Below are 114,989 nucleotides of genomic sequence, written 5' to 3' on the forward strand. Positions count from 1 at the left end.
AAATGATTATTCGTTTTAATGATAGTATAAATAATTAGTCCCTAAAATCATGAAAATAGAATTTATAATGATTGGATATATATCTACCCGTTATTTTTCACTCACTAATATAATTTTTTTTTTTTTGTAGTGACATTTTCAGCAAATTTTTAGAGGTGTTCTTGTTTAGGCAAACTTCAAAATGAATATAAAATTTTAAAATAAATATAATATTTAAAATTTTTGTTAAATTTTAAAAAATTAGACCCAACCCATCTCAAAAGGCTTAGCCTCTAAGGCTGGAGAGAGTCTAGTTTGTGTTGTGGGCTTGAACCTCCAAGTGGGCCGACTCAACCCGCCTAGGCATAGCCCAGTCCCTAGTCACAATGGGCCATGAGAGCCAGCACGACCCACTGTCATGGCCTATTGTGATTAGCCCCATTGCCAATTTGAAAGTCTTGCAGTATATTGTATGCATTTTGTGACATGTGCTATAATTCATCAATAATGTTATCTGTACATTCTTTTGATATATAAATAATTTATCCTCGTATGATCGAGTGTTACTTTATCTTTAATTTAAAATTATTTAATCATATAACGATATACCATCTATGTACAAAATATAGATACGTATAATTTTATTAATAATTTATTTATATTTGAAAGTTGTTTGTTTGTCTTCTTTTTAAAATATAGTTATCAATCATAAATTTGTATCCATTAAAAGAGAATCTAGATTAGGAGAAGTTATTTTGGTAATTAAATATTAGCAAATTATGGCAATTTTTTTAAACATATTTTCCTTTATTATTATTTTATATTGACATCATAAAGTAAGTTATCAAAACCTTCTAAATACAACCCAAGTATCTATTTATTTCTATATATTCTTGGATTCTGCATTAAAGAGTCAAGACATCTAATTTTTATTTTTACATAACGACATTATGTAGCCCTACATCCATTAGCCCTTTAACTCAAGCAACAACTAGCAATTAACCATGAATGCACCCGGAACTTCAATGACTTTTCATCAGAATTATCCTCTATTGATGATCATATCACAAATATTTTCCATTTCTTTCATCAGAATTATCCTCTATTGATGAACTCAAGCTACATCGATGCGATGGCAAAGAAGGAAAGATCTTCACCAAGACTGAAATTGGCACTTGAGTACTGCGTTTCAGAGTATGAATATACTGTGAATGCATTCAAAGCTTCTTTGGGCGACTTGGAAGTAGATCCTTTGTACGCAAATTATGATGCTCTAGTTGCTTATGATGGTGCACTAAGTAGCACGGAAACGGAAACGTGGAAACGGCGAAACGCCGAAACGGAAACGTTGAAACGTTTTTATTAAAAAATATAGGAAACGAAAATATGGGGAAACGTGTAAATACGAAAAATATAAGGATTTTATTATAAATACAAAAAATTTATTAAAAAGGTATAACCTTTAAAAATATACAAATATTTTTATATAATATAAGAACAATTTATTTTTATTATTTTTTTCCTTTTATCTAGTGTGCAAACTTTTTATCTTTTAAATCATTTAAAAGTGTGCATAAAAAAATGTTCAATGAAACTAACTTTTACTGCTGTAAGCCTCTAAATATGAACTAGTTGGACCTATATGAACTAAAGTCTCCATGTAAGGGAACTGATAATTTGAAGGATGAAACAAATAGTTGGAAGGAGGCAACAACTAGTGGAAAGAAGGACAAAATGAAGGAGGAGAGAAGAGTTTCGCCAGAGAGGAGAGGAGGTTCAGATGTTGGAACATTGAGAAGACAAAACCAGTGTGAGAGGTGTGGTTTGAAATGTTTACAGAAGTGGAAATGCAACGAATTTCTACAAAGAAAGGCGTTTCAGGTACTGAAAATGCATTTTGCATCTTTCTAAAATTTACAAAACAGCCCCGAAACGTTTCGTACCAGTTTCGGAGAGTTTCGGAAACGGAAACGTTTCGGAATCGACGAAACGCACGCCTTGGAGCGTTTCCGTGCTTCCTTGATGGTGCATATAACTGTGCAGACAAGCTGAAATCTGAAGGGTTTCAATCTCAAGATGTGGATTCAATTAGGACTAGAAATAATTATTTGAAGATTTATAGCGACATTGGAGGTACTATTACCAATAAGATGATCTGAATTCATTGATTTGTTTAATCCGTATTTGATGAATAATGAACTTATTTTCTTGGAAAGTTTGGTTTGATTCTAAAAAGTACTGTTTTTGTACTGGAGGTTGCTACAACGATTATTCAATCATGGACTAAACACTTCATGGTTGAATGGTTGTATTATCAACGTCCCTTTTACAGGGAACAAATTTTCAAATTGTTTATTTGAATACAGAATGTGGATAATTTAATTTTATTAATTTGGTATATAAATGAATAATGCCATAATATATATATATATATATATTCACAATATGAATATTGGTATACATATATGTGATTACATCAATTTTTTATATTAAGAATAGAAGAAATAATAAGACGACATGATAATTGATATGATAGTACTATATAACTAAAAATAATGCTATATGTATTACTCCTTCTTATTTGAATGTAAATCGAAGTTCGGATAACAAAAACAATACATATTTATTGGTTTATTAAGCTAAGGCCAAAAGACTATTTTAAATATGAGGTTTGTTGAAAATGACAAGGCTAAAGGACTTATTCCCACCAAAGTATCTTATTTCCCAAATACTCATCCCTTAACTATGAAAATCCCAAACAACCACTCATAGGGAGTAAAGTCGGTTAGTTTCAAAGGCAAAATCGTTATTTAATTTATAATATTAAAAATAAATTAAAATTTAAAATCCTTTCTCCATCAAAGCCTAAAATCTAAAAATTTTCCTCTAGGGTTTAGCTTTCAATTTTTAGCGTCATCATCAGTGATGAAGAGTTCTCAATGCATTACCATACTTTGACAGTCTCTCTCCCCTCCTTTGGAACTTGACTGACGAAGGTCTCATCCAACAAGATGAAGAGCTTTATTAGGAAGATAAAGTTCTTCGTTTTCCCAAACAATGACAAGTTTTCATTTGGAAAGACGATCATCTTCTCAGAAGAAGACGTCAAGGAAGACGAAGGTCAGAGTTCCAAAGGAAGGGAGAGAGACTACCAGAATATGACGATACGTTAAGGACTCTTCGTCGTCGACAATGACACTAGTTTGATATCGGAGATTGAAAACTAAACCCTAGAGGGGAATCTCATTTTGTAAAACTTGCCCTAGGGGGAAAACTTTTAGTTTTCAGAGATTAGGGAGGAAAGAAGATTAAATTTTAAGAAGTTAAGGTTTCGTTAGCTTTAATTATCCATGAGTGAGTGTTTAAGATTTTCAAAATTAAGAGGTAAAAACTTTAGAAACATGATACTTTGGGTATACAAATATCTACTTACAAAGTTTTTTTTAATAGTATATATTTTTTGTACATATTTTGGGTATACAAATAATGTATTATCATGTGATTGAATAATTTTGAATTAAAGATAAAGAAACGCTCAATCATATAATGACACATTATCTGTGTATCAATTGTGTACCAAAAATATATATGTATAATATTACTCAATAAAATTTGTTAACAATAGGGATACAATAGTTATTGTACTTATATGAGGCTTTATTTATGGGAATATGAGTTCAAGTGTTCTTTGATTACATTTTAAAATCAAATTCTTAACTTATTTGATTAATTGTTAATGGGCTACCCATTGGACCTATGGGTTTACCAAATACTTAGGTGACATTCCTCATTATAAAAAAAAAAAAAATCCAATTTTTAAAAATATTTATAGATAAAAAGAGAGTTATTTGTCCTTTTTTTTTAATTTATAGTTATCACTTTATATTTGAAACTGAAAGTATCAATCATAAATCTGTATCCGTTAAAAAAGAATCCAGATTACAAGAAGTTATTTTGGTAATTAACCATTAGCAAATTATTGTCCTTTGTTATTATTTCAGCAAGTTCTCAAAACCTTCCAAGTACAACCGAAAACTATAGTGACTTCTATATTTATAGGATTCTGCATTAAAGAGTCATTAAACCAAATTTGTTATTTTTTTATATTGACTTTTTATAGCAAGTTCTCAATAACTTTTAAATACAACCCAAATTTTCTTTTACTTCTATAACCATGTCTGCACCGAAAACTTCAATGACTTTTCATCATAATTCTCCTCCATTGATGATCATAACACAAGTATTTTCTATTTCTTTCTTCTTACTTATTCACTCTCTTTTGCCGGCGCTCGCCCTCGTGGCATCCAGCAATGATGATCCATCCAGTTTAGTCGATAGTGTTTGAGAAGAAACGACCCAATGTAGTTACAAGGATTGTGTAGCCGCTGTCCCGTTAGATCCTAAAGCCTTGTCTACAACAAAGGCGAAATTGCCGGCTAAGAAAGCGCTAAACTTGGCTGTATCTAATTCCACAACCAGCCTAAAATACATTGATGCGATGGCGAAGAAGGAAAAATCTTCACCGAGACTGAAATCGGCACTCGAATTCTGCATTTCAAAATATCAGTACACTGTGAATTCATTCAAAAGTGCTTTAAGCGACTTGGATGTGGATCCTATGACTGCAAATTATGATGCAAAAGTTGCTTCTGATGATGCATATTACTGTGCAGACAAACTGAAATCTAAGGGATTTCAATCTAAAGATGTGGATTCAGTTAGGGCTAGAAATAATCATGTGCTGATTTATAGTGACATCGATTTTACGGTTACCAATAAGATGAGCTGAATTAATTGGTATAAATAATATTCTATGGCATAGTTGCATTACATATGGAAAAAGGTTTTTTTTTTTTTGGAATAATTACTGATGTTATTTACTTGAATCGAGTTGTTTAATTTTTTATTAATTTGGTTGCATAAGAGGGTATTTATGTCTATTTACAATAGTTATATAGATTAATCAAGGAGCTTTATCCAAATCAATTCCCTCGACAAAACATTGTTAATCGAATTATTTATCAATAATGTTTTTTATTTTTAATTAATTGTTTGAATTAAGACACATTCAAGGGAAATTTGTTCATTTTACATTATGCTTATTGATATTATATGCATTTGGACTAATATTCAACCATGTAACACAAGGGTGTATGCCCATGCATGAGCATATAGGAGTACATACTTAATCCCCTGTAAAGCAGAGGGATACTCATGCATGCTAAAATGCATGACCGTTCATTAAATTTGAATTTTGGATAAGACAATTTCCGAAGATTGTGAATCATCGCTTCTGCCACAAAACTACACAAATGATTGTGCTTATTGGATGTTGTAACACCCTTTCTAGAAGTCATGTCCTCTTAAGGAAAGTCGTGATTATTAGCATTCATCAATCAAGTCTTCATTTAAATAAAACTAGAAATAAAAATCATGAAATAATTTTTATTAATAAAATTACTAAAATACCCTTTATTAATATTAAATGTGAAAAAGGTTCAAAAGATGTCCCTAATACATGAAAATAGAGCCTTCATTGTTAATTATTGAAAGTCAAATACATGATACATTAAAAATTAAAGCTGACAATCTTCAACATGACCTGTTAACTTGACACAACATGATACAAAAAAAGTCAGATAAGGGTTAAGTCTTTATGACACAAAATTTATTTCAGGTCAACTAGATATGATTCAAAATTAAATCGAATAGTGTTAAAGTTTACACAAAAGTAGCCCAACACGATACAAATTAACTTGAATATTTTGGAGAAATGTTACTTTAATAGAATTTGTTAAGGATAAATTATGAGCAATGTTATATGTACACACTTTTGATACACAATTTGAGTATACAAATGATGTATTATTATGTGATTGGGTGTTACATTCTCTTTAATTTAGAATCAATTATATAATAACACATCATTTGTATATCCAAATTGTATACTAAAAATATGTATGCATAATTTTTATTAATAAATTATAGAAATGTTAAAAGATAATATTAACAGCAGTTGAAATATTTATAAATTGCATATAATTATATCTTTATATCATTGTAATTACTCATATTATTTTTTTTTATTTAAATATTTTATTTTATTATTAAGTAGTAAGAATGCGATCCAGTTAATCAGATTATTGACACGTTTTAATGGTCTTAATATATAACTTTTTTAGGGCATTTGTAAATAAGAGAAAATATTATATTGTGTATTTTACTAATAATACGTTGAGGTAATTTGGTAAAAAAATAAAACAGTAAAAACACTTTGGAGAGTGAAAATAATAGGTAATGTCAAGTCAATTTGGGTTTGATCGGGTTATCTTGAATATTAAAGAATTAGATTAGGGTTAAAATTTTTTGATACGATTCTAATTCAGATCAAGTTGGAGTTGAAGGTCTCTAATACGATACGAACATAACCCAATAGCATGAACTATCATATCTATTGAAAACACAAAACCTAAACTAATATGACATGAATACGACCTGATGATATGAACTATCAAGTCTAATAAAAACATGAAAATACATAATAATAAAGAGAAATGATGTAAAAGCCCTTCGCTACTCATGTTCGCCAACACATCATTTCACAGCCATCACTCGATCTTATCTCCTAAAAGATAGACAAAATAGGAAAATTTGAGTGATAAACACTCAATAAATAGTAACGTAATATCTTATTTTGTCCTTAGACTCGATTTACACTAAACTGATCATTGAGAGTAAATTGTTTGCTATTTTTCACTCGTTGATACAAGTTTTTTTTTAACACGGAAAAAAAAAAAAGTATTTGTAGTACAACACATTATTTTAAACCTTAGAAGAACAAATTCTAAATGTTTATGAAAATTTGAAAGCATTCTAGAATTGTAATATTGAAGAAATTCTGGAATTCTTTGAATAGGTTCCTCAGCTCTTTGCCATTTTGCCCAAGAAACGTTTGTGAATTGTGATTAGACCCACTGCCAATTTGAAAGTGTTATGACATCTAGTGAGCATTTTGTGGCATGTATCTTAATTCATATATATTTTAGGGTTGTTTGTTTGTTTTTTTTGCAATATATAAAGGATTTTTGGATTTAAGCTGAGTTTATTGATAGTGGGTGGAATTAGTTGTTAGAGTGTTTTTTTCTAATGTGAAAATTTTGCAAATCTCCTTGTTACAACGTATCTTAAACAAAGAAAGAATTGAAACAATGTTAATTTCGAAAATAGCATTCCATAATAATATTTCAATACAAAAGGAGATATGTAAGTACATGACTTTGACTAAAAAAATGCATAGTCTTGTTTATCCAAAAAATGTCCAAAAGATCACATAAAAAATATGTGTTATTATACATATATCATTATGTAACAAAATATAACAATATTCATAGATGATACTAATGTTTTAAAACTCAGATTAAACTGATCAATTTGACTAAATCAATGACAAATCAAACTTGGGACATGGCTAAAACTTTTTGTAGCCATCAAATTAAATTAACCTGAGGTTAATCATGTGAATCGTATCAGATTGTGATTTAGTCATTAAATCAAATTATATAAGCATCATGTTGACATTAGTATAGCTAAAACATATTTTAAAATATTAATTATATTATATTGGCATCATTGATATACCTGATTGGTCGATTCAATCAACTTAGAGACCAACCCTTTATTTGGGTCAAAACTCAATTTGAGTCTAAAAACATTGTATGATACATCATTGGAGACATAAAATTTGAGATAAATAGTAATTTACTTTACATCTCAAGGTCATATCATTTATAGTTAGAAAAGACAACAAAGAATACAAAAAATTTAGGTTTTGGATTCAATAATGGTCTTGACTAAAGGGGAAGCCCAATGCCTAATTAAGCCTACAATTATTTTCCATTAAATAAAAGTTCAGTACTTGGTCAAATAAACATCAATAAATTACTATAAATGGACATAACATTGTTATAAGGTTCTGTTTTGTAGACTTTAAATTCACTATTTCATTTTCTCTTAACCTCAGTAAGATCAAAATTCATCTCTAAATTCTTGCAGATTTTGCCCTTTGTAATAATCAGTAACAAGCATGAATTCATTCAACAAGCTTATCTTGTTCATGATTCTGCTACTTCCATACATGATTATGTGTGGTGCTGCTTTTTTCCATCGACCTAGTAGAACTTTAAGTGTCCTTAATGGTTTGGAAACTATTGGTGAGAGCATTACCGTAGATTGCAAGCTCGTTTCTCGGTTGCGCCAGCCAGTGCTCGTTAAAGGTGAGACTATGAATTATCATTTTCTTGTATGATTCCAATGGTTGGTGATCATACTTGTCTTCCATGGACCCAGTAATGTCATGTACTTTCTTTTTGTTTAATAAATCTCCTAGTTCTGGCAAGGTCGTATTGAATAAAATGCATACTTATCATATTGAGCTATGTATTTGCATATTGTTTATCTTTTACCTTTCTTTTTTTTTTTTTTTAAAGAAAGTTTGATAAACTAAATAAAATGGTAATATTGACCTTGTTTGACATAGTTTGGGTTTTAAGTTAATTGAGATAAATCGTGCATGTTCTTTTTCCTTAATTTATCGTATTACTATTTGCTTTATTAATCTCGTATATAATCATTGATCCATTTTCAATAATCGTTATGTTGATGCAACAAATAATGTAAGATATATGTGTCTTAAGGTTTTTTAATACAAGTCAATAATGTAATTTTCCCTAGAATGAGCATTTGAGTCTTTCCTGATCAAGATATTGTTAACTCTTAAGTATATAAACTCAAGGTTATTCAATTGACTAAATTCAAGTAAAATTCTATTTGATTGTTCATCTGTTTCAACCCTAAGATAGAGAAATCTTGTTGTATATTTGATTATTTCTCTATCTTAATGCTTCTTTGCTAATTTGTTGTATATATCCAAGTGTCCTTTGAACATACATTCATTCTCTAACATCTATGATGCACAAAATAAGTCTTATATACATCATAACAAAACAACACATTTACCACACTAACTATATGCATAACCAGTCGAATTTGATCAAACTTCCCGTATCCATCTTATAATTCACTTTAACCTCTTAACTTATATAATTGCTCATGATCAATTTAAATAGATAAAATCACCAAAAAATACCACAACATTCAACATAATGGATTAACAACATAATACTTAATTCTTTATACCCATATGTACATAAACATTCACATAAATCCATATACTCCTTTTTGTTTTGGTAATTTCTTTTTTTGGCAATTAACCATCTACTCTTTCTCGATTTACCAAACCATGAAATATTATCCAAGGATCATATCAGCACTACATTTTACAAAAATATAAATCAAGTCATCCTACTTACTTGGACTCCAACAACTAAACGATTCATTACCGATAAAGCCTTCTCTTCCTTAATTAGGTAATAGCCAAAAATCCTTTTTGTTTGAGAAAGAAGCACGTTAGATCTCTCTCTTCTCACTTAGTGAGAAAACTAGATAGGAGAAACTTGAAGATTTATGGGATAATGATCTCAAAATCCCCGATATGCCTTTTATAAACTCTCCTGAGATAATTGACTGGATAGGTGTGCATATTAGACATGCATAGTTATGCGATGGATCAAATGAATAGACATATATCATTTATGCACAATCATTCACCTGTTTAAAATTTCAAAATAAACATGTATTCATACTCTTAACTTATGTCTCAAATACATATATCCATAAATACATGTAAAAAGATCATTTTGCCCTTGAGATATACCTAAGAGTGTTAATTATAGCCTTCCCATGATCAATTTCATGATTACTTTGATATATGCCCAACATTCGTACTTCAAAAGTTATATTCGATCTTGTACAAGTCTATAGATACATTAAACCTCTGAAGGAATTAGGAATTGATTCCATTTTTTTATTTAGTTCTAGTTCATTTTTGGACATTGCATAAGATTGAATTTATCAAATTTCTTTATGGAAACAAAAGCGAACATTTACTCATTGAAAATTTCATGAATTGTACTTATGTATACTTTCTAAGGTAGACTTATAATTCCTTATGATATTTTTCAAAATATTTTTATTTTGTAAATTAAGAAACTTGTCTTATGTCTTTCATCTCAAAATTCTTTAGTAGGTATAATATCTCATTAAATTATAATGGAGATTATTAGGTGACATTAAATGTTTCTTTTTCTCTCAATAAAATAATACGTACTAAGTATGAATATTAATTTATATGGCAACTATGATTTAATTAGAAATAAATGGGAAAAGGACTATTTCTCACCCATTTTTTGGGCCTATCTCAAACTCATACCCACGAGAGATGAAAAACCAGTTTTTTCACTCATGACCAAACTGTCATCCAATTTCTCAGTTAGGGATAGGGTCAAAATTGATATTTTACTATTTATATTAAAAAGTTATAAAGTTTATTACTTTTCACCCCCTTTAGGTTTTAGAAACTAACATTTCATCTTTAACCAAAATTTTTAAACTTTAAAAACTAACATTTTCACCCCCAAACCTAGGGTTTCCATATTTTTCAAAATGCAACCGTCTCCCATAACTTTCAAAAATAGCAGTTTCACCCCCATTCTTCAACTTCATCTTCCAATGTAGTCTCCGACATTGTCACCAGCCTCCTCCTTCTCCTAGTGCAACGGTTGTGGTGCGATTAAGAGATTTTCATCTCCTTGCATGGTGTGATGAAGAGACGAAGATCTCTTTGTCACACGATGCGACGAAGAGACAAAGATCTCTTAGTAACACTACCATGCGATGAAGAGGTCTCTCTTCGTTGCTCCACCCAGACGACGAAGGACGATGCTTTGTTGTCCTTCGTCGCTTGTTGCATCATCCAGATGCAACAATGAAGGACGACGAAGCATCGTCCTTCGTCTATTCTTCCAGATTTGGATGACACTTCGTCGTCCAGATCTGGGTGATAAAGGGTCGTCCTTCGTCATCCGTTGTAGTTGAAGATGCAAGATCGATGGAATGCATCAGCTGTCGGTGGTGGTTGGAGAAGGAAGCAAACCCTAGGGGTGAAATCTAAACTTTTTAAACTTTGAGGATAGGTTGAGTTGTTAGTTTTTAAAACTTGGAGGGGAGAATGGTTAAATTTTAAAGTTTTAAGGTTTTAAACAGTAAATTATTGATTTTACCCCTGTTCCTAACTAAGAAATTAAACGGCAATTTGGTCATAGGTAGGAAAACTGGTTTTTCATCTCCCGTAGGTATGAGTTTAAGATAGGGCTAAAAAATGGGTAGGAAATAGTCCTTTTCCCGAAATAAATTTACGTTTAATCACTTAACATACCATTGGTAAACATAAATTAATATTTATTTTGAATGCACATCCTTCTCTTTGCTACTAAGAAAATTAGTAGAGACGGTTGACAACAGTGAGAAGACGCGAAACATCTGAGTTCTGAGAGGACTGGGGTCAAGACAAACAAAATTATCCACGCGTTAAGTCTTTTCTCCTGTTTCTTTTTTAATAAATCAAAACTTTTTCTCTTTATAAAAAGTCCTGTTTTTTATTTGACTTTAAAAGAATGTGATCACATTTTAAACTCTTTTTCAAACTACACAAGAAACTTAGATGTTGTCCGTACAGTGATGACAACTTGCTTGAGAAGGGGAGCGACGTCATGAAGAGGAGACTGAAGACTTTTCATTTCTTCCTTGAGACACCAAACGGCTGAATGGGAATGGAATAAATGAGCGAATGACTTTTGGGCTGTTTAATATGCTTTTAAAAAGTATTTCAAGGTGTGGTATGATATGCCAAGCAAAGCACAATGTTAAATGTGTTACCATCTTTTCAAGTGGAAGTACTATAGATTTCTTGTTTCTTCATTGCATTTGCATGGTGTTTTCTTCCTACTGAAGTAAGCTAGTTGCCTCTCCTTAGTAAAGCTACTTCATTTGACTGTGTAATTCTCAGAAAAACGATCGGTGGATATGATGATGGAAGGTGAAGGTAGTAGTAGCAGCAAGAAGAGAGGAGTTCAAAATCATGAAGATGGCTTCATTAATACCCTCTTTTCTTGGTCTCTTGATGACATTTGTAATGAAAATCTTTTCAGTCATAAGGTTTGCTTTCTTTACTCTTCTTCATTTTCGGTAACTAATAAATTTTAATAAAGAAATATTTGTAGTTTGTTTCCTTTTTTTTTTTTTTTTGGCAACGGTTGATCTCATTCAGCAACAAGCTTTAGATGAGACTTCTCTTTACTTTCTAGTGCTTTCATTTTACGTTCAAGTTCATGCTGGCTGAAACTAGTTTAATTGATACTTTATTTCTGAATTGAGTTATTGTTTTATTCCTTTCAGGTGGAAAAAATTCCTGAATCATTTGTGTCTGTCACACAGTATTTCGGATCATTTGTTTATCCTTTGTTGGAAGAAACACGAGCACAACTGTTTTCACCCATGGAGACCATTTCAAGAGCACCTTATGCTAAGGTGGATGTTTTTAGGCCCCACGGATCTGACTTACATGATGTTAAGATTGATTACTGGAGGAACAGGTTCAGTAACAATGGTAAAGAGCCTTATAAAACTTTGCCGGGGGATATTTTAATTTTAGCAGATGCGAAACCTGAAACTATTTCCGACTTGGAGAGGGCTGGTAGAATGTGGTCTTTTCTATCAGTCATGACAATCGCAGGGGATGATGATGAAAATGATAATGATACCACTTCTACTTACTTTAAAGTGAAGGCTTCAAAAAGCATCCAACAGTTTGATGGGGAGAAATCATTGTTTGTGATTTTCTTGACAAATATTACTCCTGACAGAAGAATATGGAAATCCTTGAATATGTCTGGAAATTTGAAGATTATCAACGAAGTTTTATGCAGGAATTCTGTGGTAAGTTTTCTGATGATGATTTACTTATACCATACTTATTCTTGCTGACATACATTGTGTAGTTTTTGATTGAGACTTGCATGTTGAATGACAGTTGAAGGAAAGCTGCCAAGAGTGTTCTGAACCGAATGGAGGCATCTTATATGAGAAATTTGTTAGCGGTTTATCATCAACATTAAATGACTCACAATTGAATGCAGTTCTTGCCTGTCTTGATGGAGTGCGTTGTGATCACAAGTCCTCTGTGCAACTTATATGGGGTCCCCCTGGAACAGGGAAAACTAAAGCTGTTAGTGTGCTTATCTTTACGCTGTTGAAAACAAAATGCAGAACCCTTACTTGTGCCCCGACGAATGTTGCAATAACAGAAGTTGCTTCTCGCGTTCTGAAGCTGCTGAAAGAATCGATTAAAACTGATGACTGTGGAAGTGAGACTCTGTTGCTTCCTCTTGGAGATATTCTCTTGTTTGGGAGTAAGGAAAGACTCAAAGTTGGTCAAGAAATAGAAGAAATATATTTGGATTATCGTGTTAAAAGGCTTTCAGAGTGTTTTGGTATGCTGACTGGCTGGAGGCATTGCTTCTCATCCATGATGGATTTGCTTGAAGATTGTGTTTCTCAGTATCACATTTTCTTGGAGAATAAATTGATAAAGAAGAGAGAAAGCATTGACAAAAATGAAGTCAAAGAGAGCTACAGGAATATGGAAATGGAAGGTGACAATGAGGAGTTTAAATCATTTCTTGAATTTGTGAGACATAGATTTAAACATACTGCCAGTCCTCTTAGAAATTGTATATTTATCTTCTGCACTCATATACCCAAAAGTTTCATTTTGGAAAGTAATTTTCAAAATATGGTAGATCTTATCAGTTTACTTGATTCTTTCGGAACTTTGTTGTTTCAAGAAAATGTAGTTTCTGACGAGCTGCAAGAGCTCTTTTCACATTCAGTAGTTGAAGAGTTTTTTTCATCACCTGGGCATAGAAATTACTTGTTGCAGAAAAGTAGAGGTGAATGCCACACAGTTTTAAGAAATCTTCATGATTCCTTTAGTAAACTTGAGTTTCCAAGTGGTATGAACAAAGATTCATTAAAAGATTTCTGCTTTAAAACAGCTTCTGTAATATTTTGCACTGCTTCTAGTTCATTTAAGCTGCATTATGTGGACATGGAACCACTGAACTTTCTGGTCATTGATGAAGCGGCACAACTAAAAGAAAGTGAGTCGGCAATACCGCTGCAACTGTTCGGCTTAAATCATACTATTCTCATTGGGGATGAGTGCCAATTGCCAGCAATGGTTAAAAGCAAGGTATGGTTTATGTTATTTCAACAGTTCTGGTGACTTTTTTGTATTTGGCCTTTGCTTTACTTTTTAAGTTCCTTTGTTTGGCTTTTTTTTTCAGGTTTCTGATGAAGCTTCTTTCGGGAGAAGCTTATTTGAGAGGCTGAGCTCATTGGGTCACTCTAAACACCTGCTCAATACACAGTATCGGATGCACCCCTCAATTAGCTACTTCCCAAATTCATATTTTTATAACAACCAGATTTGCGATTCTCCTAATGTTAAAAGAAAAAGCTACGAAAAAGTCTTTTTGCCAAGATCTCCAATATTCCGTCCATATTCTTTCATCAATATTCTCGAAGGGAGAGAAGAGTTCATTGGCCATAGCTCGAGAAATATGGTTGAGGTAGCTGTTGTGATGAAAATATTGCAGAACCTGTACAAAGGTATGTGTTGTTGGAGTCTTATGTTTATATTACCATTTAAGAAATAAATTAGTTTTTATTTTGTCATCTCTTAGCTTACTTTATAGCATATCGTTCATTTAAATTCTGATATTCCATCTTGAGAAACAAAACATTAGCTCCATATTGTCGGCATTTTGACTGATGACTGCAAGTGCCAGAGGCTTAACCTACCTTTCTATAGCAGGCACTTAATGTAACAAATTAGTAACTGGTAGAGCCATCTAATTTATAAATATCATCCTCTATAATTTTGCACTTAAGAAACTAGCTTTTTTGAGAATAATTTATACATTTACATGGCCTTTTATTTCAATTCTGCAAAAGGAAATCTAAAAGTGCGGATTTCTTGTTAATATCTAATGCTATATACTGTCAAATTTTTATTGCCTAATATCTCATGCATGTACTAATTTGTATTATGCATCGCTTGTTAAACATGATTGAAGAGAAAGAGTTAAATTAAATAATGAAATCATTATATAAATGACATGGATTGTTTCAACTTGAACAAATTCCAAACATACTTCTATTGAATCTCCTTATTATATCCATGGTAATTCATAATATGCAGATTGGAATGACTCAAAACAGAAGCTGAGCATTGGCATAGTCTCACCTTACAGTGCTCAAGTACAAGCAATTAAAAAAAAACTTGGAGGCAAGTATGATGACTCTGATGACTTCACTGTAAAAGTGAAGTCAATTGATGGGTTTCAAGGTGGTGAGGAGGACATTATTATAATTTCCACTGTGAGAAGCAACAAAAGTGGATCCATTGGATTCTTGTCCAAGCCACAGAGAATCAATGTTGCGCTTACGAGGGCCAGGTATACATGTAAATATTGTGCATTGTGCATTGTGTTTTGTTCATTTTACTAACTATAGTGAATAACTACTGTCCCTTTGATACCCTTTAGGCACTGTTTATGGATTTTAGGGAATGAAAGAACCTTAACTCATGGTAAATCTATTTGGAAAATCTTAATCAATGATGCTAAGGACCGCTGTTGTTTCTTTAATGCTGATGAAGATAAGGATTTGGCCAAAGCTATATTAGAGGCCAAAAAAGAGCTTAATGAATTGGATAAGGACAGTAAGGAGGCATTGCAAGTTCATCTAGCCTCTGGTTCCCAGTGGCCAGAAAAATCTCAGAAGATTGAAAACAAGGGGAAGGGAAAGAAAAAGCCTAAGAGAAAGAACAAGCAAAATGGTAAGCAGAAAAACTAGCAACCAAAGCTAAGATTTCGCATTTCTGAACTTGATTACCTTATGGTACAAATGGCCAAGTTTGTCAGTCTTTGTGGTTATATAAGAACAAATTGTTATTTTATATTTTAAATATTTATTGATATTAAATGGTCAGTTTTGTTTCACAGAATTCTGGCAACAGAAAGATGCAGATGATGAAAAGAGCATTTTGTTGAATGCCCCAGCAGTTGAGGTAATTTCGTTTCTTTTTTCACATCTGTTGAATGCAGTATGAAGTAATAAGATTAGATTTAGATTTTTTTTTTTTTGTGATTTTACAGTTGGATGTTCACTTGAATAAACTATTCTTGCAGCAGAATAGGAGTACTAAAGGCAATGCAACAGAGGCAGGATCAGAAGAGAAATTGGATAAGGACAGTAAGGAGGCATTGCAAGTTCATCTAGCCTCTGGTTCCCAGTGGCCAGAAAATTCTGAGAAGATTGAAAACAAGGGGAAGGGAAAGAAAAAGCCTAAGAGAAAGAACAAGCGAAATGGTAAGCAGAAAACCTAGCAACCAAAGCTAAGATTTCGCATTTCTGAACTTGATTACCTTATGGTACAAATGGCCAAGTTTGTCAGTCTTTGTGGTTATATAAGAACAAATTGTGATTTTATATTTTAAATATTTATTGATATTGAATGGTCAGTTTTGTTTCACAGAATTCTGGCAACAGAAAGATGCAGATGATGAAAAGAGCATTTTGTTGAATGCCCCAGCGGTTGAGGTAATTTCATTTCTTTTTTCACATCTGTTGAATGCAGTATGAAGTAATAAAATTAGATTTAGATTTTTTTTTTTTTTTTGTGATTTTACAGTTGGATGTTCACTTGAATAAACTATTCTTGCAGCAGAATAGGAGTACTAAAGGCAACGCAACAGAGGCAGGATCAGAAGAGAAATTGGATAAGGACAGTAAGGTGGCATTGCAAGTTCATCTAGCCTCTTGTTCCCAGTGGCCAGAAAATTCTCAGAAGATTGAAAACAAGGGGAAGGGAAAGAAAAAGCCTAAGAGAAAGAACAAGCGAAATGGTAAGCAGAAAAACTAGCAACCAAAGCTAAGATTTCGCATTTCTGAACTTGATTACCTTATGGTACAAATGGCCAAGTTTGTTAATCTTTGTGGTTATATAAGAACAAATTGTTATTTTATATTTTAAATATTTATTGATATTGAATGGTTTTGTTTCACAGAATTCTGGCAACAGAAAGATGCAGATGATGAAAAGATCATTTTGTTGAATGCCCCAGCAGTTGAGGTAATTTCATTTCTTTTTTCACATCTGTTGAATGCAGTATGAAGTAATAAAATTAGATTTAGATTTTTTTTTTTTTTTGTGATTTTACAGTTGGATGTTCACTTGAATAAACTATTCTTGCAGCAGAATAGGAGTACTAAAGGCGACGCAACAGAGGCAGGATCAGAAGAGAAATTGGATAAGGACAGTAAGGAGGCATTGCAAGTTCATCTAGCCTCTGGTTCCCAGTGGCCAGAAAAATCTCAGAAGATTGAAAACAAGGGGAAGGGAAAGAAAAAGCCTAAGAGAAAGAACAAGCGAAATGGTAAGCAGAAAAACTAGCAACCAAAGCTAAGATTTCGCATTTCTGAACTTGATTACCTTATGGTACAAATGGCCAAGTTTGTTAGTCTTTGTGGTTATATAAGAACAAATTGTTATTTTATATTTTAAATATTTATTGATATTGAATGGTCAGTTTTGTTTCACAGAATTCTGGCAACAGAAAGATACGCAAATGATGATGAAATTCAATCATGACAGCACTCTTTATAATAAAAAATTCAATACACACTCAATGAATTGAGCCCTAGAGGGAGATGAAAGAGTCTCCCGCATCTGTCATACTAATGGCGGATTGTTTCATTTCCCTGTGATTTGTTGGTGGACTCACAGGCTTCCATTTGTCTCTCATCGGCACAAATCAGGTTGGTTGTTTTTCCTTGTTTTTATATCATTTGGTCATAACATGAGATTATTTTTGGTTACTGTTTAGTTGCTAAGTGAAATGAACTTTAATTTTCCCTGTATCTGTGGCAAAAATGTTTATGATAGGATTCAAGTCTTGATCCACTAAGTTTGTGCAGACAAGATGCTATTGCTAATAATTCATTTAATATGAAACAGATATCCTGTGCTTCCATTTTGCAGAATGATCTTTTAGATAGGATGTTTTACTGAATGATCTGGGTGGGTTTCATTGACTTAACTCTCTGTTATAAAGAGCTCTTAGTGCTTTTTTGATACTGTTTTGCATAATTTCATTATATCTTCTTCAAATAAAAATGACAAATTGAATTTTACAATTTGAGTATGTGTTTATGCTTGGGCACCACCTTATTTTCGATATAAAAACAATGAAATTGTGTTTGATATTAGCGTCTTAGAGAAGTAGAAGGTGAATTTTTGTGAATCAATTTTATCGGTATCACTAAAAGCACTTGAATTTGTATCAAATTTAAAACTGGTTTTCAGAAAATATATAAAATTCTTATTTTCAAACTTTACTCTCCAAATGCGGTGTTATTTTGTTATAATTAATATTAATTGTTTGTTGGCCCCTTCAGTTAAATAATAAAAAAGGATCATTTCTCTGGGAACAACCAATCAAAGAATTTCATTATATTTTTTCTAAGATTGTTCTATTTCATCTGGTATTTCGTAGGGATAACCGATACACGTATACGGTAGAGAATGTATTTTGATTTTATTAAAACTAATAAAAGAAACCCCAAATGACTTAAATATAGATCAAACTTGTTTTGTGTATTCCCAAAATAGGAAATTGTTTTCCCCAGAGATTGTTGAACACTTCCTGAACTACTGATGTTTCAATTGTGGCTGTGAAAGGTGGAAAATACTTAACACCGCCTTCTCTCCTTGGGCACTTTACCCCAGCGCCTTGGGAATATAGGAAATAAATAAAAGGTATAAATTCATAGATAATATGACTGGAAGTGTGCTTTCATGGACCTTAATCTCGCTAGTGGCAAGGGGAAAGAAACAAAACAATGAAGTTTGTTTCTCGGGTATCTGTACTTTTGAAGTGCTACATATTTGAGTTCTTTGCTGCATTTTTGGTTCAGCTAGACTGACAGTACTGATATTAATACCGTACTTGCAAATATTTTTCTATAAACTTAAAATTATATATATAAAAAAATGTATATATAACATTGCTAATAAGAAGGGAAGCTCCTCACCGGGTTTGAAATTGGCCCGCTTCCCATTATGGAGGATGTAGAAACTTCGTCATTTAAAATGGCTTTGAACGAAGTGGACGAGGATCCCTTGACTACAAATTATGATGCAAAAGTTGCTTAAGATGGTGCTCATTATTGTAAGGAGAAGTTGAGTTGTGAAGGGTGTTGCTTCAATATAATTAGAAATTATAATATGAAGATTTTTAGTGAATTGGATTTCGCTAAAACTAATTAATTTAAGCCCAAAATGGTCATTCATCATTTTAAACTGTTGAATATGCATAAGTAAAATACTTAATTAATTTAAGGCCAAAAGTTTTATTCTCATCCAAAGTTTGGTGTATTTTAAAAATTGTTAAAATTCTTAATTAGGTTTAAAAGTAAAACTGTCATTTAACAAAAAACTTAAAATAAAATAAAAATTTTATCACGTTTCTTCTTTTTAATTAAAAGAATTAACAATGTCCTTCTCATAAAAAAGTTTGAAAAGTTAACTTTTTTCCACAAAGTTTTTTTCTTCTTTCTCTAACAACCCATGCGTTCGTCAGCTCTCTCTCTCTCCGTCTTTAGTTTGATTCTAACGAAATTGGCCAAGGTGAATGGCGTTCGGTTGCTCTTTCCCCAAATAAAGACAAATGATACTTTTCGTTCATCAACGTTAAACGAATTGTCTCCGTGGCCAAAGATCTACTTTCTCCATGGTTGGACGAAGATGAATCATCTTCTTCCAATCATATAGTGACATGACATTATTTGTACTCCCATTTATACTTATTATTTGTATACATGATTATATCTGTAGTAATATGATTAGTTGTTCATTTACTCTAGTAGAATTCCAAGAAAGCAAATTAGAATAGTAATTTCGGCCCGACTTTAGGGGCTCATCCTTTTTCACCCTAATGAGGAAGGGATTCCCCGATAGAAGCGGAGAAGGGGATGAGGACAGGGATGAAAAAAATCCCTGCAAATCAGGGACAGATCGGGGACGGGAATACATGTATCCCCTCCCCGCTCCCATCCTTGTCTCTTTATATTAATTTATTTGCTTTAAATACTAATATATCTTTATAATTTTAAATTATATATATTTTTAAATTTAGTTAGTTTATTAATGTATATATTATAGTGGTTAATATGTTATATTTGTGACATTTGAAATAGTGGGTTAATTTTAATTTTACTTAATTTTGTTATTTAATATATTTATATTGTGTTTAGATGGTAGAAGGAAGAAATTTTTTCATGTGGGTACGGGGAGGGGACTTTTCCCCGCAGAGACAGGAAGGGGATGAGGAAAAAAATTTTCTTTGTGGGAAGAGGATGAGAAATCATTTTCATCTCCATAACGGAGACGGGAACGGGGATTGAGATCCCCTCCCTGTTGCCATCCCTAAAGCAAATCATCTCTTGATTTTCTTCCGAAATTAGACTCTCCTAAAATTAATTTGTTGTTATTTCCATGTTTGTTTGTAGTATTTTAGGTAAGTATTTGTTTAGTTACTATTAGTACGTTACATTTTGCTAAACGAATTTATTCATAATTAAAATTTTAGTTATCAAAATAACATTTTAGTTATCACATATTTTCCTCTAAGGGGAACATGGGGCACTAGAAGGCGGATGAATCTTACCTCTATATTAGTATGTTACATTTTGCCAAACAAATTTATTCAGAATTAAAACTTTAGTTGCCGAAATAACATTTTGGTTACCACATATTTTCCTTCAGCGAGAACATGGGGCGCCTAAAGGGATGAATATTTACTCTATTTTGCAACTAAATACTTAATTGTTAAAACAAAATTATTTGAAAAAAAAAAAAAACTAATTATAAAAAATTAATTTTTAGCACTCTATAGTTTCTTTTTTACCGGAAAAGTGAGGCATCAAAAAATTAATTCGGGCAACTAAATTAAATTTAGTTGTTATAGATGAGTTTTTGCAAATTTTAATTTGTAGTAAAGTATAACAAACATAATTTAAAAATAAAATACAAAAAAAAAAAATAATATGTAGAATATCAATTTACCTCTAGTGAAAAATATCATTTTCTCCTTGTGTGAGAAATATCACAAAACCTTCTAATAGACCCTTGCATTATTCTAATCAAAATCACAATTTCAAACCATAAATCACACTATAGATTGACCAAAAAATATTTATCTATCAACTAACGACCAATTTCAACTATAAAAATGTGATATTTATAAGCAAAATTTGATAATTTAAATTGAAATACAAAACATTATATCTCTTGAAAATCTTCTATTTTCTAGTCAAAGTTAGAGTTTCGAGCCACAAATCACACCTTAAACTAATAAAAAACAATTTTCATCAACTAACAACCAATTCTAACTTCAAAATGTGACATTCATAGCAAAAGTTAAAAAATTAAATTAATGTGCAATACATCACCATCAATTTCAGAATAAACAATTAAATCACTTAGTAATAACCTTAGAACCCATTTTAAGCTCAATTTTGAAAAGATATTGAGTGAATTTTAGTAATTAAAAAAAAAAAAACAACAACAACAACAATGGATTGTAGTTCGAATGTAGGTAGGAGAGATTTTTGTTAGTACAAAATTTTTTATCTAGGTTAATAATGGTCAAACCTCCTTTATATATTGAGGCAATTTCGAGAAACTACATTTTCTTAACTATATTCATATAATCTTTTTAAAGTGTTGGTTAAAATCCTATCAATCCCCAAGGTTTACCCAAAAATAATTGTCTTTGAAATTCTAGTAATAATAATTGTAATAAAAATAATGGATCATATATACCTATAAAGCAATATCATGTGTACCTATTTTGAGTACATAATTGTATACACACAAATAAATATCGTCACATAATTAGATATTATTTTATCTTTAATTTAAAATCATTTAATCATGTGATGACACATATAAATATATATATTTATATACTCAAAATAGGTGCATATAATTTTACAATAAAACTATATGTACCATTTTTTGTACACAATTTGTGTACACAGATGAGGTGTTATCATGTGATTGAATATTTCTTTATCATATGATGACATATGTTTTAAAATCACCTAATTACATAATGACACATCACTGTGTATATGAATTGTATACCAAAAATGGGTACACATAGCATTGCTCATAATTTTATTGAAAGAAAAAATTCAAAATATTTGTTAAAATTTGAAAGCATTATGGTATCTTGTAAGCATTTTGTGGCATGCATTTTAATTCATTACTTGTTTGTTTGTCTCTTTTTGATATATAGTTATCAATAACAAATTTTTATCCATTAAAAATTAGCAAATTAAGGCAAATATTCTAAAAAATTTTCGTATGTTATTATTTTATAATGACTTTACATGGTAAGTCCAAAAAACCTTCTAAATACAACCCAAAACTTTATTTGCAGTTTGCTTTTCTAGGATTCTGCATTAAAGAGTCAATACATACTCCTTTGTTATTATTTCATAATGACACTATATGGCAGGTTCTCGAAACCTTTTAAACACAAGCCAAAATTTTGTCTACTTTTGTACTTCTTTGATCCATTTGCACTTTACGTGAAGCAACAACTAGCAATAAACCATGCATGCACCCAAAGCTTCAATGACCTTTCATCAGAATTCTCCTCCATTGATGATCATAACACAAGTATTTTCCATTTCTTTCCTCTTACTTCTTCGCTCTCCTTCGCCAGCTCTCGCCCTCCTGACATCAAGCACCCACAAACCATCTAGTTTAATCGATAGCGTTTGCAAAGAAGCGAACGAACTGGGCCATTGAAATTACAACGATTGTGTTGCCGCTCTTGTGTTAGATCCTAAAGCCTTGTCTGCAAAGAACAAGAAATTGTTGGCGAAGATCGAGCTAAACTTGGCTATATCTAATTCCACAAGCAGCCTAACATACATTGATGCAATGGCAAAGAAGGAAAAATCTTCACCCGCACTGAAATCGGCACTCGAGTACTGCGTTTCACAGTATCAATATACTGTGCAGTGTTTTAAAATGGCTTTGATGGATTTGGATGTTGATCCTGAGACTGCAAATTATGATGCGTTTGTTGCTAATGATGGTCAATATTACTGTGGAGAACAGCTGAATTCTAAAGGGTTTCATTCCCAAGTTGTGGATTCAATTAATACTGGAAATTATTATGTGATGCTGTATAGTCGCATTGGACAAATTATTACCAATAAGATGACCTGAATTCATTGATTTGTTTAATCTGTATTTGATGAGTAATGAAATAATTTTCCTGGAAATTTTGGTCTAGTTATATAATGCCAAGAATCCTTTCCTTTTAAATTCCAATAACAATTATTTGCATATATGAGGTTGTTACAACCACTATTCATTAAAAGAATTAACAAGGCTAATATTTTTAAGGAGGAAACTTATATCAATAAGTGATAAGAAAGATTTTTTTTGTCTTCAAAATCTTCTAATGACGAGAAACTGACATTTAATGACCAATTTTTTTCTTATAAAAGTTATAAATTTATTTATTTTTTACAAAAGTATAAATAATTGATCATTAAAATCATAAAGATAACTCTTATAATGATTGAATATTTATTCACTCTTTATTTTCCTCTTGTTAATGTTAGTTTTTTTGATAGTGCCTGTAGTTTAGTTTAAAAAATTAATAATTTTTTCTAACTTTGTTTTGAAAGCGTAACTTTTTTTCCTACTAGGGTTTTTTCTTTTGCTCATTCAACCATCCCTTATCTTTTAGAAAATTATAGTTACATCCCTATAGCTATATTCTCTCTTTCTAGTGATTGTCTTTCCTGCACTATAAAAACAACTAGCAATAGCAAGAGGAAAATAACGAGTGACTAAATATCTGGCTGTTATATGTACTATTTTTTTAATTTTAACAATAAATTATTTATACTCTTGTTAAAACTAAATAAATTTATAACTTTAATTAGTGCATATTCATCCAAACATGCAACAAGAAACCAAAGAATCAAAAACTATTTTTACTGTTTATTTTGCATATGCAGTTTTTTTGTTCATTCAATTTAACCAACCAAATCAACTCCAAATCCAATTGAATTCACATCATCATAATCACAACACAATGAACTTTCTTTCAAGCTATGGTAGCCCTCAAGATTCAATAGATAAAGTAGTCAAAATGTTAATCAAAGTCAGTGGCAGAAAACGTAATTATAGTATAACTTTCTGTCATAAGCAAAATTAACACACATACACACTCTAATTTGGATTTCTAAGGAAACATAAAATGTAACCAAGGCATAAAGGAAAGTTCCACCAAGAATGATTAGATAAAGAAAATGACATAAAAGCAAACAAAACTTTCTTCAAATTTTCATTTAAAATGCCAACCAACCAATTATAAATGAAGATCCACCCCTTTATATAAGAGACATGGATGACAATGATACAATATTTTCCACAAAAGTCAATTAAAAATGACATGAATTAAGCTAAACCATTCATTATAAATCCAGCCCATATATAGTAATTAACTAAAAACAAAAGTTAGTTTTTTTTCCTTAGCTTTAGGAATGATATTTCCTAACTAAACTAACCAAATTCCAATGTAACTAAAAACCAATTTTGGGCTCTTTGGGCTTCTCAAAATGGTGCTTGGATGTTTGGGCCATTGATGGACTTCCAAAGTCACACTTTTGGATCAATTAGAGCAAACTATTCACTTGGACCTTGGGTGCATATAATGAGATTATACCCAAAAGTGGTTTTGGGCCAAAATTGAAGATGCAATGATTCCTTTGGCTTGGGATTTGCTAGAACTTCATTTTTCTTGGCTTCAAAGGTTGTATGGAGACTTGAGGATGGCTTGGAACCCAAAAATGATAATGGAACCATGTATACATCATCCTTCTCGGGTTGAGAAGGAATTGCCCTCAAATCCTCAAGATGGTTATCCTCCACTTGCTGACCATTCATAAACAACCTCTATTTCTTAACTCTTTTTCCCTTAATAGCTTTATGAACTTGTTGTGGACTAAGAGACGTTAAAGGGATAGTCTTGCCATTGAATTTAAAGGAGTAAGTGTTCTTCTTGCCATCATGGTTCACTTCCTTATCAAATTGCCAAGGTCTTTCCAATAACAAGTGACAAGCATCCATAGAAATCATATCACACAAAATCTCATTATTATAACACTTCCCAATAGAGAAGAAAATAAGCACTTGCCTTACAACTTGTAGGCAGGTTCCATTCAACCATTATAGTTTGTATGGTTGAGAGTGTGGCATGGTGGATAACCCACATTTGTCTACTAAGGTGGATGAGGCCATATTTACATAGCTCCCACTATCAATAATTAAATAACACACTTTACCTTTAACAGTACACCTTAATTGAAAAATGTGGAGTTTTTGCTCTTCATGAGGAAGAGGCGTGGCATGCAAAGCTCTCCTAATAACTAGCAACTCTCTTTTATCAGCTCCTTGTAGAATTTCTTCTTCTTCCTTATTGGCTTCATCACTTTCATGGCTAGTGTAATACCCTCAGGTATGTTCCAGGGGCAATTATGTATTTTGACCCTGTTTTGAGATATTTCCTATTTTAAATATATATGTATGGGTGTGTTTATATATAAATACAAAAAGAAAAAGAAAAAGGGATAAAAAGAAAGAGATAAAGATGTATATAAAGAGAGAAAAGACAAAAAATAAAAAAATAAAGGAAGCTTAAAGGCTTTTCCATCATCTTCTAGTCCATTCTAGCAGCCACCATTTCTCATGCAATTTTCCTTTGTTTTGTGAAGATAAAGGAAGGAATTGAAGGGGTTTTGGAAGACAAAATAAGAAAAGGAAACAAGGAAGTACTTTGGAAGCCTTGGTAATAAAAAGATCTCCTTCCTTTCCCTTTAACTATGATTAGATATATATTTGATACATGTTACATGAATATGTTAGTGTGTTTTAGTGTTAATTTAAAGTGATTTCGGTGATAAAGGAAGCAAGACAAGGAAAAGAAAGCCAACTTGCCAAGATTGGCTTAAAACAAGGTAAGAGGTGTCATTCTTGATATATTGCATGTTTTTGGCTTTTGGTTCTTTGGATCTATATTATAAATGATGATTTTGAAGTTGAGGGATGTTGTTTTACCATTTGGGATATCTATGTGTGTGATTTTGTTGTTGGTAGAGAGTTGATTAATATTTACATTTTTGCCATTGATTTCATCCTATGTTTTGGTTGTCTTATTTGATGAATTATAGGTGCTATTATAGCTTGTTCGAAAGCTCTTTGAATCCAATTTTCAATGATATATAGCTTGTATGAATTAGAGACTGTTTGGACTGTTAAATTGCTTAAACAAAAAAGTTGTCTTACCAAATAAATAGTGAAGGCAGTTTTTTTGCTATTGATTTCATCCCACATTTTGGCTGTTTTATCTGATGAATCATAAACGCTATTATAGCTTGTTGGAAAGATCTTTGAATCCTCTTTCCAATTAGATATAACTTGTATGAATTAGAGATTATTTGGATTGTTAAATATTATATGAACCAAAAGGACTACTTTACTAAATAAACAGTGAAGATAGTTTTTGCCACTGATTTCATCTCATGTTTTGGCTACCTTATCTAATAAATTATGAGTGCTATTATAGATTGTGGGAAAGCTCTTTGAATTCTGTTTTCAATGATATATAGTTTGTATAAATTAGAGACAGTTTGGGTTGTTAAATTGTATGAAAAAAAAGGTTGTCCTACCAAATGAATAGTTCTGTGAAAAGTATTTCATAGTTTTTGGGAAAGAAAGAAAGAAAAGGAGAAAAAGGAAAGGAAGAAAGAAAGAAAGGAGAGATAAAGAAAAACAAGAAAAGGAATTTGGGGCTCAAGATTTAGGGGTCGTCCTAAGAGTATGGTCTAGTGAGTTATGAATAGATTTATATGGAAGCAATATTAGTAAGATATAAGACACGCATGCATGCTATGAACTATAAGGGGGCACTTTACATTACACTGCCCATAGTAAGGCACATCCGCAGTAGGACACCTCCGTAGTAGGACATAGACCCTTAGTAGAGTCTGTTCGCAATAGAGCATGCTTGTAGTAGAGCTTAATTCAGATTCAAAATGGTGTAGTAAGAGAAAGGAAGAGAGCTCGAGCTTAAAAAGGTGTCAAATCCCTATAGTCAGCTTTTAGAAAGTATCAAATAAACACCAAATAGAACAAAGTATGATCCAAATAGTAAAGAATAAACTAGATTATCCCCTTGATTTCTTATAGAGGTTATGATATGGGGTTGAGTCTCGAGAGGGAGTTAGAACAAGAAATAAGATAGTTTACTTAATTCTTTCCCCTTACTGAGTATTCTTATCTCTCACTTCCTTTTCTTTCATGATTGCAAGTACAAGTGATTATGGTAGCTACAAGGCAAGGTCAGGTCAGCGAAGATAGATCCGACTAGAGTAGGTTATCTCTGGTTTATATTACATGTATACAGTCATATGTTCTAGTTGACTTTTGGCCTTTTTGAGATGATTGTACAGTTGTATAGGATTACTCCATGTTTTCATATGCTTCTAGATGAGTTTTTATATGAGTTTATACATATTTTGTTTGCTTCCAGATTTTTAATTTTTTTTAGAATAATTTCTAAACACTTTTAGTGATGCTCTCATTTTAAAGTATTTCAAAAAAAAAAATAGATGCTCTAAATATTAATTCGTAACATTTCTCCTTCGGTAGGTAGTACTTTTTGGGGAAGGATGTTACAGTTAGAAACTTCACTTTCTTCTTCTTTTTGAAGGGACTGCTCAATAGCTTGTATCTCCATCAAGGATAAAAATCTTCTATTAGGGCATTCAACTTGGAAGTATCTATAGCCTTGGCATTTAAAACACTTTTTGTCGGAGAGGTTGGTCTTCACCATATTAGGCTTGTCCTTAGTTGGTTATACCTTTTTTTCTTTGCCTTTCTCTTTAGAAGAAGAATCAACAACATTTGTGTAGGATGGGAAACCTTTATAAAAGATAGTTCCCTTGGTAAAAGATGTGTTTTTGTTAAATAATGTCCCTTCGGAGAATGACTTGGAAACCATGGGCTTCATGGCCTTCTTTTGCTTCTTCACTTTAATAGCCAACTTACACACATCTTCAAAAATGCAATATGGTTGCAACTCCACCATATGAGCAATGTCTTGATTCAATCTTTCAATAAATCTTGCAATGGTTTGCTCCTTTATTGCTGACAGCTCACTCTTTATCAATAGCTTCTCAAATTCCCTTATATAATGCTCAACGCTATCACTTCCTTACTTGAGAGTGTGTAATTTGAGGTAAAGGTTTTGCTTATGATTGTTGGGAAGAAATCTCTTCTTCATAAGCTTTTTAAGTTTCTCCCAAGATCTAACTTTCTCTTTACCATCCCTTTCTATTTTTTTTAATTTTCCCACCACAAAGAAGCATAATCTTTAAATTTTAGGGTAGTTAGTTTGCACTTTTTCTCATCCAAATAGCCTTTATACTCAAAAACTCTTTCTATGGCATGCAACCAATCAATAAAGTCATTCGGATTCATACTACCTTCACATTTCAGAATTTCTATTTTTAATCCCTTATCATCATCCTTATTTCTCCTAGGTGCCCTCCCTTGTTCTTCTTCACTTGAGTCATCATGAAGCATCAATTCCTCTCTAGTATGTCTAGGAGGAAGAGGGGAAGGTCTAAAATATCTTCTTGGATGATGAGTTAGGTTGGGTGAGGTGGAGGAAGAGGTATTTGGCTTTATGTTGAAGTTTAGGGTTGTGATAAGGGTGTTCGGCTTTGTGTGAGGGTTAAGTCTCTCATCATTTCCATCATTTGCATCATTTGATTCATTTGGTCCCTAATGGCCTTAAGTTCTCCTTTCACCTCTTTTTTTAGTGTCATGTGGGCAAATTCCTGAGAATGAGAAGGTGAAGAGGATAAGGATGAGAATGAAGTTTTTTTATGGGACATTTTTTTGATAATGGCTAGTGGGTAAAGGCTAATAGTTATAAGTGTTTAAAGGTGGGGTGAGTATTGGTGAGTGTTTTAGGCTAAGGAATGAATGTTTTTAGGCAAATTAAGGTTCTATGAACAGTAACTTTTGACCGTGAACAGTAGCTCCGAGAAGAATATTATAATCAACAAATTACAAAACCAGCCTAGGCTTTGATACCAAATGATGCATATTCATCCAAACATGCAAGAAGAAACAAAGAATCAAAAACTGTTTTACTATTCATTTGGCATGTGCAGTTTTTTTGTTCATTCAATTTAGTCAACCAAATCAACTCCAAATCCTACCGAATTCATATCATCATAATCACAACACAATGAACTTTCTTTCAAGCTATGGTAGCCCTCAAGATTTAATAGATAAAATAGTCAAAATGTTGATCAAAGTCAGCAAAAAGCGTAATTATTGTACAACTCTCTGTTATAAGCAAAATTAACACACATATACACTCTAATTTGGATTTCTAAGGAAACGTGAAATGTAACCAAGGCATAAAAGAAAGTTCCACAACCTTGGGGTCTTCCACCAAGAATGATTGGATAAAGTAAATGAGATAAAAGCCAACAAAACTTTCTTCAAATTTTCTTTCAAAATGCCAACTAACGAATTACTAATGAAAATCTAACCCTTTATATAAGAGGCATGGATGGCAATGATACAATATTTCCCGCAAAAGTCAACTCAAAATGATATGAATTAAGCTAAGTCATTCATTCTAAACCAAACCCATATATAGTAATTAACTAAAGATAAAAGTTAGTTATTTTTTCCTTAACTTTAGGAATTATGTTTCCTAACTAAAACAACCAAATTCTAATTTATTTTCAATGTAACTAAAAACCAATTTTGGGCTCTTTGGGCTTCTCAAAATGGTGTTTGGACGTTTGGGCCATTGATGGACTTCCAAAGTCACACTTTTGGATCAATTAGAGCAAGCTATTCACTTGGGCGTTGGGTGCATGTAATGAAACTATACCCAAAGTGGTTTTGGGCCAAAATTGAAGGTGCAATGCTTCTTTTAGATTGGAATTTGCTAGAACTTCATTTTTCTTGTTTTCAAAGGCTGCATGGAGACTTGAGGATGTCTTGGAACCTAAAAATGACAATGAAGTTATGTATACATCATTAATAAGAGAAAAATGATTGTTAAAAGTCTATTTGTTGTCATTAACAATTGTTGTTAAATGATTATTCGTTTTAACGAGAGTATAAATAATTGATTGCTAAAATCATGAAAATAGAACTTATAATGATCGGATATGTATCTACTTGTTATTTTTCACTCACTAATGTAATTTTTTTTTGTAGTGACTGGTTCAACATGGAATTAAAAAGTATAAATAGGTGGGACATTTTCAACAAAACTTTAGAGATGTTGTTCTCGTTTAGGCAAATTTCAAAATGAACATAAAATTTTAAATAAATATAATATATAAAATTTTTATTAAATTTTAAAAAATTAGACCCAACCCATCTCAAAAAGCTTGGCCTCTAAGGCTGGAGAGAGTCTAGTTTGTGTTGTGGGCTTGATCTCCAAGTGGGCCGACTCAACCCACCTAGGCATAGCCCAGTCCCTAGTCACAATGGGCCATGAGAGCCAGCACGACCCACTGTCATGGCCAATTGTGATTAGCCCCATTGCCAATTTGAAAGTCTTACAATATATTATAACCATTTTGTGACATGTGTTATAATTCATCTATAATGCTATGTGTACATTTTTTTGATACATAAATAATTTATCATCATATGATTAAGTGTTATTTTATCTTTAATTTAAAATTATTTAATCACATAATAACATACCATCTACGTACAAAAAATACATACGTATAGTTTTATTAATAATAATTCATTTATATTTGAAATTTGTTTGTTTGTCTTCTTTTTAAAATATAGTTATCAATCATAAATTTGTATCCATTAAAAGAGAATCCAGATTAGGAGAAGTTATTTTGGTAATTAAATATTAGCAAATTATGGCAATTTTTTAAAATATATTTTCCTTTATTATTATTTTATATTGACATCATAAAGTAAGTTATCAAAACCTTCTAAATACAACCCAAATATCTATTTAATTCTATATATTCTTGGATTCTGCATTAAAGAGTCAAGACATCTAATTTTTATTTTTACGTAACGACATTATGTAGCCCTACATCCATTAGCCCTTTAACTCAAGCAACAACTAGCAATTAACCATGAATGCACCCAGAACTTCAATGACTTTTCATCAGAATTATCCTCTATTGATGATCATAACACAAATATTTTCCATTTCTTTCATCAGAATTATCCTCTATTGATGAACTCAAGCTACATTGATGCGATGGCAAAGAAGGAAAGATCTTCACCAAGACTGAAATTGGCGCTTGTGGTGAAGATCTTCACCATCACTGTAGTTACAACAATTGTGTAGCCGCTCTCGCATTAGATCCTAAAGCCTTGTCTGCAACAAACGTGGAATTGTAGGCACAGATCGCGCTAAACTTAGCTGTATCTAATACCACAAGCAGCTTAACATACATCGATGCGATGGCAAAGAAGGAAAGATCTTCACCAAGACTGAAATTGGCGCTTGAGTACTGCGTTTCAGAGTATGAATATACTGTGAATGCATTCAAAGCTTCTTTGGGCGACTTGGAGGCAGATCCTTTGTACGCAAATTATGATGCTCTAGTTGCTTATGATGGTGCATATAACTGTGCAGACAAGCTGAAATCTGAAGGGTTTCAATCTCAAGATGTGGATTCAATTAGGACTAGAAATAATTATGTGAAGATTTATAGCGACATTGGAGGTACTATTACCAATAAGATGATCTGAATTCATTGATTTGTTTAATCCGTATTTGATGAATAATGAACTTATTTTCTTGGAAAGGTTGGTTTGATTATGTAATGCCAAAAATCCTTTGCTGTTTGATTCTAAAAAGTATTGTTTCTGTACTGGAGGTTGCTATAACGATTATTCAATCATGGACTAAACACTTCATGGTTGAATGGTTGTATTATCAACGTCCCTTACAGGAAACAAATTTTCAAATTGTTTATTAGAATGCAGAATGTGGATAATTTAATTTTATTAATTTGGTATATAAATGAATAATTCCATATATATATATATATATATATATATAGTGAAAAAGCCCTTCGCTACTCATGTTCGTCAACACATCATTTCATAGCCATCACTCAATCTTATCTCTTAAAAAAAGGACAAAATAGGAAAATTTGAATGACAAACACGCAATACGTAAAAATATAATATATACTACTGTAAATTTTTATTTTGTCCTTAGAGTCGATTCACACTAAACTAATCATTAAGAGTAAATTGTTTGCTATTTTTCACTTACTAATACAAGTTTTTTTTTAACACGGAAAAAAAAGTATTTGTAGTACAAACACATTATTTTAAACCTCAGAAGATCAAATTCCGAATGTTTATGAAAATTTGAAAGCATTCTAGGATTGTAATGTTGAAGAAATTATGGAATTCTTTGAATAAGTTCCTTAGCTCTTTGCCATTTTGCCCAAGAAACGTTTGTGAATTGTGATTAGACCCACTGCTGGCATCTAGTGAGCATTTTGTGGCATGCATTTTAATTCATATATATTTCAGAGTTGTTTGTTTGTCTTTTTTGCAATATATAAGGGATTTTTGGATTTAAGCTGAGTTTATTGATAGTGGGTGGAATTAGTTGTTAAAGTGTTTTTTTCTAATGTGAAAATTTTACAAATCTCCTGGTTGCAACGTATCTTAAACAAAGAAAGAATTGAAACAATTTTAATTTCGAAAATAACATTCTGTAATAATATTTCAATACAAAAGGAGATATGTAAGTACATGACTTTGACCAAAAAAGTGTTTAGTTCTGTTTATCCAAAAAATATTCAAAAGATTATATAAAAAATAGGCCAAAAGACTATTTCCCACCCAAACTATGCTGAATTTTCAAAGTTTCCCCCATTAACTATGAAAATACCGTTTAACCACCCATGGCCGGTTAAATTTAACAAAACCTTAACGCCTGAAAATTTTATCTCTTTTTACCCCCCTAAATTTTAAAAGCTAAAAGTTTCCCCTAATCTAAGTTTTAAAAAATGGTAGTTTCACTCTAGGGTTTTGTTTTGAAATCTCCAACGACATCTCTAGCTCCATTGTCAATAGCCTCTCCCTCCCGAAGCATCATTTCGTTCCAATGATCTTTTTCCTCTCATTTGAACGCTCGATCGACATTAGAGAAGCCTAGGGAAACAAAGAACTTTGTCAGGGAAGACGAAGAACTTTGTCTTCGTCTGGGAAGACAAAGTCGAAGTTCTTCGTCTCCCAAGGTTTTTCTAACGCCGATTGAGCGTCCAAATGGGAGGAAAGAGATCGTTGAAAGGAGAAGATGCTTTGGGAGAGAGAGGCCGTTGGAGATGTCATCGGAGATTTCAAAACGAAACCCTAGGTTGAAACTGCCATTTTTTAAAACTTAGGCTGAGGGAAAATTTTAGTTTTTAAAGTTTACCGGGGCAAAAATAGTTTATATTTTAGTTTATTTTTAACATTATAGAAAAAATGATGATTTTACCCTTATCACCGTTAATTTTAACTGTTCATAGGTGGATAAATGGTATTTCTATAGTTAATGGGGGGAACTTTGAGAATTTAGCATAGTTTAGGTGGGAAATAGTCATTTGGCCTAAAAAATATGTGTTATTATACATATATATTATTATGTAACAAAATATAACAATGTTTATATATGATACTAATGTTTTAAAACTCAGATTAAACAGATCAATTTGACTAAATCAATAACAAATCAAACTTGGGACATGGCTAAAACTTTTTGTAGCCGTCAAATTAAATTAACTTGAGGTTAATCATATGAATTGTGATTTAGTCATTAAATCAAATTATCTAAGCGTCATGTTGACATTAGTATAGCTAAAACTTATTTTCAAATATTAATTATATTATATTGACATTATTGATATATCTGGTTGGCCGATTCAATCAACTTAGAGACCAACCCTTTACTTGGGTCAAAACCCAATTTGAGTCTAAAAACATTGTATGATATATTAGTGGAGACAAAATTTGAGATAAATAGTAATTTACTTTACATCTGAAGGTCATATTATATATGGTTAGAAAAAACAACAAAGAATACAAAAAATTTAGGTTTTGGATTCAACAATGGCCTTGACCAAAGGGGAAGCCCAATGCCTAATTAAGCATACAATTATTTTCCATTAAAATTTACCATAAAAGTTCAGTACGTGATCAAATAAATATTAATAAATTACTATAGATGGACATAACATTGTTATAAGGTTCTGTTTTGTCGACTTTAAATTCACTATTTCATTTTCTCTTAACCTCAGTAAGATCAAAATTCATCTCTAAATTCTTGCAGATTTTGCCCTTTGTAATAATCAATAACAAGCATGAATTCATTCAACAAGCTTAGCTTGTTCATGATTCTGCTACTTCCATACATGATTATGTGTGATGTTGTTTTTTTCCATTGACCTAGCAGAACTTTAAGTGTCCTTAATGGTTTGGAAACTACTAGTGAGAACATTACCGCAGATTGCAAACTCGTTTCTGGGGTGCGCCATCCATCGCTCATTCATAACATTATTGCTAAAGGTGAGACAATGAATTATCATTTTCGAGATGGGTTTTATCCACCAACTAAGTTGTATTGTAGTTTTCTATTTTCTAGTCAGAACCATAACGTCAAGATATTCAACTCGAACATAGGTGACTGCAGACAATGCAAATGGAATTTTACTTCACAATATAATCTTGCTTGTATGATTCCAGTGGTTGGTAATCATACTTGTCTTCCATGGTCCCAATAATGTCATGTAGTTTTTTTTGTTTACTAAATCCTCTTGTTCTGGCAAGGTCGTATTAAATAAAATGCATACGTATCGAATTGAGCTTTGTATTTGTGCATTGTTTATCTTTTACCTTTTTACTTTTAAAGAAAGTTTGATAAACTGAATAAAATGGTAATATTGCCCTTGTTTGACATAGTCTTGGTTTTAAGTTGATGGAGATAAATCATGCACATTCATTCTCTTAATTTGCCATATTATTATTTGCTTTATTAATCTCATACATAATCTCTTATCCATTTTCTATAATCATTATGTTGATGCAACACATAATGTAAGATATATGTGTCTTAAAGTTTTTTACTACACATCAATCTGTAATTTTCCCTAAAATTGGCATTTGAGTCTTTTCTTGATCAAGATATGTTTAACTCTTAAGCACATAAACTCAAGGTTATTCAATCGATTGAATTCTATTTGACTGTTCATCTGTTTTAACCCTAAGATAGAGAAAGGTTGTTGTACACTTGAGTATTTCTCTATCTTAATCCTTTTTTTGTTGATTTTGTTGTATAGATCCAAGTGTCCTTTGAACATACATTCATTAGGTCTCCAACATCTATGATGCATAAAATAAGTTTTAAATACAACGTACCAAAACAACACATTTATCACACAAACTATGTACATAACCAATCAAATTTGATCAAACTTCCCACATCCATCTTATAACTCATTACAGACTTTAACCTCTTAACTTATATAATTGTTCATGATCAATTTAAATAGATAAAATCACCAAAAATACTATAACATTCAACATAATGGATTAATTAATTCTTTATATCCATATATGCATAAACATTCACATAAATCCATATACTCTTTTTTGTTTTGGTAATTTTCTTTTTTTGGAAATTAACCATCTACTCTTTCCTAGTTTACCAAACCATGAAATATCATCCAGGGATCATATCAACACTACATTTTACAAAAATAGAAATCAAGTAATCCTACTTACTTGGACTTCAATAACTAGATAATTCATTACTGATAAAGTCTTCTCTTCTTTAATTAGCTAATAGCCAAAAATCCTTTTCTACTTGTTGAAAGAAGCACATCAGATTTCTCTCTTCTCACTTAGCAAGAAAACTAGATAAGAGGAACTTGAAGATTTATGGGATAACGATCTCAAAATCCCCAATATACCTTTTATAAACTCTCATGAGATAACTGATTGCATAAGTGTGCATATTAAGCATGCATGGTCATGCGATGAATCAAATGAATAGACATGCATCATTCATGTGCAAACGTTCACTTACTTAAAATTTCAAAATAAACATATATTCATACTCTTAACGTATGTTTCAAGTACAAATATCCAGACATACATGTAAAAAGATCATCTTGCCCTTGAGATATACCTGAGAGTGTTAATTGTAGCCTTCCCATGATCAATTCCATGATTACTTTGATATATGCCCAACATTCCTACTTCAAAAGTTATATTCGATCTTGTACAAGTTTATAGATACATTAAACCTCCAAAGGCATTAGGAATTGATTCCATTTATTTTTTATTTTGATTCTAGTTCATTTTTTGGGCATTGCATGAGATTGAATTTATCACCTTTCTTTATGGATGCCACCACGGTTGAACATTTACTCATTGAAAATTTCGTGAATTGTAGTTATACATACTTTCAAAAGTAGACTTATAATTTCTTATGATATTTTTCTAAATATTTCTATTTCGATAACATAAAAAGCTTGTCTCATATCTTTCATCTCAAAATTTTTTGAGAGAAAATCTGTTGTCTTATGTAATATGCAAATCCATTTGTTTCAACGAGTCTTCAACCAAGAAAGACTTGAAACAAATTTTAATTTGAAAATAACATTTTATAATATATTTCATTGCATAAGAAAATATATAAATATAAGATTTTGAGCATAATCTTATTTTATTATATTATAAATAACGTGTCACCGTATGTATGTCATCTTTTAAACAAAATATAATAGCTTTCATAAGTGATATATCATTTCGGCAGGTATATTTGAGATGGATGGTATTACTCTTGTTTTTAATTATATATATATAAGGGTCACAGATAGTTACATATCATTTGAGATATGAATTTTTCATATGTTTTTTAGGATGAGTAGTATTATTCAAAATATATTATAGATATTTAGAAAGATAACAAAGAATACTAAACATTTGAAAATTTTGCCAGAAATGTTAAAATTTATTAATGGTAAATTATTAATGGCAAATGACTATGTTCCTCTCAAGGTTTAATGAAATGACAATTCCCACCATTTAAGTTTGAAAAAGCTATTTTCCACCCATTTGTCAAAATCATCCATTAGTTTTAATTGTCAAAAAGGTATTGTGTCATATTGTCCAAATATTATAATAGTATTAATATTAAAGTTGACAATTTTAATACAACTTGTTAACCTAACTTGACATAATATGAAAAACATCATATTAAGATTGAGTTTTTTTTACACGAGTGTGAATTCGGGTCAACCTGACAAGACTCAAAACAAAATAAAGTTATCTTAGGGTTGGCACAAAAATAATTTGAATTAAGTTGAACTAACCTGAATGCTTAGGAAATGCTGACTGTAGTCCAAATCATCTCTAGTATACATATATAAAAACTTTTGCATAATCCTTTAAAACACATGATTAACAAACTGAATCCCATCACCATCATATTTGAAATACATAACATTCATTAAGCAACAAAAACAAGGATTAATTTAATAATCCTTGATTCCCATCAAATCCTCTATCAACTAATGGCAACAGGTAAATCCTTTAGTCCACAACAGTCACATATCCATATAAGGGGTTGAGAGAATCCTACTTATCTGATAATTCTACTACAAAAAAATAAATTTTCATGATTGATAATTTTGGCAAACTAACCCACAAAAAAGTCCATAAAGGCATGACCCACCATGTTGGCCATGCCTTGAGCTTTCAAATGTCATGGGTTGAAACAACTCTCTAAGGTTTGCATTTCTTTGAACCATGGCCTAACACGGCCCATGGCACAATAGGTCGTGCCAATTTTGACACAACCTCTTGATAGGTCTAATAATGCTCCCTGACATTCCATCCACCATACACTAGTACTTGTTACCATCATAACTTATGATGTATCACTAGCTTATTCAACTTTGATAGTACATCCATTACCCACATACTTGGTAGCCGTATATGGAAACTTGTGTGTAACACATTATACCACATTTAAATCAACAATTGACTGTCATTGATATAAATATGGAAACAACTCTCTAAGGCATGTTGATAGAATCAAAATGTTTATAAACTTATGCATAACACATCATACCACTTTTAACCACCCCCAAACCTTCAATAATATATATATTAATAATAAACCAACACAACAACACAAAATCATCATAACTTTAGAGATAACACAACGGAATTTCATATTCATATTCATATTTGTATCAATGACAGTCATAAGATTAGATTTGTTAATTATTTTCATATAATTCCCTTCAAATATAAATATTTAATTAATAACCCCTATAAAATACTAGCAATCATGCTTCCTTTCACCCACCTTAGTAGGTATAATATCTCATTAAATTATAATGGAGATCATTAGGGTGACATTAAATGTTTTTTTTTTCTCTCAATAAAATAATATGCACTAAGAATGGATATTAATTTATATGATAACTATGATTTTATTAGAAATAAATTTATGTTTAATCACTTAAACATATCATTGGTAAACATATATTAATATTTATTTTGAATGTACATTCATAGGCTGCGAATAAATTTTCTTTGCTACTAAGAAAATTAGTACAGGCAATTGACAACAGTGAAAAGACGCGAAACATCTGAGTTCTGTGAGGACTGGGATCAACGCAAACAAAATTACCCACGCGTCAAGTCTTTTCTCCTTTTTCTTTGTTTTATAAATCAAAACTTTTTCTCTATATAAAAAGTCCCACAAGAAACTTAGATGTTGTCCGTACACTGATGACAACTTGTTTGAGAAGGGGAGCGACGTCATGGGCTCTTTAATATGCTTTTAAAAAGCATTTCACGGTGTGATATGATATGCCAAACAAAAGACGATGTTAAATGTGTTAGCAGCTTTTCAAGTGGAAGTACTATAGATTCCTTGTTTCTTCATTGCATTTGCACGGTGTTTTCTTCCTACTGAAGTAAGCTAGTTGCCTCTCATTAGTAAAGCTACTTCATTTGACTCTGTAATTTTCAGAAGAAGGATCAGTGGATATGATGATGGAAGGTGAAGGTAGTAGTAGCAGCAAGAAGAGAGGAGTTCAAAATCATGACAATGGCTTCATTAATACTCTCTTTTCTTGGTCTCTTGATGACATTTGCAATGAAAATCTTTTCAGTCATAAGGTTTGCTTTCTTTACCCTTCTTCATTTTCAGTAACTAATAAATTTTAATGAAGAAATATTTGTAGTTTGTTTCCTTTTTTTTTTTTTGGCAACGGTTGATCTCATTCAGCAACAAGCTTTAGATGAGACTTCTCTTTACTTTCTAGTGCTTTCATCTTATGTTCAAGTTCATGCTGGCTGAAAATAGTTTAATTGATATTTTAGTTCTGAATTGAGTAATTGTTTTATTCCTTTCAGGTGGAAAAAATACCTGAATCATTTGAGTCTGTCACTCAGTATTTCGAATCATTTGTTTATCCTTTGTTGGAAGAAACAAGGGCACAACTGTTTTCACCCATGGAGACCATTTCAAGAGCACCTTATGCTAAGGTGGATGTTTTTAGGCCCCATGGACCTGAGTTACATGATGTTAAGATTGATTACTGGAGGAACAGGTTCAGTAACAATGGTAAAGAGCCTTATAAAACTTTACCGGGGGATATTTTACTTTTAGCAGATGCCAAGCCTGAAACTATTTCCGACTTGGAGAGGGTTGGTAGAATGTGGTCTTTTCTATCAGTCATGAAAATCGCAGGGGATGATGATGAAAATGATAACGATACCACTTCTACTTACTTCAAAGTGAAGGCTTCAAAAAGCATCCAGCAGTTTGATGGGGAGAAATCACTGTTTGTGATTTTCTTGGCAAATATTACTACTAACAGAAGAATATGGAAATCCTTGAACATGTCTCGAAATTTCAAGATTTTCAATGAAGTTTTACGCAGGAATTCTGTGGTAAGTTTTCTGAAGATGATTTACTTATACTATACTTATTCTTGCTGACATACATAGTCTGGTTTTTGATTGAGACTTGCATGTTGAATGACAGTTGGAGGAAAGTTGCCAAGTCTGTTCTGAACTGAATGGAGCCATCTTATATGAGAAATTTGGTAGTGGTTTATCATCAACATTGAATGTTTCACAATTGAATGCAGTTCTTGCCTGTCTTGATGGAGTGCGTTGTGATCACAAGTCCTCTGTGCAACTTATATGGGGTCCACCTGGAACAGGGAAGACTAAAGCTGTTAGTATGCTTCTCTTTACGCTGTTGAAAACAAAATGCAGAACCCTTACTTGTGCCCCGACAAATGTTGCAATTACTGAAGTTGCTTCTCGTGTTCTGAAGCTGCTGAAAGAATCGATTAAAACTGACGACTATGGAAGTGAGACTCTGTTGCTTCCTCTTGGAGATATTCTCTTGTTTGGGGGTAAGGAGAGACTCAAAGTTGGTCAAGAAATAGAAGAAATATATCTGGATTATCGTGTTAAAAGGCTTTCAGAGTGTTTTGGTGTGCTGACTGGCTGGAGGCATTGCTTCTCATCCATGATGGATTTACTTGAAGATTGTGTTTCTCAGTATCATATTTTCTTGGAGAATAAATTGATAAAGAAGAGAGAAAGCATTGACAAAAATGAAGTCAAAGAGAATTACAGGAATATGGAAATGGAAGGTGACAATGAGGAGTTTAATTCATTTCTTGAATTTGTGAGAGATAGATTCAAACATACTGCCACTCCTCTTAGAAATTGTGTATATATCTTCTGCACTCATATACCCAAAAGTTTCATTTTGGAAAGTAATTTTCAAAATATGGCAGATCTTATCAGTTTACTTGATTCTTTCGAAACTTTGTTGTTTCAAAAAAATGTAGTTTCTGACGAGCTGCAAGAGTTCTTTTCACATTCAGTAGCTGAAGAGTTTTTTTCATCACCTGGGCATAGAAATTACTTGTTGCAGAAAAGAAGAAGTGAATGCCATACAGTTTTAAGAAATCTTCATGATTCCTTTAGTAAACTTGAGTTTCCAAGTGGTATGAACGAAGATTCATTAAAAGATTTCTGTTTTAAAACAGCTTCTGTAATATTTTGCACTGCCTCTAGTTCATTTAAGCTGCATTATGTGGACATGGAACCACTGAACATTCTGGTAATTGATGAAGCGGCACAACTAAGAGAAAGTGAGTCGACAATACCGCTGAAACTGTTCGGCATAAATCACACTATTCTCATTGGGGATGAGTGCCAATTGCCAGCAACGGTTAAAAGCAAGGTATGGTTTATGTTATTTCAACAGTTCTGGGGACGTTTTGTATTTGGCCTTTGCTTTACTTTTTAAGTTCCTTTGTTCGGCATTTTTTTCAGGTTTCTGATGAAGCTTCTTTCGGTAGAAGCTTATTTGAGAGGCTGAGCTCATTGGGTCACTCTAAACACCTGCTCAATACACAGTATCGGATGCACCCCTCAATTAGCTACTTCCCAAATTTATATTTTTATAACAACCAGATTTGCGATTCTCCTAATGTTAAAAGAAAAAGCTACAAAAAGGTCTTTTTGCCAAGATCTCCAATATTCCGTCCATATTCTTTCATCAATATACTCGAAGGGAGAGAAGAGTTCATTGGCCATAGCTGCAGAAATATGGTTGAGGTAGCTGTTGTGATGAAAATATTGCAGAACCTGTACAAAGGTATGTGTTGTTGGAGTCTTATGTTTATATTACCATTTAAGAAATAAATTAGTTTTTATTTTGTCATCTCTTAGTTTACTCTATAGCATATCGTTCATTTAAATTCTGATATTCCATCTTGAGAAACAAAACATTAGCTCCATATTGTCGGCATTTTGACTGATGACTGCAAGTGCCAGAGGCTTAACCTACCTTTCTATAGCAGGCACTTAATGTAACAAATTAGTAACTGGTAGAGCCATCTAATTTATAAATATCATCCTCTATAATTTTGCACTTAAGAAACTAGCTTTTTTGAGAATAATTTATACATTTACATGGCCTTTTATTTCAATTATGCAAAAGGAAATCTAAAAGTGCGGATTTCTTGTTAATATCTAATGCTATATACTGTCAAATTTTTATTGCCTAATATCTCATGCATGTACTAATAATTTGTATTATGCATCGCTTGTTAAACATGATTGAAGAGAAAGAGTTAAATTAAATAATGAAATCATTATATAAATGACATGAATTGTTTCAACTTGAACAAATTCCAAACATACTTCTATTAAATCTCCTTATTATATCCATGGTAATTCATAATATGCAGATTGGAATGACTCAAAACAGAAGCTGAGCATTGGCATAGTCTCACCTTACAGTGCTCAAGTACAAGCAATTAAAAAAAAACTTGGAGGCAAGTATGATGACTCTGATGACTTTACTGTAAAAGTGAAGTCAATTGATGGGTTTCAAGGTGGTGAGGAGGACATTATTATAATTTCCACTGTGAGAAGCAACAAAAGTGGATCCATTGGATTCTTGTCCAAGCCACAGAGAATCAATGTTGCGCTTACGAGGGCCAGGTATACACGTAAATATTGTGCATTGTGTTTTGTTCATTTTACTAACTATAGTGAATAACTACTGTCCCTTTGATACCCTCTAGGCACTGTTTATGGATTTTAGGGAATGTAAGAACCTTAACTCATGGTGAATCTGTTTGGGAAATCTTAATCCATGATGCTAAGGACCGTTGTTGTTTCTTTAATGCTGATGAAGATAAGGATATGGCCAAAGCTATATTAGAGGCCAAAAAAGAGCTTAATGAATTGGATGAATTGTTGAGTGCTGACAGTATACTTTTCAGAAATCAAAAGTGGAAGGTATATTGTTTCCTTAGCTATACTTGCTTTGCCAATCAATTTTTCCTACCATGGTTAGTGCTTATATTTGTCAGTGACGCTTATTTCTCAGGTTGTTTTTAGTGATAACTTCTTGAAATCTTTTAAAAGAATGAAATCAGACCGCGACAAGAAGTCGATTATCACCCTTTTAGTGAAACTTTCAACTGGCTGGCGACCTAAGAGAAGGAACATAGATACTATTTGCCAAAGCTCTTTGCACATTATTAAGCAATTTAAAGTTGAGGGTCTATATACAATTTGCACTGTTGACATAGTGAAGGAATCAATGTACATCCAAGTTTTGAAGGTCTGGGATATATTGCCTTTGGAGGATGTTCCAGAATTGGTAAAACGTTTGGATGATATATTTGTTAGGTACACTAATGACTACATCAACCGTTGCAAAGAGAAATATATTGAAGGGTATGTCTACTCTTTCCAATTCTGTTTCTATTACTGAAGGAAAAAATTTCATTCAGCTTCATTTATTTATTTATTATTATTTTGTTTCTGACTAGGAATTTGGAAGTTCCCAAGACTTGGGCAGTCTCTTCAGAAATCATTCGATTCAAGAATCTTGCTGACATTAAGAGTGGAAGTGACTTAAGTGGAGCTCCTTTAGACAGTATGAGTTATGTTGAGAATTCAAATGTGGCTGAAAGTTTGCTTTTAATGAAATTCTACGCTTTATCATCAGGTATTGTGAGCCATTTGCTTTCTGACCGTGATGGTAGAGAATTGGATCTTCCATTTGAAGTAACGGATGAACAGTTGGAGATGATTCTTTATCCTAGAAGCACCTTTATACTTGGTAGGTCAGGTACAGGGAAAACTACTGTGTTGACAATGAAATTATTTCAGAAAGAAAAACTACATCACATGGCAACAGAAGGATTCTATGGAGATCATTATCATAAGCATATGCATACTACTCAGGAAAATGATGTTGAGACGGTTATTGGAGAGAAGAAACTAAATATCTTGCGCCAACTTTTCGTGACAGTGAGTCCTAAATTGTGTTTTGCTGTAAAGCAACACATTTCTCACTTGAAAAGGTTTGTGGGTTTTTATAAAGATAGCTTTTGCATTCTGTTTTTCTTATTTCATTTAATGTTAATTATTTTTTAGAACATTTGTTCTCTTCAATTTGATTGAAAACAACACCTAGCATTGTGTTTTTATATTCATATTTTTCCGAGTCCATTTAAGAATGCGGTATAGACATTGAATCGTAATAGATATTTTGCATTTGCTGCATGGATGACTGTTAATGGCTAAATGATGTTACTTGTTATGCATGCAGCTCTACCCTGGGTGAGAAGTTTATAGGAGAAGGTAGTTTACTAGACATGGATGATATTGTTGATGGGGCACAATTCAAAGATATTCCAAACTCTTTTGTAGACATTCCATCTAAGTCATACCCTCTTGTTTTAACGTATCATAAGTTCTTGATGATGCTGGATGGAACAATCGGTAATTCATATTTTGATAGATTCCATGACGTAAGGAAACACTCTGATACTCTAAGTCAAAGGTTAAGATCAGTTTCCTTATATTCAATTATGAGGACAAAGGAAGTTACTTATGACAGGTTTAGTTTATTTTATTGGCCACATTTTAATGAAAAACTAACGAAGAAACTTGATTCTTCAAGGGTTTTCACTGAGATTATATCTTACATAAAAGGAGGCTTGCAATCCATGGAGATTCGTGATGGTAAACTGAGTCGAGAAGATTACGTGCTATTATCAGAGGGTAGAGTTTCCACTTTAAGCAGATTGAAGAGGGAGATTATATATGAGATATTTCAAAACTATGAGAAAATGAAGATGGCAAATGGTGAATTTGATTTGGCTGATCTAGTAATTGATCTTCATCACCGACTTAAAAAGGGAAAATATCATGGAGATGAAATTCATTTTGTTTATGTTGATGAGGTGCAGGATCTTACAGTGAGTCAAATTGCTCTGTTCAAATATATATGCAAAAATGTGGAAGAGGGATTTGTTTTTTCTGGTGATACAGCACAAACAATTGCCAGGGGAGTTGACTTCAAATTTGAAGACATACGATCTCTGTTCTACAAGAAGTTTGTCATGGAATCAAGAAGCAATGGACATGATGGCAAAGAACAGAAAGGACAACTGTCAAAAATTCTTAATTTGAGCCAAAACTTTCGTACCCATGTAGGTATCCTGAAGTTAGCTCAGAGCATCATTGACCTCCTTTACCGTTTCTTCAATCGCTTTGTTGATGTTTTAAACCCTGAGACTAGTATGATATATGGGGAATCTCCAATTTTGCTTGAATCTGAGAACAATGAAAATGCAATCATAAAAATTTTTGGAAAGACTGGAAATGCTGCTGGTGCCATTGTTGGTTTTGGAGCGGATCAGGTAATATTGGTACGGGATGACAATGCTCGGAAGAATATTTCTGTCTACGTCGGGAATCAAGCTCTTGTTTTGACAATAGTAGAGAGCAAAGGCCTTGAATTTAAGGTAATCATTCTTCTTTAAAAGTCTTTATTATTGCTGGAGTAATGGACGAAGAGTTTGCTTTTAATATACTGTTCTTCATGTTATTTGCTTAAATGCTCTTCTAACCTATTTTGATCTTATCACTGAATTGGTCATTTATATCTAATTAAAACTTTAAAACTTGTAGTTTCAGACTCTTTCTCTTAACTGTCATTTTATTTCATCTTCAGCGTAGGCAATGTAAGATAGACATGCAGGTAGTATTATGAAATTTTGACTTCTGGGAGCTATTCCTAGTGAAATGTACTATTGATCTTCTATCTATAGTAAAATACTTCTTCAAAATACATGAGGAGTGGATTTGATTACTAAACACTGCTGAATTGATTAGTCTTAAAAAACGTTTCTTCATTTATCCGGGTCTTTATTCTATTCATCAGTAATTTTTATAAATCCTAATTTTCTCTTTAATGATTTGAATATTTTCCTTCATAGGATGTACTTTTATACAACTTTTTTGGTTCGTCAAATCTTAAGAATCAATGGCGAGTGATTTATGAATATATGAAGGAACAAAGTTTGCTTGACTCTACATCACCTAGTGCTTTCCCAATCTTCAATGAAGCTAAACACAACATCTTGTGTGCTGAACTGAAGCAACTGTATGTCGCCATCACTCGCACAAGGCAAAGGTTATGGATCTGGGAGGATAACGAGGATGGCTCAAAACCTATGTTTGACTATTGGAAGAAGAAATTTCTTGTTCAAGTCAAACAGTTGGATGATTCATTTGTACATGCAATGCAAGTTGTGAGCACCCCAGAGGAGTGGAAATTGAAGGGACTCAAGGTTTATTTTACTTTTCCAAGTTATTTTTATCATCACTGCTATCTATTTCTGTTGGCGTAATTTTAATAGGGAAACGTTTGTATCTTGTTCTGTCATATTTTGGGGCACATAACAATATTCCTTTTTATTTTCATCCATCCAATTCTGGTACCCTTTGCCTAGCTGAGCCCTTTGACCTTCATATCTAGAGTGTCTCATTACACTGTATAGGAAAAATTGCTGTCATTATTATTTTTATCATTGTAGCCATTTGACATTCATATTTTGTTGCAGTAGGTGTGTACATGTTAGGAAGGTTGTACCTTCTCGGTGATGCTGATTGTTTTTTTTCTTCTTTGGGCAATTATTTCTTATTTCCAGCTATTTCATGAATGTAATTATGAAATGGCAACTTTTTGCTTCGAAAGAGCTAAAGATTTATACTGGTTGGAAAGGTGTAAAGCTACTGCCCTTAAAGCTGATGCTGACCGCATCCGCAGTTTAAACCCTGTGGAGGCTAATATCAAACTAAGGCAAGCTGCTATAAAATTTGAAGCTATAAACAATGCTGATTCAGCCGCCAAATGTTTTTATGAGTTGGGGGAGTATGAAAGAGCTGGTATGTATTTGATATTGATTATTTGATATGGAATATGTCTTGCTGCCTTTATGTGCTGCAATTTTATTGATATACTTCTTTACTTAATTATCATTACTGTGAAAACTTAAAAATTATCTTTTGTTTCTCCTATCTGATGATTTATTGTTGATATATTTTGTGACATCTGGATTTGATATGTTAAGCATTCTTATTGTTGAGAATAGGTCATAGATTTCTTTTTGATGTTCCCCAGATGCAGTATGTGTTTATAAGAAGGTTTTGGTTTGATTCTACTGTAAAATTGTTGCAGTCTTATCACAAGGTTTATTGTGAAATGAGTATAGAAGCTTTCTTTATTGCTAGTTCCATCTGCTCTAAGATGAGGCTCCAAAAAGTGACTGGAGACCTATTTTCAGTTGAAGCTGAGTGTGACCTACTGCAATTATTTTCTTCCTTGCTAATTATTCTTTTCTCCAGGAACTTTTTGCCCTTGTTATTGTACTCAATGGTGAAAAATGTTAGATATAATAGTATTATTTCTATTTTAGGTTAGTAAATGTAACATTACGACTTAAATTTCTTGTTCCTGCAGGTAGGATTTATTTGGAAAAATGTGAGGAACCAGAGCTGGAAAGAGCTGGGGAATGTTTTTGTCTGGCTGGGCGCCATGAGCTTGCTGCAAAGGTGTATGCCAAGGGCAATTTTTTAGCAGAATGCTTGACTGTTTGCTCCAAAGGAAAGCTTTTTGATGTTGGATTGCAATACATATATTATTGGAAACAACATGCCGGTAACGATATTGATCTTGTCCAAAGAATCAAACAAATAAGCAACATTGAACAAGAATTTCTGGAGAGTTGTGCTTTTCATTATCATGAGCATAAAGATAGCAAGTCCATGATGAAATTTGTGAAAGCCTTCCAGTCATTGGATTTGAAACGTAACTTTTTGAAGTCATTGGATTGCTTTGATGAACTTATACTTCTGGAAGAAGAATCAGGAAACTTTCTAGACGCTGCAAATATTGCGAAAACAAGAGGAGATATTCTTGTTAGTGACTTGAGGTTATTTGGGTCTTCTAATATAATCAAAGTCAGCATAATTATTTTGTTAGGTTATGTTTTGTTTAAAAATAGATGATGATCCATATTTTATGGAACTTTTTCTGATACAAGTATGGTTTGCCTTACTTCTTGGCATGTGAACTTGTACCTTGATGTATAAAATGACTTTATTTTGGGAATGAAAATAGCTCTCTGTTTTTTCCTGGAAAATAACTTGGAAGTCTGCTTTACATCCTTTTTTTTTCTTCCGAAAATGTTTAATCTTTTGGTCCAGCTATTTGTTTCCAGGTTCTGCGGGTTCTGCAACATGGTATCAAAGCTTCTATGATCTTAGTGGAGCTGTGTCATTTCCATTTAAAACTCATCAGCAAAAATAAAAAAAAAAAAAGACTTTTTTCAGTCAAGTAAATGGCTTCTTCCTCATCTTCCTTATCACCTCCTGTTTATAATGGTGAAAATTATCACATTTGGGCAGTTAAAATGAAAGCTTTCTTAAGGGGTGCAGGTCTCTGGCAGTATGTTGAGGAGGAGAAAACACCACCTCCATTAGGGCCCAATCCTACTTTGAATCAAATAAGGATACATGAAGAAGAAGTTACTAAAGGTCCAAGAGCCCTATCCATCATCCATCAAGGAGTAACTGATGTTGTTTTCACCAAGATTGTAGCTTGTGAGACTGCTAAAAAAGCTTGGGACAGACTTAAACAAGATTCCCAAGGCAATGAAAGATCAAGGCAAATGCTTACTCTAAACTTAAGGAGAGAATTTGAAGTCTTAAAGATAAAGGAAACAGAAAGCATTACTGAATACACTGACCGAATCATGAAGGTTGTGAATCAGATTAGGCTGATGGGTGAGAAATTATCAGACATGAGGATAGTAGAGAAAATCCTTGTGAGCATTCCTGAAAGGTATGACGCAAAGATATCCTCATTAGAGGATTCAAAAGACTTTTCAGAATTGACTCTTTCAGAAGTAGTAAATGCTTTAAAAGCTCAAGATCAAAGGAGAGCATTGAGGCATGAGATTGCAACTGAAGGAGCTTTTAATGTGAAACTTAATGAGAAGCAACCTGGCAGTAGCTTTGGCAAGAAAAATCATGTGGAAAAGAGAGAAAAATGGAAACAAATGAGTGAAGGACAGAGAAATTGTGAGAAGAAGTGGAGATATCCTCTATGTCCATACTGCAAAAAGAAAGGCCATTCACAAAATCATTGTTGGTTTAGACCCAATGTAAGGTGTAGAATCTGTAACCAGTTTGGCCATGTAGATAAAGTATGCAAGAACAAAGGAGGAAATCCAACTCACCAAGTTCAGCAAGCTCAGCATGTTCAACAAGCTGAGAAACAAGAAAAACCAAGTGAAAATTTATTTGTTGCAACTTGTCTTACAACTGACAGAATGCATACCACTTGGTTGATAGATAGTGGTTGCTCCAATCACATGACATATGAAGCTGAACTTCTGAGAAACATGAATGAAACTTACCTCTCCAAGGTGAAGATTGGCAATGGTGAACTCTTAGATGTCAAGGGAAAAGGAGTTGTATGCATAGAAACCCCATCAAGTACTAAAGTCATTAAAGATGTTCTTTTAGTTCCTGAAATTAATCATAATTTGTTAAGTGTGGGACAAATGTTGGAAAATGGTTATACTTTACATTTTGAAAACAAGTCTTGTATTATTTTTGATCCATTAGGCTGTGAATTAATTACTGTTGACATGAAAGACAAGAATTTTGCTATAGATTGGAAGCAAACTTGTGTTAATGCATATCAACATGTTGAACTAAGCTCCAATTTGTGGCATAAAAGGCTTGGTCACTTTAATTATTCAACAATGAAGCAACTGCATACTAAGAGTTTAGTGATGAATTTGTCTGCTATAAGTGATCATGATACAGTGTGCAAAGTGTGCCAACTAGGAAAACAGACCAAACTTTCATTTCCTATCAGTAAATCAAGAGCAAGTGATAAACTTCAGCTGGTTCATACTGATTTGTGTGGCCCTATGAGTGTCTCATCCTTGAATAGAAGCAAATTCTTCTTGCTTTTTATAGATGACTACTCTAGACTTTGCTGGATTTACTTCCTCAAGCAAAAGTCAGAAGTGTTAGACAGATTCAAAAAATTTAAAGCTGAAACAAAGAAGCAATCAGGCTGTAAGCTTAAAGTGATCAGATAAGATAATGAATCTGAATACACTTCAAAAGAGTTTGTTGCATTCTGTAATGCTGAAGGGATTATACACCAACTGACCACACCATATACTCCACAGCAAAATGGAGTTAGTGAAAGGAAAAACAGGTCTATAATAGAGATGTCTAAATGTTTAATGTTTGAAAAAAATTTGCCCAAAGTTTTCTAGGCTGAGGCAGCCAATACAGCAGTGTATTTGCTTAATTTGCTGCCTACCAAAGCCTTGAGTTATGGGACTCCTTATGAAGCTTGGCATGGTTTTAAGCCTTCGGTAGATCATTTGAAAGTGTTTGGGAGTTTATGTTATGTCTATGTGCCTAATGAGAGAAGAACTAAGTTGGATGAGAGGTCAGAATGTGGAATATTTGTAGGCTACAACAGTGTATCAAAGGGGTACAGAATTTATAACCTCAAGACCAAGAAGATAATTATTCGTAGAAATATCAAGGTTGATGAACAAAGAAGCTGGAATTGGGAGGAGAAAAAAAAAGGCAACCTTGGTTCAAATCTTGATCACAGAATCAATGTTTTGCCAGAAAATTATTCTCATTCCAGTGATGAAGAGGCTGTCCCTGCAACTAAAATTAGATCACTTGAAGACATCTATAATAGGTGTAATGTTACTCATGTTGAACCAAAGTCCTATGAGGAAGCTACAAATTATGAAGGGTGGAACAAAGCCATGGAGAATGAAGTTGATATGATTAATAAAAATTCCACATGGAGCTTGGTTGAAAGACCTGAAGATCAAAAGATTATAGGTGTCAAGTGGATTTACAGAACCAAATTCAATCCTGATGGTTCTGTAAATAAACTCAAAGCTAGGTTAGTAGTTAAAGGTTACTTGCAGCAACATGGGATAGACTTTACAGATACATTTGCTCCAGTAGCTAGATATGACACAATCAGATTTTTATTTGCTTTGGCTACAAAATCAAGCTGGAAAGTGTACCATCTTGACATCAAGTCTGTTTTTTTAAATGGCATACTAGAAGAAGACATTTATGTAGAACAACCTGAAGGCTTCAAGGTTCCAGGAGAAGAAGAGAAAGTGTATAAACTTCATAAGGCTCTCTATGGCTTAAAACAGGCACCAAAGGCATGGTACAGCAGGATGCACTCTTACTTGCTGAATCAAAACTTCTCTTGCAGCCAAAATGAGTGCACCCTTTTATGTAAAAAAAAGTAAAAATGATTCAACTCTTGTTGTTTCCTTGTATGTGGATGACCTTCTGGTGACAGGAGGAGATGCAAAGTCAATTGCTGAATTTAAACAAAATATGCAAAAAGAGTTTGATATGTCAAATTTGGGGGAAATGAAATATTTTCTTGGTTTGGAAATAGATCAAACTTCCAGTGGCATATTCATCTCTCAAAAGAAATATGCTATGGATTTATTAAAAAAGTTTCAAATGGAAAATTGCAAATCAGTATCTACTCCCTTGGTTATGAACTGCAAGCTTAAGAGGAATGATGTTGAAGAAAAAGTAGAAGCTTCTCAATACAGAAGCCTTTTGGTAGTCTTCTATATTTATCTTCAAGCAGACCTGACATCATGTTTCCAACTTCTCTGTTGTCCAGGTTCATGCAATCACCAAGCAAAAATCATTTGTGTGTTGCTAAAAGAATACTCAGGTACATAAAAGGAACTATGGAGTATGGGTTATGGTTTTCAAAACAAAATAGTGGCAAATTAATTGGTTACTCAGATAGTGATTGGGCAGGCAGCTTAGATGATTTTAAAAGCACATCAGGGTATTGTTTCTCCCTTGGTAGTGCAGTCTTCAGTTGGAACTCAAGGAAACAAGAGGTGGTTGCACAATCTTCTGCTGAAGCAGAATATATTGTTGTTGCAAGTGCAGCAAACCAAGTTATATGGCTGCGAAAACTCCTATCTAATTTAAATCAAGTTGAACCTGAAAGTGTGACTATTTTTGTAGATAACAAGGCTGTAATTGCCATCACTAAAAATCCTATTCATCTTGGAAGAACTAAACACATCAATGTGAAGTTTCATGCCATTCGTGAAGCAGAGAAGATGGGAGAAATCAGTTTAGTGCACTGCAACTCTAAAGATCAATTGGCTGACATCATGACAAAGGCAATTGCTAAACCTCAATTTGAATCCTTAAGATTGAGACTTGGAGTTGTCAAAAAAAACCTCAAAGGAGGAGTGTTAGTGACTTGAGGTTATTTGGGTCTTTTAATATAATCAAAGTCAGCATAATTATTTTGTTAGTTTATGTTTTGTTTAAAAATGGATGATGATCCATATTTTATGGAAATTTTTCTGATACAAGTATGGTTTGCCTTACTTCTTGGCATGTGAACTTGTACCTTGATGAATAAAATGACTTTATTTTGGGAATGAAAATAGCTCTCTATTTTTTCCTGGAAAATAACTTGGAAGTCTGCTTTACATCCTTTTTTCTTCTTTCGAAAATGTTTAATCTTTTGGTCCAGCTATTTGTTTCCAGGTTCTGCAGGTTCTACAACAATTCTGCTTACAGGTGATTTGCTTCAGAAAGCTAGGAATTTCAAAGAAACATCTATACTCATTCTTAATTATGTGTTTTCCAACTCTCTATGGTCATCTGGAAGCAAAGGTTGGCCTTTGAAGCAGTTTCGAGAGAAGGAGGAGCTTTTGGGAAAAGCAAAGTCATTGGCAAAGAAAGACTCGAACTAGTTTTCTGAATTTGTTCAAACTGAAGCTGACATTATATCAGATGAGCAGTGCAACCTATTGTTGCTTAGTCAACAATTAAATGCTTCAAAGCGATGTTAGAGTTTAAGAGGCGAAATATTAACTGTTCGAAAGATTCTGGATTTCCATCTTCATTCAAGTACCTCCAAATATGGTTGGGAAGACGAATTAGTTTCTAATCTCATAGCATATTCAGAAGAAATAATTCATAGGAACCAAGTTTCTATTGAGACCCTTGTCTACTTCTGGAATTACTAGAAGAATATGATAGTGAAAATACTTGAGTACCTCAAAGATCTGGATACACAAGATGTTAATGACTACAGAAGTTATGGAGACTTTTGTTTAAACTATCTTGGTATATGGAAGCAATATAGCAGTCGTGGTACCAAGTATCTTTTGCTGAACCCAAATGCACACTGGATTAGAGAGGTGGACAAAAGATGTGCTCAGAGCGAGAAGTTGGTTTTGATTGATGTCAGCAAGCTTGTCTCAGCTGCCCTGCATTATTGGAGTTCAGAGTTACTGTTTGTTGGTAAAAGGGTGTCAGAATATTTGGATACCTTCCATAAACAGTCATTTAAGAATTCATCATCCATGCTCTGCAAAGTAAGAATTTTTTCTTACATTTTTGAGGTTTCAAAATCTCTTTTGAACTCCGAATTTCTGCAACACAGGTATCATGATACTAATTCACTACAAAGTATTGCTGAACAATCAATGTGGCGTTTCTTTGACTTCATATTTCCTCTAGACTGGCGAGAATCATTGAAAGGGGACTTGATTTATGTGAGAGGAACTGAGATTTGTAGGAGTATGATAAAAGAAGTTATTTTTCAAAATATTGGCTTGAAAGGGTGTCTATCTTATGGGCAAATTGGACGCATGGTAGTAATGATTCTGGGGTCTGGTAAGCCAAGCAAAGAGGTATTTTAGAATGTTGCAAAATGTTGTAACGAAAATAAACCATGGAAGGAATTTTTGGAGAGCCTCAGTCTTTTTAGAACTATTGGCCCAGGCAATAACATTGATCTTGTTCAGAAGTTCTATGCAACACTGAAAGATATTTATGAAGCCGAATGGAAGAAAGACTATATATCACTGTCTAATTTTCTGTATCTTCTCGAGCGCTTTCTGATTATTTTATCCAGCATCCAAGGGTTCGTCTTAACCACACAGTCATGTTTTATGGAATTGCTCATCTACCAGGAGGGGAACACCCCCTCTGGTTTTAAGATTGATGTGCAATTTTCCTTTGGAGATATACTTAAATTTGTAGTCGACATTGTTTCACAGTTCCTTCACAGCCGGAATGACACAATGGAATGGATCAAAAAGTCACATACAAATCATATGCATCATTACCATTCACTTGTAGTTTTGAGATTGGTTGTGATAGTGTGTTTGCTTCATATGAATTTTGGGAACTATGCAAATTTGCTTTTTGACTTGCTCAAATGGAACTATGACAAACTGCCTCCGAAATTTTGTAATTTACTTCACAGAAGATGGAGGCAAAATTCTCATAATGTAGATGTGATTGCCGAAGCATTCAAGAAGATCCATAATCCTCTTGTAATTGTGAGTTGGGGGGAAAATTGTTCAAGATTTAGGTGTCGAGATACAGTTTTTGTTGACATGATAGCTAACAAATATAAGGAGATATTACGTGTCATGTTTCCACAATCTGAAGGCCATTCTGGAACTAAACTGGAAGCAACTGATTTGCACAAGAATATATCTCTGTTAGACTGTCGTGGGAAAGAAAAGGCTTCAATTCTTTCGACTTCAAAATCTTTCATCCTTCTAGATAAGGATTCAATTTCCCAGACCATAAACAAAGATAAATCAGAAACAATAGAAGCATTGATAGAAAATGCAGATGATGAAAAGAGCATTTTGTTGAATGCCCAAGCAGTTGAGGTAATACCATATCTTTTTTCACATCAGTTGAAGGCAATATGAAGTAAAAAGATTAGATTTAGATTTTTTTTTTTCAAAAAACGATTTTACAGTTGGATTTTCACTTGAATAATAAGCTATTCTTGCAGCAGAATAGCAGTACTGAAGGCAAGGCAACAGAGGCGGGATCAAAAGGAAAATGTGATGAGGGAAACTGTTGAAATAAGTGGCTCTTTATGTCCCACATCTATTAATTTAATCTCTTTGTATTTTACCAAAGGCTATAAATAGAGGCCTTAGTTTTAGTTCAAAATCATCTCTAAGACAGTTGTAGTCAAACACAATTGTATTGAGAGAATCCTATTATTTAAGAATCTCTAATAGTTTATGTTTCCTTTGTAACTATTCTTTAAAGATAGTGAAAGTAGTCAGTGGCGCCGAGGACGTAAGTACATTTACCGAACCTCGTAAATTCTTGTGTTCTCTTTCTTTTATTTTTCTGTATTTTATTTTCTGCTTTAATTATTTATTATATTCAATAACATAGAAGTTGTGTTTTGTATTTTCGCTACATAACAAGTGGTATCAAAGCCTAGGTTTAGGACAGTGAGTAGCTATTTATATGGTTATGTGCATGTCTAGGAAAATGTTGTCTAAGGAGGCTGGTTTTTAAGGAGGCTTTGTCCCCGCCAATCTTTCCTGGGTACTTTTCTGGTGCATATATTATCATTTTTGGGCACTTACTACTATCCTAGGTTATAGTAATTTTGTTCTAGCTATTAAATATAAATTTGTGGAACTTGGTTATTTGAAAAACTATCTACCAAGTAAATCGTAGTCAGTAGAAAATGACATCGACATCAACAAAGACAATTGTGACAACCGCAAAAATTGATGTAGAAAAATTTGATGGCTGCAACAATTTTGGCTTGTGGCAATGTGAGGTGATGGATGCCCTGTGTCAAGAAAATCTTGATATAGCTCTAGAGGAGGAAAAACTAGAGAAGATGTTTGACAAAGAATGGGTAAGGATCAACCGTCAAGCTTGTGGTACAATTCATACGTGTCTTTGTAGAGAGCAGAAATATCCATTCATGAAAGAGACGTCTGCAAGTAAAATGTGGAAGACGTTAGAAAACAAGTATATGAAGAAGAGCAATGAGAATAGACTTTATTTGAAAAAGAGACTGTTTCGTCTTCAACTAAAACCTGGTACAAGTATAAGTGATCATATTGATACTTTTAACCAGTTGATAGTTGATTTACTGAACTTGGATGAAACTTTCAAAGATAAAGATAAAGCAATACTTCTACTAGGATCTCTACCTGAAGAATTGGATCATCTAAGTATTACATTACTTCATGGAAAGGAGAAAGTGACTTAAGATAAGGTATGTGTTGCTTTGAGTAATAATGAAATTCGAAAGAAAGATCAATAAGAGAATAGAGAGACAACTATTGAAGCCTTTATTGCAAGAGGACGAAGTCAAAGTCGAAAGCAAGAAAGAAGGGGTAGATCTCATAATAGACCTAGTAAAGATGAATGTGCTTTCTGTCGAGAGAAGGGACATTGGAAGAAAGATTGTTCGAAGTTACAAAGGAAAGATAAAGGGAAGACCAAAGTTGCTTCATGTGTAGCTGAAATTGAAGAAGATGAGTCAGATTTTGCTCTAGTAAGTCTACCAACAATATCTCAGTATGATGAATGGCTTCTAGATTCAGGTTGCACTTATCATATGTGTCCACATAAGGAATGGTTCTTCAATTATGAAAAACTAAATGGTGGAGTTGTTTTCATGGGCAATGATAGTCCTTACAAAACTGAAGAGATAGGTTCAATCCATTTAAAGAATCATGATGGATCAACTAGAGTTCTGACAAACATTCGACATGTACCACAATTGAAGAAAAATCTCATTTCTTTGGGAGTTTTGGAATCCAAAGGCTTCAAGGTGTCAATGTAAGATGAAGTCTTGAAAGTTATTTCTGGTACTCTTGTTGTGATAAAAGGTACAAGAAGAAATAACTTGTATTATTATAATGGTGGTACAACTTTTGAATTAGCAGTTGTAGTATCTGAAAAGAATGTAAATGATGAAGCAACCAGACTTTGGCATATGCGTTTAGGACATGCAGGGGAAAAAGTCTTATTTAGTTTGGTGAAACAAGGCTTATTGAAAGGAGCAAAAACCTGCAAGTTAGATTTTTGTGAGCATTGTGTCTTGGGAAAACAGACAAAAGTAAGATTTGGTACTGCAATTCATAATACTTAAGGTATTTTGGATTATGTTCACTCTGATATGTGAGGACCTACTAAAACAGCTTCTTTGGGAGGTAGACACTACTTTGTTACTTTTGTTGATGACTTTTCTAGAAAGACATGGGTGTACACTTTAAAGAAGAAAAATGACGTATTAGGTGTTTTCCTGAAATGAAAAAAGATGGTTGAAACTCAAACTGGCAGAAAGATCAAACGACTAAGAACTGATAATGGTGGTGAGTATACTAGTGATCCGTTTTTTGAAGTTTGTCAGGCTGAAGGTATTGTACATCATTTCTCAGTTAAAGGAACACCATAACAGAATGGGGCGGTTGAACGCATGAATCGAACCTTATTGGAGAAGGTTAGATGTATGCTGTCCAATGCTGGGTTGGGCAAACCATGTTGGGCTGAGGCTGTTACATATGCATGTCATCTCATTAATCATTTACCATCCACTGCAATTGAAGGGAAAACACCCCTTGAGGTATGGTCTGGAAAACCTGCTAATGACTATGATTCCTTACGTGTGTTTGGTTCGACTGCCTATTATCATACAAGAGAGTCTAAATTAGATCCAAGAGCTAAGAAAGCAATCTTTATGGGGATTAGTTCTGGAGTGAAAGGATATCGTCTGTGGTGTCCAAAGTTGAAGAAAATCATTCACAGTAGGGATGTTACCTTTGATGAATCTGCTATGTTAAAGAAGGTAACAAAGAAGATTGATGATACTCAACAGCAGGTGGAGTGTATTCCGCAACAGGTAGAGTTTGAGACAATCACAACAATAAACCCAATTAGAGTTGTTGAAAATGATAGTGATACTCTAGTGGCAGAGGAGGAAAGTGAAGATGAAGAGGTTTTAACCCAAGAACCTCAACAGCAACAAGAATCAATTGCATCACATAGGCCAAAACGAGAAATACGTAAGTCTACTCGATTTGCTGATATGGTGGCCTATGCACTTCCAATTGTAGATGATGATATTTCTTCCACTTATAAAGAAGCAGTCAAACGTCTAGAAGCTGAAAAGTGGAAGAAAGCCATGGATGAGGAATTACAATCCCTTCAAAAGAATGAAACTTGGCAATTAGTTCAATTGCCAAAACACAAGAAGACAATTGGGTGCAAGTGGGTGTATGCAAGAAAAGATGGATTTCCTAACAAAGAAGATATTCGCTACAAGGCAAGGTTGATAGCAAGAGGCTATGCTCAAAAGGAAGGGATTGATGAGGTATTTTCTCCAATTGTTAAGCATTCCTCTATTAGAATTTCGTTGGCCTTGGTAGTATAATTGAATCTTCAACTAGTTCAATTTGATGTGAAAACTGTATTTCTACATGGTAATTTGGAAGAGGAAATCTACATGACTCAGCCTGAAGGATTTAAGGTTGCTGATAAAGAGAATTGGTTTTGCAAATTGAAGAGATCGCTTTGTGGACTGAAACAGTCACCAAGACAGTGGTACAAGTGATTTGATCAATTTATGATGGAGCATAGGTACACAAGAAGCAAGAATGATAATTGTATATATTTTCGCAGGCTACAAGATGGGTTTTTCGTTTATCTATTATTGTATGTTGAGACTGCTGAGAATCCTATAGATATGATGACCAAGGTGGTAACAACGATCAAGTTCAATCATTGTTTGAACTTGATCAACATCCTACAAGCTTAAATTGCGCCGAAAGGCGCATATGAAGTCGTCGTTGAAGAAGAACGTATAAAGGAAATTTGGTGGGACTTGCTAAATCGCCAAGGTAGAGATTGTTGAAATAAGTGGCTCTTTATGTCCCACATCTATTAATTTAATCTCTTTGTATTTTACCAAAGGCTATAAATAGAGGCCTTGGTTTTAGTTCAAAATCATCTCTAAGAAAGTTGTAGTCAAACACAATTGTATTGAGAGAATCCTATTATTTAGGGATCTCTAATAGTTTATGTTTCTTTTGTAACTATTCTTTGAAGATAGTGAAAGTAGTCAGCGGTGTCGAGGACGTAAGTACATTTACCGAACCTTGTAAATTCTTGTGTTCTCTTTCTTTTATTTTTCTGCATTTTATTTTCTGCTTTAATTATTTATTATATTCAATAGCATAGAAGTTATGTTTTGTATTTCCGCTGCACAACAGAAACAACACTGACAGTGAGGAAGCATTGCAAGTTCATCGAGCCTCCGGTTCCCACTCACCAGAAAACTCTCAGAAGACTGAAAACAAGGGGAAGGGAAAGAAAAAGCCTAAGAAAAAGAACAAGGGAAATGGTAAGCGGAAAAACTAGCAACCAAAGCTAAGATTTCCCTTTTCTGAACTTGATTACCTTATACTACAAATGGCCAAGTTTGTCTGTCTTTCTGGTTATATAAGAACAAATTATTATTTTGTATTTTAAATATTTAATGATTTTGAATGGTCAGTTTTGATGATAAAATTCAATCATGACAGAACTCTTTATAATAAAAAATTGGCCAATGGACTTATTCCCACATAAAGTATCTTGTTTTCTTAAGTTTTCATCTCTTATCTTTGAAAATCCTAATCACTCACCTGTGGGTGAGTAAAATTAACAATTTTAAGGGCAAAATTATTATTTTATCTGTAATATTAAAAATAAACTAAAATTTAATCTCTTTTTCCCCCCTAAACCTTAAAAAATAAAAGTTTCCCCCTAACCTATGTTTAAAAAATGACATTTCTCCCTTAGGGTTTAGTTTCTAGATATTCGATGTCATTGCTGGTGATGAATATTTCTGGATGCCTTCTCTCCATCCGACGGCCAAGCTTCTCTTGTTTGGAAGCTTAGACGGCATCGATTGATGTCGAAAAAAACTTTCAGCTTCATTAGGAAGACGAAGTTGTTCGTCTTCCCTGATGACGACGAAATCTCTTGTCTCTCCTATTGGGTTTAGGATTATCAGCCAAAAGGAGAGATGGCCAGGGAGGAACCACTAGAGAAAGAAAAAGGAGATACCATCAGAAAAGTGTCGAAGTTTAAAAACTAAATCCTAAAAGGGAAATGTCATTTTGTAAAAATTAGCCTATAGGAGAAATTATTAGTTTTTAGGATTTAGGAGAAAAATAAATAAAATTTTAAGAGGTTAGAGTTTCGTTAACTTTAACTGTTTATGAGTGAGTAAATAAGTTTTTTAAAATTAAGGGGTGGAAACTTGAGAAAAGATGATACTCTAGGTGGGAAATAGTTCTTTGGCCTAAAAAATTCAATGCACACTCAATGAATCGAGCCCACCACCTATTCAAACTATTGAATTCTAGCAGCCAAATCCACTTCATGGCTCAAATATTGTTATTGAAGTCATTCTAATAAAACTTAGATTTATTGTTACTTATTTATTCTATTTCATCTCTTAGGTGTTCAAATAAAGAGTAATACTGTATATACTCATTTTAGGTATACAAATATATATATACTTATATATGTCATCATATGATTGAGTATTATTTTATTTATAATTCAAAATTATTTAATTATACGATAACATATATAAATGTATACATATTTGTGTACTTAAAGTAGGTACTTATAGTTTTATTGCCAAATAAAACTGCAAAACTCAAAACAACAAATCAATTACCATCTTCTTCTTGGTTAGTCCCAAAAAGCTTCATCTTGAGAATGGAGTCCACAAATAACCCTCCACCTCTAATTTCTTTGGCGAAAGTTCTCTTTAATTAGCAAATTGCTCTTTACCCCCACCATTTCTATCAAGCAAACTATATATCATTCCTTTGCAAAAAATAAGGCCTATAATCACTAGGATCCTCTTTTTCCAATTCTTGGTAACACTTTAAAGCCTCCTCCACATTCCTTTGCAAGAGCTGAATTTGTGTCATTATCAACCTCAGATCCCTAGCTTAATTGTATTTTTATATGGTTGTAATTATTTCGATTACTCTTGATTTTTATTTGAAAATTTTATTTTGTTTTTTGGTAGAGAGAATATGACTGGTTACTAAGATCATTGATATGTTTTTAAAAGTTGGTATGTAAAAAAAATTGGTTTGTCTTTTTTTAATATGTAGTTATTAATCTACATTTGAAAGTTGTTTGTTTGTCTTTTTTTTTTTTTTTTGAAATAGTCAATAAACCTAATTTGTTATTTTTGAATATTGACATTTTATAGCAAGTTCTCAATACCTTTTAAATACGACCCAGAACGTCATTTACTTCTATAACCATGAATGCGCCCAAAACTTCAATGACTTTTCATCATAATTCTCCTCCATTGATGATCATAACACAAGCATTTTCCATTTCTTTCTTCTTACTTCTTCACTCTCATTCGCTCGCGCTCGCCCTTGTGGCACCAAGCAAAGATGGTCCATCCAGTTTAGTCAATAGCGTTTGCAAAGGAACGACCCAATGCAGTTACAATGATTGTTTAGCCGCTCTCGCGCTAGATCCTAAGGCCTTGTCTACAACGAACGTGAAGTTGCTAGCGAAGACAGTGCTCAACTTGGCTATATCTAATACCACGAACAGCCAAACATACATTGACAAGATGGCGAAGAAGGAAAAATCTTCACCGAGACTGAAATCGGCACTCGAGTTCTGCGTTTCACAATATCAATATAGTGTGAATTCATTCAAAAGTGCTTTGCGCCAATTGGATGTAGATCCAATGACTGCAAATTTTGATGCAAAAATTGCTTCTGACGGTGCAAATTACTGTGCAGGCAGGCTGAATTCTGAAGGTTTTCGATCTCAAGATGTGGATTCAGTTAGGGTTAAAATTAATCATGTGCTGATTTATAGTGACATTGGTTATACGGTTACCAGTAAGATGGACTGAATTCATTGGCATGGTCCCAATGTGGCATCATATATGGAAAAATACAACTATATATTTTAACTGTTAATATTATCTTTAAACATTCTTATAATTTATCTCTAACAAATTTTATTAATGTAATATTTTTTTAAAATATTCGTGTCAATTTGAGTCATATTGAGTTATTTTCATATGAATTTTAATACTATCCAATTCAATTTCGAATTGTATCATAAAAACTTAACTTTAATATGATTTTTTTAATATATCATATTAAGTTAATAAATTATATTGAAAATTATCAGTTCTAACAAATGGTTTGTGTTTATTTGGGATGAAATTATCTAATGCAAAAGGTATTTCTGATTACATGATGAATTAGATTATTTTCTATTATTAATTAATTTTTTAAATTAAGGATTGAAGAAATAATAAGACGACAATAAATAATATGATAATACTATATATTTATTAAAATAACTACGACGAGTATATATGTGATACCATTTTTTTAATTTGAATGTCAAATATAATATATTTATTGGCCTTGTCCCATTAGCTGACATTGAAATTTAAACTAAATATCAGGGAAAGTAATTAATTTAACATTTTTAATCATGTTATATAATCGTGACCTAGTTTTTATGCATTATATCAATATAGTTGATCTAACAGTTTGATTCATAGGATTATATTTATATCATGTTAGTTTAAATTTTGTGTTAAAAACCTTCAATTTTAATTTGATCCTAATTAGAATAGTAACTTTAATATTTTTACTCTAACTTAACCTTTTAATATTCGAAATAAACCAACCTAAATTGATCTAAAATTATCTTTTTTTTACTCTCCAAAATATTTTATCATTTTAATATCTTCACCAAATTATCCCAACATACTATTAATAAAGGAAAATTGAAAATTTTTATCATTTTTTTTTACCGTGTATACATATATACCACTTATTCTAAAGTTTAAACAAAAATATCATAACAGTATTCCTAAAATATCCTCATTAATGTAACTCATGCAGAGAGAGAGAATAGCATCTCACTTTTTTTTCTCAACCTTCCAATAAAGAAAGAATCTCTGCAGTATAGAAAAAAATTCTTCAATAGAAAAGATACGTGATTGAATAATAAAACCTATATGTTATGTGTTTTCTTTATAAACAATTGAAAATCAAATAATATATGATAGATTCATATTCATGACTTCATATAAAATTTAATTTTTTTATAATTTTATATTATTAAATTATTTAATATTATTTTTATTATTTAAACTGTTATAGTATTATTTAATGTTATATTAATAATTATAAAATTTAAAAATTTAAATTTAAAAGATTTTCAAAAGAAAAACGGGTTAGTGTCGCCTACCCTTCTATTGATTTTATTTTTTTAGTTTTTTCTATGCAACGGACCCCACAGCATTTAAAGGTTTCCGTTTTTTTATTTCTCTATTTTTGGACACCTTTGGGCTCCACGCATGTCCACTTGGGTTTATTTTATTTTTTTTAAGTTTTCTTCCATGCACTACAGTCCCCCTGCATCTAAAGATTTTTCTTTTTTTTAATTGTTAATTTTGGACTTTTCCTTACACCTTAGACTGTATGGAAGAAAACTAAAAAAAATATAAATATAGTGAAGGGTTGGTAATGCCAACCCCTTAGTGTTGTCGTCAAGGATTGACATTAACACGAAAGGATTTTTGTCGTCAACCCATTTTTCGTTTGAGTTGTAAAGAAAAATCCAAAACTAATAATTAAAAAAAAATCCAAATGGAGATGCGTGGAGCCCAAAGGTGCAAGGAAGAATTCAAAAATAGAGAAATAAAAAAACGGAAACCTTTAAATGCTATAGGGTCCATTGCATAGAAAAAAAACTAAAAAAAATAAAATCAATATGGGGTTGGCATCAGTTGGCGTCACCAACCCGTTTTTCTTCTGAAAATTTTTTAAATTTAAATTTTTGTATTTTATAATTATTAATATAACATTAAACAATATTATAATAACTTTAAATAATAAAAACAATATGAAATAACAACATTAAAAAATCTAGCAACATGAAATTATAATATTGTGCTAACATACATTAATAAGGGTATTTTAGAAAAATAAAATACTGTTGTAATATTTTTGTTTAAGTTTTTGAAATAAGTGATATATATACATATACACGGTAAAAAAAAAAGGTAAAAATTTCAATTTTCCATTAATAAAATATACAATATAACACTTTGTTTTATTAACAAATGCTTTAAAAATTTACATAATAAAACTTTTGAAACATGTCAACAATTAGATTAACTAAATCAAATTCTTATTGCTTATAATAAAATAAAATATTTAAATAAAAATAAAAAATAATCTGAGTAATAATAATTATACAAAAATACAATTATATGCAATCTGTAAATATTTCAAATTTTTACTGTAAAAATACAACATATAATTGTAATATGAGTAAGAACTTTAAAAAATGTTTATAATTTAACTAACCAAATTAAATTCGTATTACATAATAATAAAATAAAATATTTAAATAAAAATAAATTATAATATGAGTAATTATAATTATGTAAAAGTATAATTACATGAAATTTATAAGATTTCAATTGTTGTTAATATTGTGTTTTAACATTTCTCTAGTTTATTTCTAACAAATTCTATTAAAGTAATATTTTCCTAAAATATTCGAATTGAATTGGGTTATATCGAGTTACTTTCATATAAACCCTAACACCACCCACTTTAATTTTGAGTCTTGTCAAGTTGACTTGAAATAAATTTCATGCCAAAAAACCCAACTCTAACCTAATATTTTTTATGTTGTGTCATGTCACGTTAACAGGTCATGTTGAAAATTTTTAGCTTAATACCTATTTTACCAATGTCCCTAACCTTAGATCCTTAGCGTCTCAGACTTATTTTCATTTATATTCTTATCTAAAAATCAATTCGAAATCAAATAAATCAAGCATGAAAATCATATTAATTCAAATAAATAACTTTTCATTATATTATTTGAAGTTTTAAAATAAAAAATTTTGAAATTTCTTTGTATAGTTATGAATCCTATTATAGTTAATTTAATAAAATTGATTTATTTACATTAAAATTACATTAGAATGAAAGAATATATAGGTTTTTAGATAAAACTGGTGGGAAATAGAATACTTCAATATTTTGGTAGGATATTTTAAAATTCAAAAATTTACATAACACAATTTTTAAAACACATCAATAATCTTAGTAACCAATCACATTCTCTCTACCAAAAAACAAAGGCCAAAGGACTTACTCCCACCCCAGTTTTAGTTCATTTCCAAACATCCACTTCATCGAATTTCCGTTAAACTTTTCAATTATTTTTAAAGATAAAAGCATCATTTTATCATTAATGTTAAAATAAATAAAATTACATCTCATTTTCCCCTCTTTAATTTAAAAAACTAACAATTTCTCTCTACCCAACAATTGAAAACCTGTTTTTCCCCCTAGGGTTTTATTTTTGCAAATCCAATGACCACTTCAAGAAGGTCTTCTATTGGCCTTCCTACCACCTTCCTTCCCGATGGTTTCCCAACATGGAAACTATTGAAAAGTTAATCGAAATGGCCAACGATTTGTGCGATGTAGCATAGATCTGTGAGATATCACAAGAATCTATGCGACGTCTAACCGTTTGTGCTTTAGTTGAACAACACCTAAACATAAGTGCCATGTTTGTACATTGTTCAACTAACACCCGAACATGAGCGTCATGTCTATGTGTCGTTCGAACAATGCACAGACATGAGTGTCATGTCTGTGCGTTGTCTGATCAACGCACAAATGGTCAAATATTACACAAATTGTCAATTGTTTCAATCTACTTTTTGGTGGTTTCCACATTAGAAAATGCAAGTTTTCAATCTTTTGAGTGGGGAGAATATTTATGGATATATGTATTTGAGACATAAGTTAAGAATATGAATACATGTTTATTTAGAAATTTTAAGCAGATGCACAATATTACATGAATGACGCATGTCCATTTAGTTGATGCATCACACGACCATGCATGCCTAGTATGCATACCCATGCAGTTAGTTATCTCATGAGAGTTTATAAAAGGTGTATCAGGGATTTTGAGATCATTATTGAAAAACCCCAAATGACTAATAATCCTAAAGGGGATGAATAAGATTATCAAAAACTAAATCCTTAAGCAAATTTATAAACAGTCACTCTCAAACGAATAAATTCAACAAGATATTCAAGCAAATCCAATAACCAACAAACTCAAGTAATTAAGCGTCAATAACAATTAACAAATTGTCAAAACATATAACACAAACATAAAACATAAAGCAAAAAGAGTAGTGAAAAGAAATGTTCAAGATTTATAGTGGCTCAAAGTTTTCTCTTTCAAGACTCCTATATCCACTTTTTCAAGTAACCCGTTTGAAGTTTCACTTGTAAAGATTATGTCTCTTTGCAATAGTTCTCTGAAATTTTATCCAGTATACTAGTTTTTTGGGATTGTACCCAAATATATTAGTTCTTCAAGATTGCACCTACCATAATAGTTTATTCGAGATTTCACCCAAAATTGTTTGAATATAGAAAAATGAATGTCAATGTCTCTACAAGGTTGATGCATGAAATGACCACAAGAGTTTCTCTCAAATAATTGAGTTGTAAGCTTATGAGAGAAATTAGAGAAGAAAATGAGTATATGATTTTATATGTGTAATTTCTAATGTAGTTCTAATCAAAGAGTATTTGTTTTATAGTCTTGGATGACTGGAATAGCTTATATGATTGTTGGTTGGGGGAATAGATCCGTTGGGCATCAAAACCAATAATTTCTACAAAAAATCTGTGAGACACACGGGTGTTTGTCCTTCAATTTTTCCTTTTTTGCGCTTAGTCAATCTTCAGTCAAAGCTCCCAATGGTCAAATTTTCAAATGCACCATTTGAGGGACAGGTATCCCTATTTTTAAGACAAGTATCTTACCTTATACTTTCAAAATTCTAGAATGTTTAAGACATGAAAGAATGACCAAGGAATAGGTAGAATGTCGGGCGTCTTTGATACATAGGCGTGTGTTTTAAAGCACACGGGCTTATATTTTATTTGACTATATTGACTTTGCCCAAAACTACATAAGAATAATACACAACCATTTTTCCTCGTGTTTTGGCTTGACACACGAGCGTATAGTCATGATACATGGGCATGTATGTCTTGTTTTTGCATTTTTCAAGCTAGTAGCTAAGTAAAGAATAAAGCATTATGTTGTTAATCCACAATGTTGAATGTTGTGGTATTTTTTAGTGATTTTATCTATTCAAATTGATAATGAGCAATTATATAAGTTAAGAGGTTAAAGTCTGTAATGAGTTATAGGATGGATATGGGAAGTTTTATCAAATCTGGACTGGTTATGTAAATAGTTTGCATTATAAATGTGTTGTTTTTATATGTTGTATTTAAGACTTATTTTATGCATCAAAGGATGTTAGAGACCTAATGAATGTATGTTCAAAGGACTCTTAGATCTATACAACAAATCAACAAAGATATATTAACATAGAGAAATACTCAAATATACAATAAGATTTCTCTATTTTAGGGTTAAAATAGATGAACAGTCAAGTAGAAATTCACTTGAAGTCAATCGATTAAATAACCTTGAGTTTATGTACTTAAATATATCTTGATCAAAAAAAGACTCAAACACCCATACTAAGGAAAATTACAAAACTGACCTATAATAAAAAACTTTTAGATACATATATTAAGGAAAAGTTCCCATTTTTGTGCATGATGGGGTATTTAAGTTGCTCTTAGTGTGATTACAGTAATAATGTATGATTTCTGGGATCTGTTTTCCTTGTTTTGTCGAGTCATCAGTTATTAGAAATCAACAGCTAGCTCTAGGGGAGTCCAATTGATTCCCCCTTCTAGGCGTAGAAAGCTTGTATTAGTATCTTTTGCAGAAATTTCTTGCTCCTCTTTCTTTGGAAGTAATCAACAGAAATGTTTGTGTGTAATTTTTTAAGATCAATAAAGCATAGTGTTTTTCACCATTTTATTCTTTTTCTCCCTTTACTTTGTCAATAACACTCTGCTACCTTGGATTTAGTATCTGGTGCTGGCTTTATTCTTTGTGTAAATGTATTTCATGACTTAAAATTTGTGCATCCCTTTCTTCGCTGCTTGGTTGAAAACTGCATTTCAAGCTATATGTTGATGCAGATATGATCATCCTCCAGATTTTCATGTAATTGTTGGGACTTGAAATTTCTCATCATGCATATTGTTTTACAAGTACAATTATTTTTCAAGAAATAAAACTATATAAACATACTTTTGAATACATGATTGTGTGTACATATGATGTGTCATTATATGATTAAATGATTTTGAATTAAAGATAAAGTAATATTCAATATGTTATTTTGTGTCTCAAACTAACAAAGGCATTTTGGTAATTAGATGTATAAGGGTTGTGATGTCTTTAGTTTAGAATTCAGGGGCATTTAAGTAAAACCATGGGTTAGATATAATAACCCAACCTTATTAGAGAGATTTAGAGGGGAATTAAAAAATAGATTACATATCCCTTTTAGTTCAATGCATTACATTCTCTCTAGAGGCTTTCTAGGGTTTTTCGATTTGCTTTGATTGCATCAGTTTTGAGTTTCTCAATCTGGTAAGAAGGTCATGTCTTCTTTTGCTTTTCTCTATTTTAGTTATTATTGTAATTTTGAATTGTTAATCTTGAGAACTCTTGTTGTATTGTTGAAATTGAATTGTTATTAGCGGATTGGATGTAGGATTTTGTTTACGAAACTTGAACCAAGTATTTGCTTGTTTTACTTATTTGTTCTTTTTGCTTCTGTTAATCTTGGACAAATATTATAACAAGTGCTATCAGAGCCACGTTGATTTGTTGATTTCTTGTGCCTTGCTTTCGATTTGATTGAGTCTTTTTTTTGCTGTTATCATCTTACCAAGAATCTGTGAAAAAGAAACCTAAATTTTTTAAAAAGACTCAATTGACTGTATTCTAGTTTGTGTCTGGATACTGTTGTGTTTCCTTTTGATTCTTGTAATGGAAAAAGACCAAAAGATGACTGGATAGCAATATGGCACCAACAAAGATTGATATTGATTAGTTCGATGGAAAGATTGACTTCAATATATAAAGGAAAAAGATTAGATCAATTATAGTCCGTCCAAAATGTGCCAAAGCCCTCGATGGAGAAAGAGCTTAGTGTGCTAATATGACAAATTCTAAAAAAGCTGAGGTATTTGAAACTGTTTATAGTTTGTTAATTCTGCACTTATTTGATAATGTATTAAGGCAAGTAGATGATGTTGATACTACAACAAAGCTATGGTTGAAATTAGAATCCTTTTACAAGACAAAGTCACTAACAAATAAGATATACCTGAAAGAGCAATTACTTGGGTTTAAAATGGATCCCAGTAAGAGCTTAGAAGAGAATTTAGATAAGTTTAATAAAATCACAATTAGTCTTGCTAATATTGATCATGCTATTATCATATTAAACTCATTACCTGAAAGCTTTAAGGATGTAAAGGCTGCCATTAAATATGGTAGAGAATCTCTTTCATTGGATGATGTATTAAGGGCTTTAAGATCTAAAGAATTATAAATACAATTTGAAAAAAAAACCATAGGAGAAGAGCTGCAAGGTAAGGGCAGAACTGAAAAGAAATCTTAGCATAAGGATAGAAAAGTCAATAGGTCAAAATCTAAACCTAAAAGAATCTGTTGGCAATGTCACAAAGAGGGGCACATGAAAAGAAATTGTCCTGATAGGAAGAAAACATGTACCTTTTCTAATACTAATAAACAAGACGTTGCAAACACATTAAATGGCTATGAGAGTGCAGAGGTTTTAGTTTTGTCTGAAGTGATGTCCATAAATGAATAAGTTTTAGACTCAGGTTGTACCTTCCATATGACACCTAGAGAGAATTGGTTTCTAAAGTTAAATCATGTAAATGGGGGTAAAGTTCTCATAGGGAATGATGAGTCTTGTGAAGTGACTGGAATAAGTGTGATAAAGTTTAAATGTTTAGATGGTTCTATTAAAATTTTGGCGAATGTCAAGTTAGTCCTAAAACTAAAAAGAAAGTTGATTTCTTTAGGCCTGTTAGATTCCAGTGGGTATAGCTATAAATCTGAAAAGGACATACTAAAAATTATAAAGAGTGCATTAGTTGTGATGAAAGGTAGACTGATAAATGGTATGTATATTTTAGAGGGTTCAGTTGTAAGGGATTCAATAGTCTTTAAGTCTAATAAAACTAATGATACAATTTTATGGCATAATAGATTACGGCATGTAAGTCTGATAGGCTTGCAAGAGTTGAGTAAACAGAAACTAATAGATTCTAACAGAATTAGTGTTTTAGATTTCTGTGAATAGTGTGTTTAGGTAAAGCTAAAAGACTAAAGTTCATTGTAGCAACTTATAGATCTAAGTAGTTGCTAGATTACATTCATTCAGACTTATGAGGATCCCCACAAGTACCTAATTCGTTTTCCAATGCACATTATTTCTTAACATTTGTTGATGATTATTCAAGAAGAGTTTGGGTGTATTTTTTGAAAAGTAAAGATCAAGAATTTGATTTCTTTAAAAAATGGAAAACTCTTGTTGAAAATTAAACAAGTAAAAGTATTAAAATATTAAGAACTAATAATGGCCTTGAATTTTGTAATAAGCAATTTACTGATTTCTATAAGCTAACTGGAATACTAAGACACAAAACCTATACTGACACACCGTAACAAAATAGATTAGTTGAAAGGATGAATAAGACCATACTAGAAAATGTTAGATGTATGTAGGCTAATTTTAGTTTAAGTAAAAAGTTGTTTTAACAACCTATTATTTGATAAATAGATCTCCATTATCTGCTATTAAATTTAAAACACCTATGGAAATGTGGTCTAGTAAACCACCTAGACTAAATCACTTGAAACCATTTGGCTGCCTTGCTTATATACATACAAACCAAGGAAAACTTAACCCTAGAGCACTAAGAGATGTTTTCTTAGGCTATCCTATAAGCACAAAAGGCGATAAAGTTTGGTTAATTGATGATTTTAAATGCATTGTTAATAGAGATGTTGTGTTTAATGAATATTTGTTTTATAAAGATCTCTTTGATTCTAGTCATAAATTGTCTAAACAGGTCCACATTTAAGATGGAGCATTCTGACTTGCATGAAAATAGTGTTGAAAGGTCAAGTGATGAACTTAGTTTGGGCTCAAATCAAATTCATACTCTAAAGTATGAAGATAGGGGTTTAAACTAGCAATCATCACTAAGTCAGAGTCATTCTGATTTAGATGTTGATAAAACTGAATTATCTTAATATCAATTGGCTAGAGATAGAGTTAGAAGGTCTATTAGGTTGTCTTCTAGGCATGCATAAGCTAATTTAATTGCATATGCATTTCATATAAGGGATGCAATAGAATTAAATAAACCTTTGAATTATAAACAAGCCTGTAAGAATAAGAACAAAGTTGAATGGATTAATGCCATGCAAAATGAAATGAACTCTCTACATAAGAATGAAACCTAGACTTTAGTAAAAAGGCCTGTTAATCAATAAGTTATAAGATGTAAATGGTTTTATAGAATTAAGCCTACTGTTCCTGGTGGTGAACCAGCTAGGTTTAAGGCAAGGGTTGTGGCTAAGAGGTTTTCCCAAGTAGAATGAATAGACTATCATGAAGTATTTTTACCAATTGTAAAGCATGTTTCTATTAGATTAATATTTTTCGTTATAGTTCTATATGATCTTGAACTAAAGCAACTTGATGTGACTGCTACATTTCTCCATGGCAATTTGGAAGAAACAATATATATGGAGCAGTTTGAGGGGTTTATTAAACCAGGTAATGAAAATAAGGTATGTTTACTGAAAAAATCTTTTTATGGCTTAAAGCAATCTCCTAGACAATGGTATAAGAGATTTGATGATTATGTGTTATCTCTTGGCTTCATAAGATGCAGTTTTGATTACTCTATGTACTTTTTGAAATCTGAAACTGGAAATTATGTGTATCTATTAATCTATGTGGATGAGATGCTTATTATTTCAAATGAAAAGATTGAATTAATTAACTTGAAACAATTGCTGAAAATTGAGTTTGAAATGAAAGACTTAAGGTATGCCAAAAGAATTCTAGGAATATATATAAAAAAATATAGAGATAAGGGTAATTTGTCTTTATCACAATCTGATTACATAAAGAAAGTCCTAAATTTATATGGTATGTTGAATGCTAAGTCTGTTAACACACCTATGGGTGCACATTTCAAATTAAAGTCTACCTCACATGATATATTTGATGTTGAAATTGAATATATGCAAAATATACCTTATGCTAATGTTATGGGCAACTTGATGTATGTAGTGACAATTACCAAGCCTGATATTGCTTATGCAATCAGTTTGTTAAGTAGATTTATGGGAAAACCAACAAAGGATCATTGGAATGCTACAAAATGGTTGCTTAGATATTTAAAAAGGTCTTGTAATCTTGGTTTAAATTTTTGCACTAATGGTTCTGATAATTTTCTTGTGAAAGGTTACTATGACTCAGATTATGCAGCAGATCTAGACAAGAGGAGATTACTGACAGGGTATATGTTCACATTTGCAGGCAATGTAATAAGTTGAAAAAGTTACTTACAACACATTGTGACACTATCTACAACAGAGGTAGAATATGTGTCACTTACTAAGGTTATGAAGGAAACATTATGGCTTAAGAGAATAACTCAAGAACTTGGGTTATGTGATAATGTTCCAGTGGTATTTTGTGACTCCTAGAGTGTAATACACTTGTCAAAGAATAGTGCTTTCCATGAAAAGACAAAACACATAGATGTAAGGTTTCATTTTATTAGAGATATACTACGTAAAGGTAAAGTGGTCTTGGAGAAGATTGCAACTAGATAAAATCCAACTGATGTCTTGACTAAGCTTGTATCTATCAACAAGTTTGAGCAAGCCTTGAATTTGTTCAATATGAGTTGTGTCTAGATGTAAGATGCAAAAGTGTTTCTTGTTAGTTTAATTCGCTAGTCAGTTTTCAACAAGGTGGAGTTTGTTAGTTTGTGTCTCAAACTGACGAAGGCATTTTGGTATTTAGATGTATAAGGGTTATGATGTCTTTAGTTTAGAATACAGGGGCATTTAAGTAAAACCATAGGTTAGATATTATAACCCAACCTTATTAAAGAGATTTAGAAGCGAATTAAAAAATAGATTACATCTCCCTTTTAGTTTGACGCATTGCATTCTCTCTGGAGGCTTTTTAGGGTTTTTCGATTTGCTTTGATTGCATCAGTTCTGAGTTTCCCAATCCAGTGAGAAGGTCATGTCTTTCTTTGCTCTTCTCTGTTTCGGTTATTGCTGTAATTTTACATTGTTAATCTTGGGAACTTTTGTTGTATTGTTGAAACTAAATTGTTATTAGTGGATTGGACTAGAGAAAACACCTCCGCCTTGGATGTAGGATTTCGTTTATGAAATCTGAACCAAGTATTTGCTTGTATTGCTGATTTGTTCTTTTTGCTTCTGTTGATCTTTAATAATCGGCAAATCTTGGGCAAATATTATAACACAATTTTATGATGGTACATTATTTATATATAGAATTATGTATAAAAAAATTGTACATATAACATTAATCCTAAGAAGGAAAGCTCCTTGCCCGGTTGAAATTGGTCCTACGGTTCCCATTATGGAGAATGTTGAAACTTCATCATTTAAAATGGCCTTGAAAGAAGTGAACGAGGATCCCTTAACTGCAAATTATGGTGCACCGCTTAGGATGGTGCTCATTATCGTAAAGAAAAGTTGAGTTGTGAAAGGGTGTTGCTTCAATATAACTAGAAATTATTATATGAAGATTTTTAGTGATTTGGATTTCGCTAAAACTAATATGATAAGCCCAAAATGATTTTAAACCGTTGAATATGCATAAATAAAATACGTAATTAAGTAAAGGCCAAAAGATTTATTCCCATCCAAAGTTTGATGTATTTCCAATCTCTCATCCGCAAAATTTTAAAAACTCAAATACTCTCTATTCTATTAAAATTTTTACTTAGATTTAGAGGTAAAACCATTATTTAATAAAAAATTTAAAAAAACTAAAATTTTATCTCATTTCTTCTTTTTAGTTAAAATAACTAACAATTTTCTCTCTCCAAAATAGTTTGAAAAGTTAACTTCTCTCCATAGCATTTTTTTTCTTTCTTTGACAATCGAGAACCAACCAACCAACTTCATCTTCCCACCCATGCATTCATCAGCTCTCTCTCTCTCTCTCCATCTTTAGTTTGATTCTGACAAAATCAACCAAAGTGAACAACATTCGGTTGCTCTTCCCCCAAATAAAGATGAATGATGCTCTTTGTTCGTCAACGTTAAATGAATTGTCTCCGTGGCCAAAGATCGACCATCTCTATGGTCAAACGAAGATGAATCATCTTCTTCCAATCGTAAAATAACATGTCATTATTTGTTCTTAAGTTTATATTTATTATTTGTACACATGATTATATCTATAGAAATATAATTAGTTGCTATTCATTTACTTTGGTAGAATTCCAAGAAAGCAAATCATCTCTTGATTTTCTTCCGAAATTAGACTCTCCTAAAATTAATTTGTTGTTATTTCCATGTTTGTTTGTAGTATTTTAGGTAACTATTTGTTTAGTTACTATTAGTACGTTGCATTTTGCTAAACGAATTTATTCATAATTAAAATTTTAGTTATCACATATTTTCCTCTAAGGGGAACATGGGGCACTAGAAGGGGGATGAATCTTACCTCTATATTAGTATGTTACATTTTGTCAAACAAATTTATTCAGAATTAAAACTTTAGTTGCCGAAATAACATTTTGGTTACCACATATTTTCCTTCAGCGAGAACATGGGGCGCCTAGAGGGATGAATATTTACTCTATTTTGCAACTAAATACTTAATTGTTAAAACAAAATTATTTGAAAAAAAAAAAACTAATTATAAAAAATTAATTTTTAGCACTCTATAGTTTCTTTTTTACCGGAAAAGTGAGGCATCAAAAAATTAATTCGGGCAACTAAATTAAATTTAGTTGTTATAGATGAGTTTTTGCAAATTTTAATTTGTAGTAAAGTATAACAACCATAATTTAAAAATAAAATACAAAAAAAATAATAATATGTAGAATATCAATTTACCTCTAGTGAAAAATATCATTTTCTCCTTGTGTGAGAAATATCACAAAACCTTCTAATAGACCCTTGCATTACAAAATCGCAATTTGCCTCCTGATATATGCAAAATCTACCGAATACTTATCTATCAACTAGAAATATCATGTCTATTGGGATTCTCACTCCTATCAACTAGAAAGTTTTCTATTTTCTAATCAAAATCACATTTTCAAGCTACAAATCGCACCTTAGATTAACCAAAAAATACTTATCTATCAACTCATGACCAATTTCAACTACAAAAATATGATATTTATAAGCAAAATTTGATAACTTAAACTGAAATACAAAACATCATATCCCCCAAAAATTTTTATTTTTTTGTCAAATTTAGAGTTTCAAACCACAAATCACACACCTTAAACTAATCAAAAACAATTTTCATCAGCCAACAACCAATTTTAACTTTAAAATGTGACAATCATAGAAAAATTTTAAAAGTTAAATTAAAGTGCAATACATCACCATAAATTTTAGAATAAACAATTAAATCACTTAGTAATAACCTTAGAACCCATTTTAAGCTCAATTTTGAAAAGATATTGAATGAATTTTAGCAAAAAGAAGAAAAAAAAAGGGATTGTGGTTCAAATGTAGGTATGCGAGATTTTTTGTTAGTACAAAATTTTTTATTTAGGTCAATAGTGGTCAAACCTCCTTTATATATTGGGGCAATTTTGAAAAACTGTGTTTTCTTAAGTATATTCATATAATCTTTGAAGTGTTGGTTAAAATCATATCGACCTCCATAGTTGACTAATTTAATTATTTACCCAAAAATAATTATCTTTGAAATTCTAGTAATAATTATTATAAAAAAGAATATGGATCATATATAACTATAGAATAATACTATTTGTATCCACTTTGAATACAAAATTATATGCATATTTATATATGTTGTCACATGATTGAGTATTACTTTATTTTTAACTCAAAATCACTCAATTATATGATAACACATATAAGTATACATATTTATGTACTCAAATTAAGTACACATAACTTTGTTGAAAGAACAAATTCCAAATGTTTGTTAAAATTTGGAAGCGTTATGGTATCTTGCAAGCATTTTGTGGCATGTATTTTAATTCATTATTTGTTTGTTTGTCTTTTTTTAATATACAGTTATCAATAATAAATTTTTATCGATAAAAAATTAGCAAATTAAAGCAAATATTTTTAAAAATTTTTCGTATGTTATTATTTCATAATGGCTTTACATGGTAAGTCCAAAAAACCTTCTAAATGCAACCCAAAACTTTATTTGCAGTTGCTTTTCTAGGATTCTGCATTAAAGAGTCAATACATCTCCTTTGTTATTATTTCATAATGACACTACATGGCAGGTTCTCAAAACCTTTAAACACAAAGCCAAAACTTTGTTTACTTTTGTACTTCTTTTATCCATTTGCCCTTTCGTGAAGCAACAACTAGCAATTAACCATGCATGCACCCAAAGCTTCAATGACTTTTCATCAGAATTCTCCTCCATTGATGATCATAACACAAGTATTTTCCATTTCTTTCTTCTTACTTCTTCACTCTCCTTCGCCAGCTCTCGCCCTTCCGACATCAAGCACCCACAATCCATCTAGTTTAGTCGATAGCGTTTGCAAAGAAGAGAATTAACTGGGCCATTTAAATTACAACGATTGTGTTGCCGCTCTTGTGTTAGATCCTAAAGCCTTGTCTGCAAAGAACAAGAAATTGTTGGCGAAGATCGAGCTAAACTTGGCTATGTCTAATTCCACAAGCAGCCTAACATACATCGATACAATGGCAAAGAAGGAAAAATCTTCACCAGCACTGAAATCGGCACTCGAGTACTGCATTTCACAGTATCAATATACTGTGCAGTGTTTTAAAATGGCTTTGATGGATTTGGATGTTGATCCTGAGGCTGCAAATTATGATGCGTTTGTTGCTAATGATGGTCAATATTACTGTGGAGAACAGCTGAATTCTAAAGGGTTTCAATCCCAAGTTGTGGATTCAATTAATACTAGAAACTATTATGTGATGCTGTATCGCATTGGACAAATTATTACCAATAAGATGACCTGAATTCATTGATTTGTTTAATCTGTATTTGATGAATAATGAAATAATTTTCCTGGAAATTTTGGTCTAGTAATATAATGCCAAGAATCCTTTCCTTTTTAATTCCAATAACAATTATTTGCATATATGAGGCTGTTATAACCATTAGTCATTAAAATCAGGGTAATATTTTTAACAAGGAAACTTATATCAATAAGTGATAAGAAAATTTTCTTTTGTCTTAAAAATTTTTTAATGGCGAGAAATAGATATTTAATGATCAATTTTTTTTTGTTAACGTTATAAATTTGTTTATTTTTTACAAAAATATAAATAATTGATCATTAAAATCATAAAAATAACACTTATAATGACCGGATATTTATTCATTCTTTATTTTCCTTTTGCTAATGTTAGTTTTTTTGATAGTGCTCATAATTTAGTTTTAAAAATTAATAATTTTCTCTAACTTTATTTTGAAAGCATAACTTTTTTTCTTACTAGGGTTTTTTCTTTTGCTCATTCAACCTCTCCTTATCTTTTAAAAAATTATAGTTACATCCCTATAGCTACATTCTCTCTTTCTGGTGACTATCTTTCTTGCACTATAAAAACAACTTGTAATAACACGAAGAAAATAACGAGTGAATAAATGTTTGGCTGTTATATGTACTTTTTTTTTAATTTTAACAATAAATTATTTCTATTCTTATTAAAGCTAAATAAATTTATGAGTTTAATAAGAGAAAAATGACTATTAAAAGTCTGTTTCTTGTTGTTAACAATTGTTGTTAAATGATTATTCGTTTTAATGATAATATAAATAATTGATCGTTAAAATCATGAAAATAGAACTTATAATTATTGCATATGTACCTACCCGTTATTTTTCACTCACTGATGTAATTTTTTTTTTTTGTAGTGATTGGTTCATCAAGGAATTAAAAAGTATAAATAGGTGGGATATTTTCAGCAAATTTTTAGAGGTGTTGTTCTTGTTTAGGCAAACTTCAAAATGAATATAAAATTTTAAAATAAATATAATATTTAAAATTTTTGTTAAATTTTAAAAAATTAGACCCAACCCATCTCAAAAGGCTTAGCCTCTAAGGCTGGAGAGAGTCTAGTTTGTGTTGTGGGTTTGATCCTCCAAGTGGGCTGACTCAACCCGCCTAGGCATAGCCCAATCCCTAGTTACAATGGGCCGAGAGAGCCAGCACGACCCACTGTCATGGCCAATTGTGATTAGCCCCATTGCTAATTTGAAAGTCTTACAGTATATTGTAAGCATTTTGTGACATGTGCTATAATTCATCAATAATGTTATGTGTATATTCTTTTGATACACAAATAATTTATAATCATATGATTGAGTGTTACTTTATCTTTAATTTAAAATTATTCAATTATATAATGATACACTATCTACGTACAAAAAATAGATACGTATAGTTTTATTAATAATTTATTTATATTTGAAAGTTGTTTGTTTGTCTTCTTTTTAAAATATAGTTATCAATCATAAATTTGTATCCATTAAAAGAGAATCTAGATTAGGAGAAGTTATTTTGGTAATTAAATATTAGCAAATTATGGCAATTTTTTTAAACATATTTTCCTTTATTATTATTTTATATTGACATCATAAAGTAAGTTATCAAAACCTTCTAAATACAACCCAAATATCTATTTATTTCTATATATTCTTGGATTCTGCATTAAAGAGTCAAGACATCTAATTTTTATTTTTACAGAACGACATTATGTAGCCCTACATCCATTAGCCCTTTAACTCAAGCAACAACTAGCAATTAACCATGAATGCACCCAGAACTTCAATGACTTTTCATCAGAATTATCCTCTATTGATGATCATATCACAAATACCACAAGCAGCTTAACATACATCGATGCGATGGCAAAGAAGGAAAGATCTTCACCAAGACTGAAATCGGCACTTGAGTACTGCGTTTCAGAGTATGAATATACTGTGAATGCATTCAAAGCTTCTTTGGGCGACTTGGAAGTAGATCCTTTGTACGCAAATTATGATGCTCTAGTTGCTTATGATGGTGCATATAACTGTGCAGACAAGCTGAAATCTGAAGGGTTTCAATCTCAAGATGTGGATTCAATTAGGACTAGAAATAATTATGTGAAGATTTATAGCGAGATTGGAGGTACTATTACCAATAAGATGATCTGAATTCATTGATTTGTTTAATCCGTATTTGATGAATAATGAACTTATTTTCTTGGAAAGTTTGGTTTGATTATGTAATGCCAAAAATCCTTTGCTGTTTGATTCTAAAAAGTACTGTTTTTGTACTGGAGGTTGCTACAACAATTATTCAATCATGGACTAAACACTTCATGGTTGAATGGTTGTATTATCAACGTCCCTTACGGGGAACAAATTTTCAAATTGTTTATTTGAATACAGAATGTGGATAATTTTATTTTATTAATTTGGTATATAAATGAATAATTCCATAATATATTTAGTGAAAAAGCCCTTTGTTACTCATGTTAGTCAACACATCATTTCATAGCCATGACTCGATCTTATCTTTAAAAAAAAAGACAAAATAGAAAAATTTGAGAGATAAACAATCAATAAGTAAGAATATAAGTAACAATCATTGAGAGTAAATTGTTTGCTATTTTTCACTCGCTAATACAATTTTTTTTTAACATGGAAAAAAAAAAGTATTTGTAATACAAACACATTATTTTAAACATTAGAAGAACAAATTCCAAATGTTTATGAAAATTTGAAAGCATTCTAGAATTGTAATATTGAAGAAATTCTGGAATTCTTTGAATAGGTTCCTCAGCTCTTTGCCATTTTGCCCAAGAAACGTTTGTGAATTGTGATTAGACCCACCGCTGGCATCTAGTAAGCATTTTGTGGCATGCATTTTAATTTATATATATTTTAGAGTTGTTTGTTTGTCCTTTTTGCAATATATAAGGAATTTTTGGATTTAAGCTGAGTTTATTGATAGTGGGTGGAATTAGTTGTTAAAGTGTTTTTTTTTCTAATGTGAAAATTTTGCGAATCTCCTTGTTACAACGTAGCTTAAACAAAGAAAGAATTGAAACAATTTTAATTTCGAAAATAATATTCCATAATAATATTTCAATACAAAAGGAGATACGTAAGTACATGACTTTGACCAAAAAAATGCTTACTCCTGTTTATCCAAAAAATATTCAAAAGATCACATAAAAAATATGTGTTATTATACGTACATTATTATGTAACAAAATATAACAATGTTTATATATGATACTAATGTTTTAAAACTCATATTAAACTGATCAATTCGACTAAATCGGTGACAAATCAAACTTGGGATATGACTAAAACTTTTTGTAGCTATCAAATTAAATTAACCTGAGGTTAATCGTATCAGATTGTGATTTAGTAATTAAATCAGATTATCTAAGCATCATGTTGATATTAGTATAGCTAAAACATATTTTAAAATATTAATTATATTATGTTGATATCATTGATATACCTGGTTAGCTGATTCAATCAACTTAGAGACCAACTCTTTACTTGGTTCAAAACCCAAATTGAGTCTAAAAACATTGTATGATACATCATTGAAGACGTAAAATTTGAGATAAATAGTAATTTACTTTACATCTCAAGGTCATATTATTTATGGTTAGAAAAGACAACAAAGAATACAAAAAATTTAGGTTTTGGATTCAATAATGGCCTTGACTAAAGGGGAAGCCCAATGCCTAATTAAGCATACAATTATTTTCCATTAAAATTTACCATAAAAGTTAAGTACGTGGTCAAATAAACAACAATAAATTACTATAGATGGGCATAACATTGTTATAAGGTTCTGTTTTGTAAACTTTAAGTTCACTATTTCATTTTCTCATAACCTCAGTAAGATCAAAATTCATCTCTAAATTCTTGCAGATTTTGCCCTTTGTAATAATTAGTAACAAGCATGAATTCATTCAACAAGCTTAGCTTGTTCATGATTCTGCTACTTCCATACATGATTATGTGTGATGTTGCTTTTTTCCATCGACCTAGCAGAACTTTAAGTGTCCTTAATGGTTTAGAAACTACTGGTGAGAACATTATCGCAGATTGCAAACTCGTTTCTGGGGTGCGCCATCCATCACTCATTCATAACATTATTGTTAAAAGTGAGACAATGAATTATCATTTTCGAGATGGGTTTTATCCACTAACTAAGTTGTATTGCAGTTTTCTATTTTCTAGTCAGAACCATAACGTCAAGATCTTCGACTCAAACATAGGTGACTATAGACAATGCAAATGGAATATTACTTCACAATATAATCTTACTTGTATGATTCTAGTGGTTGGTAATCATGCTTGTCTTCCATGGTCCCAATAATGTCATGTAGTTTCTTTTTGTTTACTAAATCTCCTTGTTCCGGCAAGGTCGTATTAAATAAAATGCATACGTATCGTATTGAGCTTTGTATTTGTGCATTGTTTATCTTTTACCTTTTTATTTTTAAAGAAAGTTCGATAAACCGTAAAAATGGTAATATTGCCCTTGTTTGACATAGTCTTGGTTTTAAGTTAATTGAGATAAATCGTGCACGTTCATTCTCTTAATTTGTCGTATTATTATTTGTTTTATTAATCTCATATATAATCTCTTATCCATTTTCTATAATCATTATGTTGATGCAACACATAATGTAAGATATATGTGTCTTAAAGTTTTTTACTGCACATCAATTATGTAATTTTACCTAAAATGGGCATTTGAGTCTTTTTTTTATCAAGATATATTTAACTCTTAAACACATAAACTTAAGATTATTCGGTCGATTGAATTCTATTTGACTGTTCATCTGTTTTAACCTTAAGATAGAGAAAGGTTGTTGTACACTTGAGTATTTCTCTATCTTAATCCTTCTTTTGTTGATTTTGCTGTATAGATCCAAGTGTCCTTTGAACATACATTCATTGGGTCTCCAACATGTATGATACATAAAATAAGTTTTACATACAACATACCAAAACAACACATTTATCACACAAACTATGTACATAACCAATCAAATTTGATCAAACTTCCCACTTCCATCTTATAACTCATTACAGACTTTAACCTCTTAACTTATATAATTGTTTATGATCAATTTAAATAGATAAAATCACCAAAAATACCACAACATTCAACATAATGGATTAACAACATAATACTTAATTCTTTATACCCATATGTGCATAAACATTCACATAAATCCATATACTCTTTTTCGTTTTGGTAATTGTCTTTTTTTGGAAATTAACCATCTACTTTTTCCCAGTTTACTAAACCATGAAATATCATCCAAGTATCATATCAGCACTACATTTTACAAAAATAGAAATCAAGTAATCCTACTTACTTGGACTTCAATAACTAGATGATTCATTATTGATAAAGTCTTCTCTTCCTTAATTAGCTAATAGCCAAAAATCTTTTTCTACTTGTCGAAAGAAGCACATCAGATCTCTCTCTTCTCACTTAGCAAAAAAACTAGATAAGAGGAACTTGAAGATTTATGGGATAACGATCTCAAAATCCCTTAAATACCTTTTATAAACTCTCATGAGATAACTGACTGCATGGGTGTGCATATTAAACATGCATGGTCATGCGATGAATCAAATGAATGGACATGCATCATTCATGCACAAACGTTCACCTACTGAAAATTTCAAAATAAACATATATTCATACTCTTAACTTATGTTTCAAATACATATATCCAGAAATACATGTAAAAAGATCATCTTGCCCTTGAGATATACCTAAGAGTGTTAATTGTAGCCTTCCCATGATTAATTCCATGATTACTTTGATATATGCCCAACATTCCTACTTCAAAAGTTACATTCGATCTTGTACAAGTCTATAGATACATTAAACCTCCAAAGGCATTAGGAATTGATTCCATTTTTTTTTTTTTTATTTTGATTCTAGTTCATTTTTTGGACACTGCATGAGATTGAATTTATCACCTTTCTTTATGGATGCCACCATGGTTGAACATTTACTCATTGAAAATTCCATGAATTGTACTTATACATACTTTCTAAAGTAGACTTATAATTTCTTATGATATTTTTCTAAATATTTCTATTTCGATAACATAAAAAGCTTGTCTCATATCTTTCATCTCAAAATTCTTTAAGAGAAAATCTTTTGTCTCATGTAATAGGCAAATCCATTTGTTTCAACGAGTCTTCAACCAAGAAAGACTTGAAACAAATTTTAATTTGGAAATAACATTCTACAATATATTTCATTGCATAAGAAAATATATAAATATAAGATTTTGAGCATAATCTTATTTTATTATATTATAAATAACGTGTCACCGTATGTATATCATCTTTTAAACAAAATATAATAGCTCTCATAAGTGATACATCATTTGGGTAGAAAAATTTGAGATGGATGGTATTACTTTTGTTTTTAATTATTTATATATAAGGGTCACAAATAGTTACACATCATTTAATATATGAATTTTTCATATGTTTTTTAGGATGAGTAGTATTATTCAAAATATATTATAGATATTTAGAAAGATAACAAAGAATACTAAACATTTGAAAATTTTGCTGAAATGTTAAAATTTATTAATGGTAAATTATTAATGGCAAATGACTATGTCCCCCTCAAGGTTTAATGAAATGACAATTCCCACCATTTAAGTTTGAAAAAGCTATTTTCCACCTATTTGTCAAAATCATCCGTTAGTTTTAATTATCAAAAAGGTATTGTATTATATTGTCCAAATATTATAATAGTATTAATATTAAAGTTGACAATTTTAATACAACTTGTTAACCTAACTTGACATAATATGAAAAACATCATATTAGGGTTGAGTTTTTTTTACACGAATGTGAATTCGGGTCAACCTGACAAGACTCAAAACAAAATAAAGTCATCTTAGGGTTGACACGAAAGTAATCTCAATTAACTTAAACTAACCTGAATGCTTAGGAAATGTTTATTGTAGTCCAAATCATCTCTAACATACATATATAAAAACTTTTGCATAATCCTTCAAAACACATGACTAACAAACTGAATCCCATCACCATCATATTTGAAATACATAACATTCATTAAGCAACAATAACAAGGATCAATTTAATAATCCTTGATTCCCATCAAATCCTCTATCAACTAATGGCAACGGGTAAATCCTTTAGTCCACAACAACCACATATCCATATAAGGGGTTGAGAGAATCCTACTTATCTGATAATTCTACTGCAAAAAAATAAATTTTCATGGGTTGATAATTTTGGCAAACTAACCCACAAAAAATTCCATAAAGGCATGACCCACCATGTTGGCCATACCTTGAGCTTTCAAATTTCATGGTTGAAACAACTCTCTAAGGTTTGCATTTCTTTGAACCTTGGCTTGACACGGCCCATGGCATAATAGGTCGTGCCAATTTTGACACAGCCTTTTGATAGGTCTAATAATGCTTCCTGACATTACAACCACCATACACTAATACTTGTTACCACCATAACTTATGATGTATCACTAGCTTATTCAACTTTGATAGTACATCCATTACCCACATAGTTGGTAGTCGTATATGGAAACTTGTGTGTAACACATTATACCACATTTATATCAACAATTGACTGTCATTGATATAAGAGAAATTTTAAAAAATAGCCAAAATGCCCTCCCATTAAGCCAAAATGCCCAAAATCACTATTTTCAAGCCAAAATGCCCAAAATCACTGTTCCAAAAAAAAAATGCCTATGACTTTTTTTAAATACCAAAATTACCCTTCCCCTCATATTTATATAACTCTCCCACTCACTATAGGGGTTTTAATGGAGTTTTAGATAAATATGGGGGGTTTTTAGATATTTTACACTATAAAAGTATTTTGATATTTATTTATTTATTTAAAACTTTTTCTAAAATGACAAAATTACCCCTCCCTTCATTTATATAACTCTCCTCACTCACTATAGGGTTAAATGTAATTTAATATAAATATGGGGGGTTTTTGGATATTTTACATTGTAAAGGCATTTTCATATTTATTTATATATTTTATTACTTTTTCTAAAATGTCAAAAATACCCTTCCCCTCATCTATATAAACCCTCCTCACTCATTTTATTTCCACACACTTCTCATATCACTCAAACATTCACTCTCACTTTCATTTTTTTTTCAACATCAATTAGTAGGGATTTGTTCGGACGAAGGAAGTTCGTATTTTTAAATTCGACTCGAAAAAATACTATTCATCAAAAAATGTATTTATGTCAATCTTATCCTAAAACTTCATTTTATTTGTTAAGTATAGTTTTTATGTGGTAATATGGGGGTTAAATACAATATTTGACAAGTATGGGGGTTAAATGCAATATTTGACAAGTATGGGGGTTAAATGTAATTTAGGATAAATATGTGGGGTTTTTGGATATTTTACATTGTAAAGGCATTTTCATATTTATTTATATATTTCATTACTTTTTCTAAAATGTCAAAAATACCCTTCCCTTCATCTATATAAACTCTCACTCATTTTATTTCCACACACTTCTCATATCACTCAAACACTCACTCTCACTTTCATTTTTTTTGTTAACATCAATTAGTAGGGATTCGTTCGGACGAAGGAAGTTCGTATTTTTGAATTCGACTCGAAAAAATACTATTCATCAAAAAAAGGTATTTATGCCAATCTTACCCTAAAACTTCATTTTATTTGTTAAGTATAGTTTTTATGTTGTAATTGGAGGGTTAAATGTAATATTTGACAAGTATGGGGGGTTAAATGTAATTTAGGATAAATATAGGGGTTTTTTTTGGATATTTTACATTGTTATGGGGGTTTTAGATATTTTACAATATATACAGGATTTATATAACATATTAAAAATATATAGGGATTGCTTTGATACAAGACGACATACAAGGGTGTCAAATGAAATGTTATTAAAATTAGGCTGTATTTTCATATTAAACATTGTAGGCGCATTATAATTAAAATTATAGGTTTTTTCGAGTTTCACCGCTTTAGGATATATCAATGCACATTTTTCTTATTTCTGAAGAATTTTCCGATTGTTGTCATTCTATGGTATTTCAACTGTTAGGATTCAAATTTCAGTTTTGTTTTTTTGAATTTCACCATTTTAGCATATATCAACTCGTATTTTTCAGATTTTTTTAGAATTGTTCGATTATTACCATTCTAGGGTATTTCAATTTTTAGAATTCGAATTTAAGCTCAGTTTTTTTTTTAATTTATCGTTTTAGGATATATCCACTAGTATTTTTTAGATTTCTGCAGAAATTATTTATTATTGACATTTTAAAGTAATTCAAAGTATAGAATTTGAATATCTATTTCAAAGTATAGATATTATAAAAACGTTTTAAATAGAACGTTACAAACAGATAGATGCATTTTGATATAAGATAACATACGAAGGTGTTATATAAATTGTTAAATAATTATAGAGGGATAAATAACATATTAGAAAAATATGAGGAGTTTTTTTTAATTATTAATAATTTTACGGCTGATTTACATAGTTATTATTGATTTTTTTTTTATACCTGAATAATTATCTTCAAAAACTTGTCATTGCAGGATTTATATTTAAAATGGAGGGTTATGCATCGGTTCGTTACCAGGGAGAATGGATTGAAGGTCGCAACAACACAATGAAATATGTTGGAGGAGCCAAACAATTGATTAAAATCCCTTATGGAACAACATTCGAGCCAAACAACAACACAGGGACGTCTCGCGTACGCCACCTCAACATCCGTGGGGACGCATAGAGATCGACAAGGTCAATCCAATCGTGTAACGTCTCTAAAGTCTCATATATCCAATACTGTAATATAATCATTTACGAGGTAAATATAAAGCAATTTATATTTTTGCCAATTAATATATATAAATAATAATATAAAACTTACCTGAAATGCGAAAGGAAATTCGTAAAGGTCGTATTTACGGATTTCCTGCATCCGTCCGGAACAGACTCTCTCACTCGCCTGTGACATAGAATCGTATGTCATCTGCCATACAGCGACGCCCCACGGGTAAGAATTAAACCCGTCCAAATGATCAACTAACTGTAAGTACTCCGTGGACACCTTCTTTCGTCGATCATTGCCCAACAAAACCATGTGTAGAATATACAACAAGGCGAGCTTGATAGCGTCAACATCGTCATCCCCCCATGGCCTTGACAAGAAAACACGCTCGATGTCGTGATACTGCACCTTCGAACAACTGCGAAAGTACGTAGATCTGATCCTATGTCTGGAGGAGCGAGGAATATATGAAGAAACATCGGTCCGACGGCTAAACGAAAGCCCTGTCACCAACGCAAACTCGAACGGACTAAACCTCACATCAACCCCGCTAACCCTAAACCAAAACTCGTCTCTGGCAAAGGGTGGATGTAACTGTCGGAGTAAAAATGCATGAACCAATATCCCACAGAATTTGGTTTCGGGTAAACGAAGGAAGGACCCGAAACACGTCCTCTCAAAAAGTCGCAGCTGCTGAGGGGTCAATGTAGAAGAAATCTGGGATAATGTCGTACGCTGTGCACGAGATATCGCATCTGCCCGAAAGTGTCTGGACTCATCGGGAATGCGCAGCTCGCTCTCAATCCGTCTTCTTTTGCGAGAAATATCCTGTAACAATCACGTAAAATTTGTTAGATATTCACAAAAATAAATATGTAAACAAATGTATTAGTGAAAAAAACATATAAAGATGAGAAATACCAAATAATTAAAAAGGAAATGACAAAACTTAACAAATAAGAACAGAAATTCGAGTTCTATACGTTCAACTTCTGTAGAATGTTAACAATCGAAAAAGTTATCCTTAAATGAAGGAAAATAGAAAAAACGAAACTGAAATTCATACTTTATAGGTTGAAATACCTTGAAGTGACGATAATCAGAAAATTGTTCGAAAATTTTGAAAATACGAATCGATATATCCTAAAATGGTTAAATTCGAAAAAACGGAAATGAAATTCGAATTCTATACGTTGAAATACCTTAAAGTGACGATACTCAGAAAATCATTCGGATATCGTGAAAATACGAATCGATATATCCTAAAATGGTTAAATTCAAAAAAACGGAAATGAAATTCGAATTCTATACGGTGAAATACCTTAAAGTGACGATACTCAGAAAATCATTCGGATATCATGAAAATACGAATCGATATAACCTAAAATGGTAAAATCCGAAAAAATGGAACTGAAATTCGAATTCTATACGTTGAAATACCTTAAAGTGACGATAATTGAAAAATCGTTCGGAGATCATGAAAATACGATTCGATATATCCTGAAATCATGAAATTCAAAAAAACGGAGTTGCAATTCGAATTTGATACGTTGAAATACCTCAAAGTGACGATACTCAGAAATTCATTCGAAAATCATGAAAATATGAATCGATATATCCTAAAATGGTTAAATTCGAAAAAACGGAAATGAAATTCGAATTCTATACGTTGAAAAACCTTAAAGTGATGATACTCAGAAAATCATTCAGATATCGTGAAAATACGAATCGATATAACCTAAAATGGTGAAATCCGAAAAAATAGAACTGAAATTCGAATTCTATACGTTGAAATACCTTAAAGTGACGATAATTGAAAAATCGTTCGGAGATCATGAAAATACGACTCGATATATTTCGAATTGGTGAAATTCGAAAAAACGAAGTTGCAATTCGAATTCCAGACGTTAAAATACCTTAAAGTGACGATACTCAGAAAATCATTCGGAAATAATGAAAATACGAATCGATATATCCTAAAATGATGAATTTCGAAAAAACGGAACTGAAATTCGAATTCTAAACGTTGAAATACCTTAAAGTGACGATAATTGAAAAATCGTTCGGAGATCATGAAAATACGATTCGATATATCCTGAAATGATGAAATTCGAAAAAACGGAGTTGTAATTCGAATTCGATACGTTGAAATACCTCAAAGTGACGATACTCGGAAATTCATTCGAAAATCGTGAAAATACGAATCGATATATCCTAAAATGGTTAAATTCGAAAAAACGGAAATGAAATTCGAATTCTATACGTTGAAATACCTTAAAGTGACGATAATTGAAAAATCGTTCGGAGATTATGAAAATACGAATCGATATATCCTAAAATGGTGAATATCGAAAAAACGGAACTGAAATTCGAATTCTAAACGTTGAAATACCTTAAAGTGACGATAATTGAAAAATCGTTCGGAGATCATGAAAATACGATTCGATATATCCTGAAATGGTGAAATTCGAAAAAACGGAGTTACAATTCAAATTCGATACGTTGAAATACCTCAAAGTGACAATACTCAGAAATTCATTCGGAAATCGTGAAAATACGAATCGATATAACCTAAAATGGTGAAATCAGAAAAAACGGAACTGAAATTCGAATTCTATACGTTGAAATACTTTAAAGTGATGATACTTAGAAAATCATTCGGATATCGTGAAAATACGAATCGATATAACCTAAAATGGTGAAATCCAAAAAAACGGAACTGAAATTCGAATTCAGAAAAACGAAACTGAAATAACGTCGTTACATCGTAAGTTGTGTCAAAAAACACCAAAATTTGAAAACTCGAATTTGAAATTTGAAAAATGCATATAGAAAAACCTAAAACAGAAAAAACGGATATAAAATTCGAAAACTACACGATCAGAAACCGCGGATGAGAAAAATCTCAATTTAACCCCAAATGAAAATTCTTTAATTAAAAAGGTCCAATGTTATATCCAAAATTTCCATAAAACCCCCTTTGTTGTAATGAATCTCATCCAGCTCTCCAAGATTTTAAAAAACCCAATTTACCCCCCAACTAAGTTTGAAAAGGACGCTGTCGTGGGAAATTTCGTTCTGCCGTGGGAAATTCCGTTCCCACGGCAGACTGCCGATCCAAGTTTCAGCCAATTTCGGCCAATTTTTGGTCGTTTTGACCTCCGATTTTTGCATAAATCAAATCTACACATTGTATAACATAAAACCCCTCAATCAATTCAACAAAAACAACCAAAAATCCAAACATTTTAAGCAATATTCAAAGCGTAAACCCTAGAATTTCAAACCCAAAATTTTCAATCAAATCTCAATTATATCAGCAATAAATTGATCCAAACAAGATTACGGGAGATATACTAACCTTCTTTTCCATTTTCGGTTGCCGGGAAGCTCCAAAATCAACGGAAATGACCTTCGCCGTGGGATTGACGTGGGAGGAGGAAATTTTGCGATTTTTCGTGGAAATGCACAGTGAAATCAGAACCTGCCGTGGGAAATTTTGCTTTGTATATAAAGGGGGGCAGGTTCGTAATTTCGCTTTTCCCACGACAACGTGCGAAATTTCAAAAAAACCCGATGTGGGCTAAGGATTTCCCCGACACCCCAATATTTTAAAAAAGCCAGTTTACCCCCCCACAACCCATTGTTCATTCAACTGCCGTGGGAGAATTCGTCCTGCCGTGGGAAATTCCGTTCCCACGGCAGACTGCCGATCCATTCGGCAGCCAATTTCGGTCAATTTTTGGTCGTTTCGACCTCCGATTTTCACATAAATCAAATCTACACATTGTATAACATAAAACCCCTCAATCAATTCAACAAAAACAACCAAAAATTGAAACATTTTAAGCATTATTCAAACCGTAAACCCTAAAATTTCAAACCCAAAATTCTCAATCAAATCGCAATAATATGAGCAATAACTTGATCCAAACAAGATTACGGGAGATGTGATAACATTATTTTCCATTTTCGGTTGCCGGAAAGCAAGAAAATCGGCGAAAATGACGTTCGTCGTGGGATTGCCGTGGGATGTGGAAAAAATTCGAATTTTCTTTGAATTGCACAGTGAAAATTTGCTGTGTTTATATATGGGGGCAGTTTCGTCATTTCACAAAACCTGGGCATTTTTGCTTAAACCTGAATTTTTTGGGCAATTTCGCTTAGACCCCTTTAATTTTGCCTAGTTTTTAAAATTTCCCTTGATATAAATATGGAAACAACTCTCTAAAGCATGTTGATAGAATCAAAATGTTTATAAACTTATGTATAACACATCATACCACTTTTAACCACCCCTAAACCTTCAATAATATATATATTACTAATAAACCAACACAACAACACAAAATCATCATAACTTTAGAGATAACACAATTGAAGTTCATATTCATATTCATATTTATATCAATAACAGTCATAAGATTAGATTTGTTAATTATTTTCATATAATTCCCTTCAAATATAAATATTTAATTAATAACCCTTATAAAATACTAGCAATCATGCTTCCTTTCACCCACCTTAGTAGGTATAATATCTCATTAAATTATAATGGAGATCATTAGGGTGACATTAAATGTTTTTTTTTTCTCTCAATAAAATAATATGCACTAAGAATGGATATTAATTTATATGATAACTATGATTTTATTAGAAATAAATTTATGTTTAATCACTTGAACATATCATTGGTAAACATATATTAATATTTAGGGAAATTTTAAAAAATGGCCAAAATGCCCTCCCATTAAGCAAAAATACCCAAAATCACTATTTTCAAGCCAAAATGCCCAAAATCACTGTTTCAAAAAAAAAAATGCCTATGACTTTTTTTAATACCAAAACTACCCTTCCCCTCATATTTATATAACTCTCCCACTTACTATGGGGTTTTAATGTAGTTTTAGATAAATATGAGGGGTTTTTGGATATTTTACATTATAAATGTATTTTGATATTTATTTATTTATTTCAAACTTTTTCTAAAATGTCAAAATTACCCTTCCCTTCATTTATATAACTCCCCTCACTCATTATGGGGATTAAAATAATTTTAGATAAATATGAGGGGTTTTTGGATATTTTACATTGTAAAGGCATTTTCATTTTTCAACTTTTAGAATTCGAATTTCAGTTCTGTTTTTTCGAATTTCACCATTTTACGATATATCGACTCGTATTTTTCAGATTTCTGAAGGATTTTCCGTTTGTTGCCATTCTAGGGTTTTTCAACTTTTACAATTCGAATTTCAGTTCCGTTTTTTCGGATTTCATCGTTTTACGAGATATGGACTCGTATTTTTCAGATTTTCGAAGGATTTTTCGTTTGTTGCCATTTTAGGGTTTTTCAACTTTTAGAATTCGAATTTTAGTTCAGTTTTTTTGAATTTCACCGTTTGACGAGATATCGACTCGTATTTTTCAGATTTTCGAAGGATTTTCCGTTTGTTACCATTCTAGGGTTTTTCAACTTTTAGAATTTGAATTTCAGTTTCGTTTTTTCAGATTTTACCGTTTTACGAGATATCGACTCGTATTTTTCAGATTTCTGAAGGATTTTTTGATTGTTGCCATTTTAGGGTTTTTCAACTTTTGAGAATTCGAATTTTAATTCAGTTTTTTCGAATTTCACCGTTTGACGAGATATCGACTCGTATTTTTCAAATTTCTGAAGGATTTTCTGTTTGTTGCCATTCTAGGGTTTTTCAACTTATAGAAGTTGAATTTCAGTTTCGTTTTTTTAGATTTCACCGTTTTACGAGATATCAACTCGTATTTTTCAGATTTCTGAAGAATTTTCCGTTTGTTGCCATTCTAGGGTTTTTCAACTTTTAGAATTCAAATTTCAGTTCTGTTTTTTCAGATTTCACCGTTTTACGAGATATCGACTCGTATTTTTCAGATTTTTAAAGAATTTTTCGATTGTTTTCATTTTAGGGTTTTTCAACTTTTAGAATTCATGACAAGATTATTTAAAAAATGAACTCAAATACGATACACATCCATATATAACCACAAATAAAGTATATCATATACATATGAACATACACTGAATATATACATCTAAACATAGGAATAACTATAAATATACATCCGTGAGCTACTCGATACAATGAAAATACAACTGTGTCGCTAATCATCGACGCATAGAGGTAGACGACTCTCGGGGAAAAACGTAGCTCCGTGCCAATGCCAAACACTCAAAAAATCGCAACATAAAGACGCCACAGTCACCGGAGCCCAACCCCTGCTGAGAATTTGGTTTCGGGTAAACGAAGGAGATATCCGAAACATGTCCTCTCAAATAGTCGTAGCTGATCTGGGGTCAATGTAGCAGTAATCTGAGATAATGCGGCACGCTGTGCACGACATATCGCCTCTGCCCGGAAGTGTCTGGTCTCGTCGGGGATTCGCAGCTCGCTGTCAACCCGTCTTCTTTTGCGAGAAATATCCTGAGACAATGTAAAAAATTCGTAAACAAATGTATACGTGAAAAAAACATAAAAAGATGAAAAATACCAAATAATCAAAAAGAAAACGACAAAACTTAAAAAACAAGATTTAACTGCCTGATAACGGAATTGAAATTTGAATTCTGAAAATTGAAAAACCCTAGAATGGGAACAATCGAAAAATTCTTAAGAAATCTGAAAAATACGAGTCCATACCTCGTAAAAGTTGAAAAACCCTAGAATGGAAACAATTGAAAATTTCTTTGAAAATCTGAAAAATACGAGTCTATACCTCGTAAAACGGTTAAATTCGAAAAAACGAAATTGAAATTCGAATTTTTGAAGTTGAAAAACTCTAGAATGGAAACAATCGAAAAATTCTTAAGAAATCTGGAAAATACGAGTCCATATCTCGTAAAACGGTTAAATTCTAAAAAATTGAAATGAAATTCCAATTTTAGAAGTTGAAAAAACCTAGAATGGGAACAATCGAAAAATCCTTCGGAAATCTGAAATATAAGAGTCCATATCTCGTAAAACGGTGAAATCCGAAGAAATAGAATTGAAATTCGAATTCTAAAAGTTGAAAAACCCTAGAATGGGAACAATCAAAAAATCCTTCGAAAATCTGAAAGATAAGAGTCCATATCTCGTAAAACGGTGAAATCCGAAGAAACAGAATTGAAATTCGAATTCTAAAAGTTGAAAAACCCTAGAATGGGAACAATCAAAAAATCCTTCGAAAATCTGAAAGATAAGAGTCCATATCTCGTAAAACGGTGAAATTCGAAAAAACGGAATTGAAATTCGAATTCTAAAAGTTGAAAAACCCTAGAATAGGAACAATCGAAAAATTCTTTAGAAATCTGAAAAATACGAGTTCATATCTCGTAAAACGATAAAATCCAAAAAAACGGAATTGAAATTCGAATTCTAAAAGTTGAAAAACCCTAGAATGGAAACAATCGAAAAATCCTTCGGAAATCTGAAAAATACGAGTCCATATCTCGTAAAACGATAAAATTCGAAAAAACAGAATTAAAATTCGAATTCTAAAAGTTGAAAAAAAATCCTTTGGAAATCTGAAAAATACGAGTCCATATCTCGTAAAACGATAAAATCCGAAAAAACGGAATTGAAATTCGAATTCTAAAAGTTGAAAAACCCTAGAACAGAAAAAACGGATATAAAATTCGAAAAGTACACAATCAAAAACCCTAGATAAGTAAAATCTCAATTTACCCCCTCATGAAAACTGAAATTCTGAAAGGTCCACTCTGTTCTAAAGAATTTCCCCAGCTTCCCAATATTTTAAAAAAGCTACTTTTCCCCCCCAAAAACAGCCGAACGGTCCTGAACGTGGGATGCGCGATTTTGACGTGGGAAACACTGTTCCCACGTCGGACTGCCGATCTCTTCGGCAGTCATTTTCGGCCAAATTTTGGTCGTTTCAGCCTCCGATTTTCACATAAATCAAATCTACACGTTGTCTAACACAAAACCCCTCAATCAATTCAACAAAAACAACCAAGAATCAAAACATTTCAAGCATTTTTAAGCCGTAAACCCTAAAATTTCAAACCGAAAAATCTCAATCAAATCTCAATAATATGAGCAATAATTTGATCCAAACAAGATTAAGGGAGATATACTAACCTTCTTTGCCATTTGTGGGTGCCGGAAATCAAGAAAATCGACGGAAATCAGATCGCCCGTGGGATAAACGTGGTGACGTGAAAATGTTTGGAAATTTCAGAGAAATGCACAGTAAATCGCTAATATTAACGTGGGAAATTGCATTTTTTTTTGTGTTATATATATGGACATTTTCGTAATTTTGCAAAACTCGCGTTGGCGTGTTAATTTTCAAAAAAACCCCACGTGGGATAAGTATTTCTCACGTCACCCCAATTGTTTTAAAAAGCTAATTTCCCCCCCCCCCCTAAATTAGGCTGAACGTGGGATTATTGATTTTGACGTGGGAAACACTGTTCACAGTCGGACTGCCGATCTCTTCGGCAGTCATTTTCGGCCAAATTTTGGTCGTTTTAGCCACCGATTTTCACATAAATCGAATCTACACGTTGTATAACACAAAACCCCTCAATTAATTCAACAAAAACAACCAAGAATCAAAACATTTTAAGCATTGTTCAAACCGTAAACCCTAAATTTTCAAACCGAAAAATCTCAATCAAATCTCAATAATATGAGCAATAACTTGATCCAAACAAGATTACGGGAGATGTGATAACATTATTTTCCATTTTCGGTTGCCGGAAAGCAAGCAAATCGGCGAAAATGACATTTGCCGTGGGGTTGCCGTGGGATGCGTTAAAAATTCGAATTTTCTTTGAATTGCACAGTGAAAATTTGCTGTGTTTATATATGGGGGCATTTTCGTCATTTCACAAAACCTGGGCATTTTTGCTTAAACCTGAATTTTTTGGGCAATTTCGCTTAGACTCCTTTAATTTTGCCTAATTTTTAAAATTTCCCTAATATTTATTTTGAATGTACATTCATGGGCTGCGAATAAATTTTCTTTGCTACTAAGAAAATTAGTACAGGCAGTTGACAACAGTGAAAAGACGCGAAACATCTGAGTTCTGTGAGGACTGGGATCAACGCAAACAAAATTACCCACGCGTCAATTCTTTTCTCCTTTTTCTTTTTTTAATAAATCAAAACTTTTTCTCTCTATAAAAAGTCCCGTTTTTTATTTGACTTTTAAAAGAATGTGATCACATTTTAAACTCTTTTTCAAACCCCACAAGAAACTTAGATGTTGTCCGTACACTGATGACAACTTGTTTGATAAGGGGAGCGACGTCATGAAGAGGAGACTGAAGACTTTTCTTTTCTTCCTTGAGACACCAAACGGCCGAATGGGAATGGAATAAATGAGCGAATGACTTTTGGGCTCTTTAATATGCTTTTAAAAAGCATTTCAAGGTGTGATATGATATGCCAAACAAAAGACGATGTTAAATGTGTTAGCAGCTTTTCAAGTGGAAGTACTGTAGATTCCTTGTCTCTTCATTGCATTTGCATGGTGTTTTCTTCCTACTGAAGTAAGCTAGTTGCCTCTCATTAGTAAAGCTACTTCATTTGACTGTGTAATTCTCAGAAGAAGGATCAGTGGATATGATGATGGAAGGTGAAGGTAGTAGTAGCAGCAAGAAGAGAGGAGTTCAAAATCATGACGATGGCTTCATTAATACTCTCTTTTCCTGGTCTCTTGATGACATTCGTAACAAAAATCTTTTCAGTCATAAGGTTTGCTTTCTTTACTCTTCTTCATTTTCAGTAACTAATAAATTTTAATAAAGAAACTCATATTTTATATTTATATCCCTAGGATATACCAGTTAATAATTTTCCCTTTTAATCATCTGTAATGTTCGATGTTATGTTTGTTTGGCTTTTTAATTGTTACGTTCGGCGTTTCCCTTTTAATCATCTGTAATGTTCAGTTGTCTATGAAAATGGAGCAATGTTTTTAACTGCGGCATTGGCGTTTCCCGCTCATTCTTGTGTAAATGTTGGGGATGCTCCTCTCTTATTAGTGCAGTGCGGCTTTACAAAAAGAAATATTTGTAGTTTGTTTCCTTTTTTTTTATTTTTATTTTTTTGGCAACGGTTGATCTCATTCAGCAACAAGCTTTAGATGAGATTTCTCTTTACTTTCTAGTGCTTTCATCTTACGTTCAAGTTCATGCTGGCTGAAAATGGCTTAATTGATATTTTATTACTGAATTGAGTAATTGTTTTATTCCTTTCAGGTGGAAAAAATTCCGGAATCATTTGAATCTGTCACTCAGTATTTGGGGTCATTTGTTTATCCTTTGTTGGAAGAAACACGAGCAGAACTGTCTTCACCTATGGAGATCATTTCAAGAGCACCTTATGCTAAGGTGGATGTTTTTAGGCCTCTTGGATCTGAGTTATTTGATGTTAAGATTGATTACTGGAGGAACAGGTTCAGTAACAATGGTAAAGAGCCTTATAAAACTTTGCGGGGGATATTTTAATTTTAGCAGATGCGAAACCTGAAACTATTTCCGACTTGGAGAGGGTTGGTAGAATGTGGTCTTTTCTATCAGTCATGACAATCGCTGAGGATGATAATGATAGCACTTCTACTTACTTTAAAGTGAAGGCTTCAAAAAGCATCCAGCAGTTTGAAAGGGAGAAATCACTGTTTGTGATTTTCTTGGCAAATATTACTACTAACAGAAGAATATGGAAATCCTTGAACATGTCCCGAAATTTGAAGATTATCAAAAAAGTTTTACGCGGGAATTCCGTGGTAAGTTTTCTGAAGATGATTTACTTATACTATACTTATTCTTGCTGACATACATTGTGTAGTTTTTGATTGAGACTTGCATGTTGCATGACAGTCGGAGGAAAGTTGCCAAGTCTGTTCTGAACTGAATGGAGGGATCTTATATGAGAAATTTGGTAGTGGCTTATCATCGACATTGAATGATTCGCAATTGAATGCAGTTCTTGCCTGTCTTGATGGAGTGCGTTGTGATCACAAGTCCTCTGTGCAACTTATATGGGGTCCCCCTGGAACAGGGAAAACTAAAGCTGTTAGTATGCTTCTCTTTACTCTGTTGAAAACAAAATGCAGAACCCTTACTTGTGCCCCGACGAATGTTGCAATTACAGAAGTTGCTTCTCGTGTTCTGAAGCTGCTGAAAGAATCGATTAAAACTGATGACTATGGAAGTGAGACTCTGATGCTTCCTCTTGGAGATATTCTCTTGTTTGGGAGTAAGGAGAGACTCAAAGTTGGTCAAGAAATAGAAGAAATATATTTGGATTATCGCGTTAAAAAGCTTTCAGAGTGTTTTGGTACGCTGACTGGCTGGAGGCATTGCTTCTCATCCATGATGGATTTACTTGAAGATTGTGTTTCTCAGTATCACATTTTCTTGGAGAATAAATTGGTAAAGAAGAGAGAAAGTACTGACAAAAATGAAGTCAAAGAGAATTACAGGAATATGGAAATGGAAGGTGACAATGAGGAGTTTAAATCATTTCTTGAATTTGTGAGAGATAGATTTAAACATACTGCTACTCCTCTTAGGAATTGTATATTTATCTTCTGCACTCACATACCAAAACGTTTCATTTTGGAAAGTAATTTTCAAAATATGATAGATCTTATCAGTTTACTTGATTCTTTCGAAACTTTGTTGTTTCAAAAAAATGTAGTTTCTGACGAGCTGCAAGAGCTCTTTTCACATTCAGTAGCTGAAGAGTTTTTTTCATCACCTGGGCATAGAAATTACTTGTTGCAGAAAAGGAGAGGTGAATGCCATACAGTTTTAAAAAATCTTCAGGATTCCTTTAATAAACTTAAGTTTCCAAGTGGTATGAACATAGATTCATTAAAAGCTTTCTGCTTTAAAACAGCTTCTGTAATATTTTGCACTGCTTCTAGTTCATTTAAGCTGCATTCAGTGGCCATGGAACCACTGAACGTTCTGGTCATTGATGAAGCGGCACAACTAAAAGAAAGTGAGTCGACAATACCCCTGCAACTGTTGGGCTTAAATCATACTATTCTCATTGGGGATGAGTGCCAATTGCCAGCAATGGTTAAAAGCAAGGTATGGTTTATGTTATTTCAACAGTTCTGGTGACTTTTTTGTATTTGGCCTTTGCTTTACTTTTTAAGTTCCTTTGTTCGGCTTTTTTTTTATCAGGTTACTGACGAAGCTTCCTTCGGGAGAAGCTTATTTGAGAGGCTGAGCTCATTGGGTCGCTCTAAACACCTGCTCAATACACAGTATCGGATGCACCCCTCAATTAGCTGCTTCCCAAATTCTTATTTTTATAACAACCGGATTTGGGATTCTCCTAATGTTAAAAGAAGAATCAACAAAAATGTCTTTTTGCCAAGATCTCCAATATTCCGTCCATATTCTTTCATCAATATTCTTGAAGGGAGAGAAGAGTCCATTGGCCGTAGCTGGAGAAATATGGTTGAGGTAGCTGTTGTGATGAAAATATTGCAGAACCTGTACAAAGGTATGTGTTGTTGGAGTCTCATGTTTATATTAGCATATCATTCATTTAAATTCTGATATTCCACTTTGAGAAACAAAACATTAGCTCTATATTGTCAGCATTTTAATTGATGACTGTATGTCCCAGAGGCTTAACCTACCTTTCTATAGCAGGCAATTAATGAAACTAGCTTTTTTGAGAATAATTTATACATTTACATGGCCTTTTATTTCAATTATGCAAATGGAAATCTAAAAGTGCGGATTTCTTGTTAATATCTAATGCTATATACTGTCAAATTTTTATTGGCTAACATCTCATGCATGTACTAATTTGTATTATGCATCACTTGTTAAACATGATTGAAGAGAAAGAGTTAAATTAAATAATGAAATCATTATATAAATGGCATGAATTGTTTCAACTTGAACAAATTCCAAACATACTTCTATTGAATCTCCTTATTATATCCATGGTAATTCATAATATGCAGATTGGAATGACTCAAAACAGAAGCTGAGCATTGGCATAGTCTCACCTTACAGTGCTCAAGTACAAGCAATTGAAAAAAAACTTGGAGGCAAGTATGATGACTCTGATGACTTTACTGTAAAAGTGAAGTCGATTGATGGGTTTCAAGGTGGTGAGGAGGACATTATTATAATTTCCACTGTGAGAAGCAACGAAAGGGGATCCATTGGATTCTTGTCCAAGCCACAGAGAATCAATGTTGCACTTACAAGGGCCAGGTATACATGTAAATATTGTACATTGTGTTTTGTTCATTTTAGTAACTATAGTGAATAACTACGGTCCCTTTGATACCCTCTAGGCACTGTTTATGGATTTTAGGGAATGAAAGGACCTTAACTCATGGTGAATCTGTTTGGAAAATCTTAATCAATGATGCTAAGGACCGCTGTTGTTTCTTTAATGCTGTTGAAGATAAGGATTTGGCCAAAGCTATATTAGAGCCCAAAAAAGAGCTTAATGAATTGAATGAATTGCTGAATGCTGACAGTGTACTTTTCAACAATCAAAAGTGGAAGGTATATTGTTTCCTTAGCTATACTTGCTTTGCCAATCAATTTTTCCTACCATGGTTAGTGCTTATATTTGTCAGTGACGCTGATTTCACTTGGATGTTCACTTGAATAACCTATTCTTGCAGCAGAACAGGAGTACTAAAGGCAAGGCAACGGAGGCAGGTTCAGAAGAGAAATTGGATAAGGACAGTAAGGAGGCATTGCAAGTTCATCTAGCCTCTGGTTCCCAGTGGCCAGAAAATTCTCAGAAGATTGAAAACAAGGGGAAGGGAAAGAAAAAGCCTAAGAGAAAGAACAAGCGAAATGGTAAGCAGAAAAACTAGCAACCAAAGCTAAGATTTTGCATTTCTGAACTTGATTGCCTTATGGTACAAATGGCCAAGTTTGTCAGTCTTTCTGGTTATATAAGAACAAATTGTTATTTTATATTTTAAATATTTATTGATATTGAATGGTCAGTTTTGTTTCACAGAATTCTGGCGACAGAAAGATGCAGATGATGAAAAGAGCATTTTGTTGAATGCCCCAGCAGTTGAGGTAATTTCATTTCTTTTTTCACATCTGTTGAATGCAGTATGAATGAAGTAATAAGATTAGATTTAGATTTTTTTTTTTTTGGGTGATTTTACAGTTGGATGTTCACTTGAATAACCTAATCTTGCAGCAGAATAGGAGTACTAAAGGCAAGGCAACAGAGGCGGGTTCAGAAGAGAAATTGGATAAGGACAGGAAGGAGGCATTGCAAGTTCATCTAGCCACTGGTTCCCAGTGGCCAGAAAATTCTGAGAAGATTGAAAACAAGGGGAAAGGAATGAAAAAGCCTAAGAGAAAGAACAAGCGAAATGGTAAGCAGAAAAACTAGCAACCAAAGCTAAGATTTTGCATTTCTGAACTTGATTACCTTATGGTACAAATAGCCAAGTTTGTCAGTCTTTCTGGTTATATAAGAACAAATTTTTATTTTATATTTTAAATATTTCTTGATATTGAATGGTCAGTTATGTTTCACAGAATTCTGGCAACAGAAAGATGCAGATGATGAAAAGAGCATTTTGTTGAATGCCCCAGCAATTGAGGTAATTTCATTTCTCTTTTCACATCTGTTGAATGCAGTATGAATGAAGTAATAACATTAGATTTAGATTTTTTTTTTTTTGGTGATTTTACCGTTGGATGTTCACTTGAATAACCTAATCTTGCAGCAGAATAGGAGTACTAAAGGCAAGGCAACAGAGGCGGGATCAGAAGATAAATTGGATAAGGACAGTAAGGAGGCATTGCAAGTTCATCTAGCCTCTGGTTCCCAGTGGCCAGAAAATTCTCAGAAGATTGAAAACAAGGGGAAGGGAAAGAAAAAGCCTAAGAGAAAGAACAAGCGAAATGGTAAGCAGAAAAACTAGCAACCAAAGCTAAGATTTTGCATTTCTGAACTTGATTACCTTATGGTACAAATGGCAAAGTTTGTCAGTCTTTCTGGTTATATAAGAACAAATTGTTATTTTATATTTTAAATATTTATTGATATTAAATGGTCAGTTTTGTTTCACAGAATTCTGGCAACAGAAAGATGCAGATGATGAAAAGAGCATTTTGTTGAATGCCCCAGCAGTTGAGGTAATTTCATTTCTTTTTTCGCATCTATTAAATACAGTTTGAAGTAATAAGATTACATTAAGATTTTTTTTTTTTGTGATTTTACGGTTGGATGTTCACTTGAATAGCCTAATCTTGCAGCAGAATAGGAGTACTAAAGGCAAGGCAACAAAGGCGGGATCAGAAGAGAAATTGGATAAGGACAGTAAGGAGGCATTGCAAGTTCATCTAGCCTCTGGTTCCCAGCGGCCAGAAAATTCTGAGAAGATTGAAAACAAGGGGAAGGGAAAGAAAAGGCCTAAGAGAAAGAACAAGCGAAATGGTAAGCAGAAAAACTAGCAACCAAAGCTAAGATTTCGCATTTCTGAACTTGATTACCTTATGGTACAAATGGCCAAAAATCCTTTGCGGTTTGATTCTAAAAAGTACTGTTTTTGTACTGGAGGTTGCTACAACGATTATTCAATCATGGACTAAACACTTCATGGTTGAATGGTTGTATTATCAACGTCCCTTACAGGGAACAAATTTTCAAATTGTTTATTTGAATGCAGAATGTGGATAATTTAATTTTATTAATTTGGTATATAAATGAATAATGCCATAATATATATATATATATATATATATATATATATATATATATTCACAATATGAATGTTGGTATACATAGTAATGCAGAAGATATATGTGATTGTGTAGCCGCTCTCGCATTAGATCCTAAAGCCTTGTCTACAACAAACGTGAAATTGCTGGCTAAGATAGCGCTAAACTTGGCTGTATCTAATTCCACAAGCAGCCTAAAATACATTGATGCAATGGCGAAGAAGGAAAAATCTTCACCGAGACTGAAATCGGCACACGAGTTCTGCATTTCACAGTATCAGTACACCGTGAATTCATTCAAAAGTGCTTTGAGCGACTTGGATGTAGATCCTATGACTGCAAATTATGATGCAAAAGTTGCTTCTGATGGTGCATCTTACTGTGCAGACAAAATGAAATCTGAGGGATTTCAATCTAAAGACGGTTACCAATAAGATGCGCTGAATTAATTGGTATAAATAATATTCTATGGCATGGTTACATTACATACGGGAAAGTTTTCTTCTTTTTTTGGGAATAATTACTGATGTTATCTATTTGAATCAAATGATTTAATTTTATTAATATGGTGGCATCTGAGGGTATTTATGTCTATTTTCAATAGTTATATAGATTAGACAAGGTGAAAGATTAATCAATTATTTTTATCCAGATCAATTCCCTCGATAAATTATTCTTCAATTAGTTGGATGAGATTGTATGATGCAAAAGATATTTCTGATTAATTACATAATGTAGCGAAAATGTTTTTTATTCTTAATTAATTGTTTAAATTAAGATGACATGATAAATAATGTGTGATACCCACAGGCACAATCAAGGGTAATTTTTTCCTTTTCACATTATTCTAATTGATAATATATGTAGAGCAATGTTATGCATACATATTTTTGTATACATAAATGAGGACACACATGATATATCATTATGTGATTAAATATTACTTTATTCTTAATTCAAAATAACTTAATTACTTGATGATATATATCAAATGTGTACTTAAAATGAATACATATAGTTTTATTGTTATATGTATTTAGACCCATATGCAACCATGTAACACAAGGGTGTATGCCCATGCATGTGCATATAAGAGTACACGCTTGTTGTCCCGTAAAGTAGAGGGACACGTGCATGTTGAGATGTGCCAAAATCTGAGAGAGCAGAGTTGGTTCAATGTGACGAACCAGAGAAGCTCAAGAAGAGTAAAAAAGAATTCTGTTTTATTGCTTATGTGTTTGATCTTTACATGTAATGGCTTTATATACTGAAAATTACAATCTATCTACGACAACATAATATTTGTACAATCTGCTCATCAATATAAACATGATTTTAGGGATGTGATAGCTAATAATCTGGGATGTGTTATGGATGATAATTTGCTTGATTTCTGGGATATGATTTGCATGATTTCCAAGGATGTGGATGTGATTCTGATTTTCAATACTCCCCCTCAAGCTGGTGGTTTGTAGATGTCATAAACTCCAAGCTTGTGTAAGAGATAAAAATGTTGTCTTGATCCTAGAGGTTTGGTGAATATGTCAGCCAACTGTTCTGTGGTTCGAATGTGGTAAGGTTTTATCAAGCCTTCCTGTATCTTGTCTCTTACAAAGTGACAGTCAATCTCCATATGCTTAGTTCTTTCATGGAAGACTGGATTGGTAGAGATATCCTTTGCTGCCTTATTATCACAGTAGAGTTCAACTGGTTTTGAGATTATTACGCCCAGATCCTCTAATAGACCACGAATCCATATTATTTCACAAGTAGTTTTTGCCATTGCCCGATATTCTGCTTCAGCTGAAGAGATAGAGACAGTAGATTGCTTTTTCGTTTTCCATGATATAAGAGAATCCCCAAGTTTTACATAGAAACCTGTCAGTGATTTTCTTGTCATAGGACACGTACCCCAGTCTGAGTCATAGTAAGCTATTACTTTCAAGGTTTTATCTCGAGGGAATAATAATCCTAGACCTGGACATCCTTTTAGATATTTAATTACCTTTAAGGCTGCATCCATGTGAGACTGCTTTGGTGCATGCATAAATTGGCTAAGGACGATCCCATCTGCAGACTGAGCAATTTCAATCCCCAAAAAATATTTTGGAGGTCTTAAGTCTTTTATTCTGAAAGACTTATGGAGGTGAGTTTTCAGCTCTTTTATGGCTATTGTGTCATTCCCAGTTATGAGGATATCATCTACATAAACCACGAGGCATATGAATGATTTTCCTTGTCTTTTTGTGAACAAGGCATAATCATGTCTTGACTGTTTGAAACCTAGCTTGATCAATGCTTCTGTGATTTTAGTGTTCTATTGTTGGGATGCTTGTTTCAGGCCATACAAGGATTTTCGCAGTCGACATACTAGATTCTCCCCCTGTCTGCGAATTTCGGGTGGAACTTCCATATAAATCTCTTCATCTAAGTCCTCATGAAGAAAGACATTGTGAACGTCCATTTGATGAAGAGACCAATCATAAGAGGCAGCAAGGGCAAGGAGTGTGTGAACAGTAACATGTTTGATAACAGGCGAAAAAGTCTCTTGATAATCAAGCCCTTCCTGTTGAGTGAACCCTTTTGCAACCAATCGAGCTTTATATCGTTCAATGGAACCATCTGCCCGATGCTTTATCTTGAAGACCCATTTACAGTCGATGGGTTTCCTATGAGATGGTCGTGGTACAAGGTCCCACGTTTTATTGAGATACAAAGCTTCTAACTCTTCTGCCATCGCCTGACGCCAATGAGGTAATTGTATTGCTTCTGAATATGAAGTAGGTTCACGATGTGCAGAGATGTGACTGATGCAAGCTCTGTGCCCTGGAGATAACCTGTCATAATTAATATATCAAGAGATTGCATATGGGTTAGATGAAATAGTGCAAACATAGTCAGTGCTCCAAATAGGAGGTTTTGTGGTTCGTGATGATCATCTCAAGGGAGCCAGATCAGGATCATCAGAGATAACTGGAACATCCACGGATAGGGTAGGTGAAGATGAGTCAGCGCTTTGTTCAAATCCTGTCAATGTATCGCTAGTGTTACGAGGCGATGAAATTACCTCATATCTTTCTTTAAGAAACTCATTGTGTGTCATTGGTGACGAACCAGTGGATGTCGTACCTTTAATTTCATCAGCAAAAGGAAAAACATCTTTATGAAATGTGACGTCTCTACTGATGAAGATTTTGTTTGTTGTCATATCATATAGGCGATATCCCTTCTGTAGTGGAGGATATCCCATGAATACACAACGAGTTGCTCGGGTATCAAATTTGTCTGTTTGCTGAAGTTTGGTGGAGTAGCAGAGACACCCAAATACTCTTAAGTGCCTGATGTCTGGTTTTTTGCCAAAGAGAAGTTCATAAGGTGTTTTGTCACCCAGAACCTTGGTTGGCATTCTATTGTTCAGATAGGCTGTCGTGACCACATAATCTCCCCAAAATTGAGGTGGTATGTTGGATTGGTGTTTAAAGGCACGGGCTACTTCTAATAGATGTCTATGTTTTCTTTCTGCAGTACCATTCTGTTGTGGTGTGTAAGGGCAGGAACTTTCATGAAGAATTCCATAAGAGTCAAGGTAAGTAGTGGTGGTATGGTTAAAAAAATCTTTTGCATTATCTGTGCAGATTCGATGGACTTTTGTGTGGAATTGAGTTTGGACCATGGACATAAATTTCAAGAAAAAGGTATGTGTTTGGGCTTTTAAACTCATGAGGTATAACCATGTAGCACGTGAGAAGTCATCTACTATGGTAAGAAAGTATTTGGATCCATCATAGTTAGGTGTACTATAAGGTCCCCAAGTATCTAAATGTATCAATTGGAACGGTTTTGTGGTTGAAGTAGTGCTTGTGGGAAAGGAAATGCGAGTTTGCTTGGCAAGAGGGCAAATGGGACACTTTGGATATGGGATAGTACTCGAATGCCCTAATCTTTGATGGGAAATTAATGACACTTTATTAATTTGATTTGTATTACAATGAGAAGAGGTAATACAATTTTTATTTAATAAAGGAAAGGTCTTGGGGTTCAGTGTCCAGTAGTATAGCCCATGTTGTTCTTTACCCAAGCCCATCAGATTGTCAGTCGAATGGTCCTGAAATATGCATATAGTAGGTAAAAAGGTTACTACACATTTGTTGAGATGAGGTTAAAACGGAATGTGGGTATACAAAGGGCATTTTTAAGTGTGAGTTTATCTAATTGGACATCTCCTATTTGTGTGGCTTGAATTGTGGTCCCATTTGGTAGTTTAACAGGTGTTGGAGGGGACAGATATTTTTTGTTGGTACAGAATTCTGGGAACATATTATATAGTCACTAGCCCCTGAATCTATTATCCAAACATCCGGAGAAATAAAAGTATTAAAACACGAAACCATACCTGTATAGGAAGTGGAGATGTCATTGCCCTTTGGTATCTGATTTAGAAGATGGATCAATTGGTCATATTATTCAGCTGAAAGTCCAGTTGTAGCTCCTAAACTGGTTGGAGCCACTTGATTTGCAATGGGCCCTTCTGCCTTTGTTTTGCTGGATCCAGGATGACCATGCAGCTTCCAACAAGTGTCTTTGGTGTGATTACGTCGCTTGCAATAATCACAATGTAGTTTTCCCTTTTGCTTGGGTGGCGGATTGTAATTATTAAAACTGCTAGGGACTTGACGAAAATTGTTGAAAGTTTGGGTGCCAACTTGATTTTGCGCAGTGGGCGAATTAGAGCCGTTAGATCTCTTGGCTCCATCTTGACCGTTGAACTTGCCATATAAATTGAAAAGTTGAGCTGGCCCTAATTCATTTGTTTCTTCAGGTGCCTCCTTCCTTTGATAAACGCTGAGAGCTACCATTCCCTTCTCCTCATTACTTCCGATATTCCTCTGGCTTTCATCTTGGACGACAAGATGATATGTACGCTGTAACGAAGGTGTCTCCGCAAAGGTCAGTATTTGGGTTCTGAAAGCAGCAAATCCTTCATTCAGCCCCATCAGGAAACGCGTCAGTCTCTCCCGTTCCTTGGCGCGCTGAATCTGCGTGAGAATCTCCGAGGCGCAGCGATCAATTCCTCGACTGTATCTAACTCGTTCCAGGCAGCAGAAAGCTTGTTGAAGTAGTTCGTCATAGTCTGATTCTCTTGTCGGATTTCTACAAGAGTTTGTCAGATGCTATAGATCTTTGCAAGATCTAAGGCTCCATACATGTCTTTGATGAACCCCCAAAGCTCCCCTGCATCTTCTGTAGGTAGTAGACCAGCCGCGATCTCTTCAGTCAAACAATTACTAATCCAGGCGCAGACAAGCGTATTGCAACGTACCCAAAAACGGGCAAGATCAGGCTCCGACAACATGGGAACAGTGCCATCGACGAATCCGATCTTGTCCTTTACAATGAGCGCCCTTCTGAAATCTCTAGCCCACTGTGCATAATCCTCGGTTCCAATCAATACTTGTTTTGTCAAAACGAGTTCTGGTCCATCCAACGGTGACGCATAAAGAACGTCTCCAGGCTCAGGTTTATTTTTGTTTGTAGGGACCCGGCAAAACGCTGGCATCTGTGGTGTTTCAGTAGTGGATTCAGGCGATGACAGGTCGATGACTGTTGCTTTGATTGGCTCCATCTAATTTGGGGTTTTTTTTTTTTTTGTGCAGGTTATCGGAAGGTCTATGGATACTTTGAACTTTGAACGGATGATTGAAGGAGAAACAATTCGGAACCGTGCTCTGATACCATGCCAAAATCTGAGAGAGCGGAGTTGGTTCAATGTGACGAACCAGAGAAGCTCAAGAAGAGTAAAAAAGAATTTTGTTTTATTGCTTATGTGTTTGATCTTTACATGTAATGGCTTTATATACTGAAAATTACAATCTATCTATGGCAACATAATATTTGTACAATCTGCTCATTAATATAAACATGATTTTAGGGATGTGATAGTTAATAATCTGGGATGTGATATGGATGATGATTTGCTTGATTTCTGGGATATGATTTGCATGATTTCCAGGGATGTGGATGTGATTCTGATTTTCAATAAGATGCACAAGCATTCATCAAATTTGAATTTTGGATAAGGCAATTTCCAAAGATTGCGAATCATGGTTTTCACCACGAAACCACACGGTCGATTGTGCTTATTGGATGTCATAACACCCCTTCTAGAAGTCCTGTCCTCCAAGGGAAAGTATTACTAGCATTTCATCAATCGAGCCTTCGTTTAAATAAAACTAAAATAAAAATATGAAATAATTTTTATTAGTAAAATTACTAAAATACCCTTTATTAATAATGAATGTGAAAAAGGTTCAAAAGATGTCCCAAATACATGAAAATAGAGTCTTCATTGTTAATTATTGAAAGTCAAATACATGATACACTAAAAACTAAAGTTGACAATTTTCAATACGACTTGTTAACTTGACAAGACATGACATGAAAAAAATTGAGTTAGTGTTAAGTTTTTCTGACATGAAATTTATTTCGGGTCAACTCAATATTATTCAAAATTAAATCAGGTAGTGTTAGGGTTCACACGAAAGTAACTCAATATGACACGAACTGATTCAAATGTTTTGGAAAAATGTTACTTTAATAAAATTTGTTAAAGATGAATTATGAGCAATGTTATGTGTACACAATTTGAATACACAAATGATATGTTATCATGTGATTAAGTGTTACTTTCTCCTTAATTCAAATTCAATCATATGATAACACATCATTTATATACCCAAATTGTGTACCGAAAGTGTGTACGTATAGTTTTATTGATAAATTATAGAAATGTTAAAAGATATTATTAACAGTAGTTGAAATCTTTATAGATTATATATAATTGTATTTTTATATAATTGTAATTACTTATACTATTTTTTATTTAAATATTTTATTTTATTATTAAGTAGTAAAATCTGATTTGGTTAATTAGATTATTGATGTGTTTTAAATGTCTTAATATGTAATTTTTTTAGGGCATTTGTAAACAAGATAAAATATTATATTGTGTGTTTTACTAATAATAGGTTAAGGTAATTTGGTAAATAAATTAAAACAATAAAAATACTTTAGAAAGTGAAAACAATAAATAATTTTGGGTTAATTTTAGTCAGATCGGATTAACTTGAATATTAAAAGGTTAGGTTAGGGTTAAAATTTTAATATGATTTTAATTCGGGTCAAGTTAGAGTTGAAAGTCTTTGACATAACATAAACATTATTCGATGACATGAATTGTCAGACTTATTGAAAACACGAAACCCAAACTAACAAGACACGAACATGATTTGATGATACAAACTGTCAAATCTACTAAAAACAAGATAATACATAATAATAATGAGAAATGGCGTAAAAGCCTTTTGTTACTCACTTTTGCCAACACCTCGTTTCACAACCATCACTCAATCTTATCTCCTAAAAAGTAGACAAAATAAGAAAATTTGAGTGATAAACACTCAATAAATAAGAACATAATAAATACTACTCTAAATTCCTATTTTGCCTTAAAACTTGGTTCACACTAAACTGTTCATCAAGAGTAAGTTGTTTTCTTTTTCTAACTCGCTAATGCCAGTTTTTTTTTGTAGTGACCAGTTCAACATGGAAAAAAAAGTATTTGTAGTACAAACAAGTTATTTTAAACCTTAGAAGAACAAATTCCTAATGTTTATGAAAATTTGAAAGCATTCTAGAGTTGCAATATTGAAGAAATTTCGAAATTCTTTGAATAGGTTCCTCCACTCTTTTCCAGTGTGCCCAAGAAACGTTTGTAAATTGTGATTAGACCTATTGCCAATTTGAAAGTGTTAAGGTAAGCATTTTGTGGCATGTATTTTAATTCATATATATATTTCAGTGTTGTTTGCTTGTCATTTTTTGCAATATATAAGAGATTTTTGGATTTAAGTTGAGTTTATTGATAGTGAGTGAAATGAGTTGTTAAAGTGTTTCTTTCTAATGTAAAATTTTTGCAAATCTCCTTGTTACAATGAGTCTTAAACAAGGAAAGAATTGAAACACTTTTAATTTTGAAAACAACAATGCATAATAATATTTCAATACAAAAGGAAATATGTAAATACAGGACTTTGGCCAAAAAAATGCTTAATCTTATTGATCCAAAACATATTTCAAAAATCACATAAAAAAATATGTGTCATCATAGGTATGTCATTATTTAACAAAATATAACAATGCTCATATGTGATACTAGTGTTTTAAAACTCATATTAAATTGGCCAATTTGACTAAATTAGTGACAAATCAAAACTAAAACATGACTTAAACTAATCGTAGCCATCAAACTAAATTGACTTGAGGTTCATTGTGTGAATCATATTAGATTGTGATTTAGCCATTAGATCAAATTATGTTAGCATCATGTTGACATTAGTAAAGCTAAAATCTATTTTAAAATATTAATCATATTATTTACTTAACTAGTTAATTCAATCAACTTAGAGGCCAGCTTTTTAATTAGGTCCAGACCCGGTTTACGTCTAAAAATATTGTATGATACATAGTTGAAGACATAAAATTTGAGATAAATAGTAATTTATTTACATCTCAAGGTCGCATATAGGAACACATCATTTGGGTTATGTTTTTTTTGGTCACATCATTTCGGAAATAGTAACACATACGGTAATAGTCAAAATATATTATTTATGGTTAGAAAAGACAACAAAGAATACTAAACATTTAGGTTTTGGATTCAATAATAGCTTTGACTAAAGGGGAAGCCCAATGCCTAATTAAGCATACAATAATTTTTCCATTAAAATTTACCATAAAAGTTCAATAAGTGGTCAAATAAACATCAATAAATTACTATAGATGGACATAACATTGTTATAAGATTCTGGTTTGTGGACTTTAAATTCACTCTTTCATTTTCTCTTAACCTCAGTAAGATCAAAATTCATCTCTCAATTCTTGCAGATTTTGCCCTTTCTAATAATTAGTAACAAACATGAATTCATTCAATAAGCTTATCTTGTTCATGATTCTGCTACTTCCATACATGATTATGTGCGATGCTGCTTTTTTCCATCGACCTAGTAGAACTTTAAGTGTCCTTAATGGTTTGGAAACTACTGGTGAGCGCATTACCACAGATTGCAAGCTCGTCTTTGGGTTGCGCTGGCCAGCGCCTATTCATAACATTATTGCTAAAGGTGAGAGTATGAATTATCATTTTCGAGATGGATTTTTTCCACCAAGTTGTATTGTAGTTTTCTATTTTTTGGTCAGAACCATAACATCAAAATCTTCGACTCGAACATAGATGACTGCAGACAATGCAAAGGGATTATTACTTCACAATATAATCTTGCTTGTATGATTCCGATAGTTGGTAATCATACTTGTCTTCCATGGACCAAGTAATTTCATGTACTTTCTTTTTGTTTATTTTTATTTTTAAAGAAAGCTTGACAAACTAAATAAAATGGTAATATTGACCTTGTTTGATGTAGTCTAGGTTTTAAGTCAATTAGGATAAATCGTGCATATTTTTTCTCTTTAATTTATTGCATACTATCTATTTTATTACTCTCGTACACAATCTCTTATCCATTTTCTATAATCATTACATTGGTGCAACGTAGGATGTAAGATATATGTGTTTTAAAATTTTTTACTGCAGCTCAACTCTGTAATTTTCCCCGAGTTTTTTATTGATCAAGATATCTTTAACTCTAAGTACATAAACTCAAGGTTATTCAGTCGATTGAATTTATGTGAATTCTATTTGATTGTTTATCTGTTTTAACCTTAAGATAGAGAAATCTTATTGTATATTTGAGTATTTCTCTATCTTAATACTATTTTGTTGATTTGTTGTATGGATCCAAAGTGTCATTTGAACAAACATTCATTATGTCTCTAACATCCTATGATGCATAAAATAAGTCTTAAATACAACATATCAAAACAACACATTTATCACACAAACTATATACATAACCAATCGGATTTGATCAAACTTCCCATATCCATCTTATAACTCACTATAGGCTTTAACCTCTTAATTTATATAATTGCTCATGATCAATTTAAACAGATAAAATCACCAAAAAATACCACAACATTCAACATAATGGATTTACAACATAATACATAATTCTTTATACCCATATGTGCATAATCATTCACACAAATCCATATGTTCTTTTTTGTTTTGGCAATTAACCATATACCCTTTCTCGATTTACCAAACCATGAAATATCATCCAAGGATCAAATTAGCACCACATTTTACAAAAATATAAATCAAGTCTTCCTACTTACTTGGACTTTAACAACTAAACGATTCATTATAGATAAAGCCTTCTCTTCCTTAATTAGCTACTAGCCAAAAATCCTTTTCTACTTACCGAAAGAAGCACTCTAGATCTCTCTCTTCTCACTTAGCAGGAAAACTAGATATTTTACAAAAAAATAAATCAAGTCTTCCTACTTACTTGGACTGTAACAACTAAACGATTCATTATAGATAAAACATTCTCTTCCTTAATTAGCTACTAGCCAAAAATCCTTTTCTACTTGTTGAAAGGAGCACTCCAGATCTCTCTCTTCTCACTTAGCAAGAAAACTAGATAAGAGAAACTTGAAGATTTACGGGATAATGATCTCAAAATCCCAGATATGCCTTTTATAAACTCTCATGAGATAATTGACTACATGGGTGTGCATATTAGGAATGCATGATGTGTGATGCAACAAATGAATAGACATGCATAATTCATGCAGAATCATTCACCTGCTTGAAATTTCAAAATAAACATGCATTCATATTCTTATGTCTCAAGTACATAAATACATGTAAAAAGATCATTTTACCCTTGAGATATACCTAGGAGTGTTAATTGTGGGCTTCCCATGATCAATTTCATGATTACTTTGATATATGCCCAACATTCCTACTTCAAAAGTTATATCTGATCTTGTACAAGTCTATAGATACATTAAACCTCCGAAGGCATTTGGAATTGATTCCATTTTTTTTTATTTGGCTATAGTTCATTTTTGGATATTGCATGAGACTGAATTTATCACCTTTTTTTATGGAAACAACCATGGATGAACATTTACTCATTGAAAATTTCAAGAATTGTACTTATATATACTTTCTAAGGTAGACTTATAATTCCTTATGATATTTTTCTGAATATTTTATTTTGATAACATAAAAAGCTTGTCTCATATCTTTCATCTCAAAATTCTTTGGGAGAAAATCTTTTCTCTCATGTAATTTGCAAATCCCTTTGTTTCAACAAGTCTTCAACCAAGAAAGACTTGGAACAAATTTTAATTCGAAAATAACATTTTATAATATATTTCATTGCATAAGAAAATATATAAATATAAGACTTTGACCCTTAAAAATATACATAATCTTATCTTATTATATCATTAATAATGTGTTATCGTATGTTTATCATTTTTTTTAAACAAAATAAACTAGCTTTCATATGTCATACATCATTTGAGATGTGAAATTTGAGATGGATAATATTACTCTTGCTTTTAATTATTTATATATAAAGGTCATAGACACATCATTTGAGATATGAATTTTTCATATGCTTTTTAGGATGAGTAGTATTATTCAAAATATATTATAGATATATAGAAAAACAATAAAGAATACTAAACAATTGAAAATTTTGCCCTAATGTTAAAATTTATTAATGGTAAATTATTAATGGCCGAATGACTATTTCTCTCTCAAGGTTTAATGAAATGACAATTCCCACCATTTAAGTTTGAAAAAGCTATTTTTTACCCATTTGTTAAATTCATCTGTTAGTTTTAATTGTCAAAAGATATTGTGTCATTTTGTCCAAATATTATAATAGTATTAATATTAGATAGAGCTGATAATTTTTAATACAACCTGTTGATCTAACTTGACACGATATGAAAAAATCAAATTAAGGTTGAGTTTTTTTGACACATATGTTAATTCGAGTCAACCTAACACGACTTAAAACAAAATAAAAGCATATTTGGATTGACACAAAAATAATTCAAATTAACTTAAACTAACTCGAATGCTCAGGAAATGCTTACTGTAGTTCAAATCATCTCTAACAT

At 32.2% G+C, this 114,989-nt stretch overlaps 6 protein-coding genes and 1 long non-coding RNA gene across 16 annotated transcripts; all 7 read left to right on the forward strand.

Moving 5' to 3' along the window:
- The first annotated feature begins 11,874 nt into the window (after window positions 1-11,874).
- On the forward strand, window positions 11,875-18,032 carry LOC123203246. 9 transcript variants are annotated; one of them, XM_044619533.1, is made up of 13 exons: window positions 11,875-12,090; window positions 12,331-12,870; window positions 12,965-14,185; window positions 14,280-14,604; window positions 15,197-15,452; window positions 15,543-15,835; window positions 16,002-16,066; window positions 16,155-16,368; window positions 16,535-16,599; window positions 16,724-16,904; window positions 17,067-17,131; window positions 17,222-17,435; window positions 17,589-18,032. In XM_044619533.1, exons 1-13 carry the CDS (start codon window positions 11,959-11,961, stop codon window positions 17,648-17,650), a joined length of 3,633 nt encoding a protein of 1,210 aa, XP_044475468.1. In that variant the 5' UTR covers window positions 11,875-11,958; the 3' UTR covers window positions 17,651-18,032. The 9 variants fall into 9 exon arrangements, with proteins under 9 accessions (XP_044475468.1, XP_044475464.1, XP_044475467.1 ...); XM_044619529.1 differs by having other exon boundaries at window positions 17,602-18,032; XM_044619532.1 differs by having other exon boundaries at window positions 17,255-17,435; window positions 17,602-18,032.
- Window positions 18,033-22,576: 4,544 nt separating this feature from the next.
- Window positions 22,577-23,305, forward strand: LOC123202847. The gene is made up of 2 exons (XM_044618997.1): window positions 22,577-22,583; window positions 22,914-23,305. The coding sequence occupies exons 1-2, from the start codon at window positions 22,577-22,579 to the stop codon at window positions 23,303-23,305; spliced, it is 399 nt and encodes a 132-aa protein (XP_044474932.1).
- A 15,775-nt stretch (window positions 23,306-39,080) lies between these two features.
- LOC123203245 lies at window positions 39,081-48,237 on the forward strand. Of its 2 annotated transcripts, XM_044619527.1 has the most exons (12): window positions 39,081-39,376; window positions 39,614-40,153; window positions 40,248-41,468; window positions 41,561-41,885; window positions 42,481-42,736; window positions 42,820-43,036; window positions 43,128-43,480; window positions 43,576-44,112; window positions 44,361-45,561; window positions 46,036-46,389; window positions 46,750-46,987; window positions 47,562-48,237. In XM_044619527.1, exons 1-12 carry the CDS (start codon window positions 39,245-39,247, stop codon window positions 48,107-48,109), a joined length of 5,922 nt encoding a protein of 1,973 aa, XP_044475462.1. In that variant the 5' UTR covers window positions 39,081-39,244; the 3' UTR covers window positions 48,110-48,237. The 2 variants fall into 2 exon arrangements, with proteins under 2 accessions (XP_044475462.1, XP_044475463.1); XM_044619528.1 differs by lacking the exons at window positions 46,750-46,987; window positions 47,562-48,237 and adding an exon at window positions 46,663-46,749.
- Window positions 48,238-54,755: 6,518 nt separating this feature from the next.
- Window positions 54,756-55,042, forward strand: LOC123203248. Its single transcript, XR_006499249.1, has 2 exons — window positions 54,756-54,858; window positions 54,990-55,042. It is a non-coding gene; the product is annotated as an uncharacterized LOC123203248 (long non-coding RNA).
- Window positions 55,043-61,292: 6,250 nt separating this feature from the next.
- Window positions 61,293-61,907, forward strand: LOC123202848. The gene has a single exon (XM_044618998.1). It carries the CDS (start codon window positions 61,293-61,295, stop codon window positions 61,905-61,907), a length of 615 nt encoding a protein of 204 aa, XP_044474933.1.
- Window positions 61,908-96,467: 34,560 nt separating this feature from the next.
- Window positions 96,468-97,637, forward strand: LOC123202849 (the record flags this gene model as incomplete). The annotated part of the gene is made up of 2 exons (XM_044619000.1): window positions 96,468-96,894; window positions 97,401-97,637. Coding segments are annotated over exons 1-2 (369 nt in total), but the record flags the coding sequence as incomplete, so codon positions are not given.
- Window positions 97,638-97,641: 4 nt separating this feature from the next.
- LOC123203176 (uncharacterized ATP-dependent helicase C29A10.10c-like) lies at window positions 97,642-103,452 on the forward strand. The gene is made up of 14 exons (XM_044619392.1): window positions 97,642-97,927; window positions 98,022-98,940; window positions 99,046-99,242; window positions 99,339-99,663; window positions 100,136-100,391; window positions 100,475-100,691; window positions 100,814-100,994; window positions 101,161-101,225; window positions 101,353-101,533; window positions 101,700-101,764; window positions 101,891-102,071; window positions 102,238-102,302; window positions 102,423-102,603; window positions 102,984-103,452. The coding sequence occupies exons 1-14, from the start codon at window positions 97,703-97,705 to the stop codon at window positions 103,319-103,321; spliced, it is 3,396 nt and encodes a 1,131-aa protein (XP_044475327.1). The 5' UTR covers window positions 97,642-97,702; the 3' UTR covers window positions 103,322-103,452.
- The last annotated feature ends 11,537 nt before the right edge of the window (window positions 103,453-114,989 follow it).

This window comes from Mangifera indica, chromosome 19 (genome assembly GCF_011075055.1).
Source record: "Mangifera indica cultivar Alphonso chromosome 19, CATAS_Mindica_2.1, whole genome shotgun sequence".
Classification (NCBI taxonomy): Eukaryota; Viridiplantae; Streptophyta; class Magnoliopsida; order Sapindales; family Anacardiaceae; genus Mangifera; species Mangifera indica.

Coding starts and splice junctions, on each gene's coding strand:
- LOC123203245 (XM_044619527.1), top strand. CDS start 39,245: ATGATGATGGAAGGTGAAGGTAGTAGTAGCAGCAAGAAGAGAGGAGTT. Junction 40,154..40,247: donor TTTTACGCAGGAATTCTGTG/GTAAGTTTTCTG, acceptor GTTGAATGACAG/TTGGAGGAAAGTTGCCAAGT. Junction 43,037..43,127: donor TCAGAAATCAAAAGTGGAAG/GTATATTGTTTC, acceptor CTTATTTCTCAG/GTTGTTTTTAGTGATAACTT.
- LOC123203246 (XM_044619529.1), top strand. CDS start 11,959: ATGATGATGGAAGGTGAAGGTAGTAGTAGCAGCAAGAAGAGAGGAGTT. Junction 14,605..15,196: donor ATTGCAGAACCTGTACAAAG/GTATGTGTTGTT, acceptor CATAATATGCAG/ATTGGAATGACTCAAAACAG. Junction 16,905..17,066: donor GAGAAAGAACAAGCGAAATG/GTAAGCAGAAAA, acceptor TTTGTTTCACAG/AATTCTGGCAACAGAAAGAT.
- LOC123202848 (XM_044618998.1), top strand. CDS start 61,293: ATGAATGCGCCCAAAACTTCAATGACTTTTCATCATAATTCTCCTCCA.
- LOC123203176 (XM_044619392.1), top strand. CDS start 97,703: ATGTGGTCTTTTCTATCAGTCATGACAATCGCTGAGGATGATAATGAT. Junction 98,941..99,045: donor CTTGTTGCAGAAAAGGAGAG/GTGAATGCCATA, acceptor GCTTTAAAACAG/CTTCTGTAATATTTTGCACT. Junction 101,534..101,699: donor GAGAAAGAACAAGCGAAATG/GTAAGCAGAAAA, acceptor TATGTTTCACAG/AATTCTGGCAACAGAAAGAT.